Source organism: Chelonia mydas, chromosome 2 (assembly GCF_015237465.2).
Source record: "Chelonia mydas isolate rCheMyd1 chromosome 2, rCheMyd1.pri.v2, whole genome shotgun sequence".
NCBI lineage: Eukaryota > Metazoa > Chordata > Testudines > Cheloniidae > Chelonia > Chelonia mydas.
In genome coordinates, this window is record NC_057850.1 from 52,210,364 (window position 1) to 52,335,145 (window position 124,782).

At 41.4% G+C, this 124,782-nt stretch overlaps 1 protein-coding gene and 3 long non-coding RNA genes across 6 annotated transcripts; 2 read left to right on the top strand and 2 right to left on the bottom strand.

Annotated features, from left to right (window-relative positions):
• Positions 1–3,928: 3,928 nt before the first annotated feature.
• LOC122464444 lies at positions 3,929–6,330 on the bottom strand. The gene is made up of 2 exons (XR_006288474.1): positions 6,154–6,330; positions 3,929–4,277 (listed from the first exon to the last, which is right to left on the bottom strand). It is a non-coding gene; the product is annotated as an uncharacterized LOC122464444 (long non-coding RNA).
• LOC119565575 lies at positions 4,244–19,297 on the top strand. 2 transcript variants are annotated; one of them, XR_006288473.1, is made up of 2 exons: positions 4,244–5,463; positions 14,654–19,297. It is a non-coding gene; the product is annotated as an uncharacterized LOC119565575 (long non-coding RNA). The 2 variants fall into 2 exon arrangements; XR_005224286.2 differs by having other exon boundaries at positions 15,810–19,297.
• ZC2HC1A (zinc finger C2HC-type containing 1A) lies at positions 10,382–70,529 on the bottom strand. 2 transcript variants are annotated; one of them, XM_037892398.2, is made up of 10 exons: positions 70,464–70,529; positions 41,156–41,232; positions 39,768–39,884; positions 37,795–37,936; positions 35,150–35,298; positions 33,660–33,756; positions 32,599–32,707; positions 19,616–19,735; positions 14,187–14,297; positions 10,382–13,308 (listed from the first exon to the last, which is right to left on the bottom strand). In XM_037892398.2, exons 1-10 carry the CDS (start codon positions 70,477–70,479, stop codon positions 13,122–13,124), a joined length of 1,125 nt encoding a protein of 374 aa, XP_037748326.1. In that variant the 5' UTR covers positions 70,480–70,529; the 3' UTR covers positions 10,382–13,121. The 2 variants fall into 2 exon arrangements, with proteins under 2 accessions (XP_037748326.1, XP_037748327.1); XM_037892399.2 differs by lacking the exon at positions 19,616–19,735.
• Positions 52,002–67,213, top strand: LOC122464446. Its single transcript, XR_006288476.1, has 3 exons — positions 52,002–52,012; positions 65,147–65,149; positions 67,048–67,213. It is a non-coding gene; the product is annotated as an uncharacterized LOC122464446 (long non-coding RNA).
• Positions 70,530–124,782: the final 54,253 nt, after the last annotated feature.

Here is a 124,782-nt window from a genome sequence, read left to right on the forward strand (position 1 = left end):
GGGTGAAACTTCCCACTCCTCTAGGAACCTAGGTAATGTTCCTTTTTAAGTACTGAGGTAACTGTAAATGTTTGTCTGCATATGCTGCAGAAGAAGTCTGTCTCGGACTCACTCGATCTTCCTTTTCTCTCTATTGGCTTCAGATCACTGTAGCTTTCAACTTTAACCGAGCACAATGAAGAAACCAGACCTTTTTTGAATGATTGGTTTGTTCTTTTCCATTGTCATTTACCACAACACTTCAGGAAACAGGGTGGATAAAAATCAAAGATTAAAAAAAAAATTGGATTTTTTTTTTATATCTGATTTTTTTAATTTAAATTGGATTTTTTTTGATAAAATGCTTTTTGAGGAAAAAACCTATCTAAAGATAGTTTTAATTAAGATACATTATAGCTCAAATATATCTCAGCATGGAATAGGGATTATAAATTCTAATTCTATGGTATGAGACAATATATTCATGTAATGTTTAAGAAAAGTTTTGTAAATGAGTTCCAATCGTTCATGGATTAGGGACCCAATCTTATGGAGTTCCAGGGGCTTCTGTACAGATTATTTAGGTTAATCTTTCTATCTACCCAATGAGACTCAGTGCTCAGTCTAGAAGATACCATCAGAGATGCTTAGTTTTGCAGTTCTCAAACTGTGGATTTGTGTTTCCAGAGATAACATGCTTGTTAACAGCAAAAATGTTTTTAAACAAACAAACAAACAAACAGTATGTAGAGGTGAGAAATAACAGCCCTCAACCCTATTGTTCCTCTGCAAATTTTTGTACACAGAGTCAATCCCTTACCGCTCTCTAAAAGTATAAAGTTTCAAAAAGTTCAATGAATAGAAGGTTGTTGGGGGCGGAAAAGCTCTAAACAAGGAGAAGAAGTCTGGAGATAAATGTGAGATGGGAGGGACAGGCAGTAGAAACAAAATTGAAACTGTTTGAGCAGTATATTCCAGAAGTCTTGAGGTCTTTCTGAGTGTAGCCTTCATTGATTTGAGATCTTCCATACCATTGTCTCACTAGAAGGGAAAACCTATAATGGCAGCAGGCCGTAAAAGAGACCCAGTTTGGGAATATTTTAATGAAGCTCCTCTAACAGTGGGTAAGACAGGCATGTGTGCAAAATGCAAACAGTGCAACAAAGAAATGCAAGGCCTAGTTGTCCTAATGAAACAACATCATGAGAAGTGTTCCTTCCCAGGAGGAAGCTGCGTTGAAGATGATGAAAGGAACATGTCTGAACATGCAGGATCTTCACGTTGGTAAACTTTTTTATTTCATACTTCTTTCTTAAGGACTGCCTGTCTTCCTTCTGGACTATTCTTGAATTCTCATGTTTGAGCAAAATATATAGTTGTTACTCTATGGTACTATCATTTTAGATGCATTTGTGATAAACAATAAATAGCTGAAATAGGCAGATCTTCCTTTTACGATTTCACCTTTAAAGTAGTACTGAGTGTCAGTGAATGCAATGCGTAATATTAAATGAGCAGTGTGGTAATAATAATAAAATAACTGCATTGACTTATTTTGTTTAGGAGAATCCATCCTCAACATACAGGATTCTGAAGACTATCCACCTTCAAGATCATCATCATTTTCTATGGTTTCAGAGTTATCTGCTAATGATACTGTTTCAGTCACATCATGTAGGTCACATAGCCACAGTATATCACCTGTACCAAAAAGAAAAAAAATCTCCATCATCCAGAAACAACCATAGATAAGTTTGTGTTAAGAACCAGCAGATTACAAAAAGAGGTAACTGATGAAAAAATTGCCCCGTTTGTTTATGCAACAAACTCTCCTTTCTGTATGATTGAGAACCCACACACTTCATTAACATGGTTCAGTCATTCAGACCAGGATACAGTCCACCCAACAGAGCAGATGTCACAGGCAAATTGCTGGATAAAGTGTATGAAAGAGAAATTGAGCAGTGTGCAAAAGGTCTACAGGGTGCAATTGTTAACCTGAGTCTTGATGGGTGGAGCAATGTCCACAATGATCCTGTTGTATGTGCTTGTGTGACAACAGAAGAAGAAGGCAATGTCTTCCTTACAGAAACAATTGATACATCAGGAAATGCACACACAGCAGAAGAAGTAGCAGTAAAAGCTATAACAAACTGTAAAAAAAAATTCAAATGTCTAGTACGCAGCTCGGTCACAGACAATGCTGCAAATGTATCCAAGATGAGAAGAAATTATTTAGAAGAGAGTCCCAAGCTAATAACAGATGATTGCACCTCCTAGCCAAAGACTTCAATTTTCCAGAAATAAAGGCTAATGTTGTTGAAATTGCAAAATACTTCTGTAACAACCGCGTTGCAGCAGCTGCTCTGAAAAAAGTGGAAGGAACCAAGCTGACTCTCCCACAAGAGACGTGCGATGGAACTCAGTAGTGGACTGTTTTGAGCACTAAATCAAGAATTAGCCTAATCTGATGACAGTTTGTGAACAAAATCGTGAAAACATAGATGGCACTGTCACAGCCAAAGTTCTCAACATTGGGCTTAAGAGAAATGCTGAACACATGCTGAGTACCCTGAAGCCTATTTCTGCAGCCTTGAACAAAACGCAGGGAAACAGCTGTTTTATTGCTGACGCTGTTGAAATTTGGAAGGAACCGAGTGAGATCTTAAAAAGAGAAATACACAATGACAGAGTTAAATTACAAGCATTAAAAAAAAAACAAATGGGACAAGCACTATCTCCAGCTCATTTTCTTACAAATATTCTCAATCCTCGGTACCAGAGTCAAACTTTAACTGCTGAAGAAGAGGAGTTGGCTAGGACATGGACATCCAGCAATCATCCCTCCATAATGCCAACTATAATAAACTTTGGAGCTAAGGGTGAACCATTCAAGAAATATATGATTGCAGATGATGTTTTAAAGAAAGTCACACCAGTGAACTGGTGGAAGTCACTTAAGCACTTGGATTCAGAGACTGTTGAAGTGATAATCTCACTTTTAACAGCAGTAGCTTCTTCTGCCGGTGTAGGAAGAATATTTTCTTCCTTTGGACCAATTCATTCCAAATTAGAAATCGTTTGGGACCTGAAAAAGCAGGAAAGCTTGATTTTCATTTCTAGATTATGAACAAACAGGAAAATGAAGGTGAAGATGACCGAGTTAGCTGCAGAAGCCTATATTTTAAGTTTCTCATGTTGACCTGGCTGACATAGTCGATTTAATTTTTTTTTAAGTATTTCATTTAACTATTTAAGTTAAAAACAATTTTAACAAACCTGATTTTAAAAAACTTGAATGTTTAACTAAATTCAAAAATTCATATGCTTGTTTTGTTAAAATATTATATGTTTTCTGTTGAAGAAAAAAAATCCAGAATACATAATGTTGTTGTTTTAGTTAAATAAAACAATTTAAATGTCTGTCGGGTCACGTTCTCCTCCTAATACAGCATTGCAAGAAAATCCTCCAAATATTAATGATTAACCTGTTGAAATGGAGATAGTTCACCTCCCAATGACTTCATAAATATCTGCTTCAATTACCTTTGGTAAATGAAATAACCAAACAATCATTCATTTTTTGATATAGCTGTAAAACTAATCTGAAAAGTTTTCAAAATAAATCAGTTACAGCTGGTTTTTCTGAGGAAGGAACAACTGAATTTCCTTGAAAATTCAGCAACAGTCTAAATCCAGGAACAGTTTTCTAATAATCACTGCTATTAGCAAAGGAGAGCCTACCAGGGACTAACTGGAAAAAGCACAAATGGATAACTAGCCACTACTGGGAATACGAAATCATAAAGTATAAGCGGCCTAAACAGCAGCCTACTGGAGAGGGGACAAGTGCAGTGCTTTGGCATGATCCTCAGTAGCAGTCAAAATATAGGTTTGGCAAGGCCTGTACTCCACGTTGTCCATGGTAACAAAAGTCGAACTCAGCCAGTTACATAAACTTGTTTATAAAAGTTAGCCAAATTTAAAGACAGAAAGATTGAATAGGTCCAAACAAAAAGGTCTACTTATACCACCCAAAGAAGAGAATGGAATCGGAAATTAATGGACCAAAATTGGTGTGCCAGAAGTTAGGTTTAACTGGTGGACAAAATAATGGGGCGATGGGTTATTGCACCTATCGCTTCTTTTTGTGGGTCCTTAAAAAAGGCTTCAAAAGGGGGATCAAACAGGCCAGAGGACAGCAGGACAAAAAGGAATCAGCTGCTCCATCATGGTTGTCACGCTTACCATCTTCTGTGATCCCAGGAGCCACTATGACACCATTCAGCCTCCTGATCCTGAGACCAGTGCCAGAGAGAGAGAGAGAAGAAAACCGATTACGTCACCACCTCCACCAGCATGGGTTAATTCCTAAACATCAGCTGAGATATCAGACTTTGGTTCCTGCTAGTACTCCCTCCCTCATGTGTACTTTTTCTTCCCCTGCTTTATTTCCCCTCTTTCCTATCCATCTCTTTTTTGCCTTCTGTTTAATAAGAGCCTGGCTTAGCTGGTCAAGAGTGTTTCTTTCAGAAGTGCTGTGAGCCCCGTGATCAATGAAGCAGCTAACAGGAATGCTGTGACACTGATACAAGTTTGCCAGGTCTCGGGGTGGCTGATTGGACTGTGCCTGTGTTTCTGCAGCAGCACGGTTGAAAGTAAGAATCAGCACCAAAGTCAGAAGCTGCATTTTCTATCTTTTCTCCCCCCTTGTGTATGTGTGTGTCTTGTCTAGTCTTAAAGGATGCAGGATTGGACTTTAACAGCAGCAGCAGCAGCTCCCACCCCTTTTAATTAACTTGTTCTCTTTTCCTCAAAAAGGATATTACCATCTTAAATACCATCTAAAAGATTGTCAAACGGGCGTTTCCCTTATTAAAAAAAACTCTCAAGAAAAAAAAAAGTGATAAGTTAAAATGAAAGCCTTACTTCATACTGTACATTTACAATGCTTGAACTGTCTTTCCTTCTTTGTTTGTATCTTTAATCAAAGGTTATGAAGATTTTTAATGGAGCATATTCAATGGGACTAAGCAGGCTGAGGTCTCTGTGCTGGAACCCTCAAACCTAGTTTAACAGTTTAGTGTTGTACAGTGGCAGGGTCACGTTAGCACCCACTTTCTCCATCAAAATTAACATAACAGGGCCCTGCAAGCAGGCGGGAATCATAATTCTGACTTGAGAAACTATAAAATTGTTTGCTGACAGTTCTTCTTAATAAACGGCAGGCCTGTTTGTATCTTATTGCCAGGTGCAGATTATTCACTTATTATTCACCAGTGCTGCTTGTCACGATGACTTGCATTCTTTGACTTGTTTACTTTCAGTTTATAACTTTCTCTAGCCCCCAAGAATGAACAGCTTCACAGTAAATGGGCTATAAATGGTAATTTTGCAAAGACCGCTTAGCAAATCAATTTCCAGATTTCTATTTCTGAGACAAAGGTTAAAGGGTGACAGAAGCAGCTTCTTCTGGATGACCAGGTTTGTGGTTTTTTTTAAACTAAACCCAGGCATGACAAGAAGTGGTCTTGTCACAAGAGGGTTTTAGTAATTTAGCACGGTTGGGTGAGCAGCATAGGCAGCACAAAAAGGGTATCTGGCTAGGGTCCTTCTCGTGATGGACTGAGTGGTCAGATAGGGAATTGGTCTCAAGGTGAGGGTCCTCTCTGAAGTCCTCAGGACAAAAAGAAGCCAGTGTAGTAATTGTCTATGTGGGGCCTCAGTGAGAGTATTTTCCTTCCCTTAACCTGAACGGTCCTGCAGGCTTTGTGGCATGACACAAGTTGTGGTAGGGGACAGTGGCAGCGTTGCTTCAAAAGCTGCTCTGGTGCTGTCCCCACCACACATCAGCAAAGTTAAGGGCTGGTTCACAATGGAAGCACGATAGTGATCCTGAAGGAGGGTAAGCCGATGTTCAGGTGCTAAATCCACTTTACTGAAATCCCTGTTGTTCCCCCAATCTCTTATGCAACAAAGCATGAGACAGGTAAACCAATGGCTACTAGAGCAGGTGAGGAGCTGCTGAAACTCACTGGTTTGGAGGCAAGGGGGAGCACTTGGCAAAACCTACCCCAAAGCATTGCACTCAATTCCAAAAATGCAGAATTCCTAGGGGAGACTTTTTAAAAGACTCATTTCCCCAGGGAAAAGAATCTTTTGCAAGTTACTCACTCAGGCAGCATGCAATTCACCTTATGCAGAGCACCCATCCATGGCCTATGCACAATTTATGTCCTCAAAATAGGGCTCCAGTAGATCTAAAGGGTGCACAGGCCTCTGTGGCCCCTCTATACAGGAATGAGTTTCACTCAGAGTACAGAAGAGGAAGTATCTGCTTTTCTCTGCAGCAAAAATAGGACCTGAGGAGGGTGTGGTGGGGCCAGAAAAAAATGCCAATTGGAGCAGCTTTGAAATTAGGGGAGTGTGGGGGGAATAAAGGAGAAAAGAGGAACTATGTCTCAATTCAGCTGGACAGGACAATAAAAACCCTATGAATTACAGCTTCTGTTCACATCAAAGAATCTCACACAGGGAAAATATAGCTTCAGGTTCTTCTAGTACAGAAACTCAACATTTAATCATTTTATTGCCAGTAGCTGTAATTACAAACATCCAAGCGCTGCATTTATCTTGCCTGGAAGAATAAACCTGTATCAGGGTTTGGCTATACCAATAGTTGATTACATCTAATAGTCTGGATTAGATATATAAATTGAAAAGGATGGACTCAATAATCTTAATGGTCAGAATACAGATGAGATTTACATTTACAACACAGGTATCAGTGATTGACTATGTATTAAAACAACTCCTTTACATTGTCAGAAAAAACCAAACAGAAGCCTAAAAGGTCTATATAAACTGATCATACTCAATAGTAGGTATATAAATATGAAGATACCTCTTCTCAGTCAGACAGAACTTTACATCTTCCAAGAGTTGTACAAATACTCATTAAAATTCAGGATACAATTTTCAGAAGTTCTTAGTGATTTAGAAGCGTAAGTCCCATTTTCAAAATGGATTGAGACACCTCGGAGTCTCATTCTCAATAAAATTCATGTACATGCTTTTGAAAGTTTTACTTGCAGTGTTTCAGCTGTCTCTCAACTCACATGAGAAGACAGTAGATGGCCCACATGTTAGGAGCAGGCATTACACATGGCCCAAGTGTAAGTGTATTTCCTGTGGACCTTGGGAATTCAAATTATTTATATGATTCAAACTCAGTACTAAACAAAACAATGCTAGGCTACTTTTGAGACAACTTACACTTGACAATACAGAAACATAAAAGAGAACATACAGTTTTATCCAGCATATCTGCTTTATTGTTAACAAGTGGCAAGATTGTATAGGGTGAGCTATTTACAAATTACATTTGCAAATTAAAATGGAATTGACACTTGAGAATTCAAACTTCACACAGCAAATAAGTGATCAAGAAACTCAAACCATCTGATAGAAATAGGACTCTTGATAGTGACAAATGTGAGAGTATTCAGTGCATTAAAGTGCCAGGCATAAACAATAACAGATGTAGTAATGACAACTCTAAGAATACCAGATACAATAATGAACCATTTATATAAAACAGGTGAAACATTGGTATAAAAATAAATAAATGGGTGCTTTGGCTTATGAAGATGCATATAAGAGACACCCACAGGGACAGTGCTTGAAGGACAAGCACACACAAATTCCACTGGACGCCAGAGCAGCTGTTAAGTGCTCAGCACTGGATCAGGCGCAAATCCCACACTACTTCTGCCAAAAGCCCACGCCAGAAATGGTGCATAGACCGCTGTTATTCTATAACTACATTTGCATTAGTGGTTTTGAACTGAATGAAACTTCAAAATACATCTGATTAAGTCTCAAGGGCTATTATTTACATGGGAAAAAATACTTTTCAATTAGTATATATCAAATGAAGAATATTCATATCTGTAAAGGGAAAATCTAAATTTTTCAATTGCCTGTGACATATTCAATGGTTCTATTTAGTGCCCATGAGCATGGTAACAAGTTTGCACCTTAATATGTGTAAACAATTTTAAAAAAATCATCTGGAACCTCATATTGTGCACTGTACATCTAGGAAGAAAGTCTCAAGGAGCTGAGTGAGTGCTAACTTACTAAACACTGCAAATAATTTCCTACCAAATATTATTTGTAAGACCTGGATAAAGTGAGGCCATGATTTAATCTTACTACTGGGTTAAAAAGAAACCAACACCCCACAGGCTAATCTGGTTTTAAATCAACTGTGCTTATCGAACTCTGTACTCCATTATGTTTTGAATTTAAAAGATACATACCCACAGATTAATAATAAATAAGCCTTGAAAAATTCTACTCACTCACTCACCCCAAACAAGTAATTCTTTTTTGGGCAAACAAATAAAATTCACTCAATTTCATTAACCATCATTTCATGTACATTTATTTTCAGTGTTTGACACACAGTTGCAAGCACAAAACCTTGTTCCCATTTAAGTTTCACTGCTTAGCTAAAACAATAAAATTAAGTAGTAAAATAGCCCCTTTTCTAGGAACACAGTTTTTCCAGTAACGAAAGCTTCTTCCAGGAGTATTTGATTCTGTACGGTATGAGGAATAAATGTGACTAATAACTAACATTTCTAGGGGATTTTTATAGCATTCAGACAATATTATTTGATTTCATGTTCAGTAGACTAGCCATTTGGGATGCCAGCACACAGCATTTAAGCTACAGCAGAGAGATACTGTTCTGCTATCTCCATCAGGAAAAAATAGTTTTTACCTGTTCCTCCCTGCCCACCACTACACCATCACAACACTGAGCCACTTCCTCTCAGTAACAGACACACTCCATGATGTTCTAACACTGGGGCTATTGCTGAAGTGCACTTTGCAGTCAGCACTCTGTTTCCCTCACTCGCTGTAGCACGTGCAATGAAAGACTGATAATTAGATGCATTGTAGGAGCAGATTCAGTGCCAGAGCACCATGGAGAGCTCCTAACATCAAGATAGGTCTCATTACTGGGCAACAAACCTTAAAGACTGAGATTTTCAAATCCACCAAGGGAAATGTAATGGGGAGTCCAAATCCCTTTAAAAAGCTCTGCCAAAAAGTTCAATTTTTAATGAAAAATGTGAGATAGAATGGGGGAGAGTGATAACATAAAAGGAAACGGGGAATGGAGAGGCAGAGGGGAAGGCAAGACACTAAGTCCAGTGTCTGCTTTCTGGGGCACAGAAATGTTTTTCATGGCCCTAGTTCTAGGTGCTGATGGTCTAAATCCTAAAAAGAGGCAGCACTCAAAACCTTCAGGACAGGGAAGATGGCTCGCAGGCCAAACCCGCGAAAAAACCCCAGAAATTGGGCTTGTTTTTGGCTTCATTGGCTTGTGAGTTGCTTGTTGGCTAGTTTTTGGCTTGTTGCTTGTTGTAGCTTGTTGCTTCTTTTTCTTGATCAGCTCCCGCCAAGCAGGGGCAAGCAGGTGTAAAGGGGGGAGAGAATCAGAGGTGCACAGCGGGCCCACCACAGTCCTAGACTGCAGGCTGGGGGGATCTAGTCACATAGAGTATTGGGTTTCTTAGGGATTGGCTTATTTTGGCCCTGTTCTGAAATGGGATTAGCTTGATTGTAGGCTTATTGTGAAAGTCAGGGTGCTTATTTACCGTGTGAAAGTTGGCAGCTGTGGAACCTACCATTAACCTTCATCTCAGAGCTGGCTCTTCATGCAAGAACCCTCCACTGACTCCCTCCTACAGAATGAGAGAACCTTTGCAAGAGAACTTATAGCGCAATATATATGGTGGATAGTAAAAGTTGTCAAGGTTCTGGAGGCGAAAGTAATACTGTAACCATGTAATTACACCAACACAACTTATTCAGAGATTTTTAAAATGTGCAGTTAGTGCGTGTTGTTATTCATCAGTTTTGGGGTTCATAATCCTCCTCTGGTGTTCTGCCCATTTTAATTAAAAATGATAAGCTTAGCTTTATTAATTTAATTTTGAATAATACCTTTTGAAGAGTTCACACAGAACATATGCTTATACATATCCTTGGAGAGATGTACACTGAGCTTTCAAGATCTTCCCTAATCTTCCTTCAATCAACATGCTTATTTCTTGCTTTTTATATGGTACTTAATTACGCTCCTTATGTGTTTCATATTCCATTTAAACAGCATCTGCAATGAGTATTATGAAAACCGTTCCGTTTTTGTTTGCTAACAAACATTTGGATGGAAAAGGCAGCAGTCTGTGCTGTTACAGTGTGCAATGCAGTCCTCTGTAGATAGCACTAGATACATTAGATAATAAAAACATTTTGATAAACAAACCTGAACATACTGAATATAGCCTCAGTAAGCCGTAACAAACTGGATAATCAAATTTTATGTTAGTGTTTTCATGTCTTTATTATAGAAGATTCAAACGTGCACATTATTAAATGTTACATTTTGTCAATAATCTAGGTTTAAATTTACTAAATTGTAATGCTGAATTAAACTTTAGAATAATACACACAAAATTTCAATTAAAAGAAAATAAATGGTGCATAACTCTAGGATAATTTTCTAAAACCTGACTTCGAAGCACTGCATTACACAACAGCTCAAAGAGTAGTGAATATAAATCCACATATTGTATGCACTGAATTGGGAAACCTGGCATTTATGGTTTCAAAGCACAGACGTTCATAATTCTGTAGATAATTCCTTCACTCCTCTCATTATTCACAATAAAATCCTCGTAAGCTTGAAACTATTCTGTTTCCTTACTAAACTTTCCCTTTATATTTTACGCACATATTGCTGTTATTACAGGTTTGCTCATGATGAGTGCTGGGCTGCTACCATTTATTTATTTTTTTTAAAACGGATAACATTTAATTTGCCAACAGATATAAGAACAGAAACTAAATAGATCAGATATCGGGCCTATGAACCTTCAGCGTCCCTTGGCTGAACCCATATTTGGCTCATTCTTACATCCCTTGGGCACTTCACACTGTAGTAGAAGGCCCACAGGACAATGGACACCCTAATGTGATTCTGGAGCAGATTTTTCCTTGGGGTTTACGTCCACAAGGGATGCAGAATTGTAATTCCCATGTGTATATATGAAACTGCCAAAAGGCCATTCTATACACCTTGATTTCTAGCACCCAAATTCAGTTAAAGTCCATCAAGTCTACCTATTATACAACATCACATTTAATAGTTATCCACTCTTACACACTAAACACGGGCAGCTCAGTGGCCATATTGTAGAATTAGAAACGATGTCAATACACCAGGTAAAGGGACAATTCCTAGAACCTAATTTCTCAGAAAGATTACAAAACAATTCTGTACCACTGAACTTGGTCATCCTAAAATAGCAATAATAGTTTAGGGCCCACAAAATGACAGCATCAAGTCCCTAAAGATATCCACAAAAATCAGAGAAGGATATCCACAAAATGGATATCAACTACATTTTGTTTGTAATTGGCCCCATTATCTGTATTCTCCAAAAATATGAATAGTACTTTTGGATTACATCAATTGAAAATATTGCAATGTCATACCATATGTGTCAAAAAGCTTCAATATACCACCTTAATATAAATCATACACGTGCTATACTAGTGGCAGCAATGAATTAAAAGTAACAATTTTGGACAAGACAGCACAGTTAATTTGGGAAAGGCACAATTAGATTCCTTCGGATTGTTTTTCCCTGGGAAACCAAAATAGTTTAAAATACTTCAAAGCAAACGTCACATAACAGAAACATTTAAATTCAGACACAAACTAAGAAACTCAGCTTTTGCCTGGTTATTTAAACTGCCCTTTTGGTTATCATATTTACAAAAGTTAAACAGCTAAGGTGTCTGATCCTGCTCCCCTGGAAGTCAATGTGAGTTTTGCTATTGACTTCAATGGCTGCAGTACACAGCCCAAGAAAACGTAGTAATTGCAGACAGAATAATTAAATATTCACATACTATCCCATGAAGCATAATTGCTCCATAAAACATATGGCTTTGCCTATTGCACCGGGATAAGAATAAGGGAAGTGATGACTTCTATCAAAACTTACAGTACCAGTTTCATATAACTATATGGACCTCTATCATGTCAGACACATTATAAGGACTGTTTAAAAAATTGATGTACAAATTATTTTCATCACCTATGATAATCATCTATTAAAGCCATCCACTGGAAAATCTCAATACATATCCAAGAAACTTTTTTAAAAATTTTTGGAGTAAATTATTTTGTCTTTCCTTCTGGAGAAAGAGGAGGGAAGTGAAGGGAGCAGGAACTTGCAGACATCTCTGGAAGGAAAGATGGGAGCTGTTGGATAAGACTCGTGTGCACAGTTGTGAAAAGGAAAGTACATCATTATGGAAAACATGGCTTTTTTTAAAAAAAGGCCTGATCCCACACTGCTGGCTGTAAATATGTAATAACCTTCATTGGTTCTTATTCAAATCCTATTACTCTTTACAGAGGTGAACAATACTTTCACACAGGACTTCAGTCCATTTGCTTTAACAAATATTTTAGAAGCAGTCCCAGAAAATAACCATGGAAGCTCATTGGAATAGTATGCTTTAATCTCTTTAACCAAAGACAATCTTTAACAATTTTAATTAGAAAGTTATAGGAGCTACTCATGCAGTTTTCATACTTCCTTAAAAGACAGTTTCTTAGTTAGTGTCCCATAAGTATATCTGATTCCTTCTCAGAAGCATTTTTTAGCCCAAATGTTTCATAGCTAGAATATTTTACATACCAGGGTTCCACAAAAAGATCCATTTCTATCTGCTAAATTACCAAACACATTTCTACTTAGCTTAAAATATTTTCCAACAGAGATTAGAGTGTCCTTGAACGGCACAGTTTTAGGTACCTGTTATTTTTATATACAGTATATATATTTATATATAAATAACTATGTAACCAAAAGGATTGCACTCAGTAAATTACTACAACATGGTACTTCAAGCATGTTTGCAGCACGAAATCTAACAGGAAGGAGTGCTCCAGCATTCCATGCCGCAATATGCAACTGAAGCTCTGGGTTTTTTTGTTTTTTGTTTTGTTTTTTGTTTGCTTGCTTTCTTTGCTTTTAAGAATGCATTCATACAACCATTCTTCGAATTCCACATTCACAGCAGAACTTTGCCCATTCCACCGGGTACCTGGTTCCACATTCATGGCAAAATTTTGATAACTGTACAGGTGAATTTTCATCACTGCTTTTTGTACTTCCTCCATTGACTGAGGATGAGTAGTCTCCACTATCATACCCAATTTTACCATCAGACCTGAAAATTCAGATAACAAATGTTCATAATATAATTTAATACAGTGCAGCTTGGTATAAGTACCCATTCTAATCCTTTACAAAGAATTACTATTTTTTAATGACTGACAAATGTATACTTTAAAGTTTGTGCCATAAAAGGGATAATCAGCCTACCTACTTGAAATATCATATTGTGCACCCTTTCCAAAGTGCTCCCTACTTTGAAACAAAAAGAGAGATGCTAAAGGAAACTAACACCAGAATCCTAGAAGCAGGAAGAAACATTCAAGTCACAAGTTAATCTAACTAGAAATTCTATCACTGACCTATCAAAGGTTTTGTTGGAAAGTAACCCTAAATATATCTTTAACAAATGAAAGTATATAGTCAAAGAAATATTAGCACTGTATTTTTTTTTAGAGACAGACTTCCTGCCTAGTTTTCAGCGGCACTAAGCATGCACAACTCCACTTAACTTCAGAGGAAATGTATGGCACTGAGAACCTCAGAAAATAACACCCACTGTATCACCCTCAGATCATGTGGAGTTAGAACTATAAACTCCCTATTTTCTCTTCTTCAGTTAGCAGTAATTGACCTAAATTTAGGTTGAGAGAGCCATTCTCTCATAACCCTTTCACAAGTGTACTGAAACTCCTAATGCTCAGCCTTACACACTTGGATGGGTGAAATTTTACTTTCACACTAACCTACAGCACTAAATATGCCGAACCTACAATCAAAGCATACTAAAATTGTTAAATCTACCAAAGAATATTGAATTAAGAAGTTCCCATAACTGTCTGTGTACGACTCTTCCCATCATTTCCTGTAGAGAGTACTCCCTTAAAATGTTTCTATTTACTGTACTTACAAGATTATGAAGTTAAAAACTACCTGCTTGAGTAACTTTCTGCATTATAGATTTTCCTTTTGTTTGCTAGAGCGCCTGTGCTCGTGTTTTTTGCCATACTTGGAGGGGTTGATATTCGAGTTTTCACAGTGCCTCTGGAAGAGAGTAGATATTCAGTGAATTAAACAAACAGTTTCAACAAATCACCCGGGCACAACATTGCCAATACTTTGTAAAAACAGCAGAACCTCATTAACCCTACCAATGACAGAGTGAAGAGCCATAGCAAGATTAGGAAGGTCGGAAGACCACAGAGTGCCAAAACCTGGACCAGTGATGGTAACACTGCACTCTTTTGGCCAATGGTGAAGAAGCATTTCACTCATACTCCCAATCTTTCATTCTGTATCACACTAGAATAAAGCAAATGCACTCTCTATTGATTGCTCACGGTATAGAATATTTCCACCTCTTTGCTCCCAGGCTAAAAGTGATTTTATGGCTCTGTTAGGACTGCTAGAAGAGTGAAAAGCAACTAACTGGTGGCCTAACTAAGAGGTGGAAGAATCTTTAGGCAGATGGATGCCTTGCACCCCTTCACATTCATTCTTAGGTGAGCCATGGCCACTGCCTTCTCATTCCCATAATACTGAACCTAGCCACAGCAGCCATTGGAGGTGGCTGTTACTCCCCTGCTTAGGAAGGACAGTGATGCCCTCTTGGTCCAGCCTCTTCAACCTAAGCATGGGGATGGGGGAATAACTTTCACCCAACAGGGTAGCAGCACCCATCTTTTATGGCTTGTCAAATCCTCAGTTCAATAGTGCAGCAACACAGAGGCAGAAGCTCTCTCAAGAATCCCCACACAGAAGAAGGGAAGTTGGGTGGTGATACCCAGCTAAAGGATTGCTCTGTCCTATTCAAATCTCCAGACAGTTGCTCACTTTGAAGAAGTGGAGGAACATGAGAGCACTGACAAGCTGCGCTATTCCTCAGCACAGATAGGAAGGGTGTTATCCCCGAGTAGCATTGCCACCATCAAGAGGAACAGGGAGGCGGAAGCACACTTCACTACCAGTGATTAAAAATAAGTTCTGTTATCTTGTTCCAAAAATTTACCACACACTGGATAGTATGTTGAAGAATGTATTTATTTTTTTCAAAAATTTACCTTCATCAGTAATAGCCAAGGGCAGATTAAGGCAGGATTCTTGACCCCTGCAATTTGGACCCAGTGGCCTGAACACTGCTGTGAAAAACCCAAAATGAGGGGAGTGGTCTAATAATTAAGCACACAAGTATGCCACCCACTTACACCAAAGAGTAATTTGCCCCAGCTCACAGATTGACTTTGTGACAGCAGGCTGGTCACAAACTTTCTCCTTTAGTGCTCCTGTCTGTAGGATGGGCTGTTTTCCTACCTACTTACCAACAGCATTGTAAGGATTACTTTATAAAAGCACTGTGGAATCAAAAAGCCACAATATAAGTGCAAATTACACTCAAAAAGTTAGTTAAAAGTACATTATTAAGGTTGCAAAGTCAAGCATTCAAAATTTTGGAAATGCCAGAATTGTTTGCCTGGGCAACCTTAATTCAGTCTCCTTGTGCATGTGCATTATTATACAGTCTTTAATTACATGATCACATACTGTTTTTTCCTACAGGATCCCTGCCTCATTCAGTGCACGAGTGATGAATTTATGAGCAACTATTTATCATTCAATGTGTGACCACAGGCCTCATTTACTGCCCACTATTCAAATCCTGCTCTGAATACAGAATTATTAATGTCTTCGTGGACTTCTCTACAGCACTCATCATTATAGTTACAAATGCTTCATAAACACTAAAGAATATATTTCCACACCACACCTCTGAGATGACAAGGAATTATTATCCCCATTTTACAGATAAGGAACTTGATTCACAGAGACGTTAAGGTAATCAATATCCCCTAATTTTGGGTGCCCAATTTGAGACACCTAGGACCTGATTGTTCAAAGCACAGTTTTCATGGACTTAAGTTGCAGCAGTGAGTGCTCAGCACTTTTTAAAATCAAGACTCAGGTTGTGAAGTCAGAAAATGATGAACACACAATTAGTGATCACCTGCAAAAAGTCTGGCTTACATGACTTGCCCAGCATCACATAGGAACTCTGTGGCAAAGGCAAGGATACAATCCAGTTCTCCAGGGCAACATTTAACTGTCTCGATGATAAGACCCTCCTTTCTCATCCTGCTATCCCCTGTCTCATTCACTACACACCTTCTACTCTGGACGCCTTTGAGGAACAGAGGGCGCTGTCTGGGGTTCTCTGCTTTGTGTTCCCTCTGGCTCTCTCATTTTAATCTTTGACCTCACTCTGAATCCTGTTTCTTTCAGTCGTTGTCCGCAGAAATCAGCTGTAGCCCAGGCCTTTAGTTTTGGGCAGGCCTATACCAGCTTGCCCTAGTACTACAAATAGTATGCATCTTCTACTTCCTCAACATCCTATAGATCACAGCCTCCTTTAACATGCAACCCTGATTCATCCCCATAGCAGGTCTTTCCTGTGAACTGAATGAGGTCAGGGTCCTGTGGAAAAAAATAGTATTCGATCATATAATTAAAGACTGCATACTAATGCATATGCACAAGGGGGGCAAATTAAAATTACAAAGGCAACCTTAATTCTGGCATTTCCTAACTTTTGAGTGCTTGACTTTGCAACCGCAATAATGTCTTTTAATGTATTCTTTTGTGCACAATTTAAAACAGCAAACTGGAAAATGAAATTTCATCAGGCGGCATCATACTGACACCCACATTGTTCATCAATAGGGTTAGAATCTGTAGATCCACTGCATAGACCTCTCTGCTCTAATGAGTAGACTATTCTGCCCATTTCCCCCAAGTTTATCCTCTTCTGTCCTATACCCTCCAACCTTTCATAGTCCTGTTTCTACCTCCCCCCAGCTCCTTGTCCCAGTCCTGTTTTCTTTGCCCACCCATTCCCACTCTCCATTCAGGCTTTTTATCCCAGTTTCAGCCTCCTTGCACAGCCAGTCCTAGATCCATCCCCACCTTGCCTAGTCAGTCTCAGTTCTCCTTTCCTGGCTCCTCATCCAGTTTGTATCTTTCCTCCTCACGACCAATGGTCCCAGTCCTAGTCTCCTTCCCCAGACCACTCATCCTGTCTACCCACTCTCTTTGTCCAGCCAGGCCAAGGTTTCCCCTCACAACCTAGCTCCTTGTCAGTTTTGTCTCCCCTTTCCCAATTCCCCCACACCCTTGTTCTCCTGGTCCAGCCAGTCCGTTTTCCACCCAGCACATCATCCAATCTTGTTGCTCCGCACCCACCCCAAGCCAGCCAACTGGCTCCCAGTCCCCAGCTGTCTCCCTCAGTGGCTCCCAGTGTCCTTGTTCAGCTAGTACCAGTATTCTCATACCTTCCAAGCCTCCTTACTCAACCTCAACCAGTTCCCTACACCCAGCCCCTAGTCTCAACCTCTCTTCCAACCAGTTCTAATCTCCCCTCCACTCCACAGCTCCCAATCCAAGTGGAGTCAGTTGGTCAGTGAGGATGGAATCTTTGGAGATTTTTGCTCTTAAGCAATTCTGCACGGAGCATGTGCAAATTGTGATTTTTTTTCAAAACCTTCTAACTTGGTCAAATTTGGGCAGATTTTTAATAGGGCTGTCCAAAAGCACATCAGTATCACAAAGGCCACCCCTTGCCAAATTTCCAGTCTCTGTTCCAAAGTATGGAGGCAGTGGAGTTTTTCTAAGAAAAGGTTGCAAAAAATTTTTTAAAAGGGCAAAATGTGATTTTCTCTAACCTCATTCTCTGAAATAGCTGAACAGTTTTTGCTGAAATTAAACAAAAAAAGTGCAGCCTGAGGCAGACACCTCTAATGGAACATTTCAGCCCAAATGGTTGAACTTTGGCAAAAGTTATAAGTAACTGAAAACAGGGGGCTTATAATGGGAACTGTTGGGCAACCTGGATTATAGCCAGTGCGCTAGGAGTTTAGAATTGATGGAGCCCACTTTCTCCACCACAGTTTCTTTAAATTACATGATCTACTTGGGTAGCTGAATGAACACAATCACAACAGTGATATTTCTACACATGGTTGGAATATTCACAGTAGGACAATAAAAACTCTTATAGTAGCAGTTTGTCTAGATGCCAAGCTCTCAAAAGAAGCTCTCCAGTAAGAACAGTTGATTATCCTATGACTACAAGGGTACATGTGTAGGTCAAAAATTTGTGTCAGTGGTAGGACTCCTGGGACTGCCAAAAAGTCCATACCTTCCACACCAGTAGTTCTCTTCCAGGTCACAGCCTCTTTGTTGATACAAGGCATGTTCATGCAAGCATGTTCACTCTGCAAATTACTAGCACCTGATTTTTCAACTTGCATGCTTAATATTAGGCATCTAAATAAATTTTTTTTAAAAAGTGTCCTGGTTTCCAGAGGTGTTGAGCACTCTACCAGCTCCAACTGAAGCCAATAGAAAATGCAGATGCAGTGCATCTCAGGAAAAAAGGCCACTGTTTTTTTCCTATTGGTACCTAACTTTAGGCACTCAAGTCTGAATATTTCAGTCTAAATAGTCTTCTGGAAATGTTTTAGTTTACATTTTTAAAAATTAAAACAGCATCTGAGAACAATTAATGTAGGAAAATTGTTTTTATTATTTGAAAGCATCCCCTTAATAAGTCATATTCATTTCTTGGGTATTTTCCCAACATGTCACCATTTGTAACTAACTCTTCCTTAGCAATTTACCTTAAAATATTACAGATAAAGTGTCTGCCATTTAAAAATCAGCATTTGCCCAGTTACCTGAAAGGGGTATCTAGGACACTGCATCTATTTTCTATTCAAAAGATATATGAAATATAGAATATTTCTCTACCATGTTGAAGCAATGGTATATGTGTCGGCTTTTAATAGCTATTGAAAGTTAAATGCAACCAATAAGCTATCTTATTGTAACGACTTATCTGTGTGATATGCCTATGGTTGTGTTGTTTTTTTAAATTGTTCTATATGTTTAAACACTTGCTATATAGCTGCTTTATACCAGCACTGTAAACATGAAATAAGAGTAAATATATATAATAAACTGGAGTCAACGAAGTAAGATATGGCAGTGGAAAATGTTTTCAGTTGCAAGCATTATATTGTGTTTTCTGTCCTATCATAAAACATTATATCCAATATGAAAGTTGTACAAGCCATAATGTGTTAAGTTACATATTAATTTCCTCCTTCCCACAAGACACTGGTTTTGGTCTATCAAGACATTCACAGTGACACAGAAAAAGGGGAGAGTAAGTCTGTTACAATGTCATCAGGTAACAACTTCATTAGGAAGCTTTGCATATTTCAAAAGCCACAAAATGCTTTTAATATTCCAACCCTTTTTGGGGAACATATCTGAAAAATAGATAAACCACACTGATTTGCAATACTTACTTGTTAATGGGCAACAACTCATTTGGTCTTTTGATGGTACTGTCTGTTTTTGTATCACTGTCATACAACCTTTGCACATCTCTTCCAGTTCGCAGTGGTGGGCCTAACTTGTCCGTCTTACTATTAAAATATATAAAGGTGTACCCATAAGGAGTTGGCTAGTTTGCTATTTATATTATTGCAAGTATTTCAAACAAGTAGTCACAATTAAACATTTATCTTCCTCATCAGAACTCTAACTTTTGAAATTGAATTATTCTTATCTGGGACAGTCAGACCTCAAACTTTTAGTGAACACATTAACTTCAGGTTTCAGAGTAGCAGCTGTGTTAGTCTGTATCTGCAAAAAGAACAGGAGTACTTGTGGCACCTTAGAGAATAACAAATTTATTAGAGCATAAGCTTTCGTGGGCTACAGCCCACTTCATCGGATGCACAGAATGGAACATATAGTAAAAAGATATATATATATACACACACACACACATAAGTCATTTACAATCCTGGTCTTCCAAAAGGCACTTCCTTCACAAGTATCAGAGTTTATTAGGACTAGTCTGTCTCCAACAGTCATGCAGATTATTAAAATTAGGTTATCTCAAATGATGTTATTTAATGATTGACAATTTCACAATAAACTGGGTACACTGTATCATTATAAAGTAAAATTCATCATGGCAATGAAGCAGACCAGAGAGCTCATAGGCAGAACTCATACAAACATAACTGAGGGCTTGTCTACCCAAACATTTAATTTGTGGCAAACTGGAGCATGAATCTATACTCACCAGCGGCTCACTAACTATCTATGTGGATCCTGCTGCCGTGCACAAACAGTTCCTTAGTGTGCTTTGATCTACATTGCTTTGAAACAGGAGTAGATCAAAGCACTCCAAAGAACTGTTAGTGCATGACAGTTAGTATGCAGCTGGCTATTGCGGGGTAGATTCACACTCCAGCTTGCCGCGAACTAAACATCTGTGTAGACAAACCCTTGGATAAGATGGTGGGAAGGGATGAGGAAAATGCTATCTTCTTCCAGTCAAAGGTTACCTGTAAAGGGAGAAGTGGTCTGTTCTCCCTCTCCCTTTCCAGAAGTTCCCGAGCATGACTCTAAAACAATGCAATATGCCTTCTATTCTCCTTCCTCTCAGTATCATGCAAACCTGGAGCCCATCATCCCAAGAGAAATAAGGTCTCCTGCCTTCCATCCAAAGTGTTAGAGATTCAAATAGTCAGATTTAGAGGAGAACTAATCCTGAGAAAACAGGTATTACTTACTCTCTTAAACTATGCATGCATTCCCAGAATGAACAGAATCTTGTTAGAATGTTAAGAGATTGCATTGCAAAACTTTTATATCTTTGACAAACCATAATCAGTTTTCACCAGATCAGTGAAAGGCTCATCTGAGACACAGGAAATACGTCCCTGCAAAATTTAAAGTTGCTATCATCTACCACAATGTTCTAGGACTATACAAAGAGTCATGCTTTAAAAAAAAATCAATGAAAAAGTGTGTTCCCCCATCACCACCACTTTATTCTCAAAAATGGTTGAAGGTTTTATGCCCAAAATAAAAAAATAAAATAAAAAAAAAGCCATTCCTGGTCAGAGAACATATTTCTGAAACTTCAGTTAGAAGTTAGAAGAAAAAGACGTGGGGAAAAATAAAAACTGAAAATAACCTCTTTGTACAGAAGTTGCTACATTCTCTGTCTATAATAAGCCCTGCCCTCAAAGTTATGTCACTGGAAAGTCTGAGAAGGCAAAAGCACTTAATTTCCAAAATAATTTCTCATGGGGGAGAGGGAAGGAGAACTTTATTTTTGTTATGTGCCAAAAATGATTCAGCAAACTCCATAAGATTTTTAAAAATAAAGTTCATGGCATTGAAATGTAATTGTAGTATTGGCTTTATAGCCTCTTAATTCATCAACGCTCCCTCAGCTTTGCTCTGGCTTTTAATAACCCATGAAAATTAGTTATTTACCTTGTATACCTCTCTAACATGAATATTATCCTTCAATCATTTCTACAGTATCATCATCTTAAAGATGCTGAATTCATGCAGTTTGCAAGATACTATAGAAGTGCAGTAAGGCTTTGCACAGCTCTTGAAACTCACATTACCTCAATGGAGCGTCAGCAGAAACGGCTATACAATAAATAACATGATCAACAATACGAAATACAGTTGCCATGGCAATATAGCTGACCTTAAAAATCCAAGCTAATTGAGTCGTTTACTTTGTTGGTAGGAATTTGAGGTCAGCACAGTCAGAAAGATGATGTTTGGAGGTGTGGAACTGATCAGGACGTATATGCGTTTAAGCAGTCCTCAATAGAGAATTAAAGCTGTGTAAGAATTGTGTATAAATGTATTTTAAAGACTAACTAAAATAGCTGGCAGAAACAAAGGGATTTTAAAAAGATTGTGGCAGAACTGCTTGTGAAGACATTTCTAGGATTGGATAGGTCTTCAGAATCTGCACACAGTAAACTTTAGCCACAACAGACAGCATTATTGCCAACATCAGGCATGACCTCCAACAGACCTGCCTTTTACCATTATAAAATGGAAATGCTAAATAGAGCTAATCAGATATTTTTGATAACACTTTTTTGGTCAGCAAATGCCAATTTGACAAAAGAGAAACCCTTTGCCGGAAAGGATCAATTTGAAGAATTTCCCAATCTGAAAAATATTTGGAAAAAATTTTCAAGTTGTTGAAATGTCCTGTTTGGACATTTTCTAAATGAAAAAGTTTCATTTCTTAGGCAGAAACACATTTTGGTTTCAAAATATAAGTGAATGTATAGTAAAAAAAAATTACAAAAAAGAAGAAAAAAAAGATTGAAATCAACATTAAATGTTTCAAAATTATCTAAATGAGATGTTTCTAGTAACCGGATCAGAAATGGGGGGAGGAGAGGGTTGGTTCATGACTATTACTGAGATTTTAACCTTATGTCCTGATTTGGGATGGGAAAAATATTTGAAGTCTCAAAAATTCTCATGGGATGGGAAAACCGTTTCCCACCACCCAGCTCTAATTCAATGGACATAATAAACTTTAATCCTATCACCATTTCATTTTCCAACCCCAGTTCACAAATCCAGTCAACCACTGAGCTATCCCTCCCCCCAATCTGCTACAGAAACTGATTTAAGTAGTAAGTTCCATACCACAGTTAGTAGTTCTGCAGTTTCATATTTGAGTTCTTCAGAACTCTTGGTTGAATACCATCTGCTCCTGGTGACTTACTGCTGTATAATTTATTAATGTGTGCCAAAACCTCCTCTACTGACATCTCAATCTGGGACAGTTCCTCCTCCTAAAAAACAATGGGTTGGGTATGGGGGGTCTCCCCTAAATCCTCAGCTGTGAAGACCAATGCAAAGAATTTATCTGGCTTCTCTGCATTGGCCCTGTCTTCCCAGAGTGTTCCTTTAGCACCTCAGTTGTCCAGTAGTCTCACTGACTGTTTGGTAGGCTTCCTGTTTCTGATATATTTAAAAGTAATTGCTGTTAGTTTTTTGTTTTTAGCTAGTTGCTCTTCCAAATTCTTTCTTGGCCTTCCTTATTATATTTTTACATTTGACTTGCCAGCATTTATGCTTCCTATTATCCTCAGTAGGATCTGACTTCCAATTTTTAAAGGATGCCCTTTTGCCTCTAACCATGTCTTTTTACTCTGCTGTTTAGAATTACAACATAGAATGGAGCTACAGAATTTTCTTATTACAAAATTATTTAAAAGCAACAGTGCATTTTAGAAATCACCTTTAAAACAGTTGTGGTTAATTGTCTTATCTGAATAGCAATTCTTTTTAACAAGTCTCATGCAGCAGTGAAGGAATGCCACCTAGAGGGCAAGGGTAAAGCTGCATCCTTATGCGTTTTACTTTTAACTGCTTCTAATTTCTTCTAATTTTAGCTATCTGTGCACAGATATCTTATCTGTGCTCCCTTCCCCCTACCACACAAAATACCTACTGTAATTCTAGTAGTGAGAGACATATTGTCTGGACTACAAATAATACATTGCATTTCTGTATCTTTCATCTGAGCACCTCAAAGCACTTTATTATTGTGAATCAATTAAGCTTCACAACATCTTTGTAACAGGTACAGGACCACTTTATCTAACACAGAAATGGTTGTTTAATAGTATACAGAAGCACTATTCCACAGTTTATCATAGGACGTGAAGAGCACTGTATTTAGTTGAAAATTCAGGCATGATTTAGTTAGAGTGAATACAATTATTCAAGTTGGAATATGGCCAGGACATTGGGGTTCATCTGCTTATTTTCCTGAAAACTGTGTGGACCCTTTAATGCCTAAAAGTGATCGAGACCTTCGTTTTATGTTTCACTTGAAATATACTACTTCAAATAGCACACTGTCCCACAACTCCATGCTCAATAATTGGTTCAGTATTGACTCAGAGGGAAAAGTGACACTTCCTGCAGCATGTTACTTGGAGGTCTGTCACCCTAGTACTAACTATGCCTGAACTTGTTTATCTTGTATGGTATAATAAAAGCACAGAACAGTACAGTAAAATTAAAGGTAAGGTATCTAATATTCTTTTACTGTTTAAACTATTAATCCATAACAAAGTAAATAAGAGAATAAACTCTTACGCTTTGGCTTTATGAAGGTAATTTTTTTGAAGGTCTTAAAGCTCCATTTGTATTTTTAAAAGGAATTTATTCTTCTATATTTCTCGATGCAATTTAGTTATATTTTAAATAATAAATGTTTTAATATGAAAAAATGTTTCATCTTGATAGAAACTTTATTTTAATTTACCCTTTCAGAATGTTGATCATTAGACTTCCTCTCATTATACTCTGTTCTGATTTATGTGGATATTACACAGAAAGAGCTACATTATTCTCATTTTACAGATACGAAACAGTTACAGAGAGATTAAGGCCAAAATTGTCAAACGTGTCCATTAACTTTGGGTGTCCAACTTGAAATGCCTAGGGCCCGATTTTTCAGAGAACGGAACACTTTTACAGCCCTTTATATTTTCAAAGCACAGCTGCTATTGACTTCATCTGCTGCTATGGGTACTTTAGCACCTCTGCAAATCCATCTGTAGGGTCTCAAGTTGGGCACCCAGAAAATGAAGAACACAGTATCAGTGGCCAGCTGTGAAAAATTTGTTTTCAGTGACTTGCCCAGCATCACGCAGGAACTATTTAGCAGAGGCACAGATAGAATCAAGTTCTCAGCAGGGGCATTCAGCTGCCTCAACCATGAGGCCATCCTTTCTCTTCCTGCCATCCCCGGCCTCACTCCCTACACACCTCCCTTTGCAACAAATGAAGCAGGGGTCCTACAGTGAAGTCTCCTTCATTGTATAACCCTGGTTTATGTCCAAATCAGGTCTATACCATGTACTGAATGAGGCCGGGGACTGTGGGGAAAAAAAAACAGTATGTCATTATGTAATTAAAGTGTCCACATAAGTGGGCCAAATAAAGGCAACCTTAATTCTAGCATTCCCTAACTTCTGAGTGCTTGACTTTGTAAACTTTAATAATGTTCTTTTAATGTAGTATTTTTCCAATGTAATTTAAGTTTAAAAAAAATTCTGTAAAAACAAAGTTCATCTAGGAACATCTTATTGACATCCATAAGGGTCATCAGCAGGTTTGTGACTTTTAGATTCAGAGAACAGACCTCCACCTCTTAAACTAACAGAATAACTAGTAGCAGTAGTAGGTTGTTATCCTCTATGCAGACCAGCCAGTACAGATGTGCTTTTAGAACTTACAGCTATTTAGAAGCATGAACTTTAAACAGGAATTATCCACACCACAGTTAGAAAGATTATGGAAGGAGCAGAAAAACAGGGAACCAACAGGAAAGCCACAGGCTAAATGACATTTCTGAAAATTATATTTAAAAGTTTTAAAAACTGAAGGAATCGTAAACTGGAAGGAATACCACTGCATATTTGTGCAAGTTTTAAATTGCTCTGCTTTAAAAATGTGTCTTCAGATAAAAATTCATTTCACTGCTTGAAAATAATGTCTAGTCAGTTATGCAATTCTCTAAATAAAGTTTGCTCCAAGCCATATGTAAGATGCTGCTTAAGACACTCATCTGAAGTGGCCATACAGGTGTTCTTTAATTTCTGGGGGCTGGTCTACACTATAGCTGAAAGGTTTCAGAGTAGCAGCCGTGTTAGTCTGTATTCGCAAAAAGAAAAGGAGTACTTGTGGCACCTTAGAGACTAACCAATTTATTTGAGCATAAGCTTTCGTGAGCTACAGCTCACTTCAGTAGCTCACGAAGCTTATGCTCAAATAAATTTGTTAGTCTCTAAGGTGCCACAAGTACTCCTTTTCTTTTTACTATAGCTGTAAGTCAACCTATGTTACGGTAATGTAACTGAAGTTTACGTAACTTAGGTCAACGCGTTGTTTCGACAGGAGACACTCTCTCGCCAACTCACTTTATTCTTCATGGGGAGCTGGAGTGCAGGAGTCGATGGGAGAATGCTCTGCCATTGCTTTAGATGGTCTTCACCAGACCCACTAAATCGACACCGCTGAATCAGTCGCAACAGTGCAGATCTAGCCATAAGTATAGACAAGCCCTAAGTATCAGAAGAGGAAATGGAAGATGTTTTCCTTTATTTTCTTCCTTTCCCCATTACATTTCCTAAAGCAGAGACAGATTGAAGGAAACATGCTCAGTGAGCAAATGAACTGGGAAATTAGTTCAACTGGGAATTCTGAAGAGGGAAGAGTCAGACCTACCCCCTCGTCACCAATAGACAGGGTGACCAGATAGCAAGTGTGAAAAATCAGGACGGGGTTGGGGGGTAATAGGAGCCCATATAAAAAAAAGCCCCAAATATCAGGACTGTCCCTATAAAATTGGGACATCTGGTCACCTTACCAATAGAGACTGACTGGGGAGCTCTGCCCACAGCAGGGGACCTCTTGACGGACAGCTTGGGCTTAGTGCTGAGTCAGGAGCCATCATAGCCACTCTATCACTGCCTGGACCTGTTCCCTCATCACCAAGAGAGCCTATACTTGGAAAGCTCTGCCCATAGCAGAGGACCATTGCAAACAGAGGGACTCAGAGCCAGGCTGAGATCATACCGTCTGTGGGTGTTTCTATTTTGTAATCTTGTCCATCTGCCACTCACCATACCACTTTTCTGCATCATAGCATCTATCCTCCTCCTCCCTCGCCACACTGGCTCCATCTCCCCTCTCTGGTTACCCACCCTCCTTTACAGTTCCCACCACCTCTGGCTACTCTTATTCCCCTCTCCATCCCAAACTCCTTCCTGCCTCCCACCACTACAAATTCAGGTCCTACATCTGCATCCTCCTCCTCACCTCTGGTGACATTTGCCCCAACCCTGGCCATCACTCCATCTCCCACACTCATTCCTGGCACTATGTGTGACCCCCTCATTCCACCATTCCTAACCTCACACTTAGGCCCCTTGATCCCCATTCACTGGTCCCCTTTTCTTGCTCTCTCAGGAATGCCCACTCCACCTCTAAAATAATCACAGCTATCCACCACCTCTTTATATCTTGTTCCTTTCAGCTCCTGGCTCTCACAGGGGCCTGTATCCCTTTGACTGGTACTGCCTCTGCAGCTGCCCTCTCCTCTTTACACACTCCCTGATGTGGATCAGACTGAGGGGGGGGGGGAGGGAGTACTAGGTTTCTCCTCTCCCATTTCTGCACTTCCAACACTCTCCTCCTCCCCTTTCCCACTCGTTTTCCTCTTCTGAACATCACTTCTCTGGCTCCTCTTCTCTCCTTCCTCTATGCTGCCATCATCTATCACCCACCAAACTCCTTCTCATCAGCTGGGAATGGGCGACAGAGAATGGATCACTTGATGATTACCTGTTCTGTTCATTCTCTCTGGGGCACCTGGCATTGGCCATTGTCGGAAGACAGGAAACTGGGCTAGATGGACCTTTGGTCTGACCCAGTATGGCCATTCTTATGTTCAGCCTCTCTCCCTAATTTCAACTCCTGGCTCTCTCTCCTCCTCACAATCTCCCACATTCATCCTCAGTGACTTCAACTTCCATGTTAATGGCCCACCTGACCCCTTAGCTGTACATTTCCTCACCCTCCCAAGCCCATGGCTGTTCCCTCAACCTTTTCATTCCACCTGCAGCCGTGGATCAACTCTTCCAGTCCCCAAGAAGGCCATTCACTTGGCTTGGTTTTTACCAACCATGGTGCACTCTCTCGCTCTCTCTCTGATCTCTCTGTTGTTGAGTTCCCCCTCTCCAAACTGATCACCTGGTCTCTTTCAGCAGTGTTCCTCCCACACCAACCCTTACTCTCAGGTCCTGTCAGTCAGCCTTTCCATGACTTCCAGTCCTTCAGCACGGATGGCTCGTTGTCTGCTCTCAGTCCCCTCCTCTCCGCTTTCTCTCCCCACCTCTTCCATGGCTGTTGATTCTTTCCATGCTTCACTCTTCTCTACCCTTAACTATTTTGCCCCTCTCTCCCATCACAACCCCATTCGGCTGTTTCCCCTCACAATACAAACATGCTGTAGAATTTTTCCTTCTTAAAAAAAAAAAAAAAAAAAAAAAAAGAACAGAAACCTTAACCACACTTGCTTTTCTAACCACCACCTCATGTCCCTTTCACCTCTAAGCTCACTGAGTGCACTGTTTTCAATCCTTGTCTGGAGTTCCTCTCCTCCATACTAGACCCTCTCCAATCTGGCATTCACCCCTTCCACTCCATTGAAACTGCTCTAGTCACAGTTTCTAATGACCTTTTCCTAGCTGAAGTTCAGAACCAGTACTCCATCCCATTCTCCTTGACCTGTCAGTTGCTTTTGACACATTTGGCTTCTGTAACTCTGGTTCTTGTTCTATCTCTCTAATTACTCCTTCAGTCCTCTGGAGGATCGTCATCATCCACTGTCAAACTTTCTGTGGGGGTTCCACACACTTCTGTCCTTGGTCCCCATCTCTTCTCCCTCTATATCTTATCTCTGGGTAATCTCATCTGCAAACATAAATTCAACTACCATCTATGCTGAAAACTCAAAGATCTACTTCTCTAATTCAGACTTGTCTCCTTCTGTCTAAACTAAAATCTCAGCCTCTCTCTCTTTGACATCTCCTCATGGATGTCTAGCCATCAGTTCAAACTCAACTTGGCTAAAACAGAGCTCCCAATATTCCCACCCCTATCCTAAGTTCTCCTCGCTACCTACTTTCACGATCACTGTGGACAACACCACTTCCTGCATGTTACTCAGACCCATAACCTGGGTGTCACCTTCGACTTGGACCTCTCACTCTAGGTCATCACATATACACTATGTCAAAGTCTTCTTGATTCTTTCTGCATAACATCTTTCAGAGACTGCCTTTCTTATCCATCCACACAGCTAAAACTCTCAATCAGGCTCGCATCATTTCATTTCTTGATCACTACAACAAACACCTTTTTCTCAGGCCCTGACAAATCCAACTTTGCGTTGTTCATATCCATTCAGATTGCTACTGCAAAGATGATTCTCCTCACCCATTGCTTCGACAATGCCAACCCTCTATATGAATCTCCTCAATGACATCCTCTCTCCATCACATCAGACATAAGCTACTTATTTTTACTTCCTGGTCCCTACATGGCCTATCACCACCCTACTTATTGTCATAAAATCATAGAAATGTACTATTGGAAGGGACCTTAAGACATCATCAAGTCCATCTTCCTGCACTGTGGGAGGACCAAGTAAACCTAGACCATCCCGAACAGGTGTTTGTCCAACCTGTTTTTAAAAGCCTCCAATAATGGCGATTCCACAACCTCCCTTGGAAGCCTGTTGCAGGGTTTAATTACCCTTATAGTTAGAAAGTTTTTCCTAACATTTAACTTAAATCTCCCTTGCTGCAGATTAAGCCAACTACTTCTTGTCCTACCTTCAGTGGCTATGCAGAACAATTGATTGATTGATTTATAACAGCCCTTAACACATTTAAAAACTGTTATCAGGTCACCCTTCAGTCTTCTTTTCTCAAGACTAAACATGGCCAGTTTTTTTAACCTTTCCTCATAGGTCACATTTCCTAAACCTTTTATCATTTTTGTTGCTCTCCCCATTTGTCCACATCTTTCCTAAACTGCTGTGCCTAGAACTGGACACAGTACTCCAGCTGAGGCCTCGCCAGCATTGAGCAGAGTGAGACAGTTAACCTCCCATGTTTTCATATGACACTCCTGTTAATACACCCCAGAATGATAGCCTTTTTTGCAGATGAATCACATTGTTGATTTATATTCAATATGTGATCCACTGTAACCCCCAGATCCTTTTCAGCAGTACTACCACTTAGCCAAGGAGGACTTGTGGCACCTTAGAGACTAACCAATTTATTTGAGCATGAGCTTTCGTGAGCTACAGCTCACTTCATCGGATGCATACTGTGGAAATCGCAGAAGACATTATATACACAGACACCATGAAACAATACCTCCTCCCACCCCACTCTCCTGCTGGTAATAGCTTATCTAAAGTGATCATCAAGTTGGGCCATTTCCAGCATAAATCCAGGTTTTCTCACCCTCCGCCCTCCCACAAACAAACTCACTCTCTTGCTGGTAACAGCCCATCCAAAATGACCACTGTCTTCACAATGCATATGATAATCAAGGTGGGCCATTTCCTGCAGAAATCCAGGTTCTCTCACCCCCTCACCCCCCTCCAAAAACCACACACACAAACTCACTCTCCTGCTGGTAATAGCCTATCCAAAGTGACCACTCTCTTTACAACCTGCATGAAAATCAAAGTGGGCCATTTCCAGCACAAATCCAGGTTTTCTCACTCCCCCACCCCCATACTCACACAAACTCACTCTCCTGCTGGGTGAGAGTGGGGTGGGGGAGTGAGAAAACCTGGATTTGTGCTGGAAATGGCCCACTTTGATTTTCATGCAGGTTGTAAAGAGAGTGGTCACTTTGGATAGGCTATTACCAGCAGGAGAGTGAGTTTGTGTGTGTGGTTTTTGGAGGGGGGTGAGGGGGTGAGAGAACCTGGATTTCTGCAGGAAATGGCCCACCTTGATTATCATACGCATTGTGAAGACAGTGGTCATTTTGGATGGGCTATTACCAGCAAGAGAGTGAGTTTGTTTGTGGGAGGGCGGAGGGTGAGAAAACCTGGATTTGTGCTGGAAATGGCCCAACTTGATGATCACTTTAGATAAGCTATTACCAGCAGGAGAGTGGGGTGGGAGGAGGTATTGTTTCATGGTGTCTGTGTATATAATGTCTTCTGCGATTTCCACAGTATGCATCCGATGAAGTGAGCTGTAGCTCACGAAAGCTCATGCTCAAATAAATTGGTTAGTCTCTAAGGTGCCACAAGTCCTCCTTTTCTTTTTGCGAATACAGACTAACACGGCTGTTACTCTGAAACCACTTAGCCAGTTATTCCCAGATGTTGTAGTTGTGCATTTGATTTTTAATTCCTAAGTGAAGTATTTTACACTTGTCTTTTACTGAATTTTATCTTGAATTCAGACCAATTTTCAAATTTGTCAGGGTCTTTTTGAATTCTAATCCTGTCCTCCAAAGTGCTTGTAATCCTTCCTAACTTAGTGTTATCTGCGTATTTTATAAGCATACCCTCCACTCCATTATCCAAGTCACTAATTAAAATTAAAATGACTAGTACCAGACCAAGGACTGATCCTGCAGGACTCCATTAGATATGCCCTCCCATTTTGACAGCAAACCATTGACAACTACTCTGAGTATGTCATCTCTCGTTTACTATCAAAATGTCTATGATACCAGCCTTCACTTCCCACTCGTTAAGTTTTCAAAGAAGCACCTTCGTGCTTTCTCCCATGTTACCCATCCTCCTTCAAAACCCTCCTTTTCCATGATGCCTACAAAAAAAACTTGGCAACAGTTAGACCACTAGTGTGCGGATACCACTGCCTATCATGCTGACCAATATGGTCTCAGTATTTCTTGGTACTCCTCTGTCTGTCTGTATCCAACTGTCTCGTCTTATCTCTTAGACTGTAAGCTCTTTAGGATGGAATCCGTCTTTTTGTTCTGTGTTTCTACAGTGCAAAGCACGATGTGGTCCTGGTCCATGACTGGGGCTCTTAAGCACTATGATAATACAAATAATAATAATATAAAAGCAACAATTTCTAACTTTACAGGTCGGCATCATTTCTTCCTTTTCTTTTTCTCCTTCTATTTCCTTATTTCTTTCTCCTCTTCTCTTCAATATTTCTGTTTTCAACTTTCTAATTCTCATTTATTTTCTTACCCTTTCCTGTATCCCTACTTATCTCTTTGTCTTTACCTCCCATCTCTTTCTTGCACACATCCCTTCATGCTTCCCCCATCATGTTCCTCACAGTACATGCTTATCCTTCCCTTTAAGGCATACACAAAAAAACACCTACCCTGTTTCTTGAACTGCATGAGGCTGTGACAGGAGCACTCTGGGGAACAGTGAGCCCATGAAGCTAGCTGCTGGAGGAGGGAAGAACTAGGAAAGGCTGCCACAGAATGGGGGAGGAGAAGCTGGATTGAGGTAGGTCAGGAGGATGGAGCTATGGAAATGGCTGGGAACTGAGCTGATCCATAGGGGGCTAAGCCTTCTCAACATCATATCCTTTTGTTTACGTAGTCAAGGAGGCATTTGTCAAGCTTGATGGCCCTTAAACTTACCACTTCCTAAACTGTAATCATAGCGTGCTATGTAAACATACCACACCAAATTCATCTTTGGTTCATACACAGAAAAGTCAACAGAGTTAAATCAGGGATGAAATTGGCCCATTTCATCTCTACCATTAATAGAAAGAATAGTAATTAGTTTAAATTATATCAATAGCACAGTGAACAACTAACATTTTCAAAATTATCATCAGGGACAAATCAAACGTTAACTACAAAATTAATGTGGACTTACCCTGCTTGTGGGCTTGTCATGCTCACTGAATTTTTATGAGCTGGAGATAAGGTCTGAATTTTGCTTCCAGAAGGCCCACCTGTAGATAACACTTTACTCGTAGGTGTACCTTACGATATAAAGAAGCTAATATTAGATTTTGCTCCTAGATGCAAAAATAGTATTCTTGTATGATATCATGCACTGCCCACTTTGGAATCATTACACTACTACTTAAAAATAATTTCTGAATATATAACGGCATTAGCAAAAGTACTAATCGTTACCCAGAAAATTCACAGAAGCACACTGAGACAATAAGGTCTATTGTATTCTAAAATATGGGGCATTGGTTGGTGTGTTCTGCATTTTAAAGAAAATTCTATAATGCATAGGGCCTGCATAACTGCAATAATGAATTTCACAGATAAAAATGATAGGTGCCTATTTGCGACTAGAATAGGGCCCAATGTTTATAGACTTTGCTTTACTATACATATTTTTTAATTCTTTAGTAGTATATGCAGTGTACAAATTTATTAGAGAATTTACCAACTAAAAGAAAAATCTGACTTCAAATCTGATCAGTTCACAGAGGTCCCAGTTAAACAAAGTACTTAACCACATGTGTAATTTAGCATGAAAGCAGTCCCAGTGACCTCACTAAAACTATGATTAAAGATACACATGTGCTAAAGCGTCTTGATGAACTGAGACTGAAATCCCTATTTTAGGACATTTACTAAATCTTTACTTTAACTGATGTTTTGTTGCGTAAATAACTTTACAAATGAACATCATAATATGTGCTCATCACAAATGTAGCCAAAGGCCTGAGATTACAAAAAACTAGTAAAAGCAACTGGAAGAAGTATGCAAGTAAAAGCCAGTCGCCATTTAATTCACTCATGTGCTACTGTTTGAGTTCTATGAGTTCCCCATAAGAAGCTTTTATGTCCTGTCTTTCTCTGTGTGCACCACTTGTAGAACTCTACAGCTACTAAAATTATACGATCTTGATTTCATAGTTTGAAATTAGTTATTTAGAAAGTAATTGCATAATTCAAAATACCAGTTCATACCTACAACAGTTTTGCTAACACTAGTTGGCTGTGGTAAGCGTGATGAGGATGGTGTTGATCCTGCAGAAGGTGCCTTTTTAACTGTAGCAGGCTTGTACTGTAACAATGGACATAAAACTCAACTACAACATAATTAATTATTTAGCTGTTTAATCAAGTAATTAAATGTAACATGAAAGATTGTTAGCCTGTCTTCCCATCCCAGTTCCTGAAATTATCATCAGTCAGCATTGCTTCTGGAACAGTGGTTGAAGAAATTGTTTCTACTGGTTTGAAAGACATTTCCTATCCATTTAATGTAAAATACTGTAGAAAAGATTAAAAACAATTCTAACTGGTAGAAACTTTTAAATTGTATCCCATTGTATCTCTCCCCACACCCCAATATCTCCCACTGCTCATCTCTTTTAATAACCCCTAATATTATCATGCCACAACTAAAATTTTCCTCTCTTAGGAGAGTGCTCAGGAAAGTAGCCTCTTTTCTTTGTTCCAAACTCCATTCACACAACTGGATGGTGGACCAGTTTCTGCACAGACTTGGAGCCTAGTCACCTTCAGGACATAATGCAAGATTAACTAATTTTATTTAGCTTTTTACTAACTGTTTTAGTTTGTGTTTGTTTTGTATTTCACCCTCTGAACTTAAAGCACCTAGCCCCTATGGTGAAGGTACTATAGAAAGAACAAGACATAATACATACACTCCGATCTCCCATTTGCTTCCTGTACTGTAAACCTAGCATCATTCTTGACCATTAGCATTTTCCTTCTCCGCCTATATCTCTCATGTCCAGAAATCTGCCTATCATCATCTAGACAACCATGTATATGTAAGTTACTTTTCTAACTGTGTGTCTGTGGGCACTGAATGTAATCTTATTGTAGGTCTTCCATCTCCTCCCAATAACTAAGTGCAACTCCCATCTCAGTAGTCTGCTCAAGTAGCTATTCAGACAATGGATATACAAAATACTGCTATCCAACGTCTCATATGTCCCATGAAGCAGAGCCACAACCGTCATAGTCTAGTACCTTCACTTGCTCCTCAGTTGTTTCAGAATCCAGTTAAAATTGCATTTCTTGTTTTTATGATGTTCTATGAACTTGTTTCAACCTAGTTTACAAACCTTGCCTCTCTGTACTCATCATCCTAATGCTTCCACGAACCTTCAGAAATTTGTTTATGCAGAAGTCTGGAGAGCTACTTCTCTGCCATTTCCCATAATCTCCACCTATATTTATGATACAGCTTTCTTTTCTCTGACTCCTATCATCTGGGAAAGTCTTCCTGTATCTCATCCAAAAACCCAAACTTTTCCCTTGTCTACGCCTCTTGATTTCTCTCTCCCACAGCTATGTTATTCTGGACTTGTATTACTTAACTCTATAAAGCATTTTGTGATACACCTAAAATGATTAACTGACTTGGCTTAACAATCACAAAGTCATAAAATAAATCACCAGTCAAAGAAAGTATTATAATTCACCTGTGTTCGAGCAGGCAGCTTCCCTTTTGCATCAGCAGACAATTTTCCTTTATTACTAATACGTGCTGCCTGTTCCTTGCAGAAATTGATGTGCCTGTCAGCTGCATTTTCATTAAATCTTCTCTGGCAATATGGGCATTGAATGTAATCTTAAAACAAAACAAAAAGCACCTTAATTTGAAAAAGGGGACATGAACAATGACTGGTTTTTCAGGCAGTTATGCACGCACCTTACAGTAATTTCTTCTAGATTATATTTCTCTAGTTTGCTTATCAGAATGTCTACAGCAGTGTTTCCCAAACTTGGGACACCGCTTGTTCAGGGAAAGCCCATGGCGGGCTGGGCCGGTTTGTTTACCTGCTGCGTCAGTAGGTTCGGCCTATCGCGGCTCCGACTGGCCGCGGTTCGCAGCTGCAGGTCAATGGAGGCTGAGGGAAATGGTGGCTGGTACGTCCCTCGGCCTGTGCCGCTTCCCGCAGCCCCCACTGGCCTGCAGTGGCGAACTGTGGCCAGTGGGAGCCGCGATCGGCCAAACCTGCAGACACAGCAGGTAAACAAACCGGCCTGGCCCGCCAGGGTCTTTCTCTGAACAAGCAGTGTCCCAAGTTTGGGAAACACCGTCCTACAGAATTGTGTCAAAAGCCTAATTAAAATTCAAGATATATCATGTCTACAGCTGCCTTGCAGCCACTACGTCCCTTTGCATTTGAAGGCCCTTAGTTATGGTTGGGGTTTGAAATACATTTTCAAAAACTTTACTACTTAAGTCCCAAAAGATAACAACTGCAATTTCAAGTTTTCACTGATAGTTTTCAGGCAAGTGAATAATCCACCGTGCATATTGAAGGCAATACCAAAGAATGAGGTCACATACGGAACAGGGGAAACTGAATCAAGGGGAAAATGTAGCTCACGTTAGAGGCATTCTTAAACAGGCTAATTTGTGGGGGCGTTGTAATTCAGAATGAACTTAATCACCATTGTGACTACAGTCTCTCTTACTTTACAAAAACAACTTTTGTTAGCTTTGCAAAAGCTAGGAAGAGCTACGCTAAAATTTATAACAATGAAAGACAATCCTGGCTTCTATGTTCAAATATGTTTCCTGAGAGATAGTAAATTTCAAGGAGCAAATATACTTGGGTCTTTAGAGGTAAAGCTGCAAAACATTCAGCATGTCTGAAACTACCCTTTAAGATATGGATGGCAGACTCAACAGGCTACAGTAGTCAATGTTCACATAGCTTCCATGTTTTGACCTTACACAGAGGAATGGTAATAAAAAGAGATTAGTCCAGTATAGCAACATACAACTTAACAGGCTGGTAGGCCTCTTCACATAAGTGCTGAGTGAGGAAGGAAAGGAGAGTGTCCTGCACTGGTGGTTACCTTTAAAATTACACAAATGCCATCAAATCAACAATAAATGATGGCAGTGCCCAAGCTGTGAACCATAAGATTCACCATACTGGATTAAACTAGTACTTCATTTAGCCCAGTGTCCTGTCTCCAATATTGGCCAGTACAGATGGAGCCAGAAATTCTGAATGAGTAATTATAGAAGAAACTGCTCACAGGGAAGAATTCTTCCCAATCTCCTCAGAGGGGGCATGATCTGAAACCCAACAGAAGTCTTTCCATTTACTTCAATGGGCTTTAAATCAGAACCTTAGAGGTTAGCTTAAGTCCTTAAGCATCAGGGTTTGTATCCTTTCCAAACTGTAATTGGTCGGTTTGTTTTTTGAAGTTTTTAACGAACAAGCCATCTGGCTAGGAGAAATACAGTTCTCATTGTCTTGTAGCATTGCAGTGGTTGAATGTGGGTTTTCGACATGTGACTTAATCAAAACAAGTGGACATAAACATATGCAGCAAAGCACACCCCAGATTTGATGCAGATACAAATAAATAGCTCCAATAAAGATGCTTTTTCAGCCCCATCAGGCTATTGTTCACTGGCTTGCTGGAAGGACCACAACAAAACACTAGTACAGGACTATGCCAGTGATATTCTGCATGACCTCAATTTCAAACCAGATGTACATTATCCATAATGATAATTAAAATTTTCTTGACTTTAAATTTGGCACAGTAGTCCAGAAGAGTATAACATATCAGTTCAAATCTTGGGACATACACATATATTATCAGATAAATTTTATGTGAAGTCTTCACTTGACTATAGGCAGCTATCAGAGAGAAAAAAAAAAGGTATAACAGCATGAGATCTATGTATGATCCTCAGCATGATTCTTATATTTTGTAGGGGGGCCTGCTTCTTAAAGGAAGATTTTCTTTTCCAAAGAAAGGAAACAAAAACCTGACTAATCTCATAAAAGTTATCTATTTCCTTCAGCTCCTTAGCCAACTGCCGGATTGTTCAATAACACTTTGACATGACACATGTGTTAAAAGTGAAAAGAAAAGTCAGAGAAAATGGGATAACAAAAATAATAGGAAGTAAACAATTCTTAGCCAGTCAGAATAAGTAACCACAACTCATCAGCTGCTTAGCTGTTATCAGATGACAGTTCTCTGTACGCATTCATTAACATTTTATTCCAATACGTTCCTTATCAATTCAACACATACAATATATCAAAATTATTTACAAACACCTTCAGCACTTCACAATTTCACATACCTGGATCATATGAAGGTGGAGGAGGGGGAGGAAGTTTTCCACCCTCTTTGAGAGTTTGATCTAGTCCTTTGGCTGCTCGTATAGTTGCTATAAACTCCTCATGCTTTCGTCTCCAGTTGGACTGTTTTTTGGGGGGTTCTGGCTAAGAAGCCAACAGAAAAAAAACATTATAGCTTTTGGGTTCTTTCATTTTACAATAAATACATTTCTGATTTTATTATGCAATATTTAATACCATTATATTTAAAATCCCAACTGACCCTAAAGCTAAGGAAGACAAATAGCTCTCAGGGTTTGCAAAGAAGAGTATGGCTGACACCTTAGACAAAAAAGAGAGAGACTTGGATATTCAGTCTCAGCACAAGGATGGCAAAAGATTTTGTTTCAGAAATATAAAGAGCAAATAATTTTATCAGCAACATGATTGCTATTTCCTGAAAACTTGATCTCTGATACTCTTTTTTTCTCTCTGATCCCTAGTCCAGAACCAATGCTTAGTGTGACATAGTGGTATATGTCTGCAGCAACCTACGAACTCCATTTTATACTGTAACTTCTATCACAAGGGTGGCCAAACTGTGGCTCTTTTACCATTAAAGTGTGGCTTGCAAGCCCTCTCTGCTCCCCCATTCTCCACCTACAAGCTGGGGTAGGGAGGGAACTCAGGGTCTCTGCCTTGCACGAGTGTGGTAGGGCAGGAGCTTCTGTCCAGAAGGGAGGAGGGTTTCACGGCTTCAGGCCTGCAGGCTGCACATGCTGGGGCTCGGGGCTTCAGCAGGAGTGGGGGTGAAACCACAAGCCCCAGCTCCAGGCAGGTGTGCTCCAGCTTTCGAACTTCTGAAGATTGTTGTATGCGGCTCGGAGGGCCAGTAAGTTTGGCCACCCCTGTTCTATTATGTGTTATGTGCTAAACACATGTATAACTTTCCCCAAGGCAAGTCTATTATGATGTACCCTGCCCAGGAACGGTGCTTGTCATCTTGTTCAAGGACTGTCACGGAGAAGCCATCAAAGAGCAATCTAGGGCCAGCAACTTTGATTGTGTCTCAACTGCTGGTCCAACTCCATGAAACAATGGATTTTCTACACAGGAGCATCAGCATGGCTAGTAGATCTGCAGCTGCTCAGCAGAGAACATGGCAAAAGTAGAGAGACTGTATTTAAGAGGGGACATCCACTAAGAAGTCAGGAGGGATGTGGCCTAACCTCAAACAATGACAGGACTTGTAGAAGGGGGGGATCAGAGCAGGGATGCACCTCAGGACTTTTTATTTTGCAAAGATTTGTAATTTTCTAGTGCTTTTTAAGAGAAAAGTGACCTGGCTAAGCCAGTGTTCCTTGCATTCCTGTAATCTTATCCCTGAAAGGTTTATGCCCACACTTAGGTGGAACTCTGAGGCACTGGTTCCAGAGTCTGGGGCAACTGCATTACAGAGTATCTGAATCTTAAGGAAGGGTTCAGACAAGGGGTCTGAACTTCAGAGTGTGTCTTACAGACCCAAACCTAGAACAGTGACCAGAATCTGCCCAGACCCAGTTAGCTTAGAGACATGTGGGACCCAGTTGTTGGGTCCAATCGTAGCCATCCAGAGGGAAACTGGGACAGGCTGCTGCACTTTGAATAGTATACTAATCTTGAAAACATTTGTACTGGTCCATTAGATTTCAGAATTATGTCATTCTGATTACAACCTTTTTCTTCCTATATTTCAATTCCGATATGATTTTAGAAGCCAATGTCTTATTAAATGCCACAGGTTACTACTTTATATCTAATTTAAATTTTTTGAAAGATAGTGGACCTTAAAATTATTACTGGTCTCTTGATCTAACTGCATGTTTTAGCTATGTTTACCAGATACCCATTACCAGCAGGGGCATTCCTTGCACATAAGTAATGAATTAACCACATAATACATGCCCATGTATGGTATTTTGTCAAAAATGATAATATTCAGAGGTTATCTACCTACCCGTGGCTTTAGAGGTTTTACTGTGGAAATATCAGTTCCTTCTGCTCTCTGTCTGCTGGAATCAAATGTCTTCCTTCTCTTACTAGCAGTTTTTTGGCAAATGGGTGTATGCTTTTTCTGTAAGAAGAAGAAGAGGAAAGAAATCTATTGCATGCAATATTTATATTTGGATACAGAACAACATGAAATTCTTCCTTATCAGTTATTTCAATCACCAGACAAAAAATAGCTAGGGCTGTCAAGTGATTAAAAAAAATATATTGTGATAAATCGTGTGATTAAAAAAATTAATCGCACTGTTAAACAATAATACAATACCATTTAAATATTTTTGATGCTTTCTACATTTTCAAATATATTTATTTCAATTACAACACAGAATACAAAGTGTAAAGTGCTCATTTATTTTGTATTACAAATATTTGCACTGTAAAAAACAAAAGAAATAGTATTTTTCAATTCACCTAATACAAGTACTGTAGTGCAATCTCTTTATCATGAAAGTTGAAATTACAAATGCAGAATGTACAAAAAAAAAAAAAAAAAAAAACCTGCATTCAAAAATAAAAAAATGTAAAACTTTAGAGCCTACAAGTCCACTCAGTCCTACTACAGCCAATTACTCAGAGAAACAAGTTTGCAGGAGATAATGCTGCCCACTTCTTGTTTACAATGGCACCCAAAAGTGAAAACAGGCTTTCGGATGGCACTGTTGTAGCCAGCGTCGCAAGACATTTGCATGCTAAAGATTCATACGTTCCTTCATGCTTCAGCCACCATTCTGCTCAATAATGATTCAAAGCAGAGCGGACCAATGCATGCTCATTTTCATCATCTGAGTCAGATACTATTAACAGAAGTTTGGTTTTCATTTTTGTTGGTTTGGGTTCTGTAGTTTCTGCAGCAGCGTGTTGCCCTTTTAAGGCTTCTGAAAGCATGCTCCACATCTCGTCCTTCTCAGATTTTGGACGGCACTTCAGATTCTTAAACCTTGGGTCCAGTGCTGTAACTATCTTTAGAAATCTCAGATTTGATACCTTCTTTGCCTTTTGTCAAATTAGCTGTGAAAGTGTTCTTAAAATGACCATGTGCTGCGTCATCATCCAAAACTGCTATAACATTTTCAGAAGTGAGTAGTAATTATAAGTGCCTTTAAAGAGGCCTGATTTTCACACAGTGCTGGGCACTGCAACTCTGAAAATCAGGTTCCTTTAAGGTGTTTCAAGTTGGGCACCCTCAAAAAACAGGAACTCAGTATCATTAGTAACTTTTGAAAATTTAAACTGAGATGCTTCGCGGCACTGACCATGTCAGAGGTATCAACACAGGGTTCTCAGATTGATATACCCATTCCAAAAGCAAATAGAAACAATGATCACTTTACTCACCAGTGCTGCTGGAAAGAATGTCCTTCCACAAATCTTGCATGGTAATAGATCTCCAGCTGGAAGTATAATATCATTTTCTAACAAAAATTAAAATAAAACATGTATATTTATTATAAGCAAACTGAATTTTCCAACCTTTTGCCAACTTTAGTTATGTAAAAATCTTATCTTCCACCAAGTATTTATTTCCTGACCTCGCTGACCTTAAATACTAAGCAACATTTTCATTATACAAAAACATCTCCATCTGAAATGTGGAGAACACTAATTACAAGACAAATATTTTGAATTTATTTTTTTTTCTGGCAATCCAATAGCTGAAACTCAAGAAAGAAAGCTAAAAACATATCAAGAGATTTTAAGTCAGAACACTAATTCGCTTCACTGCTCTTTAATAAAGAGGAGATTTGGTATCTGGATTTAGAGTGTCACTTTATCCATTGTATCAGTAGGGGAAACTATGAAAGCTAATGGGAAATTTGCCAAAAACTTCAATGGGAGCACAAGCAGAATCCAACAGTCATGTTTCAAGTAATTTAGAAAGTTCTGAATAAGAGAATAAAATAGTGTAAAGTCAATACCACTATTTTAAAAGTGATTTCTGGTAAGAACATTACATACAGATGGCAGCTGAAAAAGGCAAAATTTATTCATACTGTTCTACCAGTTTGGGGCACATGATGTTTTAGGGACAGTTACTCATTATATCAAGACTATTTTGTAGATAAAATATATCCATCTGATGACCAACACAGTGGACATAAGTGTTAATGGGGTAGGATCTGAGGCTAAAATACAAAAAGAACAAGTTAAAAATTACTTAGACAAGTTAGATATCTTCAGGTTGCCAGGGCCTGATGAAATACACCCTAGAATACTTAAAGAACTCGCTGAAGACATCTCTGAGCCATTCGTGATTATGAACCTACTATACTGTGGGTGCACAACTGGTTGGAAAACTATACTCTGAAAGTAGTTATTAATGGTTCGAATCAAGCTAGAAGGGCATATCGAGTGCAGTCGCGGAGGGATCTGTCCTGGGTCCGGTTCTATTCAATATCTTCATAAATGATTTGGATAATGGCATGAAGAGTACCCTTATAAAGTCTGCGGATGATACCAAGCTGGGAGGGGTTGCAAGCGCATTGGAGAACAAAATCAGAATTCAAAATGATATGGACAAACTGGAGAAATGATCTTAAATAAATAGGGTGAAATTCAATACGGACAAATGCAAAGTACTACATTTAGGAAGGAATACTCAATTACACAAATACAAAATGGGAAATGACTGCCTAAGGAGGAGTACTGCAGAAAAAGATCTGGGGGTTATAGTGAATCACAAACTAAATACGAGTCAACAAAAAAAAAAAAGCAAATGTCATTTTGGGATGTGTTATCAGGAGTGTTGTAAGGAAGACACAAAGTAATTCTTCTATTCTACTCAGCACTGACAAGGCCTTAGTGGATACTGGGCACCATTTTGGGAAAGATGTGGACAAATTGGGGACAGTCCAGAGGAAAGCAACAAAAATGATTAAAGGTCTAGCAAGCATGACCTAGGAGGAAAGATTGAAAAAACTGGGTTTGTTTAGTCTGGAGACGAGAAGACTAAAAGGGGACATGGAGAAGGGGGAGCAAGATAACAGCCTTCAAACATTTAAAAGGTTGTCATAAAGAATAGGGTGATAAATTGTTCTCCTTAATAACTGAGGATAGGAAAAGAAGTAATGGGCTTAAATTGCAGCAAGGGAGATTTAGGTTAGACATAGGAAAAAACTTCCTAATTGTAAGTGTTGTTAAGCACTGGAACAAATTACTTAGGAAGGTTGTGGAATTTACATCATCGGAGGTTTTTAAGAACAGGTTAGACAAACACCTGTCAAGGAAGGTCTAGATAACACTCAGCTCTGCCTCAGTGCAAGGGGCTGGACTAGATGACCTACTTAGGCCCCTTTCAGTGCTACATGTCTACGATTCTATATTTCACATTTTTAGCTCATTAATTTTTGCCACTTTTTGGAAAGAAACAATATTTTTGAGCACCTTGCACGAGCAGGTCCTTTATCACAGCATAATGTGACCCACATTTCCTATTGTAAAACTAATGTTGACAGCAATCTTGAGATATATTTAATGACATAAGTCATAATCAAACTTCTTTTTCCATCATTTAAAAAATATATAATTGCATTTCAGCCAAATCACTCAAATGCCACACGGTAGCATGGTATTCCCACCAGATAACACTTAAACGGCAACAACGGTAACTAAGATGCTTGATTTTGATTAAAAAATACTGTTGCAAATCAGATGAACATTGACTAAAATAGTTTGACTGATAGATGTGAAGACAATTTTCTAAGGGCCTGATCCTGCAAACTTAAGGGTCTGATCCTTAAACATGCATAACTTACTTATATGCAGTCTAGATGGTTTGATTAGCCTTTGCCATTTTTCACATTGAGCTAGGCAGCTAAGCCATTTTATATAGATTATTCTCCATTCCCCAGAATCTCACAGTCAATAATATGGAAAATACAAGCCTCATTTCCCTTTGATCTTTTTTTAATTTAGTGAATTAATCTAATTGACAGCACAAAACATTGAAGTCTTCTCTTTAGCCACAGTTCAGATTTCCTCATATCATAGAATCTCAGGGCTGGAAGGGACCTCAGGAGATCATCTAATCCAACCCCCTGCTCAAAGCAGGACCAATCCCCAATTTTTGCCCCAGATCCCTAAATGGCCCCCTCAAGGATTGAACTCACAACCCTGGGTTTCGCAGGCCAATGCTCAAACCACTGAACTATCCCACCCCTGCCAAGGTGCTTAAACCCTGACCAAGGGAATTGTGAGAAAGTAGTTGGCTCCACATTCCAATGTACTCCTTAATCTCTTTCTGAAATTGCCAACATGAGTGCCAAATGTGAGGGTGGTTTTCCCCCGGGGAAAAGGAATGAAACCGGCATTTTTTCCTACATAAGTCAGCAGGAGCAAGTAAGAATCAGTAAATCTGAAGTCATACTGTGTTTTCCCTTGAAAAACCCCTGAGCCACTCATCCTCTCCCACACCCCATATTTCCCAATAGCAGAACAAATACTTTTCAGAAACCAACTATTCACCATAAATTGGTGCTCAAATTCACCATCAAAAATAACAGACTAGGTTGGACACACTCAGTGAATCTAGAAGTATTGTTACAAGCCCATGGCAAAATGATAACATAGTTCTACATAATGAACACCAATTATCATTCATTGGAGCTGCAGAATCAGTAGTAACGAATTTCCTTCCAGCATTCTTAAAATTTCACTGCTGCTGTTGGTAGACACCCAACTAATAAAAATACTTCCCAAGAGCAAGTTCTTCTGCCAAAAATCACCCAGAAAACAAAAATGCAGTTTTTTAAACTAGCAGGGAAAGTTCCAGATATTCTAACTCAGTGGGCCCCAAAATGTTCAGGGTCGTGTCCCCATTCCCCCTCTTCCCCCGGGGGGGGTGGTATGGGTAAGGGAGCTGAGGCTGGGTCCGCAGCTGCAGGCGGCTCTGGGGTTAGGAGGGGGGCTGAGAACAGAGCCATGTTCAGGGGCTGGGGCCAGGAGTGGAGCTGAGGTCAGGGGCTCGAGGCTGGGAGCAGGACCAGGAGCTGGGGTTGTGGCTGGGGGCGGGTCCAGAGCAGAGCTGGGGGCAAAGTGCTCCGGGGAGCGATAGCTCAGTGGTTTGAGCATTGGCCTGCTAAACCCAGGGTTGTGAGTTCAATCCTTGAGGGGGCTATTTAGGGATCTGGGGCAAAAAGTGGGGATTGGTCCTGCTTTGAGCAGGGGGTTGGACTAGATGACCTCCTGAGGTCCCTACCAACCCTGATATTCTATGATTCTATGAAAGTGGGGCTGGGTGATGCTCCCTCCCCGGCCCCCCTGGGGGCTGGCCCAGGCCCCACCACATCCCCCCAAACATTCCTCCACGCTCCCTTAGGGGGGCACACAGCACAGTTTGGGGATCACTATTCTAATTGAAGTAAATAGATCAGCCTCTTTACAACTAACTGTGTTGCATATGTCCTCCCACTCATCTCAGTGTCTTACAGCCCACTTCTCTGTGCCTGTCTTTTTTTAAAAAGACTTATCTCAAACGAGCTACTACGTCTACTCTCCACCCAGAGAAAGGTTAGACACACCATCAACTTGTAATCTAGTCACTTAAAAACACACACACACGTCTGGAGTCTCCTTCCAATTTTTGTGGTACTGTAATCACGTTCCTATTTTTAAAAATTTTTTCATCTCTGTTGCTATGTGAAAGACACACACAAACAATAGGGAAAACTGGCTGACAATAGCTGCTATCAAATCCACACAATAAACAAACTTGATAAAAGATATTTTTAATCCCTTTCACCAATAGTGATGTAAGGTATTAAATTTAACACTAGCAGTACATAAAACAATTTGACATAGAAGTATTATAGGCACGGTTGGTAGCATCACCTATTATTAAGGATGCCCAACATTTTCCAGTATAAGACTTTGTTTCAGCTGTAACTCTGACAAACTAAACTTTAGGACTGAAGTTTTCCATGCCAGGTGTTTGCCACAGGGCTGATTTTTTAAAGTTTCAGCCAAAACAGTTCTGCTGTTTCTGAGAACAAGGTTAGAGGAAACTACAATGCTTTGCAATTGAAAAAAAAATCTGGTGTCCTTGACTTTCAGAAGTTCTAGTGCCCCCATGATTTGAAGCAGAGACTTGCAATTTGCCATTGGGCAGCCTTTGTCTCAGGAATGTCTTTTGTCGACACTAAAAATCCACCCAAAGTTTGCAAGTAATAAGCCTTTGAAAAAAGTTCATATGCACATATTCAGTAGAGACTTGCGTTTTAGTCTTGAAAAGTCTCTACACTTTTTCCATCATTGAGCATGCTCCATTTCCTCACAGTTCCTGTGTACTGACAGAATTGCACACATGCCACCTCAAGAGGACGATGGAACATGCTCCACCCGACTTTGTCCCGGTAGACCAGGCAATTCCTTCCCCAGTCTGGCTCTTGTCCCCTCTGCATGCAAATCAGACGGCTTCTTCCTCAATGTATCCTGGGTGCTAGTCCCTTCAGCTATGTCTACACGTCAATGTAAGCCTAGGGTTAGTGGGATTCAAGTCAGCTGACTGGTGTCAGAGAAATCTGGACCTGAGCATCTGCACTGCATTTGAAGCCTAGGATAAGAATTTTCTGACCTATGCTCAAACCTAGGGCTCTGGCATTCATACTGCAGTGCGCAGACCCAAGTCAAAGTAACTGCATCCCAGAGTGCCTAGCACCACCCCCATGTTGACACTCTAGCCCTAGGAACATGGTGCACTGTGGGAAAACTCTACTGCCCACCCTGTTTCCTACCAACGACGGTGCTATTGATGGGACTCAGGTGCCCATAAGGAGCACCTGAGTTCCTGGCTCAACCCTGCCCGGGGAGGGATGACCCCCAATATCCCAGCAGCCAGGAGCTGCCTCCCACCTGGTGATTTTGCTCCTTGTTCTAGGCATGTGCCATGCAGCAGCGAGGAGAAGCAGGAGCTGCTGCCGCAGAAGGAGCACGAAGGGGGAGCGGGCTCGACCAGACACTAATGGCACTTCCAGCCAGCTGCACTAGCTGCCTGCAGCTCTGCTACTTTGCTGCCAGGAACTGTGGACACACCTGGAGAACTCCTGGGACCTTAGTCAAGCCATGGCTAAGCGGAAACAGGAAACCCTGGGTCCCAGTTTAACATGGATCTCAGACCCTGCAGGGTCCTGGGACGTTGGGTTTGAGCCCTAGGTTAGTACAATTGTATTGTGGACACAAGGGGGTTTTGGCTTGAGCCTGGGCTCACACCTAGTCTTAAACTGTGATGTAGACATACCCTTTGAGAGCACAAGAGATACAGGCTCCCTCCCCTCAGTTCCAATGCCTGGTTCGACCCAGGCATGGAACAACAATTAAAGGGAAAAGAACACATTGGGACAAATTGCTAGTAAGTGTCAGGAACTCAGCTGCTTAGTTGCCTAGAAACCCAATGAGCTCATTGGGACCAATTAGCTACTGTGCTCCATGATTGGTCAGAAGAACCAACAGATCACCATTTAAGCACTGTAACAACAGCAGCACAGTGGCTGCTCAATGCATTCCACAACTGCAGCTGTGCCAGGCCTGCTTCCTGTCTAGCCTGTTGATCTGAATTTTATGGGTTAGTTGTTATGGCTCACCACTTATGGCATCCGACCGGAAGATTTATAGGTTCTTGTCCAATTCAGACTACAGGGTCTGAGAACTCAGAGAGTTCTATATCGGGAGAGGACTCTCGGGGTGCTTGGCAAAAATACTTACACTGGGGACAATACCAAATTGATAAAACTTTATTGAGATTAACAAAACAATAATAAATGCTATGAAACTTATGACTGCAAAACAGTAAAAAGAATTCCAAAACTCCTGGTGGTAATATTCCTATTATACCTTAACCTAACATACTCACACCCTTCCTTGAGGACCCGGTAATAGGAGGTGAAGGACCAGCCTTACTCCTGGCATGCCTGATTACACAATAGTTCTGGCTTCCCCAATAGTTAGCAATGTTGAGTAGTTATACTATACTACACAAGCTGAGCTGATAGCGTGATAGAAGATAGAATGATAGGTAGATAAAAAAGATAGAAAAGAAAGAGCTTCCTAAGATATCCTTACATATTATAGGATCCTGATGCTATGTAATTCAGGCCCAACCTATCAAATCTTATTTCCGAAATGTATGGGTACCTTTATCCTATAGGTTAGTGGATTATGACACTTACTTTCTACATTTTAATAAGGATTGTTTTACTCCAAAAACTGCCAACCTAGGATTTCTTGGCAACTTCCAGGTTTGTGGTATACCCTACAGTTACCAACCGGTTGCAGACGCCGGATAAATCTGTTCAGTGTTGTGTGTAGTTCCTCCTTTTGGTTCCCCAAAGTTCAGGGATCATTTCTATCTGTGCCAAAGGTTGTCTGCTTTTATGCTGACTTATTCTTAACTGATTATACTTTTAGCTATTTAGCGGATCTTACTGGATACATGCCAGTAGGCTTCTTGCATTTCAGCAAAACTTATTCTCTGTTTAATTATTAAGAAACATATCATATGCCTCAACACATCCTAATTTCATAGGAATTAATACTGATAAAATATTAGAATCATATATGAAAGGGATTAATTCAGAAAGAGAAACATATTATTTGATACGGCTGCCTGGCTTAGTAGGATATAATAGCTAGTAAAGTGCCTCTATGGGCCACAAGCCCTTGCTCCACCGCTTGCCTCCTCCACTACAGCTCTAGTCCATGCCCACCTCTGAACTCCTAATTCTTAACACCTGCTTCCAACCACTGACTTGTCTCTTGACCACGCCTCCAGTTCTACCCTCTGATTCTACTCCAACCACTAGGACAGACTCTTGCTCTGACCACTAGATCTCACGACCTACACCTCAGTGTGTGACAGTGCGACTGGAATGGATGGAAGAGAAAAATTGTGACAGGGAGCCTGTTGGGGGGGGGAAAGGAAGGTGGGGCTGGGGGCTAAGTCAGAGGGAGTAAGTAAGATCAGACAAGGAGCCAAGGGGTGAGGAACTGGGACTCAGTGGGCAAGGAGACTGGGGACAAGCAGTCAAGGCGAGAGGGCACTGGAACTGGTTGGGCAAAGAGACTGGGAATGGAAGGGACCATACTCGGAAAGAAAGCCTGGAGCAGGAGGCTAGGACTGGCTGGACAAGGAGTCTGGCACTGAGATAGGAGGCCTGAGGAGTGGAGACTGGGATAGGGACCAGGAGCAAGACAGGGACAAGTTGGAAGAGACAGAGCAGAAGGTATCAACCTTGGCGAGGGAACAGGCAAAAGAATGTGCTCACTAGAATATACTACAGAGCCTGGAATGGAACCCAAGATCTCACCATTCCTCTGATGTCAGCAAATGTGTGTACTACTCTCTGACAAAAAGTCTCATTGTTCTCTGGTGTTAGTTCACAGAGGATGACCACCTACTATTTATTGTTATCTTTTATTCCATTAGCTCAAGTGGCAGAAATCTGTGCAATATATTTAAAGGCTCCACCCTACTGAGAAACCAAGTGAGTGTCAATACGAAGCCATCTGATGGGATTTGTTTTTTCAGTTTGCGTTTTTACAAACCTAAGAAATTATACAAAAAATAATTGTGTTAAAAGAACATAATTAAGAATTGCAAAGTCAAGCATTCAGAGGTTAGGAAATGCTAGAATTAAGGTTGCCTGGGCAGTCTTAATTCGCATCCCCTTGTTATGCATTATGATGCACACTTTAAATATACCTACTAGTTTTTCCATATGACCCCTGCCTTACTGGGTGCAAGGGATGGCCCTGCACTAGGGATGAGTCATGGTTCTGTCATAAAGGAGACTGTTGTGTGAAGGACCCCTGCTTCATCTCTTGGAGAAATCAAAAGGTGTATAATGAATGAGGCAGGGGATCTGTAATGAATGAGGCAGGGGATCCCTATTAGTAGCCAGGGACTGTCTACTAGTCTGGTTTGTACCATGCCTATTACTCTGGGGCCCCATCCTCAGTTGACCCTTAGACACTACTATACAAATCATTACTAATAAGAAGTTGTGTCAGAGTTATAGAACTAAGTCATAAAAATGGGCTTTCTGCCCACCTTCATAGACGAAAACCTCAATTAAACCCCTACAAAATTCTTATTGAAAATAATTTCTTCTAAAAGCACTCTAAGGCCTTCAAACTTTAAGAAAAACACTGATGGTTGAAAAATGTTTTACAGAAGATGTCATTTACTTCTGCTAACTCATTTTTTCTCAATGGTCCAAAACTTGTAACTCCTTAGATGCTTAAAGATAGCATAAATCTCTTTTGAGATATACATTTGCAAGCGTTTTATCATTTAAATGTAAGCAGCTAACCCAAGAACTTCCCAGTCTCACTGCTATGTAAATGGTAAGGTTTTTACTGTACCAATATGGAGCCCAATGATTTTGCTATAACTGGTAACTAATGCAAGAAGCCATTTGAGTACAGAATATTTATATTAATTGGGGAATCAACCAGTTACTTGACAATGCTTAAACTCTCACCGCTCCGGCTCCTACACCTACCATTAGGCCCCTCTGGGCTCCAATGGGAGTTCCAGGGGCAGTGCCTGCGGATAGGGCAGCGTTCAGAACCGCCTGGCCACACCTCTGCACTGGAACCGGAGAAGGGACATGCTACTGCTTCTGGGAGCCACTTGAGGTAAGTGCCGTTCGAAGCCTGCACCCCTGAGCCTCTCCCCACGCCCCAACCCTCTGCCCCAGCCCTGATCCCCCTCTTGCTCTCCAAACCTGTCAATCCCAGTTCGGAGCACCTTTCTGCACCCCAAATCTCTCATCCCCAGCCCCACCCCAGAGCTCACACCCCCAACCAGAGCCCTCACCCCCTCTTGCACCCCAACCCCAATCTTGTGAGCATTCATGGCCCACCATACAATTTCTAGTCCCTTATGTGGCCCTCAGGCCAAAAAGTTTGCCCACCCCTGTTCTAGGGGAAGCGAGTGCAGAAAACAGAGGACATGTGTGATGTGCTTGCTGGGGAGATGCACTACAGCATTATGTACTAATGGAATATTGAATGCTGCGGAGAGGTCCAGGAGGATATGAATGGATGTCTGCCCTCCATCCAATGACAGATCATCTGTCATTGCCACTAAAGCGATGCCATGCCCTGGCTGGATTCCAGAATGTGCCAGATCTATAGTATTAGCTTCAATAAAATGAACTTGTAATTGGCCTCTGGGTAGCTTTTCTCTATGTGCTTGTTCAGTGATAGGAAGTTTGACACTCGGAGAGAACCCTGATGCCTATAAGAAGCAGGGAGGTCCCCTGAGAGAAGCTGTCAGAGTCCCTGGGGAGGGGAGACAAGGCAGTGGAGAAATCTGCTAGGAAGAAGTCTCTAGGGAAAGTTCCTGGGAGACAGTGCACAGCTTAGTCTTAAGACGTATATAGAAAAACTCTGCAAGGAGACAGTCCCTGCTCCAAGGAGCTTACAAGCTAAATAAACAGACACCACAGCCATCTTTGCTCATAAAAGAACATTCTTACATTCTGTTAAAGTAAGGACTCTTTCTAAAACAAATATCTTAAGCTTTTTCTGTCTCTTCCAGTAGGCAAAAATCATCTTGATAACTGGTGTCTTATACAAAAGTTGTGTCTTGTTTTTGATAAGGCCCCTTTTTGCCTTTTGGCCAAAATGGACCTCAGATTTACAACCTGCTATTTACAATATATTTACAACTTGAAGCTAAAGAAATCTATTAAATGTTTTATACAAATCACAATAACCAATGCTTATAAACACTTTTCAAAATATAGCATAAAAGAAAATAGTACAGAAAGTTAAAGCATGATAGAAGTTATAAAAGCTGCATTGTAGAATCTGTGTAAATGCAACTGGGTGTAATAAACATGGTTTTATGGTCAAGGAAATTAAGAATTACGTTTGAAAATGTCCACTTTTTGGGTGCCCAATTTGAGATGCCTAGGATCTGATTTTTCAGAGTACTTAGCATTCTGTAGCACTTTTTATGTTCAAAGCATAGCTCCCATTGACCTCCGTTGCTGCTGTGAGTGTTAAGCACTTCTGCAGATAAGGCTTCAGGTCTCAAATCAGGCGCTCGAAAATGAGGAACACAGTTAGCGAACACCTGTGATAAGTTTGGTTTTAGGACTTGGCTAGCACCACACATGGTTTGAGAAACTTCCTTCCCACCCCCCCACCATCCAGCACATTTAAAGTAGTTTTATTTAACTGATTTAAAAGGTTATGTTTTTGTACATTTTTTAATTGAATTCCAAATTTCATCCAAATAGACGTTGACACAAATCACAAGTAAAAAATTAATCTAAGGAAGAAATGCATCATTCACCATTTTCTAACATAATACAAACATGTAAAAATTAAGAATCTGAATAAATGTATGTTAAGCGATGTAACTGCTTAAATAAACGTGTATTGATATAGTGTAACCTCCTGGATAGGAAGAAGTAGTACCAAGTTTAGTGTAAAGGCTGTATTTAGTTGCAAATCAACGTGTTTCAATGGTTACTCACCAATTAAACTCCACCTTTCTTTAAGAACATAACTACAAAGTGCAAATGCAAAACAAAATTTAAAATGATTATTTAAATAGTGATTAAAATTGATGATTTAAATCAATTCCCCTTACTTCAGATCCCTAGCACAGACTCCTACCACTTAATATAAAGGAGTGTCTCATCTACAGGTTTCAGAGATTAGTCTCTAAGGTGCCACAAGTACTCCTTGTCTCATCTACATGACCACTCGCTGGCAGCCTGCTTCTATTGAAGTCAAGGCAAATCTCCTACTGACTTCAATGATGCAGCACGAGGCACTATCAGGGCACTTGACATGCTTTACCAGTGGGTCTGTTTTCTAGACAGCATAGAGCACAACATACAAGTAAGGTCTGAAATCAGCCTTGGTGCTATATTACAGTCCACATTAATTGTTCTATCTTCCAAAAAAAATTACTATCCGGTTATGCTGTATCTTCTCTACTTCGGAGAGAATTCTGTGCCAAAAAATTTAAATTTTGCACACAATATTTTAAAATTCTGCAAATTTTTATTTGTCAGAATAACAATATAGTCACACCAGTTTCAATTATTTTGGTAATTTATTTCAAAATACCTGTCAACAAGTATGTCTGCAACCATACAGACAATGAAAAGATTCAGGAAATGTTTTTTATGACAAACAAATTCCTTAATGGGCATACTAATACAGAACTTTGAGCAATAATTCATTTAAACTACAATACAGAAACGAATTTCCCACACCTCTCAGAAGCACTGAAAAGGCTTGGGGGAGTCAGAGGTAATGGAGGAGCTGAGGGAGAGGGAAGTAATTGCTGAGAAGAAGCCCGGGAGTGAACCTGAAGGGTTGCTGGGTATGGGTGGGAGAAGCATGGAACAGGGGTTTTTGGAGGGGTGTGGGGCAGGGATTGTTAGGAAGCTACTAAACCCTAACCTCTCGCAGTTAGTCAGGCACATCTGTCCCTGTCCCCATGTGGCCCTGCACTCCCAACCCCGTCCCCATGTGGCTCTGTACCCCCACTCCAGTCTGTCCCCACCCCTCAGTAGCCCTGTGTGCCTTGCTCTGTCTGTCCACCCACATGTGCCTCTTCACCTGGTACTGTGGGCAGGGCGCAGTCTCTGATCTCTCCCTATTGGCTGTTATAGCTGGTCAGCAGCTACCCTCTGTGCTTGCACCACGGCAGCCCCTGGTGGGCAAGAGGCATAACTTCAATACTTCTCCAGCAGACTATTTTCTGCGGAGAAAAAAAATCTGCAGGGGACATGAATTCTGCATGTGCTCAGTGGCAAAGAATTCCCCCAGGAGTACTTTTCATAGGTGTGTTTGGAATTAAAAATGAGAAGAATCAATGAAACACTGACGATCACAAACTAAATTAAGTTGGAAGGTATTTTCTAGTGGAACTTCTAGTTCAATTCTCTGCATCTTAGCAGGACTGCTATATGCTGATATAGTTCACTGCTGATATGCTGCCATCTTTTCTAAGACTATTTTGATCCAATTTCAGAAATTCAAAATACCTTTGAGCTCTCCCTGTTCTTAGCCATGCTCTCTGCAAGTTTTCTGCGTTTCATTGTCTCAATTGTTACCCTTAAAATTATATATTTGTGTCTCAGATTTTTTTGAGGGTGACTTGTTAATGTCTATTTATATTTTTCTGCATAACTGTTAAAATATCTTGCAGTATATGTTTCTCTATCTACAAATGGATTTTAGTATATTATTCCATTAATATTGTACTTTTACTTGTGAAAATCTCCCCTCTGGATTGTCTCTATTCCCAGCACAGCCTGAGTCAAAATGGTTACGCAGAAATTCAGAGAGATATCAAGTTTCTACCTGGAAAGGACTACAGAACCGTTATCTGAGCTTTTGCCATAAGTTAAGATTTATAATTTATTTTCTGTCATGGGCCAGGATCCCGTTGTGCTAGGCACTATACCACCACAGAATAAAAAGATGGAAGACTCATGTTCTTCCTTACTGACAAAATCAAACAGGGAAACACTGTGTTCATTATTGCTGAATATTACCAATCCCTTGCATGAGGATGAGAGGGCAGCAGAATCTCTCAAATGAACGATCCTGCTGGAGAAACCAGCTCCTTATACAAACTGTCTCTCTCTTTTCTATTTTTTTAAAAGGATCAGTGAGGGTATAGCAAGGCAATTCTGGCAATACTAGAGTATTCAGATTTCCTTTCAGATTAGTTTGAGATCTGGGAATGGTATGGAGACTATAACAGTCTCCTTGGCTAATCTCCAGGGGTTGAATAAAGATCCAGCATCTTAGATCTTTTTTTAAAAAATCTGCAATCAGCTTCCTTTGATACCACGGACCACAAACTGTTAACACATCTGCAATGTGTGGCAGAAAATGGAGTCAGAGTTAAATGACTTGATATACTTGTCTGCAAGAGAACAGAGTAGAAATTATCTATCTGAAGTAATCTCATGTAGAGAATTACAGTGTTCCATCCTGACCCATCTTGTTCAAGATGTATGCAAGGACACTGGAGAGAAATAGCAAGATGATCTGGGTTGAAGTGGCACCACTATGCTTACGCCACACAGCTCTAAATCTCCATTTCACTGAACCCAGACTGTACAGTCACCTGGTTTTCCCAGTACCTGGCAGAGACTGAGTCCTGAAAAACAACAAGCTGGCTGAGCTCTATCTAGATAAGACGTTGGCTGTCTGGGTAAAAGAAATCAGAGATAGTTTTAGAGCAGCTATATCACCATTGGTTATAAAAGTTCATGCTCCAGGAGATCTTCTGTCAGTTGTGTTTGGAGAATGCTCCCCACATTTTCAGCTGCCTCCAGTTACTGCAGCAATAACCAGAAATGCTTGCTTCTCGAATGTGTTTCACCTCCGGTGGCTGGATCTGACATTTGTGGGGAGTGTCTCTGGTGTCACTAAATTTTTATTAGGGCTGTCGATTAATCGCAGTTAACTCATACGATTAACTAAAAAAAATTAATCGGAATTAATCACAGTTTTAATCGCACTGCTAAACAATAGAATACCAATTGAAATTGATTAAATATTTTGGATGTTTTTCTAAATTTTAATATATATTGTGTTCTGTGTTGTAATTGAAATCAAAGTGTATATTATTTTTATTACAATATTTGCACTGTAAAAATGATAAACAAAAAGTGTTTTTCAATTCACTTCATACAAGTATAGTAGTGCAATCTATTTGTTGTGTAAGTGCAACTTACAAATGTAGATTTTTTTTGTTACGTAACTGCACTCAAAAACAAAACAAAGTAAAACTTCAGAGCCTACAAGTCCACTCAGTCCTACTTCTTGTGCAGCCAATCGCTAAGACAAATAAGCTTGTTTACATTTACGGGGAATAATGCTGCCCTCTTCTTATTTACAAGGTCACCAGAAAGTAAAAACAGGGATTTGCATGGCACTTTTGCAGCGGGCATTGCAAAGTATTTACGAGCCAGATATGCTAAATATTCGTATGCCCCTTCATGCTTTGGCCACCATTCCAGAGGACATGCTTTCATGCTGATGACACGCTTTAAAAAAAATAATGTGGTAATTAAATTTCTGGCTGAACTCCTTGGGGGAGGATAATATGTCCCCTGCTCTGTTTTACCAGCATTCTGCCATATATTTCATGTTATAGCAGCCTCAGATGATGACCCAGTACATGTTGTTCATTTTAAGAACACTTTCACTGCAGATTTGACAAAAGGCAGAAAAGGTACCAAATGTGAGATTTCTAAAGCACTGGACGCAAAGTTTAAGAATCTGAAGTGCCTTCCAAAATCTGAGAGGGACGAGGTTGAGCATGTTTTCAGAAGTCTTAATAGAACAACACTCTGCTGCAGAAACTACAGAACCCAAACCAACAAAAAAGAAAATCAACTTTCTGCTGGTGCCATCTGATTCTGATGATAAAAATGAGACTCCATCAGTCCGCTCTGCTCTGGATAGTTATTGAGCAGAACCCGTCATCAGCATGGACCCATGTCCTCTGAACTGGTGGTTAAAGCATGAAGGAACGTATGAATCTTTAGCACTTCTGGCACAAATATCTTGTGACGTCAGCTACAACAGTGCCATGCAAACGCCTGTTCTTTTGGGTGCCATTGTAAACAAGAAGTGGGCAGTATTATCTCCTGCAAACTTGTTTTACTGAGCGATTGGCTGAAGTAGGACTGAGTGACTCGTAGGCTCTAAAGTTTTACATTGTTTTATTTTTGAATGCAGGGTTTGTTTGTTTTTTAAAACATAATTCTACATTTGTAAGTTCAACTTTCATGATAAAGAGATTGCACTACAGTACTTGTATTTGGTGAATTGAAAAATACTATTTCTTTTGGGTTTTGTGCAAATATTTGTAATAAAAATAAATGAGCATTTTACACTTTGTATTCTGTGTTGTAATTGAAATCAATATATTTGAAAATGTAGAAAACATCCAAAAATATTTAAATAAATGGTATTCTATTATTAATCACACGATTAATTTTTTAATCGCTTGACAGTCCTAATTTTTAATTGAAATTGTATTATAAGTTTTCTCTTTTTAAAATTGTGTCCGCAAACCTAGATAAAATTTGTTGTCTAAACTGAAAAAAATGTATGTGCTATATTTATTAGTAGCAGTTTGACATTCGTGTAAAATGCCATAAGTTGTCCTTCAAAATTCACCTGCTGTGCTGACATAAAATCTTGGTCACTTGTGGCAACCAAAACTCCATTCAAACCTGCAGAAACTCTCTAGTATAAACATTTCCTTTTATATGATGTAGATGTATCAGATTATCTCTAAAAATTCACAAACATTTATGCAAGGGCTGACAAGAGTGTTCCCACACAATTTCAAATTTCACTGCTTACTCACATAATTTTTCCAAAACATTTGCATTTTTCCCTGCTATTATTGGTATTCCATCCACTTGAGTTGTGTGTGTGTGTGTGTGGGGGGGGGGGGGGGGGGGGGGGGGGGGGGGGGAATCTCAGTGCTTATACACTTCAGATTGTTTTAACTTGAAAAGATATTGTGATCTTGTGATATTGATTCAGACAACAGTCCCTTGAGCGCCACAATTTCCATCATATTTCCATGGATCAGTGTTGTCTGGGATGCCATTTTTATTTATATTTTTACTATATTATGTAACAGAAGCAGAGACTGACTAATAGCACAAGCAATAGTCATACAAAAATGACAATGTGACCACATGTAAAATATGCCATCTGCAAAACACTTCTTGGGAAGGCATATTTAAACATGTTTAAAAGATTAAGACGACTAAAATGAGGGATGAATCAAGTGAGAGAATACAAGAGGAAAAACAGGAAAATGAGAAAAGGGAACTAAAGGTGGCTAAATAAATAGGGCCCTACCAAATTCACGGCCATGAAAAACACATCACGGACCAGGAAATCTGGTCTTCCCCTATAAAATCTGTTCTTTTGTGTGCTTTTACCCTATCCTACACAGATTGCACAGAGGAGACCAGCGTTCTCAAAGTGGGGTTCCTGACCCAAAAGGGAGATGTGGGGTGTGTGTGTCACAAGGTTATTTTAGGAGAGTCAAGGTATTGCTACTCTTACTTTTACGCTGCCTTCAGAGCTGGGTGGCCAGAGAGTGACGGCTGTTGGCTGGGTGCCCAGCTCTGAACGCAGTGCCACCCCAGCAGCAGCACAGAAGTGAGGGTGGCAATACCATACCAGGCCATCCTTACTTCTGTGCTGCTGCTGGCGGCGACTCTGCCTTCAGAGCTGGGCTCCCTGCTGGCAGCCACCACTCTCCAGCTGCACAGCTCTGAAGGCAGCACCGCTGCCAGCAGCCGTGCAGAAGTAAGGGTAGCAGTATGCAACCTCCCCTACAACTCCTTTTTGGGTCAGGATCCTAAAATTACGACACAATGAAATTTCAGATTTAAATAGCTGAAGTCATGAAATTTATGATTTTTAAAATCCTATGACCATGAAATTGACCAAAATGGACCGTGAATTTGATTGGGCCTAATAAACTGGGCTGCTGATTTTTCAAATTCTCCATTTGAATGTTGTATAGACATATGTTATCTATGCTCACATTTGTAGAATATGATCAAATGTGATTGCGGCTGTGATTGCGGATGCAATCTGCGGCTGTGATTGCAGAGCCCTTGGCCATTATCTTTGAAAACTCGTGGCGAACGGGGGAAGTCCCGGATGACTGGAAAAAGGCTAATGTAGTGCCCATCTTTAAAAAAGGGAAGAAGGAGGATCCTGGGAACTACAGGCCAGTCAGCCTCACCTCAGTCCCTGGAAAAATCATGGAGCAGGTCCTCAAAGAATCAATCCTGAAGCACTTAGAGGAGAGGAAAGTGATCAGGAACAGTCAGCATGGATTCACCAAGGGAAGGTCATGCCTGACTAATCTAATCGCCTTTTATGATGAGATTACTGGTTCTGTGGATGAAGGGAAAGCAGTGGATGTATTGTTTCTTGACTTTAGCAAAGCTTTTGACACGGTCTCCCACAGCATTCTTGTCAGCAAGTTAAGGAAGTATGGGCTGGATGAATGCACTATAAGGTGGGTAGAAAGCTGGCTAGATTGTCGGGCTCAACGGGTAGTGATCAATGGCTCCATGTCTAGTTGGCAGCCGGTGTCAAGTGGCGTGCCCCAAGGGTCGGTCCTGGGGCCCGTTTTGTTCAATATCTTCATAAATGATCTGGAGGATGGTGTGGATTGCACTCTCAGCAAATTTGCGGATGATACTAAACTGGGAGGAGTGGTAGATACGCTGGAGGGGAGGGATAGGATACAGAAGGACCTAGACAAATTGGAGGATTGGGCCAAAAGAAATCTGATGAGGTTCAATAAGGATAAGTGCAGGGTCCTGCACTTAGGATGGAAGAATCCAATGCACCGCTACAGACTAGGGACCGAATGGCTAGGCAGCAGTTCTGCGGAAAAGGACCTAGGGGTGACAGTAGACGAGAAGCTGGATATGAGTCAGCAGTGTGCCCTTGTTGCCAAGAAGGCCAATGGCATTTTGGGATGTATAAGTAGGGGCATAGCGAGCAGATCGAGGGACGTGATCGTTCCCCTCTATTCGACACTGGTGAGGCCTCATCTGGAGTACTGTGTCCAGTTTTTGGGCCCCACACTACAAGAAGGATGTGGATAAATTGGAAAGAGTCCAGCGAAGGGCAACAAAAATGATTAGGGGTCTAGAGCACATGACTTATGAGGAGAGGCTGAGGGAGCTGGGATTGTTTAGTCTGCAGAAGAGAAGAATGAGGGGGGATTTGATAGCTGCTTTCAACTACCTGAAAGGGGGTTCCAAAGAGGATGGCTCTAGACTGTTCTCAATGGTAGCAGATGACAGAACGAGGAGTAATGGTCTCAAGTTGCAATGGGGGAGGTTTAGATTGGATATTAGGAAAAACTTTTTCACTAAGAGGGTGGTGAAACACTGGAATGCGTTACCTAGGGAGGTGGTAGAATCTCCTTCCTTAGAGGTTTTTAAGGTCAGGCTTGACAAAGCCCTGGCTGGGATGATTTAACTGGGACTTGGTCCTGCTTTGAGCAGGGGGTTGGACTAGATGACCTTCTGGGGTCCCTTCCAACCCTGATATTCTATGATTCTATGATTCTATGATCAAGTCAGAGGGAGAAGGTGTGAATATAAAATCCTTTGTATGCAGTAACTAACAACAGTGGATACCTTGTTAAAGTGTTTGAGCATAAGCTTCCGTGAGCTACAGCTCACTTCATTGGATGCATGCTTCGAAAGCTTATGCTCAAATAAATTGGTTAGTCTCTAAGGTGCCACAAGTATTCCTTTTCTTTTTGCGGATAGAGACTAACACGGCTGCTACTTTGAAACTTGTTAAAGTGTGTTTGTTAGTTACAATTAAGCTGCTGCTGGAAATTTTAAGTGTATACTTCATTTAATTAAGGCCATCATTCCAGTTTAGATAAACTATTCACTAGATTGCCTCAGAAGTTAGATGCATAAATGCTCAAAGAGCCAGCATGCTTCAAACACAGTAATAAGTTCTCTCTTCTCAATACCCATCCTTTCACATACTTCTAGTTAGGGGCCAGTTTCTTGAACTTAGAATGCAGTTAGCAAACAAAATGTTAGTAGCAGGGTATACTTTATCCACCCAAAATTGAAAAGAATGGAATTCAAAAGAGGAAAGACTTACACATTCCTTTCCATCTTCATATTGCCAGTGCAGTTGATAATGCACTACAATACACCATAAGGCTTTCCTTTCCATCTCCAACAGATACCAAAAAGCAATATATACCTCAGTTTCTAGTGCAATTCTAGTGCAAAACCTTTACATTGACCCCATATGCTTTGAAATAATTATATCCACAAATCAGCACATCTGATTGTCAGATATTCCATGCACTGGGGAAGCAAGACAGGCTGATGCCCACGAGCACACTCCCTTGAGGCATAACGGGGCCTTGCAAGGCTGCTCCCCTCTTTTGGTCTGGCAATGATGTACTCAGAACTGGGAACTGAGAACAAGATGCCTCCTTCATGGGGTCTCATTTAGTGACTCCTTTTACAGAATACAACAAAACCCTTCCTTCATTAGTCCCTCAAGTCCAACCCTTCTTCTGGCTCTGGTGCTCATGCCAACAAGCATCCTCTCCCAAATTCAGGAGTCCTCAACCCTCCTCCCGAAGCTAGGTTATGCTTCAGACCAGCTGTAGTCCTCAATCAGCTTCTCCTCTTTACTCACTCATTTCACCTATCAGCTTGGAGGGGTTAACAGGCCTCTTTCATCCTTCCCTTGCTAGAGTCTCAAGCTGCTCCCCTCAAGGTTGCTAAGAGCAACCCTTCTAAACTGAGCTCTCATGGCATTCTATCTGGCCCAGGTGCTCATTAGTTAATTAACTGCTAGATGGAGTTGTTTGCTATAAAAAGGCCAATAATGGGTAGACTGGGTCCTGACTCCCCTTAAAGAGGCCAACTACCCTGTGACAGGAATTATGCCACCTTAACACTGCTGAGGTCACTTAATGTTTTGTTTCAGATCATAAACAGTTTGTTTGATTTGTAAAGTTTGATTAAATTGGGATATTTATTGCTTTTCTGGTAACAAGTACAAACTCTTCATGTTTAAAAGTTACAATATAACCTGTCAGTGGGAGGGAACCTTTGCAAAGGAGTCCGTGTCATCACTCAGTTCCCAAAACATTCTGTAGCTTCTCATGACCCTCTGGAAATTGAATATGGACAAGTGGCTGCAGCAACAGCATGCATGTGCCTGCATGACACCAGCAGGTCTGCCTATTGTGCTCTACTTTTCTCTAAGCCCCGCCTGACAGTATGAAGCGTACAAACATACCAATGTTGGACATCTGTGCAACAGCCACCATAAGGGACTGAATCAATGACTGCCAGAGTTAGAAGAATGTGTCTAAAAAGGTTGTACTGATGAGCCAGGCCCTCAAAACAAGAATTGTCACAGACTCACATCTTCTGTGCACTGGGCACAGAGGAGGATGCCTAATATACAAACTGACCATGGTGTCATACAAGCAAAATACATGACAGATTTCTGATATGTGTATTTGTATAATTTCTGAGGTGTAACAAAAATGTGTATTTTGTTGATTCACACACAATTTACAAATCATAGCTTTTCAGTACAGAATCTGTTTTAACTGTATCAATCCCCTACAAAGATCAGCAGCAGGGTTTGAGAAGCCCTTACCACTTCAGCTTCAGGAGTAACTGCTAATCCTTTTCTACACCATCCACTGGAAAACTTGACATACTTTGCCAGTGTGTTACACAAAGTATTTACTACACAAAGTGTTTACTACAGTAGAATAATATCAGTGATAAGTGTTTTATATTTCTTTGTTATCCTTTCGCAAGAAAAGTGAGACATGTGAAAAATTGCAAAAACTGGTGATTTTAAAACTCTTTTTTTATCAATTCCATTTGATCAGTCCATGAAAAATGCATATAGTGCTCTTTTTGCTAATTCAATGCGATTTTTACAAAATAACCGTTTAAAACTCCTGTTGAAACTGAACTCCATAGCTGTCTACCGCTGCACCATAAAAGTGCAGAGACTTCTCTCTCTCTCACTTAAGGTACAAAATCAGCTTTAAAAAACAAACAAAACACACACTTCTATCTAAAAATATTTTACCTACTATTGCTGCAAACAATTATTATGAACCAGAGACTAAATAAAAATTGTCTATGTTTTAAAAACTTTGTGCATTTGACAACATTTTGTCAGTTTAGCTATTTCTCTTGTACATACAGCCTCTCATGTTTGTGTAGGTCTTTCATGCAGCAACAGAAAGAGGGAAAGATTTAGAAAGGAAAACGTGATTGTAAACCCACAAAAATTGGAAGAGGATTCAGGGGCCAGTGTCTTATATGAAAATACTTTAAACTCATGTTTTAAACCTCATTAGATTTCAAGTTGATAGTGCCCTTTCAAGATGGCACAAGAATTCTTGAAATGCAAGCATGTCAGCGTTCATAAAACATTTTATGAAGTCCATGATAAAAATCTTTCTGCTCCCTAGCTGATAGAGGGTTCTGCCAAACACTACTTCCATCTATGACTCTGAAGAAGTCTGGACCTACTTTTAAGAAGTGCTGAACATAAACAACTCCAATTGAAGGTCCTTAGTCACTACCTCTAAAAGTCAGGCCTTATACTGTCTTCAAAAAGTAACTTTAAAAAAAATTAACAATACCAAACAGATTCCACAATAACTGATAAAAGCTAGGAAGTTTTAGATTAGCTTTTAAAAACTTATGTCAGCTTTTGTCACTTTTAATTAATGTACTTGAGCCCTGATCCTCCTACAGCCAGTCTAAGTTCCAAGACTGCTCTTTAGAACCAACTCAGGAAGTAGTAAAGCAAAAATGGAACTAAGCGTCATTTCAAAAGAAAGCCAGAAGAGAGTTCCAAGGAAATCAGAAGTCACATAGAGAAGATCTATTTTGCAATTTCACTAGATTCGTGGTTCCCAAACTTGTTCCGCCGCTTGTGCAGGGAAAGCCCCTGGCGGGCCGGTCCAGTCTGTTTACCTGCCGAGTCTGCGGGTTCGGCCGATCGCGGCTCCCAGTGGCAGGTAAACAAACTGGTCCGGCCCGCCAGGGGCTTTCCCTGCACAAGCGGCGGAACAAGTTTGGGAACCACTGCACTAGATAATCACAATGTAATCACAATACAAGAAATATTATAAGCCCTTTGAATGTTACAAACCGTACTCCAAGATCCCATCAATATAGTCACATATTCTAAAATACTCTCCAACTTACCCAATCAGTCCCCTGCTATCTTTATCAGAAAATTCCCTGCTTGTTGACTGATTAAAAGCTAGTTTATACAGGTGTATCTTACAGGTTACGATATTAAGCTTTAGAGGACTGTTAGAAGCAGGAAGTTACAAAGATGGGAGAACCTATGCCAAATTTTTTACCACAATTTTACATTGAATCCAAAATGGCACCTCCAACACTAGTATATTGTGTCACTGTTTTAGTAATGCCTTAAAAGGAAAAATGCTACCTAATGAAATAAGAGTACTTGCTGTCCCACTCTTTTCTTTGGAGACTACCCTCCCATACAAATGTTCACTAGACCCGATCCTTAACTCATGAGATCCAATGTCATCACGCTCCAAAGAGGTACAGCTTAAGCTGGCACTGTCCTTTCAAGTAAATAAAAGCTTTGTTTACCTATGTTTAACCTGCAACTGTTGGAACACAAATGCAAGGCATTTTAGTACATGTTTTGAAACAGAAAAAACAAAGAAAGTATTTGCTTCCTACTGGACTGATTCACTTAAGAGAAATGCACTATAATGACCAGTCAAGAAATCACTGAATTTATTCTTAACAGTTCTGGGAAAATTATCTGTAAGTAAAATTATTTGGGATAAGAAAGTTTACAACTCAATTTTTTAAAAATTTCTCAGATACCTTTTGCTGTGCTCACATCAATCTGGAGTGTTCATAAGATAAGCTACTACCAGCAGGAGAGTGAGGTTGGGGGATAGAAAACCTTTTGAAGTGATAAACACCCATTTTTTCATGGTCTGTGCGTATAAAACATCCTCACTGCATTTTCCACTTTATGCATCCAATGAAGTGAGCTGTAGCTCACGAAAGCTTATGCTCAAATAAATTGGTTAGTCTCTAAGGTGCCACAAGTACTCCTTTTCTTTTTGCGAATACAGACTAACATGGCTGCTACTCTGAAACCTGTCATAAAGAAAATAAGTTTCATGTCACAAGAGCAATATTTTATTTTTCAGCAAACAAGGTATCAGGGTTGAGAAAAAGCCCTGCTTTGTAAATATGGGATATATTACACCTTTCAACTCCCCCTGGTTTCCCATACATGGAATGTGGATTGCCTCAGTAGACTCGCAAATCAACTAGTCAGGATAGAACTGGTGAAATTTTTCAGCCAACACTTTTTTCAACTGAAAAATGCAGATCTGAGTCAACTGAAACATTTCCCAAATTTGCCAAATTGTTTTTTTTTTTTTTTTTTTGGGGGGGGGGATGGACAAAAAATTCTGAAAAAAAATAAAATAAAAAATTTAAAAAATCAGAACTCTTGTTTTGACATTTTCTAAATAAAATGTTTTGTCTTTTAATTTTAATTGTTGTTATTATTAAACAACAACGTTTTTATTAAAACTTTTCATTTTGGAATTTGGTTCAATTGCATTTAAAACACAAATTAAAAAAATCTAAAATGAAATATTTTGTTCAGACCGAATGATTTTTTTTCCAAGTTGCTGAAAAATTTGAAACATTTTTGTTTCAACCCCAAACTAGTTTGGATGGAGAGACAGTAGGCAATGTTCTACACCATGATTAACACTGCATGAAACTCCCAACTGGCTCACAAATTAGGAAGGTACAAATTTGCCATAGGTGTAAGTGAAGACAGAATCTGGCCATAGAAGTCTCTGCGAGAACAGTTTAAAGAGTAAGGCTAAGATTTTGTCACGGAGGTCACAGAAGTCATGGAATCATGACCTACAAAAACCTCCATGACGTCAGCTGGCAGGCGGCTGGGAGCTACAGGGTACTCCCACCACCTGAGGAGGCGGAGGCCCCCCTCAAGCTCCTGGCCACCACCTGCAGCAGGGGTACCTCGCAGCTCCCCACTGTGGACAGCAGGGGGACTCCCTCTAGCCCCGGCTGCCGTGGGCGGCGGGGGCCTCCCGCAGCTACCCATTGCTGCACATGGCATGGGGTATTCCAAAGCTCCCCACCACCATGAGCAGCAGGGGTGACCCTGGAGCTCCTGACTGCTGCAAATGGCAGGGGTTCCCTGCAGCTCCCAGGAACTCCTGGCCGCCGTAAGCAGCGTGGGGAAACCCCCTGAGCTCCCGGCCGCCACAGAGGGAAGCAGGGGCCGCCCACTGCTCCCACGAACTCCCAGCCGCCGTGGGTGGCGAGGGGGACCCCCGCAGTTCTTGGCCGCCATGGGTGGAGAGGGGGGACTCCCGTAGTTCTTGGCTGCTGCAGGCACTGGGGGGCTCTGAGCCATGCGGTGGGGGGACCCCGCAGCTCCTGGCCAGCCCTCGTAGCTCCCACCACTGCGGGGGGAGACGAACCCTGGAGCTCCAAGACCCCCACATGTGGTGGGGACCTCTGGAGCTCCCAGCCAGGCGCCCCGCATTGGCTCCCCATTTTGTCATGGATATTTTTAGTAAAAGTCAGGGACAGGTCACGGGCTTCTGTGAATTTTAATTTGTTGCCCATGACTTGTCTGTGACTTTTACTAAAAATATCCAAGACAAAATCTTAGGTTTATTAATTAGTTTGTTAGTGCCCAGAAGGGCATCATTTGATAAAGCATGAGACACCATGTTTTAGCTGTACTCATTTTTCAAATACCAGGATCATATTTAAGAATAATAGCAGGAGTGTCATAAACAAGACACAGGAAGTAATTCTTCCACTCTACACTGTGCTAATTCGGCCTCAGCTGGTGTATTGCGTCCATTTCTGGGTGCCACATTTCAGGAAAGATGTGGACAAATTGGAGAGAGTCCAGAGAAGAGCAAAATGATTAAAGATCTAGAAAACATGACCTTACAAGGGAAGACTGAAAAACTGGGATTGTTTCGTCTGGAGAAGACAAGTTGAGGGGAGGTCATAACAGTTTTCAAGTACATAAAAGGTTGTTACAAGGAAAAGGGAGAAAAAATGTTCTCCTTAATCTCTGAGGATAGGAAAAGAAGCAATGGGCTTAAACTGCAGCAAGAGTGGTTTAGGTTGGACTTCAGGAAAAACTTCCTGTCAGAATGGTTAAGCACCGGAATAAATTGCCTAGGGAGGTTGTGGAATCTCCATCATTGGAGATTTTTAAGAGCAGATTACACAAACACCTGTGAAGGCTCGTCTAGATAATATTTAGTCCTGCCTTGAGTCCAAAGGTCTAGACTAGAAGACCTCTCCAGGTTCCTTCCAGTCCTACAACTCTATGACAAATCCTGCTCTCTGTATTTATGCATGTAATCCCAATGAAGTCAGTAGGGCTGCTCGTATAAGGAGAGCAGGATCTCGCTCATGTTTTTAATGTTATACCGGTAGCGTTGGAAGGATTTGATTTTTATCGGTAAATGTCAGTAAATGTCAATTTCTCTGTACACACACAAACTGACGAAAAATATTTTCCTCAGTAATAATAGTAATTTCAGATAGGCAATGAAAGAAAAATGCTGTTTGATAACAGAGTTTACACTGTATATTTTGACATCTGATGTTGACAATTTGTGTTTTAACAATTATAAAACTAACTTTTTGAATCTCAACATCTACTCTCATTAAACAATTATTTTCACTCCCCCCACCCATAATTTCTTGCACATGTGAAAATTTAAATTGATAAAAATAGGAAAAAATGCTTTAAAACAAAGAGATATCTATCAACATTTTTTAAAAAAATTCAAATTCTGCCAAGCCTATATATAGGGTGGGGCATTTTGTCCAAAAATAATCAAGTTAATTGACTGGTCAAATAATGTTACAAATAGTTAAATATTTTAAAGCACTAATTTATTAGAAGAGTAACAACAAGAGTAAGACTATATGGTCTTTAGATATATATTTCTGCCTACTTACAAAAACTAAGTTACTTAACTGAGGATGTGTCTACACTACAAACACTACAGTAGCACAACTACTGTGCTGCAGCTATGCCGCTGTAGTGTAGAGACTAGCTACAACAATAGAAGGGTTTTTTCCATCACTGAAGTAAATTCACCCTGAGAAGCAAGGTCAACAGAACAATTATTCCTTCGACACACCAGTGTCTTCATCCGGGCTTAAGTTGGATTTTTTACACCCCTGAGTGACAAAACTAGGTAAACCTAAGTTTTAGGTGTAGATCAGGCCTGAGTTATTTTAACTCAGAAAAAATTTGAAGCACAATGAAATGAAGTTCTAAAAATGAAAGAATGGCATCATTATGGAAACAAAAAGGTAGGCCACTGCCTATGTCTTGTTGGAATATTTCACAATATTTGACCATGGTCAAGTAATAGGCAGTCAATTAACTGACTTGCCAAGCCTAGCTATAAAGATAAAAATTGCTATATAATAAGAATTATTTTAATTGCTTTAGTTCTTTGAAGTAGCAGTGAAAAGAAGAGGAGGCTAGGTTGCCCATATCATTCTTATCTTTAATACGCAATTAGTTATGACAAAGCAGAGTACGAATGCTTTTTTAAATGATCATTTACAGATATTTACACAAATCAGTTCTGTTCATCTTAATTTTTAGCAACATTAATAATTATAAACTTTTACAGATGTTAGATACTCTTGCATTAGTGAAGTTATTTGCTTACCTCTGTTATCCGTGAAAAGTTACAACCCCACAAAAATATTATTTGCATTAATCTAACCGTAGGAGATAAAAAGGTGCAAATATTCCACAAGCTGGGCTCGTCTACACTTACGATGCTGCTACAGCACTGTAATACTTACTGGAAATGCTGTGTACGAATTTCTCCTATTGAATCAGAGAATATCAGGGTTGGAAGGGACCTCAGGAGGTCATCTAGTCCAACCCCCTGCTCAAAGCAGGACCAATCCCCATCTAAATCATCCCAGCCAGGGCTTTGTCAAGCCTGACCTTAAAAACCTCTAAGGAAGGAGATTCCACCACCTCCCTAGGTAACCCATTCCAGTGCTTCACCACCCTCCTAGTGAAAAAGTTTTTCACTAGGCCAATGGGAGCTGCGGGAAGCGGCGGGGGCCAAGGGACGTGCTGGCCACCCTGCCTGCAGCCCCCATTGGCCTGGAGCAGCGAACCGCGGCCAGTGGGAGCCGCGATCGGTCGAACCTGCGGACGCAGCAGGTAAACAAACCGGTCCGGCCCGCCAGGGACTTTCCCTGAACAAGCGGCGGACCGGCTTTGAGAACCACTGGTCTAGATCCATCCTCTTTGGAACCCCCTTTCAGGTAGTTGAAAGCAGCGATCAAATCCCCCCTCATTCTTCTCTTCTGCAGACTAAATAATCCCAGTTCCCTCAGCCTCTCCTCATAAATCATGTGCTCCAGCCCCCTAATCATTTTTGTTGCCCTCCGCTGGACTCTTTCCAATTTTTCCACATCCTTCTTGTAGTGTGGAGCCCAAAACTGGACACAGTACTTCAGATGAGGACTCACCAATGTCGAACAGAGGGGAATGATCACGTCCCTCGATCTGCTGGCAATGCTCCTACATATACAGCCCAAAATGCCGTTAGCCTTCTTGGCAACAAGGGCACACTGTTGACTCATATCCAGCTTCTCGTCCACTGTAACCCCTAGGTCCTTTTCTGCAGAACTGCTGCCGAGCCATTCGGTCCCTAGTCTGTAGCCGTGCATGGGATTCTTCCGTCCTAAGTGGAGGACTCTGCACTTGTCCTTGTTGAACCTCATCAGATTTCTTTTGGCCCAATCCTCTAATTTGTCTAGGTCCCTCTGTATCCTATCCCTACCCTCCTGCATATCTCCTCCCAGGTTAGTGTCATCTGGAAACTTGCCAAGGGTGCAGTCCACGCCATCCTGCAGATCATTAATGAAGATATTGAACAAAACGGCCCCCAGGACACTCCGCTTGATACCAGCTGCCAACTAGACATGGAGCCATTGATCACTACCTATTTGGCGTAGATACTTCACTTTCCCAAGACGCAGTAACTATAGCGCTAGCGCCGTCTACACTGGGGGTTAGTTCAGTATAACTATGTTGCTCAGGAGTATGGACATAGTTATATCAACATAAGTTTGTACCATAGACCAGTGCATAATCAACCATTTACCATATCTGAGAAATACTTAGTCACTGTGGCAATCCCGAAGCGAGTGTTTAAAACTTGTCATACAATCCAGCACAATCCTCTTGTTAAAAAAGGCAGACAGACAAGGATGCTTGCACCACCCAAAACAATGCTGTAGTCATCCCCAACAGCCCGCTGCAGCACATCAGCAAGGTGGAGCCTTATGCTGGGAACTTGAAAGGCTGCAGAGATAATCAGGGACTTGCTCCGCTTTTGTACGTTTAAACACAAGAGACGAACACTGGGCGCTCAGTTGTGAAGCCAGCACTGGCCCGACAAGGTCACTGGGGGGGCGGGGGGGGGAGCCACAGGAGGGGTGACCTGGCTACTAACAGCACTGGCAGCCTGGCTGCCAAACCCCACTCACGGGGGAAAGGTGCCGCCCTGGCGGATGCTAAGTCTCTCTCGGGGGTAGGAAATAACGGGGGGGGGGGGGCTCAGGAAACAAGGCTGTTCCGCTGTTTACGTCCCTGGGCGCGGACAATCCCAGCTACGGGCACAGAGCGCCCCTCGTTGCCCGGCACCGCCCAGGCGCAGGCAGCAGCTCCGGCCCGCGGGCTCTGCTGCCCCGGAGCGAGGAGGGGGCTGACAGGAGCCCCGCCAGCCAGCCCGGGGTGCCAGGCCCCTCATCCCGACGCCGCGGCTCCCTGCAGGGGGCGGGGGATGCGCTGCCCAAGGCGGAACTGAGGTCTCATATTCCCCACTCCCGCCCCCCCTTCCGATCCCAGCCCCGCGCCCCGCCCAGACCCCCGGACACACACAGAGGCCCGGCCCGGGGTGGGGGCCCGCTGCGGTCTCTGATCCCCGCGCCCCACCCTTCACCTTCCAGCTCCTCCATGGCGCGCTCCAGCTCCGGCTGCCGCTGCTGTAGCAACACGGCCCCACCCCCGACCGCTAACGTCCCCCGCTCCCATTGGCTTCCCCGGGCGGGCGGGACGGGGAGACAGGGCCCCCTGGCCGTCGGGCCTGGCCGGGCTGGGGCGCTCCCTGCTGCCCCGGGATTGCCGCCCCTAGCCCTCGCCACAGACCCCTGCTCCTCCGAGCTCTCCCCAAATACCCCCGCAGCCTCGCCGCCACCCGACCCCGCAAACCTCAATCTGCTGCTTCTCTAATCGCTCCCCAAATGCCCCTGACCCCTCGTCCCCCTCCATCTCCAAGTCCTTCCCAAATCCCCATGTCCCCCAATTTCTCTAAATCCCCCTGGTGGCCCCCAGTTCCCCCGGATCTCTAATTTCCCCCGCTATCTCCTCGATCTCCCAAAATACCCCTGCCCCCTCCCCCCCAATTTTCTTGCAGTCACTCTGTCCCCAAATCCAATTTTACCTTCCATCCTCCTGAATTCTCCCACAGATCCCTGTACATCTTTTACTGACCCCCCATACAAACCCGCACCCCAATCTCAGTACATTGCTACTTTTTTCCATACCTCCCAAGTTTCCTCTGACTGCCAGATGCTGAGACTGGATGACGAGGTGGATCATTTAATAATTGCCCTGTTCTGTTCACTCCCTTTGAAGCATTGGCCACTGTCCGAAGACAGGCTATTGTGCTAGCTAGAGGGACCATTGATCTGACCCAGTATGGCCATCCTTATTGTCTTCTGTCCCCTTGTGTCAGGGATGAAAGTTCGGAGGTACGGGCCAGTACGGAGTACCGGTAAAAAGTGGCTGCCGGTACCGGCCCGTACGGCTGAGTTTAAAGCGCTGCCGGGGCAGCACTTTTAACGTCACTGCCCCTTTTGCGCCCCCCATTGGCGGCCCTGCTGCAAAGGACCCTTTAATGTCGTTGTCCTTTTTTCCTTCCCCGCGGCCGCCGAAAAGAAGTAGCTACCCCAGGGCCACGATTTAAAAGAGCCCAGGGCAGCAGCAGCGGCTGGATCCCCAGGCCCTTTTAATTACTGCAGGAGCCCCGGGCAGCACAGGCCAGGCCCCTTCCACCAGAAGCCCTGCCCCTTCTGGGGGAGTGGGGTGGGGGAGGCAGAGCAGGCCCCGTACTGGTAAGAGCTCGTACCCCTGCCTTGTGTCAACTCTCCCTCTACCCTCAAATCCCCCTGTATGTCTTATACACTCCATCCCAAATCCCCTTACATCATTTTCCTCCCTCCTGCTTCACACAACAGATCCCTATGCAGCAGCATGTTATCCATTAATTATGATTAATGCTCTTGGAGCTGCTAAAAATCTAGAGAGAATGTGGGAAGTGCTAACAGCCCATCTGAAGCTGCTGGAAAATCACGGTACCACAGAATCCCCTTTTTTCAGAGATATTTTTCAGTCCTCTCCCTCCTTTATTCATTTTAGCAATGTTTCTGTTACATTTACAGACATCAGAAAGGTTTCAGAGTAACAGCCGTGTTAGTCTGTATTCGCAAAAAGAAAAGGAGTACTTGTGGCACCTTAGAGACTAACCAATTTATTTGAGCATAAGCTGTCATGAGCTCACTTCATCGGATGCATACTGTGGAAAGTGTAGAAGATCTTATTATATACACACAAAGCATGAAAAAATACCTCCTCCCACCCCACTCTCCTGCTGGTAATAGCTTATCTAAAGTGATCACTCTCCTTACAATGTGTATGATAATCAAGGTGGGCCATTTCCAGCACAAATCTAGGGTTTAACAAGAACGTCTGAGGGGTGGGGGGTAGGAAAAAACAAGGGGAAATAGGCTACCTTGCATAATGACTAAGCCACTCCCAGTCTCTATTCAAGCCTAATTTAATTGTATCCAATTTGCAAATGAATTCCAATTAAATTAAGAAAAGTACCTAAAGACTGATAATGAATTTCAGTGCACCTGTAGAAGAAGATATAAGTACTGCTAACATAAGAATGGCCATACTGGGTCAGACCAGTAATGCATCTAGACTAGTATCCTGTCTTCTGACAATGCCCAGAGTCAGATGCTTCAGACAGAATGAACAGAACAGAGAGGGTGTACTGAGTAAAACGTTCCCTCTCATCCATGCCCAGCGTTTAAGCAGTCAGAAGTTTAGGGACACCCAGAGCATGGGGTTTTGTCCGTGACCGTAGTGGCTAAACGCCATTGTTCCACCAATTCTCCATTAACTTATCTAGTTCTTTTTTGAACCCTGTTATAGTCTTGGCCTTCACAACATCCCCTATCAGTGAGTTCCACCGGTTGACTGTGTACTTCCTTATGTTTGTTTTAAACCTGCTGCCTATTAATTTCATTGGGTGACCCCTAGATCTTATGTTATGGGATAAATTACTCTTCCTTATTCATTTTCTCTACACCATTCATCAGGGCTGTCCCTAGGGAAGTGCACGGCCTGGGACAAATCAGCCCCCTTGAAGGCCCTGCTCTGCATCGGCGGCTAGGTTGGTGGGATGGAACCAGCTTGGTGCTGAGCCACCTGCTGCTGCTGGCAGTTGCTGGTGCCTACCACGGGACCATTGTTGGCCATAGCACCATGGTAGCTCAGGGCTCCAGCTGGGGCGGGGGACTCATTGCACCGAAATGCAGGCGGATGAGCTGGGTGCTGTCTCTGCTAACTGCCAACAAGATAGTGGGCCCGGCGGAAGTGACAGGTTCATCTTTTGGCAGTGGCGCTGGAACATTTTTAATATGGGGGCTGAAAGCCAGCCCCCTCACCCCTGCCCCCAGAGCTGAGGCCGGGAGCAAAGCCCCCGGTGTGGGGCGGTAGCAGATCCCTAGGCTTGGGATGGCCTCAGAACTCTGGACGTGGAGCCAGCCAATCTGGACGTGGGCATGGGGTGGCAGCAGAGCCCCGGGGGCGCGGGGTGGCAGCTGAGACCCTAGTCGCAGGGCAGCAGCAGTGATCTTGGGTGGCAGCAGAGACCCTGGGAGTGGGGTGGCAGCCGAGACCCTGGCGCATGGGGTGGCAGCAGAGCCCTGGGCGTGCGGGGCAGCAGCCAAGACCCCAGGTGCGGGGCTGGCAGCCGGGAGCATGGGGGTGCTGCAGCACCTCCTGCTCCCCTGGTTCCCATGCCTACGTCTTCCGGGACCGACCGCACTTGCCAATCACACCAGCCTGCGGAGCATTCCAAAGCGCAGGGCCCAGAGTGGTCACCCCGATTCGCCCTACCCAAGGGATGGCTCTGCCATTCATGATTTTATAGATATCTATCATATCCCCCCTTAGTTGCCTCTTCTAAACTGAACATTCCCAGTCTTTTCAATCTTTTCTCACATGGAAGCTGTTCCATTATCATTTTTGTTGCCCTTCTCTGTCCTATTTCCAAGTCTAATATATCTTTTATGGAGATGAGGCGACTGGAATCGCACACAGTATTCCAGGTGGGGGCATACCCACTTTTTATAGTGGTATTATATTTCTGTCTTATTTTCTATCCCTTTCCTAATGATTCCTAACATTCTGTTCGCTTCTTTGACTGCTGCTGCACATTGAGCAGATGTTTTCAGAGAACTATCCACAATGACTCCAAGATCTCTTAAGCAGTAACAGCTAATTTGGACTCAATCATTTTGTATGTATAGTTGGGATTGTGATGGGTTCGATCACAGAAACCCCTTTGGGACTGCCGCCTGATGTGCTGAGACTACCTCTAAGCCCGTTTTCCCTGGCAGCTGGGACTTCAGAACCCTGCCTGGTTGTGCCAGACATGCTAGCCTGCTACAAACACAGACGCAGGTCTGAACCACGTCCCCCACAAGCTGCACGCTTACCTGAAAAGAGTTTAAGAAGTGTTCCTGTCTCCAACACTCAGGTGCCCAGCTCCCAATGGGGTCTAAACCACAAATAATTCTGTTTTACCCCATATAAAACTTATAGAGGATAAACTCATAAATTGTTCACCCTCTATAACACTGATAGAGAGATATACACAGTTGTTCCCCCCCCCCAGGTATTAATACATAGTCTGAGTTAATTAATAAGTAAAAAGTGATTTTATTAAATACAAAAAGTAGAATTTAAGTGGTTCCAAGTCATAACAGACAGAACAAAGTGAATTACCAAGCAAAATAAAACAAAACACGCAAGTCTAAACCTAATACAGTAAGAAAGTGATTACAGATGAAATCTCACCCTCAGAGATGTTCCAAAAAGTTTCTTTTACAGACTAGCCTCCTTCTAGTCTGGATCCAGCAATCACTCACACCTCTGTGGTTACTGTCCTTTGTTCCAGTTTCTTTCAGGTATCCTTTGGGGGTGGAGAGGCTATCTCTTGAGCCAGCTGAAGACAAAATGGAGGAGTCTCCCAGGACTTTATACAATTTCTCTCTTCTGGATGGAAACCCCCCTCTCCTCCCTTTGTAGCTGCAAAATGGAGTTTTGGAGTCACATGGGTCAAGTCACATGTCCATGCATGACTCAGAACTTGACAGGAATGTTCCTAAGAAGGCTCAAATGTGGATTGGCATCTATCAGATTAAATATTTCTTGATTGGGCACTTACTGAGAATAGTCTTTTCTCAAGAAGCTGATGAAATGCTTCATTGAGGCTACTTAAAATCAAACAAGTACACAGCCAATATTCATAACTTTGAATACAAAAATGATACATGCATACAAATAGGATGAATACATGCAGAACATAACCTTTGCAAAGATATGTTACATGGCATATCTAGCATAAAACATATTCCAGTTATGTCATATTTACACTCATACGCATATTTCTATAAAGCATTATGGGGTGCAACATCACAGGGATTATGTTTTCTAATGTGCATTACTTTGCACTTATTAACATTGAATTTCATCTGCCATTTTGTAGCCTGGTCACCCAGCTGATCTACAGAAACCATAGTTGGACATGGGATCCTCTAGTGCCTCCAATAGCATTGTGTGCAATAGGGCTGTCAATTGCAATTAACTCAGCAATTAAGTCAAAACAAATTAATCATGATTAATCACAGTTTTGATCACATCATTGGTACTAATTGTTGTTGTTACCTTTTCTTAAATACTCCATTCTTTCACAACATCCAAGAAACGCTCTACGTGTGTTTCAGCATAATGTATCTCTTCAGTATGTATTACTGTTAAAGCAAATGACTGCAGTGTTCATGCAGCATCCATCAGGTGTGTCGTGACTCCAAGAGAGCTGTGATTGCTCAAGGATGTCCTGTAAACAGCAGTCCAAGCAACAGCTAGTGCATTTTTCAGAAGCTCCAACTGAGTATTCTTGTCATTGTGAAATAGGTCATGTATTTGTGATACAATGGTTCCTCAGGATGGCAAGGGATATGATTGATTGGAAGATTCAATTAGAATAACATCTCTTAACCCTCTGTCGTTTACAGTGTTGAGTGGTCTGCTGTCCATAGCTATCTACTTTGCAATAGCATTGGTTAAGCTGTTGTATTTTGTTTGATCCATGGGCTTGTAGCGATCCTGAAACTCTGTAAGAGTACTCTGTATCAGCTGGTGGGATTCATTTGCTGTTAGTGGGTTATCTGTAGCACAAGAACTGGAGGTGAAAGCATGTTTAGCATGTTGGTGGTACTGCAGACTTGAAGTACTTTGATGGTATTGGAACTTAGCTTTGCAATAGCTACATATAACTGACTTTTTATTAAGTGCAATCAAAACTGATTAATTGCAACTAATTTTTTTAATTGCTTGACAACCCTACATATCAAGCTCAGTCTTGAAACAAGTTAGGTTTTTTTCCCCCACTACTCTCTTTGGAAGGCTCTTCCAGAACTTCAGTTCTCTGTTGGTTAGAAACTTTCATCTAACTTCAAGTCTAAACTTGTTGATGGCCAGTTTATATCAATTTGTTCTTGTACTATCACTGGCCCTTAACTTAAATAGCACCTTTCTCTTCCTCATTCTTATCCCTCTGATGTATTTATAGAGAGCAATCATATCTCCCCTCAGCCTTCGTTTGGTTAGGCTAAACAAGCCAAGATCTAGGGGTGCTGGAACAATTTCTATAGTGGGGGTGCTGTGAATCATTTAACCAAACTGTAAACCCTGTATATAATGGAAACCACTTCAAGTCAGGGGGTGCTGTATCACCCCCTGAATCCCTCGTTCCAGCACCTATGCCAAAATCCTCAAGTCTCCTCTTGTAAGGTAATTTCTCCATTCCTGTGATCAGCCCTTCTCTGAACCTGTTCTAATTTGAAATAATCTTTGTTGAACATGGGAGACAAGAATTGCACACAGTATTCCAGATGAGGTCTCACCAGTGCCTTGTACAATGGTAATAACACTTCCGTATCTCTGATGGAAATACGAATGGTTACTTACCTTACAGTAACTGTGGGTCTCAGATATTTGTTATCTCCATGGATCCCATGACTTACTTTTCATTCCCACTTTTTCAGTCATTGTTATCTGGCATTCTGAGTTAACAAGTGAACTGAAGTGAACTACTCTGCCCTTTATGCTATTGGGTAGAGAGGCACAATGACATACACAGTGCAGGCAGGGCCCAATAGACACTGCTGTTCAAAGATTCTGATCTTGTATGTGGGGCACATGTACAACTAGAGGGGGATCTGCACAGACAACCTCTCAAAAAACCTCAGTTGTTATATGTAACCATTCTTTATAAGGGACATGAAGGTTTACCATTAACACATTAGTAAGCATAAGAAAAATATAGTATTTCCACCAAAAAAAATAAGCGTCTCAACACAAAATAATTCTTAGCATCTTGCTCACTCCTTTGCCTGCAAAGTCTTGATAAGACAATAGAAAATGACTGCACTGAGCAGTCTGGCTCAGATCACAGGAACCATGTCAGTACTTGTTTTATACTGAGAAGATACCTTTGCTTCATTAGTAATCATATAGTATCTTGTTTTAAAATAATCCATTAATGCACTGTATGTACATCACTTAAAATCCACAATCTCATTGGCACACTGTTTTCAGTAACATGTTTCATTATACAACAGAAGATGAAATAATTAAAACTCAGCTAGCACACACTATCTGTAGATCTCAAAGTGCTCTACTCCCCATTTTACAGAAATGGGGAAAAGACAGGCACAGAGAAGTTAAGTGAATCACCCAACATCACAGAGTGAGACTGTCGCAGAGCTGGTAATAGTAGGAGTGGTCTTTAGTGCCAGGATGATGCCCTCTTGTTGTAAGTGTGCAATACTCTCCTTAGCATTAATAAGTTCATCATATATGGAAAGTCCCCTTCAATAGGCCTTCTGGATCTGCCCATATAATAAAAAGTGTATAAATTAATACACAAATGATAGCAGTATTATATTTTAATTGTATACATAAGTGTGTCTTGGGAACAAATATATCAAGGATAAGAGATCTATCTCTATACTCGCAATCATATTTTTCACTTGCTCACATGTAGTTTGTTGGCAATGCACTCGAGTGTAGGCTTCAATACTGGTAATTTATATTATGGTAGCACCTAATTTCTTCAGTCAGGATTGGAGCCCCATTCTGCTAGACACTGTACAAGCACAGAATAAAACACAAATAATAAGATAAACATCAGAAACTCCTACTTGCCATCTATCTAATCATTATCAGTTGGCCATTTCTCATAAGCATGGTAGAAGTGGTTCTGGAGGAGGGACTTGATGCGGGACAGGATCATAGAATTATTGAATAGTTCACAGAGGGCATTCTATGCTTTATAGGTACTTGTGGGGAAAAGCAGACAAATGCATGTGAACATTGGCATGGTTGGAGGAACAGAGGGTTGGGGCCTATGAGAGAAGATACAAGTTTGGAGAAGTAGGGGTGCATTAAGTTATGAAGAGCCTTACAATCTTCCCCCAACATACCTAGGCCTGGTCACAATTTACACCTGAGTCTTTTAATTTTATTTCTCTAGTCCAAATTTTTCAAGACTGTAACAGGGTCAGCGGCCTCCTGCCTGAGTTTCCCCTCTCAGGTAAAACAATACCTTCATGCAATTCTCCTCTCTCAATAATATCCCTCTTTGGGGGCTGAATTATTAGTAAACCTCATGGAAGTACTCCATAAAAAAAGTCCCAACATAAAATCCTTTTATCACCCCAACTGCAAACAGTTATTAAGATCACCTGATATCTTATTCCTCAAGGCCCTACATGTACGGGGAGACTTTGGCAAACCAGTAAAGTGCCTGAAACCACTATGGCTTATTGCTAAAAGCAGCCAAGTCAGCAGGCTGTAAATTGGCCATTCAGCACTCTCAGTTTGACCAAGGCAGGAGTGGTGGTGGGGGTGGGGGTGGGAGTTTTGGGTGCCAGAGAAAGGGCAGCTTGACCCTGCGCGTCCTTCCTGATAAGAATTGTGTTGAAGTGGCTGATACATGCATTTTCGAAGAGCAGGATGTGCCCCAGGAATGTCTATTGAGGCCTCAAGGCTGCAAACTCTGGAAAACCCACATCTGGTTAATCAATAATCAGAAGGAACCTCTTGGTTGACTATTGAAACTGCTTACTTAACAAGTTTTCTTTAAGGGACATGTCATTCTATTACTAATGTATAAATAAGGGGGAAAAGTTTGAGGTAGTTGGACTCTTTTTGGACTCTCCCTCTGGATACATCTTGCAGTCCGCACCGGCAGATGGAAGATTTGGCCACCGGAAGCCTGCCACTGTGCCACTCGAGAGCTATACTCAGCTTTGGTAATTATGAAGGGTTGGGGGTGTTTTGCTAACCTTTTGCAGACGTGTGTTAGTGCTTGAGACTAAGTAAAGTTTAGCTTTAAGTGAAAGCACTCTTGTGTTGTCCTGTTTGTGCCAGCCATCTATCAGTCGGACGGCCGTGTCTCCCCTGATTTATTTCCTGACACCACCTCGCACAGAGTAAAAGTTACCAAGAGCTTTGGGTTGAAAGAACCCTGGGTAACAGACATACTCTCCAGTGCCTCTGGCCACATCCAGACTCTTGGTCAGTCCTCTTCTATCCCTGGAGAGCCACCCTAACCCTTCCAGTTGGAGTGCAAACCTTCCTCTGCAGTCTCTCTGCTGGGAGCATCCCTCACTCCCCCAGTCCCCTCCCTGTTCCTCTGGGTCCAGCTATCTTGTCCTGGAGATGTAAGCAGGTAAGTGCTGTGATGTTATCGGATTAAAATGTGACCACGTAGATCATTATTGCTACTACTGTTATATAATTGCAACAAATCTTGTACAAAGGTTGTTAAGTAAGGTGTCTATGGAAAGCTTATGATTTGCTGAATATAATTATGCTATTTGTATGTATGTATCATTTTTGTATTTGAAATATGACTGTTGGCTCTATACCTTGTGGGTGCTACCCAGGAGCAAACATTTTGAAATACAGGTAGTTAGCCAGCACATCTGTTCAAATGGCTATTCAAATTGAGTGGCCCATCGAAAGAACATTTAACTCACAATGAAAGACGCCCACCTACCCTGACTGGACTTTCCTGTGAACGTGCTGTTTGAGGTATAGGTAATGACTTCTACTGTGACTAAGTGGAATCATGCATGGACATATGACATGTCCATGTGACTCCAAACACCATCTTGTCACCTGTGATTTTCCACTAGCTGTGCTGAGGGCTTTGTTTCAAACAATCGGTTTCCCTCCATGTGGCAGAAGCTATCAAAGGCACTGGAAACATCTCTATTTTGCCTCTTTCCTGCTCAAACCTCTGGATTATGGATTTATACTAATGGGAGCATTCTAACCAAGGGATCGAGGACCTTTCAATGATTTGGAAGCAACCACAGACTTGACTTAAGACAGCAGTTTATTCCATCACTGCTACAAGCCTGATCCAAGAACTTTGCAATAGTTGTATGTATTTGATTCCTTTAACCAATTTTAACTCTCACATATCTTTCTTTTTTTTCTAAATAAACCTTTAGATATTAGATACTAAAGAATTGGCAACAGTTGATGTTTGGGTAAGATCTGAGCTGTATATTGACCTGGGTGTGTGGCTGGTCCTTTGGGATCAGAAGAACTCTTTGTTTGATTAAACTGGTTTTAAAGAACCACTCATCTTTAAATCGAGTGGTTTTGGTGGTGAGTCAAGGACTAGAATGCCTAAGGAAACTGTTTTTATGATTTGTTAGCCAGCGTGGTAAAATAGAAGTTTACTTTTATTGCTGGTTTGGTATATCTCATGGGAGAATAACCACTAGCTTGGGGTGTGTCTCCCCTATTTCTCAGCAGTTTGTCCTGAATTTGGTATTTGCAGTTGTGACCCACGGAGGCACGGTTACAAGTGCTTATACAGCTTCTCTGCCTTTTGCCCTTGGCTTCAGCTCCTCAACTCAGAGCCAGCAGGCAACTCCTTTTGCTGCTCACTGGCCTTCCACCCTCTCCTTCTCTCTGACCTTGACTTTCTAGTTTGGGGATGGCAGCCAGCAAACACATCTTGCTGTTCTCCAACCTTTCCCCAGGAACCACACACGCTCTCTGGCACCTCAAATCTCCTCATAGACAGTCCTGACTCCACAAGTCTCTCTCAACAGGCCTCTCACTTCACTAGGGCCCAGGTGCCCTTTTTTAAGCCCAAATTGGAGGCAACAGATGAGGCACAGGTACACTGGCCCCGCTTAAAGGGCCAGTATCACCTTATGACAAAGACTGACTAGAGATTTTGGATGTCCAAGCTGAGTTTTGAAAGGGCCCTGATTTTCAGAAAGTGCTGTGTGGACATCCTCAAAAGATCAGGTCCCTTTACAGAGCTTTAAATTGGGAACCCCAAAATTGAGGCACCCAACATCATCAGTTACTTTTGCAATGGTTGGCCCTAGTACCTAGTGTTTGACAGTAATTTGTTTTGATCTTTGCAGAGCTGTGCCATTCATTCATTTGAGCATAAATGTTCACAGAGACTGTACATCCAGTAAGAATAAACAGCCAATTAACATTTCAAATGCTCTCTTTCACTGTCTGATTCTTTGTAATGACTAAAATTTTTATTAAAAATCATGAGCTATTCAACATCTTTTAACTTTTATGTTAATAATGAATATTGCATAGGGAGGGATTTCCCAAAGTGGCATACTAGTTGCAATGAAACCAGACTGGAGCATCAGATATGCCTGTTCTAGGGGGATTTTACAATTAAAAAAGAAATCTTACATTGAAAGCTAATTGTGGGCTATAGAGAAGAATTATTACTTCCATGCTCAAATAATTATTCTATTCAATTCCTTGAATGATCTAGATTTACTTATAAACCATGAACTGGAAAAGTGCTATTTTATTCTTGCTATAATCCTGATTTGTATTCAGAGTTGGAGTATTGTGATTATGCTGCCAATCAGTTTATCAAGTCAGTTTTTCTCAATGAATTTTTAGAGTTTTAATTGGATTGCTGTGGGGCAGCCAAATTATAAGAACATGAGAATGGCCATACTGGGTCAGACCAATAGTCCATTTAGCTCACTGTCCTTTCTTCTGATAATGGCTGATGCCAGATGCTTCAGAGGGAATGAATAGAACAGGGACAGTTATTGAGTGATCCATTATTGCGTCATCCAGTCCCAGCTTCTAGCAGTTAGAGTAAAACGGACACAGAGAGCTTGGGGTTGTGACCTTGACCATCTTGGCTACTAGTAGTCATTGATGGACCTATCCTCCATTAACTTAACTCTTTTTTGAACCCAGTTATACTTTTGGCCTTCACAACATCCCCTGGCCTGTTCCACAGGTTGACTGTGCATTGTGTGAAGAAGTACTTTCTTATATTCTTTTTAAACTTGCTGCCTATTAATTTCATTGGGTGACCTCTGGTTCTTGTGTTACGTGAAGGGGTAAATAACACTTTATTATTGACTTTCTCAACACCATTCATGATTTTATAGACCTTTATCATACCCCTCTTAGTCATCTCTTTTCTAAGCTGAATGTCCCGGTCCCAGTCCCAGTCCAGAACTTTGGGGGAGGGAACCCAGTGTTTATCTCTCTCCACTTTGAAACACGACCATTTATTCCTACCCTTTGTTTCCTATCTTTTAACCAGTTACTGATCCATGAAAGGAACTTCCCTCTTATCCCATGACTGCTTCCTTGCTTAAGAGCCTTTGGTGAGAAACCTTATGAAAGGGTTTCTGATAGTCCAAGTACGCTATATCACTCTTGTCCAAATGTTTGTTGACCACTTAAAGAAATTCTAATAGATTGGTGAGGCATGATTTCCCTTTACAAAAGTCCTCCCCAACATATTGTGTTCATCTAATGTTTGATAATTCTGTTCTTTACTATAGCTTCAACCAATTTGCCTGGTACTGAAGTTAGGCTTACGGGCCTGCAATTGACAGAATCGTCTCTGGAGCCTTATTTTAAAACTGGCGTTACAGTAGCTATCCTCCAATCTTCTGGTACAGAGTCTGAGGTAAGTGATAGGTTACATACACAGTTAGTAGTTCTGCCATTTCATATTTGAGTTACTTCAGATCTCTTGAGTGAATACCGTTTGTTTCTGGTGACTTATTGTTGAAGTTATCAATTTGTTCCAAAACCTCCTCTGTTGACACCTCAGTTTGGGACAGTTCCTCAGATTTGTCACTTAAAAAGAACGGCTTGGGTGTGGTAGTCTCCCTCACAGCCTCTGCAGTGAAGAGTGATGCAAACAATTCATTTAGCTTCTCCACACTGGCCTTGTCTTCTTTGACTGCTTCTTTAACACTCTGATCATCCAGTTGCCCCACTGATTGTTTAGCAGGCTTCCCGCTTCTGATTACTTAATTTTTTTGCTGTTACTTTTTGAGTCTTTGGCTAGTTGCTCTTCAAATTCTTCTTTGGCCTGCTTAATTATACTTTTACACTTGACTTGCCAGAGTTTATACCCCATTCTGTTTTCCTCAGGATTTGACTTTCAATATTTATGCTAAATGAGATGTCATGTCCTGTGAGCAGCTCCATCATCATGGTGAACCATGGTGTTGTAAACACCAAGTAGTGTGTGTCTGCATGTGTGAAATTAAACAATACTTCATAGATTGAAGCTGGAAAGATGAATACAGACATTAAGGTCTTGTCTACACTTTCAGCATATTTTTTGTATGTAATTCTATTAGTATTATAGTTGTGTAAAAATAATTAATATGTAAATCAGTACTTTATACATGTAAGCTAAAGAGTGAACAGAATGAGCTGCAATACTCTCCTTTTTAGATTCTCAGCTATGCACACTTTATATTTTATTTCTGATAAGCTTCAGAGTGGGAGTGTGTTATGCCTTGTTATTTTAGGATACAGCTTTGTTTTCTCAGTTATGACACAAGTTAGAAGGACTGAGACATTACAGAGAGAAGCAAAGCAATAGTAATACAGTTGACCTTCGTACGCTATTTCATATGAGTGAGGTCTGCAAAGCATTCTGTGTCCTTGAGTCCTCCTCTTGCTTACTCAGAAGAATAACTTTTTTTTGGCAAAAATGTGAAAGTTGGCTCCCTCTATATATTGCTAAAATACAATGAACACAGTATGGATGAAATCCACCAATGTGCAGAGGTTCCACCCAAGACTTGTGTTTCATTTGGGTACCATTTAAACACTATGTTGAGGTCCTATTGCCAAGTTCTCTGCACACAGAGAAATATCATCCTGTGTACATTTTATTTTAAAAATGGAAACTTTTAAATGATCATTAAAATTAAGTCTATAATTACTGATTGTTTCAAAAATGGAAGAAACAAATATTTTATGAAATTGAATCCCAGCAAGAGTGGAGATTTTGTTTGTTTGTGTTTTTTAAACACACACACACACCCCCCATAGCTTCTTCCCTGGAGATTATGTTTTGCCATGGTTATGGGGTTAATGGTGCCTCAGTTTCCTTTCTGGTATTCTAAGCACAGCCATCTTAAATGCTCAGTCTCTTGCCCTTATCTGTCTCAGGGTTGAATCTTTTGATTCTTCCACTCTTAGCCAGGACCCAGTACACTATCCTGTGTACACTTATCACCCTGCAGGTCTGACTGGCTTTCAGGCATCTGCATTTCCTTCCTTCGGGAACCTGTGACCAGTGATACCAGTGATATAGTGACCAACAGCCTTCTTAAAACAAAGCATTTTATTTAGCAATTGGAACAAAACATGAGAGTTTGCTTATAAGAAGGTCCTGTGAGAGAGTACCAAAACCCTTACTAAAGTTGAGATACATCACATCTAATGCTTACCCCAATCCACAAGGCTTGTTACCCTATCAAAGAAAAATAATAGTTTGGTTTGATATGATTTGCTCTTGACAAATCCATGTTGATTATTACTTATCACCTTATTTTACTCTAGGTACTTGCAAATTGATTATTTGCTTCATTATCTTTCCAGGTACTGAAGTTAGACTGACTGGTTTATAATTCCCTGGGTGTTCTTGTTCCCCTTTTTATATATAGGCACTATATTTGCCCTTTTCTAGTCCTTGGGTAGCTCTCCCATCCTCCATAAGTCCTCAAAGATAATTGCTAATGGCTCAGAGATCTCTTCAGTCAGTTCCTAAAGTATTCTAGTTTGTATATTGTCAGGCCTAGCTGACTTGAAGACATCTATCTTGTTTAAGTAATTCTCAACTTCTTTATTTTAGCCTCAGATCCTATCCCATTTAAACTGATGTTCAGTACATTAGTTGTCCAATCAATGCTAACATTTTTGGTGAAAAACAAAAACAGGCATTTAACACTGACCATTGCTGCATTTTCTGCTATTGTCTTTCCCTCCAAGGCCTGCCCTGTCCTTGGTCTTCCTCTTGCTTCTAATGTATTTGTAACATATTTTCTTATTACCCTTTATGTCCCTAGCTTGTTTAATCTCATTTTATGCATTGGTCTTTCTCATTTTGTCCCTACTTGCTGGCATTGCCTTTTTTAATATTCATCCTTCATATTTTGACCTAGTTTCCACTTTTTGGAAGCGTCTTTTTCGAGGTTCAAGTCATTGAAGGTCTTCTGGGTAAGCCAGAGTGGTCTCTGACCACACTTCCTATCTTTCCTATGCATTAGGATAGTTTGCCCTTGTGCCCTTAATAATGTCTTTTAAAAAGTGCCAACTCTCCTGAACCTTTTTTTCCCTTAGACTTGTTTGCCATGGGATTTTACCTACCAGTTCTCTGAGTTTGCTAACGTCTGCTTTTTTGAAGTCCATTGTCTGATTCTGATGTTTTCCCTCCTAGCATTCATTAGAATCATGATCTCTATCATCTCCATCATTTTACCCAAGCTGCCTTCCACCTTCAACTTCTCAACCAGTTCCTCACTATTTGTCAGAATCAAATCTAGAACATCTTATCCCCAGTCACTTTCTCCACCCTATGTAACAAACAGTTGTCTCCACTGCATTCCAAGAGCCTGTTGGATAGTTTATGCCCTGCTGTATATTTCCCCCATCACCACCAAGTCGTGTGCTTTGCAAGATTTTGTTAGTTTTAAAAAAGCCTCATCCACTTCTTCCTGGTTAGGTGGTGTGTAGACCCCTACCATGACATCACCCTAGGTTTTTACCCCTTTTATCCTTACCCAGAGACTTTCAACAGGTCTGCCTCCCACTTCTATCTCAACCTCAGTGAAAGTATATACATCTTTGATATACAAGGCAACACATCGTCCCTTTTTCCCTGCCTGTCCTTTTATATCAATATTCCAGTCATGTGAATGATTCCACCAACTCTCTGTGATGCCAATTATGTTATAATCATGATTATTCACTAGTATTTCTAGTTCTGTTTATTCACCATACTTCTTGCATTAATATACAGACATTTAAAATGTGCATTAGATTGCCCTTCTATATTCCCTTGGGTCTCCTTTGTCCCTGCTTTCCCCCAGATTTCAACCCATCACCCAGGTCTTCATGTTCTAGACTTACCTGTGGGCTTTTGCCTCATGCCCCTGTCAAATCTAGTTTAAAGCCCTCCTCACTGGGTTATCCAGTCTGCAACCTAAGATACTCTTTCCCTTCCTTGATAGGTGGCTCCATCTCTGCTCAGCAGTCCTTCTTGGAACAGCATCCCATAGTCGAGAAACATAAGAACGGCCATACTGGGTCAGACCAAAGATCCATCTAGCCCAGTATCCAGTCTTCCAACAGTGGCCAATGTCAAGGGCCCCAGAGGGAATGAACAGAACTGGTAGTCATCAAGTGATCCATTCCCTGTCGCTCATTCCCAGCTTCTAGCAAACAGAGGCTAGGGACACCATCCCTGATCATCCTGGCTAATAGCCACTGATGGACCTATTCTCCATGAATTTATCTAGTTCTTGTTTGAACTCTGTTATAGTCTTAGCCTTCACAACATCCTCTGACAAAGAGTTTCACAGTTTGAAACTGCGTTGTGTGAAGAAATACTTCCTTTGTTTGTTTTAAACCTGCTGCCTATTAATTTCATTTGGTGACCCCTAGTTCTTGTGGTATGAGAAGGAGTAAATAGCACTTCCTTATTTACTTTCTCCACACCAGTCATAATTTTATAGACCTCAATCACATCCCCCCCCTTAGTCGTCTCTTTTCCAAGATGAAAATTCCCAGTCTTATTAATCTCTCCTCATATACAGAAGCTGTTCAAGACCCCTAATCATTTTTGTTGCTCTTTTCTGAACCTTTTCCAATATATCTTTTTTGAGATGGGGTGACCACATCTGCACACAGTATTCAAGATGTGGGCCTACCATGGATTTATATAGAGGCAATATGATATTTTCTGTCTTATTATCTATCCCTTTCTTAATGATGCACAATATTCTGTTCACTTTTTTGACTGCCGCTGCACATTGAGGGGATGTTTTCAGAGAACTATCCACAATGACTCCAAGATCTCATTCGTGAGTGGTAACAGCAGGGCCGGCTCCAGGCACCAGCGTTCCAAGCAGTGGCTAGCAGTTCGAAAGGGGCGGTAGTTCCTCCGGCCGCGGTGGCAATTTGGCGGCAGCTTCTGTGTTCCGCCTGCCCCAGCAGGAAATCAGCGGCAGCTTCTTCCTTTTGCCGTCCGCGGTGTCAGTTTTTTTCACTGCTTGGGGCAGCAAAAACTGTAGAGCCGGCCCTGGGTAACAGCTAATTTAGACCCCATCATTTTATATGTAAAGCCAAAGCCCTCCTGGAGACACCACCTGCATAGCCACACATTCACCTCTAGGATGTGTCTGTCTCTGTCTGGGCCCCTATCTTGACCAGAAGGCTCAATGAGTGCCCCCAACTCCTTCATCCTTACTTCCAGAGCCCTGTAATCACTTCTGATCTGCTCAGGATCATACCTTGCAGTATCTTTAGTGCCCGCATGGATGAGCAGCACGGGGTAGTAGTCAGAGGGCTGGATGATCCTTGCAATTCTTGCATAATGCCTCAGATATGAGCCCTGGCAGGCAGCATACCGCCCGAGGTGCCATATTGGGCCAGCAGATGGATGCCTAGTTTCCTCTTGGCTAGGAGGATAGTGGCCACTGCTCCCTTGGGGGTACATGGCTTCTCCTCCTCCATCTTTGGGGGAAGATACCTCATCCCTTGGTGCAAGGGTTGCGTACCATTTTGTTTAAATCTCTGTGGATGGTGAGTTGGGAGCAGGGATGGAGCACTATTTATGTGAAGGAGTCATTTTCTCCTCCCCTGGTGATGCTACTGCAGTCCTTCCAGCTGGATTTCTTCCTCAGCCTAGGTGATCTCCCTATGCATATGTTTCAGTTTTTATTCAAGCAAAGCTCCCACTGAAATCAATGGGAGTTTTGCCATGACTGAATTGGGCAGGGATATCAGCAGATGGAAACAGGGATTCCATCTGGGCCTAAGACCTTATTTTTCATTTCTTTTATAGCATTTGCCACTTCATTTGGTGTTATAAGCTCCAATATACTAAAGCTCAGCATTTTGAAGTCGTATTGCTCTCTTAGGTTTTCTTCATTTAAGAGCTGTTCAAAATACCTTTTCCATTGATCCTTTACGTGACTCTCAGTCAACACCATACAAGTTTCCTCTTTGGTGAGCCTCACTTCCTTTATGTCTTTAGTACGTCTGTACTGTGTTTTCACTAGTCTATACGCTTCTTTTGTTCCTTCCACAAGTCTTATGTTAAGGTCCTTGAGATCTTCACTTTCGCAACTACATTCCAGGCCAATAACTTCACATCCTTGTATTCCTCTGTGCCTCATTTGCTCCTACTCCTTTCCCAGAGTTTTTTCTCTGATCGTGTCACTTCCTGTTCTACTTTGTTCTACCACCAAGTTTCTTTTTGAATAAAAAGTTTTCCCTTTTGATTCACTCACAACTTGTTTAGAGCTCTCCAATATTTGTCACCATAAAATCCCAACATTTATCCACTCCTTCTGCATGGGGTGCTGACCTCATTCTTTTCATAATCAACTCCCTTCTCAGCTTTACCCTGTAGCTTTTGCCTCCTTATCTTTGGTCTGTTACCCTTTTTGATTTTCTCTGTACTTTTATTTTATAAAACATATCTAAGATGAGTGATCTATGTTGACTAGTAAGACTGTCTCCCACAATCACCTTGCAAAATTAATAACTATATGAATAAATATGCTTTTTTGTTTGGCTAATAATGTGGCCATATTATATTTTATGTCTCTTTTAAAAGCCAGGCTTCTATTTTATTCTCTCCAAAGTATATGATATTAAATGATAACCTTTCAGGCAAATGCAGTAAAATGAGTAGTGCATAATCTCTTTAATACACATTTTAATTTGTCTGTGTGCATGCATATCTCCTGCTATATTCCTCCTGTCTCTCTCCCTTCCTTCCCATGTATTTTCACTTCTCTTTTCAACTAGAGCTTCATGTTCATTTGGCTAGAGCTATAAGACCTCAAACAATTTTTACACAGTGCCAAGTGCAGTAAGTAAAAATACAGAAAAGTCATAGAGGTCATGCTTTAGTAATACTGCACAAAGAAATGGTGTTTTGCTGACACGTGTTGCTGTTTTCCCCCCCATTGCTTTCTCTACTTGTTACTATTTAAATAGTTATGATTTGGAGAACTGATACTTTGAAAGGTCTACTTAAAATTGGGGGAAAGTAGGAATAGAGAAGGAAGTTACAGATGTAAGGAAGTTACATCTGTCCTGTAGCACCAGAGTAGCATTGCAGGGTTCAATACATATAGAGAGAAACAGAAATAATTTGATATATGCTATAAAAGTATATAAAAAATTTCCATTACATTATTTTTGGTGCTTCAGTCCAAGCTTGAGATATTATTACTGATTATCTTAAACAGTTTTAGTTGCATTTGAAAAGTAGGATAATACAGTTTGTGGTAAGTAGATACAAAATTTTAGATCTAGGGAGATGAAGCATCTTGCTAAGAAATCACTCCAACATCCCTTAGACTTCAATGGTCACATCACAAACTTGTGTGTCATTCTTGACTCTCTTACCATACACTTCCAAGTCACTCATTCCTCATGGATCACTGTTTACAGCCCATTGCTCACACAGAGCCCTCTCTCTAGGGTTCTGTTCCTGGTTACTACTTCCCTATGTGGTCATTTCCCACTGCTGGTTACTGTGGTTCAAGCAGTGCTTTCTATCTCAAGGGTTGAAGCGACCAGTCACAGGCCAACAAGCTCTTTAAAGTATTTTGGCAATAGGTTTAATAGGTGTATTAACATTTCCATTGTAGAATTTAAAATAGAAAAGAATGATCTATTAGGTCATCTAGCTCAACTGGATGAAGAGCAGCCCCCATCATTTCCCATAAGCTTATTTTCCAAACAGTCATTTGATGGTACAGTAACAACTTTCAGTCACTACTATTACTCAGGGTGGATTTGCATCATCATGTTTGGGGTGAGAGGAGCTTAAGCAAGTACCCAAACATCTATTCCATCTGTTGATGCATGCTTTATCATTCATTGTCTTAAACAGCCATATTTTGTATGTTTCATCATATATTGGATGTATACCAAGTCAGTCATATGGGCAAGCAGCTGCATTAATGCTTTAAACTGAATTCAGAAACTAATATGCTCACTGCATAAGCATATTTAATTATTAACAAAATAATGACATGGCAATTTTTGCCTTAAACTGGAGCATGATGGGGTGGATTTAGTGGAGCACCTAGTGGTCAATTCCCCTGCCACCTGGCATGGCCCTTTAATGGTTCAATAAGGTCCAATAGATATAGAGAGGAAGCAGTCCCAAGAATAAGTAGTAGTTGGGAGAAAGACACAGTTTCTTTACAGGCCTGGGATCAGGGGCCCAGCAGAGTGGATGGTGCAAGGCTTCCCTCCTCTTCAAACAGTCAGGAAATGCACTGGGGAAAAAGGGGTCAGCATAAAGTCTGCCTCTGCTCTCTCAGCAAGGACTGCTACTGGCAGGAGAAGGCTAGCAGCCAGCTGAGTTCTCCAGATTGGAAGGCTAATTAGAAAGTGTGTTCAGCAGATGGGAGCTGGCAAAAGCCTTGCAGCTGACTATTCTGAGGCAAGAGGCCTGAGACACAAACTCCAGGCTGAGGGGAACTCCAGTTTTGAGGAGGGAGATATCAACTGCTCTGAAGGTGAGAGACAGAGGACTGCTTGCAATACAGCCCAGGTGCTGCAGAGAAAGGTGGGAAGCAATCTTCAAGAAAGCACTTTCCTAACTGGTTAAGGGGGGGACCACAGATCCAGGATAGCAGAGTTGAGAGACATGGTGAAGATGTCAACAAATGGGGTGAAGGTAGGAGCAACTGAGGGAAGTGGCAGAGGGACTGAATTAAAAAAGTCTGTATCTGCCTACAGAAGAGGATCCCTGGGCTGGAAGCTGGAGAGGGTGCATGGCTGTCAAGAGACTCTAGAAAATGACCTTGAAAGTCATTAGATTTTGACAGGTTTCAGAGTAACAGCCATGTTAGTCCGTATTCGCAAAAAGAAAAGGAGTACTTGTGGCACCTTAGAGACTAACCAATTTATTTGAGCATAAGCTTTCGTGAGCTACAGCTCACTTCATCGGATGCATACTGTGGAAAGTGTAGAAGATCTTTTTATACACACAAAGCATGAAAAAATACCCCCCCACCCCACTCTCCTGCTGGTAATAGCTTATCTAAAGTGACCACTCTCCTTACAATGTGTATGATAATCAAGTTGAGCCATTTCCAGCACAAATCCAGGTTTTCCAGATTTTGAGTTTATTTTTAGACTCTCTTGTTACCCAGGAAGGGGACTGAACTGAATAATGACCTGGCTGGAGGGCTAGGCCATGCAAAATGACAGATTGCTGTGGAACCCCAGTGACTAGAGGGGATGCTAAACTGAAAAAAAAAAAAAAATTCACTTGAACACCTGGAGGTGAGAGGCTTATCTAAAAAGGGGTGTAAAAATTAGGTCCAAAAGCTGGGCCATTTGAAGTACAATGCCCACATGCATATTTTTGTAATTACTACAGTTTAGTAGATGACTCATCTGGGACTTGCTTCTTTTCTTGCTGTGCTTGCTTCTTCTTAAGTTCCAAGAGCAGGGCATAAGTGGCTCATTTCCACTTGGAAAGGGATCCTGGAAGGTCAGCTTGCAGGATAAACTGGGGAAGTGTGACAGAATGACGATAACCTGAATAAACCTTAAGGAATTAAATTTCATTGAATTAAGTTACCCAATTGCATTTTAAAAGATAATGTTTGTCGTATTAGCATCCCCTTCCCTACTAAAAAAAGGTACATAATGTACTTCCTCCATGATCAGCTTGTCACCAGGGGCTCTACTCACTGCAGATATGGCACCTCTTCCTGGAGGTTCTGGGAATTAGCTTGGTCAGGCCAATGCTCCTTCCAGCAGTTACATCCTAGCAGGTTCTCCTCTGCAGCACCTCTCTCACTCCAGGAACCACAGCATTCTCTTTGTGACTCATCCCTCCAGCCAGGCCACTATGGATGGTTTCCCCTTTGGGAGAAGAGAGAGAATAACGAAATTCCTACTCTCCAGCAGTCTCGGGTAGTCTACCACTTCATTGCTTCACAGTGCCCCTCCCTGGCAGGGAAGCCCAGGCCCACCCTCTACCCTGTATTGTGGCTCAGGGACCCTCTGCACAGCAGCCAGGGTCTATTCACTGCACTGCTTCTATACCTCCTCGATCTCACCACTCTTCTGGGTTTGCCAATCTCATCATTCCCTCCTCCCAGGGAGTAACTTTAGGCAACTCATCTCTGTAGCCTACCTTCAAGGGAGCAACTGCAGATATCTTCTTAACTTCCAATTTCCTGTCTTTTGTAGAACCCTTGCCTGTCCCTCACAGGTGAGCCTCTCTAATTAGCTGCCCCCAGCCTAAAGCTCCTTCGTTTGCAGCCTAACTAGCTAATTGGACCCACCTGGCCAATTCAGCTCTTGCAGGGCCAGTGTGGGGAGTACAGCACACCCCACCACACAGCCTTTGAAGCTCCCTTTCCCTAGTCTTCCAGAGATATGCACATACTAGTTCAAACTGGATTCTCTAGAGGCTAACAGACAAAGACTTTTAGATAAATAGCCTGAGTTTAAATTGACTCAGGGCCTTCTTCCTGATCCAGCCAACAGACAGGACTCCTGGTTCATGGAGGGCTACAGGTCTTAAGGTAGAATTGTCAGGATTAGACCTTCCAGAATCCATGTTAGGATGAGCTCTGTAAGTTTACTAGCATGTGTGTAGGTTCTTTTATTGTGTTTTATGTTTTTTCTGTAATGCTTTTCCCCTTAAGAAAGAAGTAGGCTGACTTAGAAAGAGCTATGTGAAAACTTACGTCTGTAGCAATCACTCTGTTATTCCTCTTGGAAGAAAAAGCAAACAGGTCATCTCAGGCAACCTGTCTGCTGGGAAAGACTGGGAAAGGCAGGGATTGGGAACTGGTCAGCCTGGACATACCCTGGTCAGAAGAGAGTGAAACGTTGGCCTGGGCCCAAGGAGAGAGTTGGGGAGCTGGAAGCCTGAGACTGGGTGTGTTTGATAGAGTGCTGAGGGAAAATACAGGCACAGTTGCTCTAAACCAGTGGTTCTCAATCTATTTACCATTGTGTACCACATATGTAGCTCTCTATGTGTTATGTGGGCTGCAGCCACACAATATATACACTACCTGTATGGCACTGAGGATGTCGCATGGACTGCTGCAGCTGGGTGCTGATTCGGCCGCAAGTTGAGAACCACTGCATAACTGTGACAGTAAAAGACTCCATGAACTAGTTTACAGTAACTCTAAATGCATGTTGCATATCCACATTGTTCCTTGCTGTATTGCAAGTTTAGGCACTCACCTTTGCAGTTTAAATGTTGCATGACCGTTCTTCCAAGGCAGAACTCATCCTTGCTCTCCTCATAGGCTTGAGGCAAATCTCTTCCTTCTAGGTTGCATTGCCTACCCTATTCTGTAGCCTTTTCACCTACAGATGCTCCCAGTTTGAAAGAAGAGTTTTGCTGTTTTAATATGGGACATTTTCTTTCACTATGACACTTTAACAGTTATCTTACTATTAAACTAGTGCTAAAACAGAATGGAGGCTGAGATTCTATACTATCATCAAACAGAAAACTAAAGTCCTGATCCTACAACCGGGACTACCAGCATGACCTTTGTGGAACAGTATTGACTTCAATGGCCCCCTGAATGGGTGCAGAAGTCCACGCTACTGGATCGGATTGCAGAATTGCACCCAAGATTGGAAATAGGGGACAATGAACCCAATTCTCCTGCAATAGATAGACAATTTAAGGTATTAACTTCATTTTCAGAAAGACAAGTCTGCCTTTGTTCATGATTCATCTAAATACAATTTCTTTAAACTATCAGAGGGAAATGAAGTCTGACAAGCCCAGTGACACACAGTGGTACATATTAAAAGCAATTATACCCTTTAATACACACTTGCTAGTCTGGGTAAAATGCAAATCGATAAAGAATTAGTTTAATGTTGTCCTACCACAAAATGCAAAACATATAGCTACACAACTTCATTGAATGTCAAAACAAAAACTTATTTGTTCCTTTTTCAACAGCAGCTATTGTAATTCATGGAGTGATATTTCTCCTGGCTTCAGAAGCAATTTAGAAATATCTGGTTTATATTCACCATTGTTTATCTTTATGGCTACTAAAATAGCAGGCACCAAAGAGATGGATAAACTACAAATAATACCTTGCTTTTATATAGTGCTTTTCATCAGTAGATCTCAGTGTGCTTAACAAAGTAGGTCAATATCACCCCCATTTTAGAGATGGGGAAACTGAGGCACAGGGCATGGACATGACTTGCCTAAGCTCACCTGGCAGGGGTTGAATACCTGACAGGTATGTTAGCAACAAGCAAAAGGTCAGGGGAAGTGTGGTACCCTTAATGAATGGGGGAGTCAACCTAGTGACAGATGATGTGGAAAAAACTGAAGTACTCAATGATTTTTTTTGCCTCGGTCTTCACAGACAAGGCCAGCTCCCACACTGCTGTCCTGGGCCACACAGTATGGGGAGGAGGTGAGCAGCTCTCAGTGGTGAAAGAACAGGTTAAGGACTACTTAGAAAAGCTGGATATGCACAAGTTCATGGGTCAGGATCTAATATATCCGAGGGTGCTGAGGGAATTGGCTGATGTGATTGCATAGCCATTGGCCATTATCTTTGAAAACTCATGGCAATCGGGGAGATCCTGGATGACTGGAAAAAGGCAAATATAGTGCCCATGTTTTAAAAAGGGAAGAAAGAGAACCTGGGGAACTACAGACCGGTCAGACTCACCTCAGTCCCTGAAAAAATCATGGAGCAGGTCCTCAAGGAAACCATTTTGAAGCACTTGGAGTAGAGGAAGGTGATCAGGAACAGTCACCATGCGTTCATCAAGGGCAAGTCATGCCTGACCAACCTGATTGGCTCTGTGGATATGGGGAAAGCAGTGGATGTGATATATCTTGACTTTAGCAAAGCTTTTGATATGTTCTCCCACAGTATTCTTGCCAGCAAGTTAAAGAAGTTTGGATTGGATGAATGAACTATAAGGTGGATAGAAAGCTAGCTAGATTGTCGGGCTCAACAGGTAGTGATCGACAGCTCGATGTCTAGTTGGCAGCCGGTATCAAGCGGAGTGCCCCAGGGGTTTGTGCAGGGGCCGGTTTTGTTCAACATCTTTATTAATGATCTGGATGGTGGGATGGATTGGACCCTTAGCAAGGTCATGGATGACACTAAGCTGGGGGGGAGGTAGATATGCTGGAGGGTAGGGATAGGGTCCAGAGTGACCTAGACAAATTGGAGTATTGGGCCAAAAGAAATCAGATGAGGTTCAACAAGGAAAAGTGCAGAGTCCTGCACTTAGGACAGAAGACTCCCATGCACTGCTACAGGCTGGGGACTGACTGGCAGTTCTGCAGAAAAGGTGGCAGTTCTGCAGAAAAAGCGGCAGTTCTGCAGAAAAGGACCTGGGGATTACAGTGGATGAGAAGCTGGATATGAGTCAGCAGTGTGCCTTAGTGCCAAGAAGGCTAACGGAATATTGGGCTGCATTAGAAGGAGCGTTGTCAGCAGATCAAGGGAAGTGATTATTCCCCTCTATTTGGCACTGGTGCGGCCACATCTGGAGTATTGTGTCCAGTTTTGGGCCCCCCACTACAGAAAGAATGTGGACAAATTGGAGAGAGTCCAGTGGAGGGCAATGAAAATGATCAGGGGGCTGGGGCACATTACTTACGAGGAGAGGCTGAGGGAACTGTGCTTGTTTAGCCTGCAGGCTAGAGGAGTGAGGGGGGGATTTGATAGCAGCCTTCAACTAGCTGAAGGGGGGGTTCCAAAGAGGATGGAGCTCGGCTGTTCTCAGTGGTGGCAGATGACAGAACAAGGAGCAATGGTCTCAAGTAGCAGTGGGGGAGGTCTAGGTTGGATATTAGGAAACACTATTTCACTAGGAGGGTGGTGAAGCACTGGAATGGGTTACCTAGGGAAGTGGTGGAATCTCCATCCTTAGAGGTTTTTAAGGCCTGGCTTGACAAAGCCCTGACTGGGATGATTTAGTTGGTGTTGGTCCTGCTTTGAGCAGAGTGTTGGACTAGATGACCTCCTGAGGTCTCTTCCAACCCTAATCGTCTATGATTTTATGATTCTATGAATATCTTTATTATCTGTTGTGAATAATATGTAAATGCATTATTGCAATAGACCGTATTATTGCTCTAATTTCCTAATAAAACTGAAGTAAGACAAATCCATAATAAAAATACAGCTGACCATATTAAAATATTAGACTCTGCTGTTTACTTAGAAGTGTGCTTTTTTTCTTACAGAAAATATATATATAATATACACAGATAAGTTGGAAGTTACCATAAAACTGTGAGAGGCTGATTAGTTAAGATGAGCTATTATCAACAGGAGAAAAAACTTTTGTAGTGATAATCAAGATGGCCTATTTAGACAGTTGACAAGAAGGTGTGAGGATACTTAATTTAAGGAAAAAGAAAAGGAGTACTTGTGGCACCTTAGAGACTAACAAATTTATTTGAGCATAAGCTTTCGTGATGCATCCAATGAAGTGAGCTGTAGCTCACAAAAGCTTATGCTCAAATAAATTTGTTAGTTTCTAAGGTGTTCTTCGTACTCTGTAGAGTGTCTCTCTCTCTCTCTCTTTTTTTTTTTTTCCCCAGTCCTTATGAGAACCTGTTGTTGATTTCAATAGGAGATTTGCCTCAAAGGACTGCAGGAAAAGGTCTGTAATTTGACAAGTGAACCTCCACTGGTTTGGAGGGTCAGTTCAGTTTGGCATTCTAAAGTAGGGGAGTATTAATCCCAGCATCTTGGTCAAATACCAATTGAATAACATTAAATTCTACCTATCTAAATATATCCCTGCAAATTCTAGTCCCACCACCTGATGCAATATTCTCTTTTACTTCATATCTTAAACTGTTGTGTGGCTGTTAAACAGCTAGTGCCTTCCACTCAGAGGTGGCTGTATTTTAATAATGCGTGAAATGATCTTTATATGTCCTTTACCTACAGCACGGGGGCGATGTGAGGCTTAATTAGTTAAATTTATAATGCTGTCTGAGACCCTCAGCTGAAAGGTGCCATGGAACTGCAAAGAACTGATTATAATTGCTTATTATTATTACTATTTAAGGAACCTGAGTCAATCTCTCCAAGTCTGTAAACTAGACTGGACAAATAACAAGAACAGCCTCTTCCCACTGAAAAGTTAGTGATAAATGTTATTGGAATCACAAAAAGAAAAATGTTAAATCATTGGCCAGACAATTGAATTGTAATTATAAAGATAGTAAAATACTGGCTTGTTTACTACTCTCGCAAGAATGGTGCAACTTCAGATTCACCTTCCTTGCTGGAACTGGTCCAGAAGGCATGGTAAACTGCTGACATATATAAGATGTTCCAGATAAACACTGATGAACTCTCAAGTACTTGATCCTTTAGTAAGCTTTTATGCAGCATTTTAATGGAAAATAACTAACTTATTTGCTGTGCTCAGACTTGTATGAAGAGTCTGTACATAAATCATCCCTTGTGCTGTTTCGATATCTTTGAGGTGGTGAGTGTTCACTTCTATTCTAATTATTTTAGTGTTTCTGGCAAGCTTTGAACACTTACCCTGAGGTGCAGACTTGCTTGTTTATTGGGTTTGAGTGTTCTATAGATTTTATCACTTCTTTGTGATTTTGATTAGACTAGTTTGTTGCCTTTCTGCAGAGCAGTAGCAGTTTAGTGGCTTGGCACACCCGCTTTTTAATAGACATCACTCATGCAGTCGGGGTGTATTCTTAGTGTAACTTGTTTTTAGGTACTTATACACCAGTCCTGGAACAGACGTTCAAAGAGCAGGCAGGACACTTCCTTTCAGGGATCTCCGATCAGTAGCAAAGCCCAGTTTCCAGGGAGAACTCCACCTCTGGGAGTGACTCTAATCAGAAACCATGGCCAAGAATAAACGATTGTGCTGCCTGCATGGCTCCCTCTAACCATAATCTTAAATAACCAAACCAGTACCATACTGTCTACCTTCCTAAGGATGAACACTTGCTCTCATACTATGAGAAATTGAGAAATATTTGGAAGACTACATATAACAGCACCGCCTGCCCTGGACGTATTATAATGGCCAGTGATGGGCCGCTAGATGGGGAGGGTTCTGAGTTACTATAGCACATTCCCCCCGCTCCCGGTGTCTGACAGGTGGGTCTTTCCCACATGCTCAAGGTCTAACTGCTTGCCATTGTGACCAGGGAAAATTCCTTCCTCACCCCAAATATAGCAGAGACCCTGTTTGTTTGTTTTTTGCCTTCCTCTGCAGCATGGGACATGGGCGACTTACAGGTTTAACTAGTGGCTTCTCTGTAACTTGATGTAATTAAATCATGACTTGAGGACTGCAGAAACTCAGGCAGAGGTTACGGGTCTATTATGGGAGTGTGTGGGTGAGGTTTTGTGGCCTGATTCAGAGTAGATGATCATGATGGTCCCTTCTGGCCTTAAAGTCTATGCGTCTATAACAAAATTCTTCTGGTGGATATTTTAATATTTATTTGTTTATCAAGGGCCATTGCCATGGGAAGTAACAGGACATTCTTGTGTAAGTGCTATTCTGTGAATACAAGTTGCAGAATTGGGTCCTGTATTTGTAAATGGCAAATAAAAAGGATGCTGTCCCAGTGTTTTATTGCAGTATCTTTATTCTCCCATAATTCCTTGTAATCTAGCCTCACTGAGTGGCAAATAAAAAAGAGAAAAGAAAAGTACAGTTCAAGTTTTGAATGAAGGTTTCTAGTTTTTACACCAGTTAGAACTTCAGTCTTTCAGACTTTAAGAGCCATATTCTGTTCTCTGATGCGCATGCATGCAGCTCTCATGCAGAAAGCAGTGAACTGTATTGCATGCATGTACCCGAAAGAAGAAGTTAGCCCTAAAATAGCTTGATAAGACTAGAGAAGTTTTTTTTTTATTATTATTTTTTAAAGTAACCACTTTTTGGTGTAAGAGTAACTCATACCCAATGGTTGAACTCCCTCTGGTGGCTCTGAAACAAGATCTATTTGGTTTGCTATATAATTTATCTATTCTGCAGGAACTTCTGTTTCTAGAGTCCACAGAATAGTTTCCTATGCGTGGTAGGTATTCACATGGAAGAAACTATTCTGTGGACTCTAAAAACAGAAGCTGCTCTGTGTCAGTCGATTACCTGACTAAAGGACATAGAAATCATGGAATCATTAAACTGAGGCTCCAGTCCTGCGATCTGGCACCCACATGGAGTCCCAAAATAGGACTCTACATGGGCCTAAGTGTCAGCCTGCATGGATCAGATTGCACGATTGAGGCCTAAAAAACTTTGGGCCAGATCATGCTCCTAGTCACCCATGTGTAAATCAGGAGTAACAACATTGACTTTAGTTCATTTGCTCTGGATCTACATTAAGATTTAAGCCTTTCTAAAAGATAAAATTGAATTACAGCATAGATTAAGGGTGATACAGGAATTTCTGGGTGAGGTTGTGTGTTATACCTATGTGATCGTATTGGTCTTGCCTGGCCTTAAAAACTATGAAACACTCACTTCAGTGCTGCTGCTCTGGATTTACAGCAGTGTAGCCAACAGCAGGATTTGTCCTTCTAACCTGATACCTACTTAACTACCAAACAGTGCAGAGATAAGGAGTCAAGGGAGAGTCCTCACTTGAAATTCACAATTTAGATAATCAATTAATTTTAATGGGTCCATGACAGCTATCGATACATGTATATTCCTGTTGCAGGGAGTGTGTGTGGGTAAACTCACTATTTCCCCCTCTATCTGTATAAGCACTTGGTGGAAAAAAAGATTTATTTAGAAAATTAATCTTATTTTTCCACCAACTACTCAAAAACTTTTACAATATCTTGAATTTATAACTCCCTAGCCCAGAGGACTAACTCCCTCTGTTTTGTAGTTTTTGTTTCTCCATTTTTCTGATAAGTGTGTGACTGGATGTATTTTCCATCAGAGGCTGCTGGCATAGTGAGGAGTGCAGTTGAGTTACAAAGCCACAGAATTCCAGGCTGGGGAGGCAAGGGTTAACTGACAGAGCTCAAAAAGAAAAGGAGTACTTGTGGCACCTTAGAGACTAACCAATTTATTTGAGCATAAACTTTCATGAGCTACAGCTCACTTCATCGGATGCATACTGTGGAAAGTACAGAAGATCTCTTTATATACACAAACCATGAAAAAATGGGTGTTTACCACTGCAAAAGGTTTTCTCTACCCCCACCCCACTCTCCTGCTGGTAATAGCTTATCTAAAGTGATCACTCTCCTTACAATGTGTATGATAATCAAGGTGGGCCATTTCCAGCACAAATCCAGGGTTTAACAAGAACGTCTTGGGGGGAGGGGGGGTAGGAAAAAACAAGGGGAAATAGGTTACCTTGCATAATGACTTAGCCACTCCCAGTCTCTATTCAAGCCTAAGTTAATTGTATCCAATTTGCAAATTAATTCCAATTCAATGGTCTCTCCCTGGAGTCTGGATTTGAAGTTTTTCTGTTGTAATATCGCAACTTTCATGTCTGTAATCGCATGACCAGAGAGATTGAAGTGTACTCTGACTGGTTTATGAATGTTATAATTCTTGACATCTGATTTGTGTCCATTTATTCTTTTACGTAGAGACTGTCCAGTTTGACCAATGTACATGGCAGAGGGGCATTGCTGGCACATATCACATTGGTGGATGTGCAGGTGAACGAGCCTCTGATAGTGTGGCTGATGTTATTAGGCCCTGTGATGGTGTCCCCTGAATAGATATGTGGGCACTGTTGGCAACAGGCTTTGTTGCAAGGATGGGTTCCTGGGTTAGTGGTTCTGTTGTGTGGTATGTGGTTGCTGGGGAGTCCTTGCAACAAAGCCCGTTGCCAACAGTGCCCACATATCTATTCAGGGGACACCATCACAGGGCCTAATAACATCAGCCACACTATCAGAGGCTCGTTCACCTGCACATCCACCAATGTGATATATGCCATCATGTGCCAGCAATGCCCCTCTGCCATGTACATTGGTCAAACTGGACAGTCTCTACATAAAAGAATAAATGGACACAAATCAGATGTCAAGAATTATAACATTCATAAAGCAGTCGGAGAACACCTCAATCTCTCTGGTCATGCGATTACAGACATGAAAGTTGCGATATTACAACAGAAAAACTTCAAATCCAGACTCCAGCGAGAGACTGTTGAATTGGAATTCATTTGCAAATTGGATACTATTAACTTAGGCTTGAATAGAGACTGGGAGTGGCTAAGTCATTATGCAAGGTAACCTATTTCCCCTTGTTTCTTCCTACCCCCCTCCCCCACAAGACGTTCTTGTTAAACCCTGGATTTGTGCTGGAAATGGCCCACCTTGATTATCATACACATTGTAAGGAGAGTGATCACTTTAGATAAGTTACTACCAGCAGGAGAGTGGGGTGGGGGTAGAGAAAACCTTTTGTAGTGGTAAACACCCATTTTTTCATGGTTTGTGTGTATAAAAAGATCTTCTGTACTTTCCACAGTATGCATCCGATGAAGTGAGCTGTAGCTCATGAAATCTTATGCTCAAATAAATTGGTTAGTCTCTAAGGTGCCATAAGTACTCCTTTTCTTTTTGCGAATACAGACTAACCCGGCTGTTACTCTGAAACCTGACAGAGTTCAGAAGCAGCTGAGGTTCCTCAGCCTCGCAGAAACCCTGCCTGGATTATTTGTAAGGAAAGCAGCTAGGGATTGCTGGAGTGGCTAGACAGTCAAGTTACTAGAGGGAATAGAGTGCCCTATGAGAATGGGTAGGTTGGTTGTTTAAACCCTTTGGGGCTGCTTTGGGATCTCTCTCCCAGGGGAAGAAAAAACCTTAACCATTGTTTCAAATCTGTTTAGGGCATTTTCTCTGAAGGAAGAAAAGCATGAGGCCTTTGTGAATTCCAGCCTATTTTGATGAGCTTTCAATTCACCCTAAAAAGGGAGGGCTCAGAGATGCTGGTCATTTAGCCAGCTTGTTGAAGTCTTTAATGTTCACTTAAAGGGATCCATTGTCTTTGTTTTTCAAAGACCACTGCTTGAGGGCATGGGAGCCCAGCCCTCGTGTCAAGGGAGTTCCTAGGAAGACAGTAAGGATATGTCTACACTGCAGCTGGGAGTGTGGCTCCAGGCCTGTATAGACAGAAACACACTAGCCCTGCTTAAGTTAGCATACTAAAAATAGCAGTGTGGGTGTTTGTGGCATCGGCCAACCCTCTGAGTAAGGACCCAGGGGGCCAGGCAGGCTTTTATTTGGATGGCTACTGAGCCACCTCTTGTGCAACAATATCCACACTGTTATTTTTAGCATGCTACCTCAAGCAGGGCTGGCACATGCCCCTCCACCTGGGCTGGGAGGCATACTCCCACCTGCAGTGTAGACATACCCTGATAAGGTTTTGGAAGCAAGCCCACTCTGCTGCTTTTGCTCAGGGCCTTAAAAAGCAGTGCTAAGTAGGTGGGAAATCTCCCTGACACTGAAAGATTGCTGAGATGACCTTTTAGCATAGGACCAGGTTGTACCCATCTGCTGTACAGATGCACAGTAGTTAGGCACGACTGTGGTCCCATGAGAGCAGGCAACTCCTTTCAGTCACATCCCTCTAGCACAAGACACCTTAATGGGAGTGGGGAGACTAGGCTATGGCCACATCCCCTTTTGTACAGGCCCAAAGAGCAGCTCCAGTGCACTAGAGCATGCTAGTATTAACTGATTTCAAGACCACAGTACACTAAGACAGTGATTCTCAAACTTCATTGCACTGTGACACCCTTCTGAAAACAAAAATTACTACATGACCCTGGGTGCAGGGGAGGGGGGAGGAGAACATTAACGACTGAGCCTGCCTGAGCCCTGCTGCTCTGGGTGGGGAGGCCCCCCAGTGCTGAAGCCCAAGGGTTTCTGCCTTGGATGGGGGGGTGGCGGCTTGGGCTTCAGACTTGCTGGGGCCTAGGGCCAACACTAGCTTTGGCAACTCCATTAAAATGGGGTTGCATCCCACTTTGGGGTTCTGACCCACAGTTTGAGAACCCCTACACTAAAACATATATGTTACTGCTTTTAAGATGGTCTTAGAACTCTAGCCCTGATCTCCAGTGCTTGTCTGGCCCTTTCATGTTTCTGTAATTTTTAACTTCAGTGGGACTTTAACAACTGCTTAAGGGCCTTACCCTAAGCCAATTGATGTCAATGGGAATCTGTTAGCTTCAGGGAAGGTTGGATCAAAGCTGAAGTGCTTTGCTCAATAGGGGCTTGGAGCCTTTAATTACAAACACTCATTTCACTCCTGTAAATAATAAAGTAACCAAAAACAATCAGTCCCTGGCCAAAAGTCATCTAGGTTACCACACTCGGAATGTGTGTAGGTGAGGTTATGAGTAAGCAAGTGGTAGCAAAAAAGATTATCCTAATGTTTTGGTGTTTGTGGACCATCAAGGCTGTGCACAACATCTTCTGTCACTCACACACCCACCCAGTTAACTCACACAATTAACTCAGTTTAATCATAATCAGTTATTTGCCCTGTTAATAGAAATACTAATTGAAATTTATAAATATTTTTGCATTTTTCTACATTTTCAAATATTGATTAATACAAAGTATGATGCTCACTTTTGATTACAAATATTTCTACTGTAAAAATAATTTTCAATTAGCCTCATACAAGTACTGTAGTGCAATCTCTTGTGGAAGTGCAATTTTTTGTTACATAACTGCACTCAAAACAAAATGTAAAACTTTAGAGTCTACAAGTCCACTCAGTCCTACTTCTTGTTCAGCCAATCACTTAGACAAAAACAAAAATGAGGAGTCCAGTGGCACCTTAAAGGTTAACAGATTTATTTAGGCATAAGCTTGTGTAGGTTAAAAAACCTCACTTCTTCAGATGCATGGAGTGAAGATTACGATACAGGCATTATAATACATGAAGAGAAGCGTGTTAACACTGGTTCTCCACTTATACAGGAAGGGAGTTACTTTACAATAATGCTTGCAACTCTCTTCCTGTATAAGTGGAGAACCAGTGTTGACAACTCCCTTCTCTTCATGTATTATAATGCCTGCATCTGTAATCTTCACTCCATGCATCTGAAGAAGTGGGTTTTTTAACCCACACAAGCTTATGCCCAAATACATCTGTTAGTCTTTTTAAAAAAAAAAAAAAAAAAAAGTGCCACTGGACTCCTTGTTGTTTTTGTGGAATCAGACTAACATGGTTAGGCCCTGATACTAGACAAACAAGTTTGTTTACATATAGGGGAGATAATGCTGCCCACGTCTTATTTACAATGTCACCTGAAAGTGACAACAGACATTCACATGGTACTTTTGCAGCTGATGTTGCAAGATATGTACATGCCAGATATGCTAAACATTCATATGCCCCTTCATGCTTTGGCCACCATTCCAGATGACATGTTTCCATGCTGAAGACAGATTCTGCTTGATAACTATCCAAAGCAGTGCAGACTGATGCACATTCATTATCTGAGTCAGATGCCACCAACAGAAGGTTGATTTTCTTTTTTGGTGGTTCAGGTTCTATAGTTTCTGCATTGTAATGTTGCTCTTTTAAGACTTCTGACAGCATGTTCCACATCTCATCCCTTTCAGATTTTAGAAGGCACTTCAGATTCTTAAACCTTGGGTCAAGTGCTGTAGCTATCTTTAGAAATCTCACATTGGTACCTTCTTTGTGTTTAAAGAACACTTTACAGATTTGACAAAACAAAAAACCCACAACCCACACATCATCATGTGCTGGGTCATCATCCAATACTGCTATAACATGAAATGTATGCAGAATGTGGGTAAAACACTGAGCAGGAGACATAATTCTCCCCCAAGGAGTTCAGTCACAAATTTAAACAAACATTTTTAAAATGAGCATCAGTGTGATCACTGTACACTTTTGATTTCAATTACACAGATACATATATTTGAAAATTTAGAAAAACTTCCAAAAATACTTATAATAAATAGAATACCAATTGAAATTTAACAAGGCAATTAAAACTGCAATTATTAGTTTTTTTTTTAACTTGTTTGACAGTCCTATTTCTTAGGGGTACAGCCTCACAGAACAGTTCATGGAAATCATATTTCATTCTCATGCTGTGATTTGACAGCTTGGAAAGATTTTAAAACAAAATTGCCTCCTCACCGTTAATGTACATGCATTAGGCTGGTCTGATTGTATAATACCTACTGCAATGTATATGCAAAATCAAGGGCTCAACATCCCATTTCTTCACAGGGTATATTTATTCAAGCATATACACTTAAGTAAAATAAAGACAAAGTTTGAGCCTCTCTAACATTGTTATGCTCCTTAATGCCTAGCACAAAGTTATCCCTTTTTCCTGTTGTAGAACTTGAAAAAATAAGGATTGAGTCATTTGTTGCATGCTTTATAGTTACTGACTGGACCAATTTTCCATATTTGAGAGACTGTACCATTCCATTCAAAGTAATTCTATTTAAAATATCACCTTAGTAAGGGGACTGGGTGGCTCCAGAGAAGCCATGGGAGGGGGAGCTTTTCGCTAACAGTTTACTGGTTCTTAATATCTAGTACAGGCCATAGTGACTGTAGCAGCCTCCTGTACACCACATTGTGGCCAGAGGGTGCTCTGCAGCATCCTGCCCTCTTTCATCCTAGAAGCACAACCCCTTAATAACTTGAGTGTCTCTCACCCAATCACAGGCCTCCTTGGGATCTGGTTCTGTAACATAGTTACCCCCCCCCCCAAAAAAAAAAAAAACAACAAAAAAACCACCACCCCACAACAAACAAAACAAACAAAAAAAAACAACCTTCCACCAAGCCTTAAGTTGGGCACAACTACTCCTCCCTGAGGTACTGTCCCTTCCTGCTGTGTGAGCAGCTGGAGAAGGTGCATAGCCTATCCCACCTTCTTTGCCTTCTCCCAAAAGAAAAACAAAAAACTTTCAGCTGAGTTTTTACCCAACTCCCCTCCTCAGGGACCACTGCAGGAGAACCTCGCTCCTTGCAGCTTCAGTCTGTGCATCACCTTCCATCTCTTATCTCACGTGGGAGCCCCTGCTCTGGAACAAGGACATTGGACCTACTTTAATCGCAGGGCCCAGTCACGCTGTGATGGTGACCAAAACCTTGTTTGTTTAGTGAAATGGGTTGGTTGTCCCAACAGACAAGTTTCCACATCACAAAATACCACCACCGTTTAAGGTAGTTGGAATAAATTGATGGCTGAGAATGGTCATGGAATCTGACCTGCACATTTGAGCTCTCACTTGGGGCGGGGGAGGGAGAGACAAAGTATGTGCTGATCCTTCCTGCACTATACTTATTCATTAGATAAATAGACGACATTAGAAAGGGGGAAGCATTAAACAAAAGCAAGTAAACAGGCCAGAAAGACTGAAATCAATAGCAATAAAATTAAAACTTCTTGAAGTCAGAAGGTAATTTAACCATAACATACCAGAGTGGCACGAGGAAGGTTACACCACCCCAATTAGATGGTTAAAATGATGAGGAAGAAGTTATCTGAGCTCAGCAGATATCCTTCAAAAATGGAAAGCCAAGTGATGAGGCCAATAGAAAGTAGTATAAACTCTGGCAGGTAACATAAGATAGAAAAATAGGAGGGTGATGAGGAAATATGAAGAGACAGATATAAAAACAAATACAAATGTTTGATATTCTTTAAAAATATGGACGTGATGAAAGAACTGTAGATCTACTGTGCTACCTAGGAGGAATTAAAGATACCAAGGACACCAAAGAAACAAAAAGTGATTTCTTTGTGTCATTTTCATCAAAGAAAATGCTGGGTAAAAAAAGATGAAGCCCTGTCAGAGCTGAGCAGTCAAAAGAGAAGGGAGCACAGCTTTTTACAGAGGAACCCCCCCCCCCCCCACACACACACACACACATTCACAGTCTACTGGGATTCCTTGAGAATGTCCACAACATAGTGAATAAAGGAGAACTGAGAGAGAGTTTTTACCTGGACTTTCAAAAAGCCCTTGAAAGAGTCTGTGACAAGAGGATATTATGGAAATCTAGGGTTAGATTTAGACTCATGTTCAGTCCATTTGAGGGAGAGGAGGAAGAAAAGGTGGCTCTAAACTACCTTTCCATCCCTTTTGATCCTGAGGGCAGCTAATGGCCAAACCAGCCACAGAGAAAGATTAGGGGAGTGGCAAGAGGGCTGCTCCAATATATGCTATCTGGCCTAGAATTGCCAGGGCACAACATGCTCCAAATCTCCTCCCCTCCCCCTCCCCGAATGTCTTCAGACACCCTCCTTGGCCTGGAATGCCCACTACACTGAAGGAGTGGGGTGAGCAAATGACAAGCTCACTGGTCTCTAAAGCTGAGAATGAACTTAGCATCTTTTTATGGGATCATTCAATTTAAAAAAAAAAGATTAATTACAAGTCTTCAGTTATAACAACCTGTTTTCAACTGCTATGCTAAAGAAGTCCTCAACAGCTTGATGAAGGCAGCTTTAAGTATCTCCTTGTCCAACTGTAGCAGTGCCAAGAGGACTTAACCAGGACCAGCATCTGGCCCTATGTAGTGAAGGGATGAAAAGGAAAGTTCTACCATGGTGTACAAAATAATGACTATGAATGAATGATTGAACAGAGCAAGGGGCTAACAGTGGGATGGTCACAGTATCTGTAACAGGACAGGTGCTGTCTAAAATGTTAATAGTGATTTGGAAAACAGAATAAAAATTGCAGACAGCACCAAATTATTCAGGCTGTGCAAGACTAGAAAAGACTTTGAGAAACTTCAAAGGGACCTCTAAAAGCTAGGGGAATGGGCAATACCATGGCAGATGAAACACAGTGGCAAAATGTAGATCAGTGCACTGTGGAAGGAATAATTTGAGTTCACCACACTGATTATAACACAACGAAAAAAACCCCAAGAAAAAAGTTGTCATTTTGAAGACCCCAGTTCAAGCATGCAGCACCAGTCCAGGGATGGCAGAAACAGGGGACTAGCACCCCAGCCACAGAATTATTGCAGGAGGGCTAATCTATGTGTTCTGCTCTGCCCCATGCCACCTACCTCAAGCTACTGCCTTCCCATTGGCTTTCATCTCCCAAACAGCTAATCAGGTCCTGGCCAGTGGTGGGGGCAGGGCACGCCTCCATCCATGGGGAGGCACTAACTGTGCACATGGTGTGGGATGTTGGAGGTGAAAGCAGGAGCTGGAGCAGTTGCTGTGATGCCCGGGGTTGGGCAGAGGTGCAGGTAGGACCTGGGGTGATCATTCACCCTCCTTTCCCTCTGCTCCATCCATTCAAGGTGCACCATTGCACCAATCAAAATGGAAAAAAAATTAGTCTGTATAAAGCATGGGATGGAAAATAAAAATGAAGATCTTATAGTGTCATTATGTTAACTGATGGACACTCACCTGTAATGCAGCATTTTGTTCGGATTACCCCGGGTAGTCTAATCCACTATCCAGTGGAGCTGGGCAAAAAAAGTTTCAGGGAATAGTTTATCTGCTGAAAAATGCAGTTTCAGTTGATCCAAAACTATTTGCAAATTCATGTTGAGTGCACCAAATAGCTTTGACAAAAATCAAAAATGTTTCAGTAAAGTTGAAACAACCAACAACAAAAAGGGTTCATTTTGATATTACTGAAACATTTTGACTTTTGGGAGGGGGTGGGGGGAGGTGGAGTTGCATAATGGCTAGAAGAGCAGCTGTGATTACGGCACTCACATGGGCTGTAGGAGGAAGTGTCCAGTTGTCACTAAGCTCAGAAGTTTCTCACTGTTAAATTATGGAGGATGGCTAGGTTTGTCAAACAACACTTCAGCCAAAGTTATAGGATTGGATCCCAATGTGCAAGTCCTTTCTCACATGAGCACTAAGTATAGTGGTCAAATCTTAAATGTTCACACCAGTTTGAGCAATATTTCTTTTACGTATAATGGGGAAAATAGTAAAATTAGTACATACTTCCAGACCAGCAGAAATAGTTTGGATGTGACACTGTCTTCCTAAGGCATGCTTAGGGGTTAATTGTGTAAGTAAAGGTTAGCAGGTATGAGTCCATAAACACCAAGAGTCTGAATCATCACTGTGTTACACTGGTATAAAAGTAGGGCAACATCTTTCACTGGAATTCCACTAATGTAGAACTGGAATAGTGCTGCAATGAATCAGGCACTGAGGTTACTGAAACGTTAAGGAAAATCCATTATGCATTAATGCTACTTATTGCATCACTGAAATCCTCAGCACCAAAGCAGTCAGTTTCACATAAAAATGGCAAGGTGCAAATGTTTTCTGACTTCAGTTCCCAAATGACATGGACTGAAGTATTTTTAGAAGAGGAGAACAAAACTCCCGGGGCGGGGGGGGGGAGAATCTATTTAATATACACTCACAGCCTTGTTGGCCTCTCCTTGTGAGTGTTTAGTAGGATTCTATATGGTCACTTGAATACCTGACATGAAAGTAGGTCTCTGCAGGTCTAATACGGATAGAAGCAGCATGTACACAATTATATCTGTACACAATTCCTAGAAAGACAATTATGTTGATGTAAGGCCTTGTTTACTCTTGCAGACAATTGCATTAAAGGCATTTAGTCTTTTGAAATAACGTCTCTAGGGAAGTAGGATGCTGGTTAATTCACCCAAAGGAGCAGAACCTGATATTTTCAACAGAATATTTGGCAACATTTTGCAGAGAGTTTCCTGCTGAGACATTAAATGTTTCTGCTGCTGTGTGTGTTATATAGCGAAGTATGTGGGAGGATTTTGCACCAAGGCCAGTACACATGGTGAATAGGTCTACCTTTTCCAGTGAGTCCTTGAATATTAAGTTTACTTGTGAAGCAGAAGGAACAGCTTGAACTATTTAAAATCCATTATATTTTTCCACACTGTCAAGGTACCTAGGAGCTTTTACTTAAAGTGTGTTCAGCTTTCTGTATTTAAATACAATATATTTTAGATTGAAATGTGTCAAAGAAAATAACCAGGGTCTCAAATCAGCAAAGTACTTAAATACGTGCATAAATTTTGGTACATTAGCAAGTCCATTGCATAATGTTAAGCCCATGCTCAAATATGAAAAATAGGCACCAGTTCAGCAAGGTAACAATTGATTAAGTGATGTTTGTCTTCCAAGAAAATGGGCTAAGCATAACATCTGGGGACACTGTTATAGAAGGAGTGACCAATACTGTCAAACTGTAGTCTTTTAATCTTTGGGAAATCTGAATTTGTTAAAACATAGTGGCTGCCATGTAGAGCTTATTTCTCTGTTCTAATTCTTTTGAATGACCATTTCACAATCCTAAAGACATGCAGGGCTGGTCTTACCATGAGGCGAACTGAGGCGGCCATCTCAGGTGCTAGACTGTGGGGGGAGGAGAGGGTGCCACTAGGACCCAGAGTGTAGAAAAGTGTGTCTGCTGCTGGTGCATATGTATTCTCTCTGCTCCAGATGCACAGAGATGGTGGAGTGCTGTGCTGGAGGAAGGAGGGCACAAGAGACATAACAGGCAGGCAGGAGAAAAAGTGAGAGGTAATAACAGAAAGCAGCAGGAGCTGCAGGGAGAGAGAGGAGGATGAGCCTCTTATGTACCTCTCTAGCACCCCCAGGAGCCTGGACTGATTAACACCAGCTTCTCAGGGAGCTTCCTGTTTCCTGCTGCTTCCCTGAACCCACTCGAGGAGAACAGGCAGTCAACTGAAGTAGCAGGACCCAGTTAGGCCCTTAAGACGCTGATATCTTCCCTCACTCAGGCCCTTCTACCAGCCTGCTTATTTGTCCCCTTCAATTGAGTGTTGAGAGCCACTATAGATGTCACAGAACAGCAGTCATGAGTGAAAGAAGAAAACACCTCTCTAGGGCAGCATTCAGAAAAAGAAAGCAAAGGAAACTTTATTTAAAGTAGGAAGGAGCTCTTCTGAGATACATAGACACAAATGTTCATGGTGAGCCTTCCGGCCTCAGTGAGGATGTGAGTGGTGAGGAGATGCCTGATCTTCCAGTTAGTCAGAGTGCAGGTGACCTGGCAGCTACTGCAGCATCCATATCTCATCTCAAATGGATGTAACCATGCACCTTCCTGAAGAAAAGTGTAGGTCAGAGAAGAGTGTGGTGGAGGTGAAAGAAACAGCTACTGCCGAGTTTTGTTTCCTGAATTCTGGGTGATCCAGGACTGTGGACCCACTTCAGCAGTAGCTTGAGGGACTTCCTTGTACTGCATGGACCACAGCAAGTGAAAAACTTCACGTTCCCCAAAGACAATGAAAATAGAAGTTGCCATCCAACACATTACTGGTGTGAAATCCCCAATGGTGACAAAGTGGAGAGGCCATGGCTTATGTACTCAAAAAACCAGAATGCTGCATACTGTTTTTGTTTTGCAAACTCCTCCTGTCTAATGTTCCAGCCACATTGGGTTCTACATGAACAAAGGATTGGAAAAGTCTGGCTAGACATCTGGCATGCCATGAGAAGTCTGCAGATCACCAGAGAGTATTCCACAGGTGGAAGGTGCTTGAGATGAGACTAAGGTTAAAGGCCACCATAGATGATCAGCATCAAGAGAAGATTGCATCAGAGTCTCTTTACTGGCAAAATGTTCTGAAAAGGCTCATTGCCATTGTGAAAATGCTTGCTACCCAAAACCTAGCACTGCATGGCACTTCAGATCAGCTATATGTGCCAAACAATGGAAACGTCCTTAATTGTGGAGCTGATGGCGGAGTTTGATGCTGTACTCCAGGAGCATCTAAGAAGAGTCACCACCCAAGAAATGCACACACACCACTACTTTGGAAAAACAATTCAAAATGAGATCATATAGTTACTGGCAACAAAAGTCAAAACAGAAGATTGTGGCAGATCTGAAGTCAGCAAGATTTTACTCTGTTATTCTGGACTGCACACCTGACATCAGCCATATGGAACAAATGACTTTAAGGGTGCGTTTTGTAATGGAACCTAGTGAAAATGTCCCTGCAATGGTGACTGTCAGAGAGCCTTTTCTAGACTTTATTGACATTGATGATACTACAGGAGCTGGTATGACAAATGTGCTTCTGAAAAAGCTGGAAGATATGGGAATTGCGATAGCTGACATGAGAGGTTGGGACCACGATAATTGTGCCAACATGAGAGGAAAGAACAGAGGAGTGCAGACACAGATCCGAGAGTTAAACCCTCGAGCTTCTTTTGTCCCATGCAGTTCTTATTCATTGAACTTGGAGGTCAGTGAGGCAGCATCAGCTTCTAGTGAGGCTGCTGAATTTTTTTTAAATGTGATTCAAAGCATCTATGTATTTATCTCTGCATCAACTCATCAATGGCAAATTTTGAAGCAACATCTGGGAACATCCTCTGACACTGAAATCCCTGAGTGCCACATGATGGGAAAGTCAAGTGGAGGTGATAAAAAGTCTCTCAAACACCAAATTGGGAAGACAGATGATGCCATAGTTGCCATTATGGAGGATAATGCTATGACAGGAACTGTTCATGGGAGAACAGTGGCAGAGGGAAATGGAATCACCAGAAACATACATAACTTTAAATTTCTGTGTGGCTTAGTTGTGGCATGACATACTGTTTGAAATAAATGTTGTGCTAAGCAAGAGACTCCAAGTTGTTAACCTTGATATCTGGAGCAATGGAACTGGACAAAGCAGAGTCATACCTACAGTCTGAGCGGTCAGATGAGGGATTTCAAAACGTTCTGAAAAGTGCACAGAAGTTGGCAGAGGAACTTCACACTGAAACTATTTTCCCATCTATTCAAGAATACAAGAGTCACCGAAGATGACATTTTGATTATGAGGCATGGGATAATCCCATAGAGACCCCAAACAATTCAAAGATGAATTCTTTAACCAGGTGCTAGATTGTATTGCACTATCAGTTGAAGAACATTTCATGCAGCTCAAGAAACACAGCAGTATATTTGGGATGTTGTATGATATTCCAAAATATCTCACTATACCTGAAGACCTACACCAGCAATGCAGGGCACTAGAGACAGTGTTGACACAGGATGACATGTGCGATATTGATGCGAGTGATTTAGGTGATAACTGAAAGCCCTCTCAAGATACATTTCAGCAGGATCAACTCCAAAGGCTGTTCTGGAATATATGTGCACATATAAGATGACCACCCTCTTTCCAAAGGCTTTTGTTGCTCAGCACATACTTCTAACACTTCCTGTAACAGTTGCTAGTGGAGAATGCAGCTTCTCCAAGCTGAAATTTATTAAAAACACATCTACGCTCCACAATGACACAGGAGAGGCTGGTCGGCCTTGCAACCATCTAAACAGAGCATGAGCTGGCCCACACTCTGTGCCTTCAGGAAGCAGTTCACATCTTTGCAACCAAGAAGGCACTTTGATTATTCAAACAGATAAAAATGCCAGTGTTTACTTTGCAGACAAGAAAAGTTACATTTGCTGTTCAGGCATTTGAAAGTTAAGTGTTACTTAAAACATTTAAACAAGGCATTTTAAGTTGTTAGTTCTCCTTTATTGAGGTAGGTAGAAGAGCAGTACCATGAGAGGAGTAGAACAGGAAGAAGGCAGAACTGAGACCTTTCAAAGTTTTCGCCCAAGCAAGGGGGCATCATTTGAGCTCCCCACCTCAGGTGCCAAAAATGTTGTGGGCTGGCCCTGAAGACATGTGACCCTATTGTCAAAAGTGAGACACTTTGTGGAGACATTACACATTGTGTGAGAAGGGATTCCTTAGGGGTGTCAGACACAGAACTTTTGACAAGGCCAGACAATTTTCTAACATAAGTAAAAGCATGGGTGTCAGATGCACATTAAAACAAAACACCAGAGCTGAGACAATACTGGTTGTGGGTTACAATAAAGATAAACACCCCCTTCACCAGCCAGTCATCTAGAGAGGTGATCACCTGGAATCCTGAACTTTTCCAGAGCTGCAGTTACCATTGTCAGAATCTTGATGAAAATGCAAGAGGCCCACACCTGAACAAAGGGAGAAGTACTGGTATAATACTATGGCCTAAGAGTGACCCTCAAAAACTGTTTGTGTGACTGGAGACAAACAGTGGAAAGCTTCTGTCTGAGTCCAGACACTCCCAGAGGTTGATGGTGGCCAACATGTATTTAAGAGAGTCCATTTTGGATTTCTTGTAGTGTACAAATGGTTTCTGCCACTTGAGGTCAACATTCAAGCTCAGGACCCTTGGTCTTTTGTGATGTAAGTAGAATAAATGCCTCTTCCTTTTTTGTGCAGAGGGAAAAGGCAAGACACTTGGCTGATTCCGAAGTGAGTGCATGAGTCAGCAACAGATTTTTGGCAGGACAGGTGGAGAAAGTGGAAGGGATACAAAGTAGATGTTAGTATTAGTTTGAATGACTTGGTTCAGCCCTGGGGAAATAAATAGTCTGGCAGAGACTTTGCATTTACACTGCACACTGAAAAGTACCCAATTGCTGTTTTCATGTTGTGACATGTTTGGAACTATTGGTAGTTTTCTTTGTAAATCAAATTGCACATTTTACATCTAAGATCCTCTAGCACTGAGCACCTCTGATACAATGGCAGATTTAAAATGACTAAAATTACCTAGTTTCTCTTTCTGTACTCACATACCTCCCTTTATACTTCATTGTCCCAACAGGAGCTGCTCTCGTGGGCATTGTGCCCCTGAAGTCAATGGATACTGGCCCTTGATGATGGGCAATCACTCGTTACTGAGCATGATCATTTTCCGTGGGTGTTATGGGTCCTCAGGTCGCTAATAAGGCCAATCCTTGAACCACAGGTTCTATTGCAATATGGGCAGATGTTTTCAGGCTCAGCAGGAGGCTGTTGACCATAACTGGAAACCAGTCTCTCCTTCCTCCTCTTGAGCTTGTCGGCGAACAAGTTCAAAATGCAGGGGACCATCATGTAGGACTTCACTCCATTTTAAGTGATCCTGGACAAGTGTCGATGTCAATATTACACTTTAGGTTGTCCTTCAGCAAGTGCTCATAATGCTTCCGTTGTTCATGTTATGGTGCCCTTCTTTCAGCTGAGAGAAAAGGACCTGTTTTGGGAGGCGATGGTCTGGCATCTGGTCAACATCATGACTAGTCCAGCAGAATTGCTGATAGATGATCATTGCCTCAATACTGGTAGTCTTTGCCTCTTCCAGAACACTAATATTGGTGCACCTGTCTTCTCATTTGATCTTCAGAATCTTACGAAGGCAGCATTGATGGTGTCTCGAGGACTTTCAAGTGGCATCTATAGGTTGTCCAAGTTTTGGACCCATACAACAGTGTTGGGAGAATAACGGCTTGATAAACAAGAAGCTTGGTGTCTGTTTGAATGTTGTGATCTTCAAAAACCCTGTGCTGTAAACAAGAAAAAGCTACACTGGGACAGCTCAGGCAATATTGAAATTTTGCATCAATATCTGCCTTGGATGAAATAACTTCCAAGGTGGAGGAAATGATCAACATTCTCCAGTGCCACGCCATTGATTTTGATAGATGGGGAATGTAATACCTCATTTAGAGAGGGCTGATAATATCAAGACTAAAATGTTCTAAGAATGAAACCAAGACAAGCGTAAGCATCGGCAAACACATTCAAGATAGTTTGAAGATCTTTCTCAGAGTGGACAAAGATTGCGTTATCAGCATACTGAAGTGCCACAATAGATGTTGTGGAGATCTTACTCTTGACTTTCAGCCTGCTAAGCCTGAACAGCTTTCCATCCATTCTGTAGCAATTAGGTAAAAAATGATGGCAATAAAAACTACAAACATGGTTGGAGCAATGATACAGCCCTGTTTGACTCCTGTTTGTATTTTGAAAGGTTCACTCTGGAAGCCAGTGCTGCTCAGAACAGTTGCTTTCATGAAGCAATTTTAGGACATTGATGTATTTATCAGGACATCCAATCTTAGAAAGTACAGTCCAGAAGGAACAGCGATTCACTGAATCAAAGGCTTTAGTTAGATCAATAAAAGCCATGTACCGTGGTCGGTTTTGCTCTGGACACTTTTCTTGCAGCTGTCATGCTGTGAAGATCACATCCACAATTGCACGACATGGTCGGAAACCACTGTGTGACTCCAATAAAATTTCTTCTGATAGGGGCAGAGTCAGGTTTGAAGGATCTGTGCCAGAACTTTGCCTGCAATGGCTAGGAGGGAGATACCATGGTAATTCCCACAGTCCGCTTTATTCCCTTTCCTGAAGAGGGTGACAATCAGGGCATTCCTCATTTCACTGGGTATCTCCTCCTTTATCCAGATTTTAAGGATAAGCAAGTAAAGCTGCCAAATTAGCTCTGGTCTGCTGTCTTTAAAGATTTCAGCAGGGATCCCATCTAGACCTGCTGCCTTGTTGTTCTTTATCTGCTTGGTGGCATTGTGTACCTCATCCAAATTGGGAGGGTCTCCAAGCCCATCCCTAAATGATCATTGAGGGATTTGCTCAAAGACTTCATTTGCAACCATAGAATTACTGGCCCTACTTTGTGTCTGGAAGATATATACACCCTTTTGTAACCTGGATCCTGGTCATGTGACCAGGATAAGGAAATAGAGATCAGTCCTTTATCAGCACCCTGGCGTATCCTACTCTTGTAATAATGCTTCTGTCTTCTAGTCTTGTTATTTGGAATTTCTCATGGTACTTTGTATTTATCAGAAGTCAGGGATTAAACTACCTGCCAATGGCAAGTCTCATTACTCCCAATTATTGCAACGGTAAACTTTTATTTTAAGCCTATTGTAGGTAAATCAAAACCAGCTCCTAACTTGCTATGAGCATTGTACCTAAAGCCTAAGGATTGCTGGTGAATCTTGCCCATATGCTCAGGATTTAGCTGATCGCCATATTTGGCGTCGGGAAGGAATTTTCCTCCAGGGCAGATTGGAAGAGGCCCTGGAGGTATTTCGCCTTCCTCTGTAGCATGGGGCATGGGTCACTTGCTGGAGGATTCTCTGCTTCTTGAAGTCTTTAAACCACGATTTGAGGACTTCAATAGCTCAGACATAGGTGAGAGGTTTTTTGCAGGAGTGGTGGGTGAAATTCTGTGGCAAGCGTTGTGCAGGAGGTCAGACTAGATGATCATAATGGTCCCTTCTGACCTAAATATCTATGAAAAATCTATGAGAGTGGCAAAGAAAGAAAGTAATTTGAGGAGAATTGCTGTTAGATGAGAGAATCCAGGATTGAATTCTGTGGTCATCCTTTTGGCAGTCAGTAGCCTGTATGAAGACAAGACAGTTAGATTCCTGAACTTAGTACAGCTACCTAAGCTAGATGCAAAGGTTTCTTCCTTTGAGGAAATAAAACTTTTGGGAATGGTCTGAGACAGAATACATCTTTTAATTCTCTGGGTGAAAAACTCTGGGTGAGGCATCAGACCCCGGTAAAGGAATACATACAAGAGACAAATGGCTTACAATATTTTGTTCTTATGATTTCAACTAGTCTTGATATTTTTTTTTTCCCCCTGGATCCTCCTTTCTAGTTCAGACATCCCTTTCCACCATCTAAATTCTTCTACTTAAAATGCTACAGATGGCCACCAGGAGGCAGATGTGTTTTGTTAATCAACTATTAGTTTCCAGATTTATTACTGATTTAACAACATTTAAACAAACAACTTTCAAAATCTTCAGATTTGTTTAGGTCAGCACTGCAGGAGAGCTTTTCGCCTATGACCATTTGTTCTTCTTGTCCTTGCCCCCTTATTTTCTTTAAATTTAAGTTTAATTTTAGGGTGGGGGAAATTTTCTAAAAAAAAAAATTATTAGCACAGGGAGGTTTTATTTTAAAAGTAGCTTGTTCTTCTGCTTGCTCCCAGAGTGAAGTTATAATTCTCTGGAAGAATCTTAGAAATTACAGATAGAAAGACCTAAATTATTTGGTGCATCCCTTGCCCTGACAACATGCATTGTTCCTTGAAGTACATTTTATAAAGGGATTGAGGACATCAGTTTGTTGCTAGACAAGTGATGAACATAATGTGAAGTTACAAAGACTACATTTTGACTTCATTTCAGGATTAGATATAGGGTTGTGAAATAAAAAAGCTCACTGAAATATAAAAGGCAGTTACATATAAGATACATTATCAGTAAAATGAGTAAGCAGCACTATAAACAGTTACATAGATTTGTAAGCATCTAGGCAGGTGGGCGTCTCCTTCACTGTCAGTGTCTGAGGGAGGCCACACCTCTTTTCTGACACACTCCCAAAACAACAGTCTAAGTAAAGGGGATGGGGGAGTTAGCAGGGCAGAGCCACAAATAGTTCAGGGGCCCAGGCCCTCAACCAGGGCAGGGCACCAAACAAAGAATCAGCAGGGGTTGAGCACACTACAAACTATCCACAGTCCTAGCTCAGAGAGTAGACTAGGCCAGGCCTCCTGGCCTGAGATGGGGGGACACAGGTCCACCTGACTCCACATCCCAGCCCAGGGCCCTAACAGAGCCAGAGCAGTTTGCCACTGGGTCAGTAGGGATCCAGCCACAACACACTGACTTAGAGTCAGTCAGCACCATAGCCAGACAGTAATCAGCAGTCCCTGGGCCACTTCCTTCCCCCCCTTCAGAGTGTACCTGAACCCCCAAGGTCATCCTCCATCTCCCCAGGGTACACTGTCAGTGGCATTCCCAGCAGGTCCTCAGCATCAGGGACGTCTAGCAGTCCTGGTACCTGGGATGTGTCCTTGAGACAATAGAAATCTTCCACCAGTTCCAGCAGCAGACTAGAAGCATCTGCCTCCCTCAGAAGCTTCCACTCAGATGAGCTGCAGGGCCCTCCTTTTATACTTCCTGTTCCTTTCCCACCCTTTTGCTTCTGGCATAGTGGCCTAGGTCTTCCTGGTTCCAACCACGTGGGGGCATCTGGCTCTCCCTTGCTGTCAGTCTCTGAGGGAGGCCATACCCCTTTGCTTCAAAATTAAGTATAACATTATGATGGGATTATCTGTTAGAAGTATAAATATTTATATTGTGGTAGCATCAAAAGGCCACAACTAGGATTGGGGCCCCATTTGGCTGTGCAATGTACAAACACAGAAGACCCAGTCGCTGTCTGGGAGGATTTACAATCTAAAATCTAAATATAACATCTGTACAAGTTCTTTGGTGGCCTATTGGAAAGCACTGACAACTAAGATATATCCCCCCTAAAGACTAGATTTAAAGCAATGTCGGGCATGTTGATATAAGATATCACTTGGGCACTGAGTACCCTCTCTTATAATAGATATTTGTATTTAATACCATTTGGACTTTATAGGGTCACTAAGTTACAGATCAGTGTTAATGACCAGACAAGCCCTTCTCAGATGGGGCCTTCTCAGCCAGCTGAGCAAATGTTGCCTGTGCACTAGAAATGACAGTTCAAAATTGCTTCTGTTTTTGTAGGTTTGTAGTTTCTGCTCAGTTCTACAGATGGTATATGTTAATGAAGCCGGTGTAAAGTGTATGAGTACACTTGCAGTGTTAACTTACATATCCCAAAGGAAGTGTTACCACAGATAAAAAGCTGGGAATTTGAGGAAATGGTATAGATAAGAGGGTAGACTGCAGAAATGTGATTAAATTTATTTTATGAGGCAAAGGGTGATATCCTGGTGGTACTAATAGGAAACATGAGGGATGGTGAAAGTGACATATAGACTCCAAGGCAGGTAGATATGGCTACAATTTTGTCTGCATGCTAGTTATTTTAACTTCAAAGTAACAATTAAAAAAACCCTCATGAATCTTCATTGGGGCAAAGGAACATTTTTGCTAACATGTACAAACCGATATTTGTGCTAGTTTCTATCTTTAGAGGGACCACTGGTATCCAAGCAGCAGTATCCTGCTAATGACACAGATTAAGAATAAATATAAAATTAAATGATAGCTCATGTTTCCAGAAAGAACTTCCTTAAAATGTGTATTTCTAGAAATTATATCATCGTTAGACAAAAATATCATTTTCCTGTTTGCCTAGGCAGGAACCCTAATCCCTCAGCTCACACAAGAACCACTGATCCATATGTTTGTGAGCTCCAGGCCGGATGACTGCAATGGGAATCAATTCAGATGCTAAAGAAACTCTAACTGATGCACAGTGGAGCAAGCCCTGGCCAACACACACAGGCTGCCCAGAGTACATCCATCTGATAGCCCCACTGCCTATCACCTGCATAACAAATAGGTTAAAATCCTGATACTCATTTGCAAAGTGGGCAGGGCAGAGCAGGGCGTAATGTCACTGAGACTGCTTCTCCCTCCTTGACCAAACTGATGTAACAATATTGCAGTCTGAATTAATGATGACTAGAGCCCTGCACGGATACAAAATTTGTAGCCACATCCGATTCGCAAACATGGTCCGTGGACATCTGCAGATATAAAGCACGTATCTGTAGTCTTGGAGGGCTCCACCACTCTCCCTCTATTTATTGTTGGATTGGCCTCTCATCTCTTTGTAAATAAAACCTGTGGGATAGCAGGCCCTTCCATGGTCAGAAGCTTTTCTTCTCATGTGGAAGTAGCATTTCTTCGCATATCTCAGTGTGGATCCAGTTTAAGGAACAGAAGTGAGATGGCTTTGACAAGAAAGAATTAGTTATTAACTACAGAGAAATGTTACATCAGCAAGGAAGGATACTAAAACATTTTGAATGGTGGTGTTCTGTTGTTGTAAATGCCCATTGGGTTTAGAGATGGGGATGGCAGCTCTTCACATATACATTTGACAACTTTATATCAGAGTATGGTGTCTGAACTATTATATTCCTTTTTTTTAAAACAAACACCAAATAAGTTCTCAGTGCCATTAGGGACTGAATACACATACTGCAACAGAGAGCTATTTAAAAAAAAAATCTGAATTAAAACATCACGAATCATGAACATAGTGATGTAAGTTTTTCCAAACATTTGAGATCCCCTGCTGTGTTGAAGCATAACATGTTATCCAAAAAGTCTTGGGGTGGCAGGGAGAGAGAGAGAGAGAGAGAGACGTGTGTGTGTAATCAAAGACTAAGTAGCCTTTCCTTTTCCCCACCCCATCTTTCCACCATGTGCATACAACATACTGCAAAAGGACCAAGTGTTGCTGCTTCCAAAAGATGCTGGTGCCACCACAGCAGCTCTACTGTTTTCAACCTTTCTGTTTAATTATTTGCTTTATATATAATAGTTAATTTAGAGAGATTTAGATTCCTGTTCAAACAGCTGTTGCAATTCAAAGTTGTTGTGAGATCCCATGAAAGATAGTCACGTACAACAGCTATTAATGCACTACCCCATAGCTCTGTTTCTGTTTGAATAGTGTGATTTACGTGACCCTCAATATGTACAGCAAAATAGTTGTAGCAATTAGCATGAATAAACATAAGTGGAATATGTATTACATACTTTCACCACCTGTCTTCATTTTAATTTTTCATTTTTTTATTTAGAATCAACTGACCAAAGGTCTGTTGTTGTTGTTTTTTAAATTCAGGATGAAGGCAAACAGGATTGTGTTTGGTATTTAGTCGGCAAGCATGCAGGAATTGAGGAAAAGTTTCCAGCTACAATTCTAATTTACAGCATATTCTTGTTTGATTTAATTAAAACCTGAGGATTTAAGAGTATCTAGCCTCAGTGTCTCATTCTTCTTTGCGATGCATCATGCTCCCACTGTTGCAGTAAGGCTTTTCTCATGGAGCACATCACAATTATGGTTAAAAAACCTATAGCTAGTCTTAAGTCCATATACCAGCTAAATCATGAAAGGTGTCCCCTCACCCCAACATTGCCACATCCCTGTCACAGTTCAGGGCAACTGCATCTGTATGTCCCCTCAGGGGTTCAGCAAGGGCACCCACTCTCAGCTTGCAGCTCCACACCTGTTGCCTTTCTGGGTGGAGACCTGTTTCTCTCCCTCCTGACCAGCAAAGAGAGTCTGTCTGCTTGCTTTCCCCTCTGAGACCGATAGAGTGATTTTCACCAGTTGTAAGTTACTTCCTATGCAAGTTCCTACTTTATTCTTAAGGTAAAAATCACTACAGAGAAAACATTTTAAAACAATAAAATGCTAATAAGCTTAGTGGATATTACATCACTCTAAGGGTTTCTTTATGGTTACAAGTTTGTCAGAGCTTCAGCTCAGAACAAGCATCCAGTCTTAAGGGGCCTGCTGTGATAATTGGCCTACAAATTCACTCTCATTGTGAGCTCAGAAGTAAAAAGTATATGAAAGTTCATAAAATGTCACAATAACCTATAACAAGTCTTGAGAAAAGCTAGGTAAGGGAGACAGATTGAACGAGTCTAAACAAAAAGTCCTGCTGATATATTTAAAGGACTGTGTTGAAATGATGGTTGGTAAAAACAGAAGATGTGGACCAGAAATTAATGAACCAAATAAATGTATATTAGGCCTAACTGGTGGACAAATAATGACATGAGCTATTCCACCATCACTCCCTTTTTGGGTCCTTAAAGAGACTTTGGTGGAAAAGATGGAAGAGAACCGAGGCTACTGAAGCAAAATGCCACTCTCCCATCTCCTGTGACCCTAAGTCTTCGTCATTCTAATTCTGAGATGAGTTCAAACCAGACCATGCCAAAGAGAGGGACTCAGATAACTTTGCCAGTTCCACTGGCTCCAGTTGAATCCCAAACACCATCTCGGATTAAACAGGAGTGGACTTTAACAGCAGCAGCAGCAACTCCAGCTCATCTCAACTTCTTCTTTTCCCCTGAGAGTTGTTACCATCTTTGATACCAACTAAGAGACGGTTAAAACTAAAGGACATGAGAACTGTTAAAATTAAAGCCTTTCAAATACAGAAAAGATGGAACACTTAGTGTCTTTAATACAAGGTTAAAGGGATTTTTAATGGTGTGTTTGCCATAGTACTAAGCAGGCTGAAGTCTCTGTAAACCAAACCCCAGACTTTGTTTAACACTGTTTGTTGTTGGAGAGCGACTGGTTTATGTTAACACCTTTGGCCTACTTATTCCAACTAAATGAATACAACAGGCCTCAGTAGGCCAAGTCCTTCCAATCCTCTTCAAAAAATTGAAGGCCTCTGTGGTCCCAGGGTCCTGTCTATTTGCTGGATCAAGAAGGCGGCCCTGAGTCAGTTTACAACCTAGGCTTGTATCTAAAAGTCTTTTCTTTGGCTGTTGGTCTCCGGAGAATCCAGTTTGAACAAATAAATATGTATCTCCCCAAAGGGTGGCTTTAAAGCCTGCTAATGGAGGAAGTTCATTAGCATCCCCCTCCCTACTAGAGAAGGTGAAAACACATACACCACATACACAATTGGATTTTGAATATGATATACCCTGAAGGTGTTAATCCTTATACCAGTGGCTCTCAACCTTTCCAGACTACTGTACCCCTTTCAGGAGTCTGATCTGTCTTGTGTACCCCCAAGTTTCACCTCCCATAAAACTACAAAATCAGATATAAAAATACAAGTGTCACACTATTACTGAAAAATTGCTTACTTTCTCATTTTTAACCATATAATTCCAAAATAAATAGATTGGAACATAAATATTGGACTTACATTTCAGTGTATAGTATATAGAGCAGTATAAAGTATTGTATGAAGTGTTTGTTTATACTGACTTCACTAGTGCTTTATATGTAGCCTGTTTTAAAACTAGGTAAATATCTAGATAAGTTGATGTACCCCTTGGAAGACCTTTGCACACCCCCAGGGACAAATGTACCCTTGGTTGAGAACCACTGCCTTATTGAATAAGGGCTAACTTATCTCACTAAAGTTTATCTTAATTCCTTAAGTTTTGTTCAGGATACTACACGGTTTTGTCAGTCTGTCACACTGACTATCCACTACGCCTCTGGAGAATATCATTTTCTGCATAAGGCCCTAATAAGGATATCATTAAGAGGAGCTGCCCTCCTACCAGCTGCTGGTGTGTGCTATTTGCTGACCACAACATCTATTACTTGACCTCATGCTTCCCTGAGTCCCAGCTCCTTCATATCCACACCCTGTGGGGATACTTCAAAGCATGTCTCCTGGTGTACAGGCCCAGGAAGGAGCTGGTACAGCATTCTCCTCCCACTACAAAGAAGGTGGAGAATCAGTTTAAAAAGAGACCAGTCAAGTCATCCAGCCCCCATCTCTACCAATGCATCACAGATTCCTATTTCAGAGGGAGATGGGGGAATCATGGAAAAAACAAAACCAAAGACAGGAAGGAGAACATAATAGAACAGAACAAGGGAGCAAAAAAAGGGCCAGAAACCTTAATGCAGCATACCCAGGTAAGGGAGGCAGA

What these genes read in the sequence shown, in the direction of transcription:
- ZC2HC1A (XM_037892398.2), bottom strand. An exon ending in TCCACCTTCATATGATCCAG is followed by an intron (nt 35,299 to 37,794) that starts GTATGTGAAATT and finishes TTTTGTTTTAAG; the next exon opens with ATTACATTCAATGCCCATAT. An exon ending in TGTTAGCAAAACTGTTGTAG is followed by an intron (nt 32,708 to 33,659) that starts GTATGAACTGGT and finishes TTATATCGTAAG; the next exon opens with GTACACCTACGAGTAAAGTG.